General features: G+C 37.1%; 2 protein-coding genes and 1 long non-coding RNA gene across 5 annotated transcripts; 1 reads left to right on the forward strand and 2 right to left on the reverse strand.

Moving 5' to 3' along the window:
• Positions 1–248: 248 nt before the first annotated feature.
• On the forward strand, positions 249–58,039 carry LOC120343891 (chitin synthase chs-2-like). 2 transcript variants are annotated; one of them, XM_078112840.1, is made up of 33 exons: positions 249–610; positions 1,624–1,846; positions 2,624–2,794; positions 23,525–23,708; positions 24,388–24,547; positions 25,997–26,242; positions 27,001–27,234; positions 27,584–27,683; positions 28,491–28,652; positions 29,356–29,461; positions 30,712–30,926; positions 31,346–31,514; positions 32,485–32,646; positions 34,326–34,466; positions 35,675–35,741; positions 36,544–36,644; positions 37,127–37,261; positions 37,690–37,898; positions 39,034–39,240; positions 39,849–39,969; positions 41,709–41,814; positions 42,335–42,587; positions 43,070–43,311; positions 45,753–46,062; positions 46,904–47,021; positions 48,571–48,664; positions 49,520–49,653; positions 50,259–50,334; positions 51,161–51,325; positions 52,259–52,402; positions 53,588–53,766; positions 54,840–54,914; positions 56,649–58,039. In XM_078112840.1, exons 1-33 carry the CDS (start codon positions 284–286, stop codon positions 56,890–56,892), a joined length of 5,580 nt encoding a protein of 1,859 aa, XP_077968966.1. In that variant the 5' UTR covers positions 249–283; the 3' UTR covers positions 56,893–58,039. The 2 variants fall into 2 exon arrangements, with proteins under 2 accessions (XP_077968966.1, XP_077968967.1); XM_078112841.1 differs by lacking the exons at positions 249–610; positions 1,624–1,846; positions 2,624–2,794 and adding an exon at positions 19,462–19,516.
• A 3,061-nt stretch (positions 58,040–61,100) lies between these two features.
• LOC120344454 (LIM homeobox transcription factor 1-alpha-like) lies at positions 61,101–81,310 on the reverse strand. Of its 2 annotated transcripts, XM_039413681.2 has the most exons (9): positions 80,892–81,310; positions 80,285–80,418; positions 66,418–66,573; positions 65,335–65,642; positions 65,161–65,236; positions 64,179–64,299; positions 63,565–63,712; positions 62,876–63,016; positions 61,101–62,375 (listed from the first exon to the last, which is right to left on the reverse strand). In XM_039413681.2, the coding sequence occupies exons 1-9, from the start codon at positions 81,288–81,290 to the stop codon at positions 62,077–62,079; spliced, it is 1,782 nt and encodes a 593-aa protein (XP_039269615.2). In that variant the 5' UTR covers positions 81,291–81,310; the 3' UTR covers positions 61,101–62,076. The 2 variants fall into 2 exon arrangements, with proteins under 2 accessions (XP_039269615.2, XP_039269617.2); XM_039413683.2 differs by lacking the exons at positions 80,285–80,418; positions 80,892–81,310 and adding an exon at positions 67,180–67,336.
• A 31,154-nt stretch (positions 81,311–112,464) lies between these two features.
• On the reverse strand, positions 112,465–116,013 carry LOC144422767 (uncharacterized). Its single transcript, XR_013475374.1, has 5 exons — positions 115,870–116,013; positions 115,302–115,498; positions 114,557–114,678; positions 113,939–114,099; positions 112,465–112,953 (listed from the first exon to the last, which is right to left on the reverse strand). It is a non-coding gene; the product is annotated as an uncharacterized LOC144422767 (long non-coding RNA).
• Between the last annotated feature and the right edge of the window lie 2,936 nt (positions 116,014–118,949).

The raw sequence follows: 118,949 nt of genomic DNA on the forward strand, positions 1-118,949 counted from the left end.
TTCGCTATGACGTCATCAAAATTATGTGACTCTACGTGTCCATATATTTGAGCATAGCTCTCTTGTAGTATGTGTACAGTTTTTTTTTAAGTGGAAAGAGTTCTCATAAATAAGTTGTAGATTTGTTCAAAGCTAGGTCCCGAACCCTCACATAAGTCAGTAGATAAGCGTGCTATGAATAAGAAACACCATATAGTACTATACCCTTTCTCTTTTCCATACCAGATTTCAAATTACTTTAAAATATTTTCAAACTTAAATGGAGTAACTAATTGGACAAAAAATGGAGGAATACTCCCCTATAGCGTATCATGATTTAAGCAAACTCGATGATTTACTGAGCCAATGGCGGCTCCGTCGAGAATCCGTCGATTTGGACGGGAATTGCTTCTTTCATTCATTAGTACGACAATTGGAATTAAAAATACCAAGCAAAGCAACAACATTCGACGTTTTACGTGCTAATTGCGTCAACTATTTACGTAATAACCTCGTCATCAGTCGAAAACAGGGGGAAGCGTGGGTTAATTTTATTTCGGACAAATCAAAAGAGGACTACTTGTCACACATGAGCGCAGATGGAAATTGGGTCGATCAAGTGATGGTTCAGGTCAGACATTTCAATGCAAACTTTTCTTTTTTTTCTCTTCCATTTAGGCTTTGTGCAAGCAACTGCTTCAATTACAAAGATTAAAAATGAAAACAAACTTTTCTTTCTTCTCGATTTGAGATTTGCGGGCAACCACTAGTCAACTTGACTAGAAACGCATGGAAAGGAAAGGGTGTTAATTGAAATAAAAAACTTGAACAACCTCATAAAATAAAACAAATTTGTGTGAGATACATTGAAAACTGACGTTATAACTAAATCCAAATTGTGACACCTTGTATTTTTTTTTCTTCTGTATTTCCTAGGCTGCCCCAAGCTAATAAATGGTCCGGTGAACTCAATCCTCTGCTTTCAACACATGAATATGCATAAAAATCTCAACGTATTCCACCGACAAATTAATGTTTCGAGTTTCTAGGAAGCTGCAAGGAGTTCACGAACGGACTCGTGACAATTTTTTTTATCTCCCCCCCTCTATTTCAGCATCTTCCAACCAGCAAAAATTAAATTCTTAACCCTCTTTTTTAACAAATTTTTGAATTTCCCATTTTTTCAGGCCGCTGCAATTTATCTTAAATCATCACTATAATCACAACAGCCGCAATCACAAATCAATTATATACATTGAAAATGAAAACAAATTTAATCTTTTTATCTGGCTCGCATCCACAGACCAGGGGGGAGATTCTAAAATTTCTAATTGCGAAGTTAAATCGTAAAAGATAGCGGAGGCCGGAGAATATGGGGTTTCCAGAGTATTGAGAGTCTAAAATGCGTTTCAAGTTCAACGAAAAATTGCTTTTTTAACAATTTGAAATGAGAGGGGATGGGGGGGGGGGGGGGGGGGGGCGATCCCCAAACATGGCTACGCCTCCCTCAAAATCGTAACGTATTCCGTCTACACTTCCGTCACAAGTTTTTTATCCCCCCTTTCTCAGCATCTCCCACCATTAGTAAATATAAAATTCTTAACCCTCAAATTACCAAATTTCAAAATTTCCCTTTTTTTCCAGGCTGCTGCAAGCTATCTTAAGTGCACCATCACCATAATCACAACAGCTGGTAGTTCGGACGAAGACAGTGTCATATCCATCCATCCTAAAACTATTGGGAGCGCAAACCCGAAAACGGGAGTGCTTACATTAGGACACGTAGCAGAAATTCACTACTTCAGCGCCGAACCTGAGGGATCTGATGAATTCCCAACTGTGTACGGAAGAGATGTGGACTCTATAGGTAGGATTTTTTTTTTATCAGCAAAGCCAACTTTTATAGATATAGTCGCAATTTCAGCACACACAAGCGGGCCACATCCGGCCCGCGGGCCCTAATTTGCCCACTTCTGTTATATTCGGAAAACCGCAATCGGTGCAATCGATTATGCGAAGAACCGGCGCCAAGGGACATAATTAGAATCGAGAAACACTAAAACATTACCACTTTTCGTCTTACTCGTTAATAATTAATGAACTAATGATGATTGACACGGGATGAACTTGTGAATATGGCCCCAACTTATTACACTATTGGTCTGAAATTATTTCTAATTACCAAGTTACACCGTAACATCTAGCAGGGTGGTCCAAGGTTGTCGGCTCCGCGGGCCACAAATTTATTTTTTTCATTGTTCGCGGGCCACAATAGTGCCAAGAATAGATAAACAGTGCAATATAAAACAAACACTTTTATTGTGCAAACACATAGTTATCAGACATAGCCATCCAAGGCTAATAGAATCCGCTTTAGATTTTTAGTTTTCTATCGTTAGCATATATTCCCGACCAAAAAAATAGAAAGCCAGATAATAATTCGGACGTCATAATGTCAAGCACGCCATCCAACTTCGCTATTTGCCTCGGCTAGCCATAACATTAGTCAGTTCAGTGACATTAGTGATGTAACAATAAGTCAAAAGACTTTTCTGGGCAATGGGGGGGGGGGTGAACCTTATATTTGTAATCTGCGTTTCCAACATAATCCAACGCTAACACACTTTTCTTTTTCTTCCACTAGAGGACGCCGTAAAGATTTTCAGCGGGAAGCGAAAGCTCAAACCTGCTTTGAAAGGAGGGGGAAGACCCGGATCTCGTCATCGTAGAGAAACAAAGAAGGTACACATGGAGGATCCTAGCTTCAAAAGGCACAGGGATTCATTGGTCGACACCAGAGAAAGGATTTCATCAGGTGATTCGGTATTTTGTATTAAAAACTGGGTACTCCCGTAGTATGTGTACCAGGTTAGGGTTAGACCATAATTTTATTCCAATTTTCCTTATTTTAGTTCTATAACGAGTTCGGGGACTAGCCAAGTGACTTCCGTAGTATGTGTACCAGGTTAGGGTTGGGCCATAATTTTATTCCAATTTTCCTTATTTTAGTTCTATTACGAGTTCCGGAACTAGCCAAGTGACTCCCGTAGTATGTGTACCAGGTTAGGGTTGGGCCATAATTTTATTCCAATTTTCCTTATTTTAATTCTATTACGGGATCGGGGACTAGCCAAGTGACTCCCGTAATATTTGTATCTGAAATTATGTCCTAACCTGGTACACATGCATTATGTTACGTTCAAGTGTCCACCATTTTGGTTCACATACTTCGGGAGTACCCAATTGGCGATATCTAGAACGCAAAACTGTAGGCGGGCCATATTGAATCGTCACGCGGGCCATAATTGGACCGTGTTAGGGGAACCACTGTGCTAGACTTTTGCATATTGAGATAAGTTGCGGTTTATGACCAGACTTGATATTTTTCATTAGGTAAAGCTGTGGGACTTTTTTTCAGTTGCCTCCCCCCCCTCCCTCCCCCCAAATTACTAATTTATAAAACGCGACGGTGTAATATTCGGATTGAGGTTACTGGAAAAGGCTCAAGCTGATGTGCAATACTAGTACAAATCGATCCCAAGTCAAAAATGCAAAAATTTTGCGTTTAAGTTTGTAGTTTGAGTTCGCGAATTCGAATCTGAATAAGTGCAATTCTAATTTAAATTCAGTCAAAGTAGAGAGAGCCGATAGAAGAGTTACAAGATTTTTAAATATAAGTTTTTGTATACAAGTATGTTCAAAGGCAAGTTTTAATATCCAGCTGGCCAGGGGTTCTCAAACGTTTGGTGTTATGGAGCCCGCAAAAAAGTTGATTGTTATATACTCCTGTAGTGTGTGTACCAGGTTAGGGTTAAGCCATAATTTTATTCAGATTTTCCTTATTTTAGTTCTATTACGAGTTCGGGGACTGTCTATATGTTAGCTAAGTGAATATACCCCCTGCCCATAGGTTTCAGTCCCTTTATTCAACTTGTAAGTAGGCGAACAAAATCAGTTACCTCCATATTGGTATACATATACCTCTGAAGCGCCGACTGTTATTTACAGAGTCCTACAATAAATTCAAAAAAATTAAAACAGTAAAAAAAAATTCATTTACCGGTTAATGTTTCTGAGTAAATTAAAATTACCTTATTTAATGGCTCGGATTTGTGTTTAATTATTACAAGCCAGAAATAAATCTAAGTTTCACAGATTTTTTATATTAAAGATGTAAATTTAACACTTGACAAACATAACCGTAAAGTAGAGTCGGAACCTGGCAACAAGGCGGTAATTTAAATATGGCATTATTTATTGGAACTTATAAATATTGTCACACTGTTGCCACATTTGGACGCTGACGTTGTCAAATTTCAATATTGCCGTTATTGCTTCTTTGAACAGTTACAAAATTAGCTAAGTCAGTATTTTAATAAGTAAACGAATACCTCGCGTAGTCTCCAGGTTTTCTCGCACGTAGACTTGAGGGTGGGGTTCTGTATGGAGCACTGTGAAAACCCAGGGGTGACCAAACTTTTTCGGCTAGGTCTGACTCAAACTGTGTTGAAACGGGCCGGACAAATATTTTCGTCAATATAAATTTTATATTTCCGAAGAATATTAAATTCTATATCGCAGAATATAGATCGAGAACATCATAGAAAAACAATTGCTGTCATGAATATCCGCATGTAAGCAGTACAAAAGTTAATGTGACTTGTGAAATTGGAGCAGTAAGCGAGAGATTACAGTACTATTAGCGCAAAATGCACGTTTGAAGTTCATTTGAGCGCAGGAAACGTACACAGCAACAGTTTCGCCGAAAGCACGCGCCACAAGTGCATCCGTCGCAAAAAAAACGTTGTGTGATCGTTGCGTACTAGTAGAGAATTTTAGCCTATTTTATCACAGCTATTTCCAGACTCATTTTTGATTACTGATTGCTGCAATTAAACTACAACTCCTAGGAAGGCAAAATGATGATTCACTTATTCGATTCATACTTAAATTTCCGAAACACAATCTAAAACTAACGAATAGCATTCAAAATCGCGAAACCTATTGTTACGTTACTTTTGCAGCTTGCTGATTGGCCAGTGTTACGAAATAAACAAGGAAGTCGATGTTAGGGGAAACATCCCTTAGAAAAAAAATTCGCCTTTTTTCGTATTATTCCGGGACAGATGGAAGGACGCCACGGCCCGGATCTGGCCCGCGGGCCCTAGTTTGGTGACCCCTGCCTAGGCGATCGTGTCCCTGTGTGTTTGATCCTCCATTATGAATGTTCTTGGAACCGATTAAAATTTCTTTTTTTAGTCGCCTATGAGCAAATAATCCAAATAATCAAACAAAACTATGACACAATAATATAAAAACAGAATTTTTGTATAGATCCGGACCATGTTTGATTAATAAAAAAAACTTGCAAAATTCGTAATAATTATCCCGTATCATGTATGGCACAGATATACGTTAACTAAACAAGAGAAAACGAAACTAGTTTATGCTGACGAAACAAACTTTGTGACGCGACAATGAAAGTTAAACAATTCGCGCGTTTTTATTTAAAATATAAAAGTGACCATAAAAGTATTCATTTAAATACCGTACAAAAAATATGGGAAAATCAATCGAATTTTATAGTAATTAGAGTAATGGCTCTATTATCGTTAAAGATAGACTGGCCGTGTGGGTTAGGTTGCGCTCATTTGGGGGTATGTTGAATTTTAGAGTCAGTGGTTCCAAAAGTTGGTTGACCGTCAAAATTGGTTGACCGTAGTCCAAAATTAGGAACGGAAAGATATTCACGGGCCGGAAAAAGGCGGATACCGGTATACATAATTAAGATACCGGTATAATTGAATTGGTAAGAATATACGCCTGCTTAAACTGCGAAAATGACGTAAGAATTGGTGGTATCTATAACTTAAAAATACAAAACATAAAGTATCAAACTAATTCACTTAAGTTCGGCGGGCCATATTAACTCGTTTTAATTGGCCCGCGGGACGCGGTTTGGGAACCACTGAATTAGTCACATTGGAGAAAAAAATAATACTAAAAATTTATCTCTACATAGCCCTCTTCAAAGGGAATCCTATTAAAGGAGTTTTTTATTGTGTATCTGCATTTCGAAGTGTTAATAGTCTATCAGGCGTTGTGATGTTTGTGGTTGGATTTGGGATCTTTGTACAAAGCCTTCATTGGGGCTATGCAGAATATTTAACCATCGTGAACAAAAGATTATATATTAATATAAAAATAGCCGCTCAGACAGAGACTTGTTCAGGGTGTAGATGTGAACCTTAAAAATTTAATTTAATATAATTATCCCCGTGTTTGGGATCAAACACAAAAACGAAACTAGTTTCTGATGACGGAATAAACTTTTATGGCGTGACAATGGAAATTAAACAATTCGCGCGAACTACATTCGAAATGTATGAATAGCCATAAAAGTTTTATTTTAAGACCTTGCAATAAAAAATATAAAAAGTTAATAGTTTAAATACCAATGACATTCATATTATTTAAAGTAATGGCACTATCGCCGTTAAAGAGAAATCATCCAGCTAGGTACCGTGTGGGTATGTAGACGCTTGTTCCAGACGCGGATTTGTACTTTTTATATTTTGTTTAAAATGCAGTTAAGAAAAGGTGTATGTCGGCAATTCCGAGTTGTATTCAGTGTAGCAAGATTGTAGTTAGTTTTTGTATGTTTTCACATTGCCGCTCCAAAATGGGTGAAAAAAAAAAATGAATCGTAAAATGTTCCAAAAAATTGGAAAAAATTGAAACGCGTATTTTAGCTAAATAATAACGTACAAGTATGTCAATGCAATATTAGTCATTATAAATTGTCGAACAACTATAAAGTAGGCGCATTTTTAGGTTTCGCCGACATTTTACTCAGATACAACACTGGCTAAAGTGGGGGGGGGGGAGGGGGGGACCAGGGCCAAAAATTTTTGCCTGTCTAGACTTGTGGGCCATGTAAGTGTGATGTAAAAAATAACATTATATGAACAATATTCCCAATGAGCAAAAGCGGAAAACATCAAGCCTCGTACCAAAACTCAATTTAATCGCAATCTCGACAAATAACTTGAGTTCTTTTATAGTTGAAACATCAAACTTTGGTTTTAGTTTGGTTGTGTCAGCATCAGGCAGGCCAGATTGAATTACCCAACAGGCCAAATCTGGCCCGCGGGTTGTAGTATGCCCATGTCAGGTCTAGAGCGTACTTCAAAGCGTATATTCACGGAAAAACCCCGTAATGATAGTTGTCTAATTGTTGAAAATAACCAGATGTCACATTCCAAGATTTCGTTATAAATATGGCATGGGTTATTCTTGCAAGCGAATTACAGGAGTGAAGAAGCAAGCAGACCGTACACATGTAAAGTTTTTTGTGAAGTAGTGAGAGTTACAGTGACAATGACGAAGTTCAATAACAGTCGTTAGATAGATGTACCGCCGATAGTAGCGAGCACAAAAGTAAAGAGGATCGGGTCATTTTTTTTTTTTGAAATGTAAAAAAAGTAGTTTCTGTATTGTACATTTCAATTTTCGTAGATGGCGCCGAACACGCTATGAGTTTTGGGCAAAAGATTGGAAAACTTTCGTTATGAATTTTGTGTCCATATACTTGAGCATAGCTCTCTTGTTAGTTAAGAGGAGCAAAATATATTCAGCCTTAACAATATACTTCGTGACGGGGCTGATAGACACGTGTATAATAGTTGTGAATATAAAGTTGACGACGTCTGTAAATTTTATTGTTTTGCATGTCTCTTCGTTTTTGGTAGACGCTAAACCTAAATTTAACAATTTTTATTGAATTTTATTCCAATAAGAATCCCATGGAATGGAAATGGGACAGAAAAATATGTCCCATGGACAAGCCTGCCATTTTCGTTGCACAAAAAATCTCGTGGCTGATTGAATTTTTATTGCGAGGGATAAAATACAAAAAAAATCCAAATCTTGGGGCTCCCGAAGTATGCGAACCAAGATGGCGGACAGCGGAATGTAATACGTGTACTAGGTTAGGGTTAGGCCATAATTTTAGGTATAAATACTACGGGAGGCTCTTGGCTAGTCTTCGAACTGATGATAGGACTAAAATAACGAAAATTGGAAAAATATTATCGCCTAACCCTAACCTGTTACCCATGTTACGTTCCGATGTCCGTCATCTTGGTTCGCATACTTCGGGAGCACCCAAATCTTTCTACGAAAATGGCCACTTTTACTTTAATAATTAAAAAATTATCATTCAGTAGCGAAAACAGCATCATCAATCAACCCATCAATAATTCTGTGGCCTCCCTCAAATCTTTTTGTTGCCCAGCAGTGGGCCATGGCCCGCGTGTTGAGAACCAATGCGCTAGACCAACAGGGTGGTTCAAGGTTGTCGGCCTCGCGGGCCACACTAATATTTTCATATTGAAGAATAGGTAAAACAGTGCAATACAAAACAAACGCTTTTCATTATTTGTCATTTATCAAGCTAAAACATGCAAATAACCCACTAAAACTTGCAAAAATATTATTTTTATGACGAAACAACACCAAAGGCGTTTTTTTATTCTCCCGCCAATGCGACGCGGGCCAAGAGGCGGGCCACATGTGGCCCGCGGGCCTGGGTTCGGACCACCCTGCGCCAGCACATATGGTCTATCTCGACAACATTTCCTTTCGTAAAATCCCTGGACAGGAAGAAAGACTGACAGTGGACGGATGGAAACCCCCTCATAGATCACGCTCCGAGCGCGTGACAAAATCATGATCAAACTTGACGAACTCCCCGCTCGATGCACCGTTATGACGCAACAATATTGGTTTATTCCGGTATTTTTATCTTTTATCTCTACAGAGTAAATAGTTCCGAACTCCCCACGCGCCGCGTGATTGTTCAATTAAGTAAACTTTAGATTGACGTCACAAAATATTTCAAAATTCGAATGTTGACCCAATGTTGACCTTTGCACCCGGAAGCGGGAAAAGTTTCTCGTTATAACCGCTTATTATATAACACCTAAAAACCGCTAAATTGCAAAGTCGACTTGGGGAAGCAAATTCTCCTAACAGAGTTTGAAGATTTATCTGGTAATTTTGCTTTCGTTTATTCTGTCATTATACCATTTCAGGAGTTCTATGGATTATTTCACAAAACTTCTTTGGCAACTCTCCCTCCTGTTTCGTGTGTGAGCGTACTACACCGCCATAATTTAACGTAGTTTCAGTGGCTTCCACATTTCACTAGTTGCCCGGAACTTTGCACAAAAATAGGTCTATTTTAATTCTGATTGGGTTCTCCCGAAGTATGCGAACCAAGATGGCGGACATCGGAACGTAACATGGGTAACAGGTTAGGGTTAGGCGATAATTTTTTTCCAATTTTCCTTATTTTAGTCCTATCATCAGTTCGAAGACTAGCCAAGAGCCTCCCGTAGTATTTATACCTAAAATTATGGCCTAACCCTAACCTAGTACACATATTACATTCCGATGTCCGCCATCTTGGTTCGCATACTTCGGGAGCCCCTCTGATTGTGTACGTGTGTAGAACAATAAATGGTGTCTATGGAGTCTTAAAAAATGATCAAAATGCAGAAGGGTTTTCATCGATACCATATATTGTTTTGGCCCTCACAGATGTATTAAATGAAGTAAAATTCCTCAAACAATTACTGATTAAAATACAATAAACCTGGTTAAGATATATTGAGAACTGACTTCATAAAAAATTGAAATTATGAAGGGACAACTGAAGAAGCGTTGTTACCCAACACAAAAAGTTATATCTGGCCCTAACAGAGGCTTGTAACTTCCTATGCTTACAAGATCACTTGTTCAGAATTCTTAATTAGTTACAATGCCACGCATGTTAGTTCATCGATATAGATTATTTTGTCATTATAGCTCAAAGCTTCTCAAACTTTTCGTCTTCTGGAGCCCGTGAGCTCCTGGTCTATATATATAAAAAGGTTCCCGTACAATTGAACCCACGAAAATTGCACCTGCATACTATTGCACCTTTCTCACCAATTTTTTTTTGTTTTGTTTTACGGATATTTGAACCCATACTAACCCTAACCCATGGGTTTTAGCACCCGCATATAGATTGAACACGCGGATATACACATGGGTTCAAATGTACGTGGGTGCAAATGTACGATCACCATATGGAAATAACCCTGAAATTTCCTCCTTTCCAAAAATGTTACTATTGAAGTATTAGTGGATTCTTGAGAGCCTTGTCGTCTTAAATTAGATTAGTTTGTTAATCCAATGCTTGTCCAATGTGTTGCTCGGAATATTGAACGGCACTCAAGTATGTGTACTAATATGGAGGTAACTAATTTTGTTCGCCTATTTTACATCAAGTTGTGTAAAGGAACGGAAACGTATAGGTAGGGGTATATTCACTTGGCTAACACAGACAGTCCCCGAACTCGTAATAGAACTAAAATAGGGAAAATCGAAATGAAATTATGGCCCAACCCTAACCTGGTACATATACTACGGAAATACTCATTAAACCACTCACACATTGGTCTCTAGGCATCGGGTACTTGTCCCTGATAAACTGGGCGTTTATGAATATCATTATTATCATTTCTTCATACGACAAAAGAGTTATTTACTGGTTCAGAGCCTTGTTAAGAGCGAAATAAATAAAAGACTTGAAACTTCAAACTCAGTACCGTCTAGGACAGTGGGTCCAAAACTGGGGTTAATTATCCCCATATGGGTGAGACGGCAATTTTTAGGGGGTAATTCAAAAGTTTTTACTAGTTATCTAGTCCCGTACTATGTAGGGAGATAATAACAAGAATATCGGTCAGAGACCGAAGACTTATCGATCGAAAGTTAGGGGATCCCCCAAAACAGCGCTCTTACTCCATAGTGACACTTTGTGTTCCATCACTAATTGATTAATAACTCGCTAATTATACGACATAATTCGCCCAAAATCAATAGGCTTTTGGTCCGAGATATGATGAATGCACATGAGATCGTGAGATATCGCGTGCATCTAACAGACAAACAGAAATACAGACATACAGACAGACAGACAAATACCTATCAACATACTTATCGATAATAATACTTCGCCGTACAGATTATAGGCTAAAATGCGCTGAGCTAGTGCAAGTTTAGGATCTTAAAGTCGGATCGTAAGATGCAATAGGTGTTAGTATCATTGTCCTTTTTGGTCAAAGAAAAAGCGATATCGATATAACTCTTATGAAAGCGGTAATTGGTAATTCAATTTAGGGGTTACGATACTAAATTTTTGAAAACCACTGGATTCTAAAAAGGTACCCCGTAGTATGTGTACCCAGTTACGGTTAGGCCATAAGTTTATCCGTTTTTTTTTAGTTCTATTACTAGTTCAGGGACTCTGTGTTAGCCAAGTGAATATACCCCCTGCCCATAGGTTTCAGTCCCTTTGCACAACTTGTTGTAAAGTAGGCAAACAAAATTTGTTACCTCCATATTAGTACACATACTTATGGAGCGCCCTAGAAAGTAAGGAGAACGTATCGAATCAGGTTTGGTATTTGCACGAATCATGATTCTTTGTCGACCCAAAACACCATGGAATTCTGTCAATTTCAGAGCAACTTGTCCAAGACTTGCTCTGAGCAAATATATTAGTTTCCGGGACCTGGATTTATAACTTAGCATCTGTAAATATATTTTAGACTATTTCTCCGTTTTATACGCCTTTATGTAATCACTTTCCGATAAATCTTCATTTTACAAAAAGTATTTGTTGGGTCACAATAAAATTGTGACAGCACAGGTAATAAATATTGTCAGTTAATCATCCACTAGGAGTTAAAAAAAAACGGTAAAATGATAAATTTTGACGGTTATCCAATTGTAGTTACTGCTTTAATACTAAGCTTAGGTTATGGAAGGGCCATGCTTTTTAAACCTGATTCATCTATGTATTTTGTATGGCCGGTTATAGAGTAATTATTAGTTTTGAAAACACTGAAAATGGGGTACATTTTACAGTTTTTTTGTAGTAGGTGTAGCGGACCCTCACTGTGCTGCAATATACTGTTATTCTAAGGACGGGTAGCTTTAGAAATGATGTTTTTTGTTTTGTGTGAAGTTTTGTATTCTGAGGGCAGAAAAAGCGCGCATTTTTTGTTGTTGTTTTAAACTGTATTGTACTTAGTTATAGATTTACTCCTCTCGTGATTAGCTTCATGATCGGAATTTTCACCTAATTTTAGTTTAGTTTTGTATTGTGAAAGGATCGCTAGATCAGATTCGGGTACTATTGTAGTATGTGTACCAGGTTAGGGCTAAGCCATGATTTTATTCAGATTTTCCTTATTTTAGTTCTATTACGAGTTCGGTGACTGTCTATGTTAGCCAAGTGAATATACCCCTGCCCATAGGTTTCAGTCCCTTTACACAACTTGATATAAAATAGGCGAACAGAATCAGTAGTTACCTCTATATTGGTACACATACTTCTCGAGCACCTAAAAATCGCGCATTTTTGTTGTTTTGATGTTATTTTGAAGCCCCTGTACTTAGTTATAGATTCACTTCACTCGCGACTGTCTACTGGATTGAAATTCCATTTTAGATTTAGTTTAACCTCGTAATTTGAAGAGCTGATTTCGAAGTCGGAGTTCTTCCATACAAAGTAGTCAACAAATAATAGAATAAGACCCTTGAAAACCTACTTTACCGGCTTGACAGCATAATTGAAATTCTCATAATCCAGAATGACGTAATAATACAAAACCATGATAATGCTGATGTTGTAAAAGGAATTTTGACATCATAATTCAAAGACTTATCGTCATAATATCGTTTGAAGACTCAAGCCACAACACGTAAATGACTTGAGATAGCATGTTTGCTCACGCCTTTTTCGTAAACAAGTAAATACATTCTTTAGTGTTTGGGTGGTAGCTTTGGGCGTTGGAGGTTTATTTGTATGCTTTGCTTTGTGATATCACAAAGTATGGGTTCAAAGGTCAAAGGTGGGACGACTTTTTGTCCATAACCTCCTACGCAGTGAAATTTTAAACATTATAGATGATTTGAAAAAAATTTAAAAATCCGAAAAACATTTTCTAATTCAGTCACTTGTTCAAAGAATGTTATAAGTTAAAACATGGGCAAGAAGTCTCCTGAAAGCCGACCTGTGTTTCTTGTCGAGAAAATTATGCTGAGAGAACGTAAGAAACTTTGTATGAAAGATTGAACATATTTGAGTAATTCTAATACACATTCTAGAGCTCTCTCTAACAGCAAACATTGTTATCTGTAACGACCCAATTCACGTCCGCCCATATTTACGAGCGGTCAGAAAATCATATTGTGGTTTCCCCGTGCCGCCCATCTCCCTCAATGTGAGAAAAAGTTGGTAAGCAATGCCAAGCGATTAAGATTCCAGTACTTCCAAAATATTAGTAACTTCTAAATCGAATACGTCATTAGATATCAGTGGATTCTATACAGAGCCTTTTTCGGGGGAAATTTGTAGACAAAGTATCTTTTTACATTGCTAGAACTGCTTGCAAAGTCTACTTCGGAATAAAATTGTAAGTATATAAAAGGTGTTCAATAAATTTCGACTGATTTTTTTTAGTAATAACAATTGTAAATTTGAATTAATTTTATTGTATGACAAGAACTACAAGCACAATAAAAACTATTAATAAACAAAGACAAAGAAATTGCTAATTCTTATTACTATAAAATCGATCGACATTTTTGGATGCCTCGTATATACAAGCCTTGTAATGAGTAAATCTTAAGACATAGTATCTCGCAATATATCGGCGGCTTCTTGTCTAAAGCCTTATACGCAGTGAAATTTCAGACACATCATAGATAATTCAAAAAATTTCAAAAATCGTGAAAGAAATTTCAAAGTCCAGTAACAGTAAACATTGTTACCTGTAACCGAGTGACCTATACAGCCTGTATTTACTGCCCGTATTATTTATCACCCGTATTGCTGTACAGGGCCTTCTCAGAAGACGTATCTCACGGGCCGTAGTTTGGCCATGTCAGGTCCGAAGCCTTGTGAGAAATGAAATTAAGACATAGTGGCTCGTAATATATCGGCGATTCCTTGCCTAGAGAATTTTGTAAGGAGAAAAGTAATAAGCAAGTTCCTGCTTGTGTGAAGCCACATTCGGAGAGATTTCTCGTCTAGAGTGCACATGAGCAAACTACGGCCCGAGGGCCAAATCCGGCCCGTTGGGTAATTCAATCTGGCCCGCCTGATGCTGCCACAACCAAACTAAAACCAATTTTTGATGTTTTAGCTAAAAAATAACTCAAGGAATTTGTTTAGAGTGCGATTGAACGAGGTTCATTGTTTACTATTTCTGCTTTTGCAACACTGTGAATATTGTTCATAAAATGTAACTTTTTCGACACACTTACATGGCCCGCCAGTGTAGATGGGCAAAATTTCTGGCCCTAGTTTCGAAGACCTTGCCTACCCCTGGCTAGAACCTTACGTTGAGAGAGAGCATAAAGAAATTATAAAATTTCAATAAACATACCAGAGCGCTCTAACAGCAAACAATGTTATCTATTACGACCCAATTAGCCTATTCACGTCCGCCCATATTTACGATCGGTCACTCACGGAATGCAAACTGACCTTTTCCGTTGGCTATTTTTGCAAAATTTTGTAAAGTTAATCGCATTTAGTAGTTATTGGATACGAATTGAACATGTGAATCGTGTTGCAAAATATTTGTTGGTGTGGGAAAATCCTTTTTTTTATTAAATTTTTTTTGTAAATAATACATAAATTATGGAGTCGATATTTTGCCGTAAAATTTGCTGTCTTTTATTATGTATAAATGGGCACATCTTCATATGAAATTCGGTATATTCCTCTAACATTTGACAGCAAGTTTGCTGATAGGATGGTGTTCATATAAGTCAGTTGAGGGGTGGCGGTTAGGGTCGGAGCCACCGTTTGAAATGTAAAATGTCCTCAATCATACATAACAATTTTTGTAGAATGAAACGCTTTTGGACCATATTTCTTCCGGCCTCCGTAGCTGTTACGGTCTGTCTTGGCAATTTGAATTTCCATAACCACCCCCTTTGAAAGCTTTTTGGCTGCATATATTTGAGCATTAGTCTCTTGCATTCATTCATACTGACGGGCAATGCCACAGAGGCTCGACATCTACTTTTAACGGTGCTCCCGTAGTATTTGTACTAAGATGACGCACAATCTAAACATAGTATGGGTACCAGATAAGGGTTAGCAGGTTGTGCACCATCTTGGTACGAATACTACGGGAGCGCGCTTTTAACGATATTGCGGTCTTCATGTTCATATATTTCAGTATTGTTATTTTGTTTAAAGAATTGCTTTGTGATTTGTTTTATCCCTGTGTTGTTCTTATATTGAATTTTCTTAGGTCAGAGATTTCTATACTAGGGTTATTAATGATAAGAAGGTGGGGACACAAACAGGTCATGGGGTCACTGGGTCGCTGAGGTATCGTACGAAATGAATGTACTAAACATCGAAGATTTAACAAACCATGTTGTCCTTGGGCTTCTAATCACGAGGTGACTGTTTTCACAAGTCGCAATCGCGAATAAATTAATAGAAATCCCCATCATTAACTTTACTTTACAATCTCATTAACGTGCACTTGTGAAATCCATCACAGAAAATTCATCATTAGCACCCGTTCGTTTTCTCGAAGTTAAGTCACTGAGTATTTTGAGGCGAAGGGAGCGCGCGAGACATCTAAAGAGTTCTAGAAAGTTTCAGCAGCGTGGTATTCGAAAAAAACTATTAGTGAACTTGTATAACTTGTCTTCTATCAATAATCTTTCCACTTTCATTTGAAGGTTAGGGAGCTCGCTTTGAGCAAACTTGCAACTCTTCTGTCAGTACCATCTCCAATTTTTTGTTGAGGGCTCGGGACCTTGCTTTGAGCAAACTTGCAACTCTTCTATCAGTACTTTTTCCACTTTTAGTTGATGGCTCAGGCGATGCGAAGAGAGCGTATGCTTTTTGAAAGAGTGGCTTGTATTGTAGAGTTTATATACTAAAGTTGCCAATGTATAAGTTTTCAGCTTCTGGGATGTTCCAAACGTACAAAAGAGCAAGTGTGGATGCGTAAACGTTCTCATGGGAGATCCTAGTTTGTAAATTTGTTTATTAGTTTAACGTTTATATTTTGTAAAGTTATTGGATGATTTGTGGCGAAGGGGAGCGTATGGGAAGTATAGTTCTTAATATAGCGTTTATAGGCTGGAGTTGCAATTGTGCAAGTTTCGATGTTCTATGCAGGAGTTTTCGACAAGCGGCCCGCGGGCCACAACCCGACCTGACAAGCAGTTTAGTGTGGCCCTTGACAACACGCAGATTTTTTCTCATACAATCCCAACTTCTGTCAAAGCTGATATTAACAAACTATGAGAGACTCGAAATTTAAAGTATTCCACGAAATGGATACTTTGTGACGAAGGGAGCTTATGCTTTTGGAAGCAGAGATCGTTGTTTACATACTAGAGCAATGTTCATTTATTTTTGCTTATATGCCAGACACAAGCAGCTTGTGATATAGAAATAGGGTTGCTGGTAGTGGTGGGATTCAGCCGGTTCGCACCGGTTCTATAGAACCGTCTCACGGAATTTTATGAGATCAGCAAACCGGTTACTGGTTACTGTCGATGTTCTGTTTGTAACAGAACCAGCTGAAAAATATGACTTTTGTGAAGGAACCGGCTGACAAAAAAATCAAATCCTACCACTTCTTATGTGGTTTACTAGAGGTTATAATGCATTAGTAATGAATGCGAGTAGTACATGCTTATTTATTCGTTTCAAGCATGTGCGCTTTTATTCGGTAAAATAAAACCAAAATGTCCGAAATTTCGCTTTTTGAATTTTCATCTTTAATGCGTATTTGTACAAGCAAGCAAGCGAGCAATGAATACATAATAAGAGACACTTGGAGTCAAAATTTGTCAACATAGATTTTTTGATGCTAAAATGAATGCGATGTTTTAATACGTATGTACCTGGCGGAGTATATGCTATGTTTTGGGTACTCTCGTAGTGTGTCTATAGGGTTAGGCCATATATTTATTCCGATTTTCCTTAATTTAGCTCTATTACGAGTTTGGGGACTGTCTGTGTTAGCCAAATGAATATTCCCCCTGCCCATAGGTTTCAGTTCCTTTATACAACTTGATGTAAAGTTGGCGAACAAAACTCGTTACCTCCATAATGATGCACACATTTCTGGAGTGCCATATTTTCAAGCTTATACTCTGTCATATAGATGTATAAGCATGCTTTTGTATTATTTGTTGAAGCCTATAAACGCTTATATTTGTTTGAGCCTTTAAGATGGAATGTGTAAACACTTAAGAATAAACAAAGTATTGATACAAAAAATTAAACACGGATAAAACAAAGAGCAATTTGTAATAATATTTGCCCAAAAACATTAATCTCGTATAATTCTCATAAAATATTATTTATTGAGGGTTTTTATCGATTTTTTTTTTCTAAAATTATCAAATCTAAAACGTATTAATGGCTACATTGTGAGTAGCGAGCAATGAATTTTGTTTATAGACCACCGGAGAGCTGGAGTGAAGGGTGTTGGCAACTATTTAAATATTTTATAGAATGTTTTAGCAGTGTAACATTTGTGAGTAACTTTAAGCTAGCTATCAGTACGTCAGTTTGCTCACGTGACTTTTCCATCGTTACTGTTTTAACGTCTTGTCAAGTGCTCGAGACCTTGCTGCGAGCAAACTTGCAACTCTTTTATCAGCACGCTTCTCACTTTTAGCTAAAGACTTGTGACCTTGATTTGAGCAAACTTGCAACTCTTCTATCAGTACTCTTTCCAACTTTTAGTTGAGGACTCGACACCTTGCTTTGAGCAAACTTACAACTCTTCTATCAGTACTCTTTAGCCGAGGGCTTGGGATCTTGCTTTGACCAGAATAACCGAGTTTAAACCAGTTATTACCAGTTAACTTAATCAATTTTATCAACTTTATTCAACTAAATATTGACGCTTCAATAAACCCATAAGTTAGAATCGCTTTCCGTAATTCTGAAGAATTTCCCATAATTCAACAGACATATTTACTTTTAATATTACTCGTCTGATTTCCGATTCCCGATTTGATTATTATGTTGACATAATGAATTACTCATTCTTCTTTGTTGCGACATAAACGATAGTTAGAATTGTCGTCTGCTAGTTTATCGTAATGTTGAGTCACGCCTTGAATTATGGGAATGAGTTGATTCCACTTTTTGAATATTGAAATACAATTTTATTCACGTCAAGACATGGGGTCGTAGCCCAAAATAAGGGAGAATTTTTGAATTTTTCCCTCCTTTAGAGAGTGTTCACCTTTTATGGGAGGGGGTGGGGAGCACTTTGCAGTAGCGTTGGATTGGCTTCCTCCGTAGTTTAGATACTGACTATTTGATATATAAGGTGTCCATTTAGTCTTAACATTTTTTAAAAATTGCAAACGAAAATTATCGATACCATTTATTGTTTCGTCCCTCACAGATGTATTAAATGAAGTAAAAATTCTTGAACAATTACTGATTATAAAACAACAAACCTGGTTAAAATATATTAAGAACTGGCTTCATAACAAAATTCAAAATTGTAAAGAGACTTTATGGACACCTTATAGATTGGTCCTTTAGTAGCGACAAGAAGGCAACAATAACTGAGCAATTGTTCAATGTGGCGTCTAAAAGTATCAAAATCCATGATCATTCGTCCATAAATATTAACGGTTAACAGGACACTGTTTACCGTGTTAATCCACCATATAGTTCAAGTGTTTGAGATACGTGCCGAGTCCATAGATGCGTGATAAAGTGGTTATTATTGACCGATGGTCCGTTGGCACTGTGGTCGTTGTCATGACGCCCCTGACATAGGTTGAAGGTCAAGATTGAAGAGTAAAGATTAATTCAGCGATCGTTTTAATTAAAAAGTGAAATTAATGTAATATTTTGACAAAAGGGCGCCGTCCTAAAAGTCAAAATGTTGGAGTGTACTGTTTTGGCATTGTAAGATAAAATTATCGAATTCAAATCCCGAGCCGGATTCAAATCCGTTCCTTCTATCAAATATTATCTCTTTACATATCGTTTGGTCCTTAGCCTTGTCTATAGCAGAAGGCGAAGCTCCGGAAATATGTGCACCAAGATGGCGCACAACCTGAACATAGTATGTGTACCAGTTGAACGTGAAATTAATTCCCGTAAAAGCCTTTATTTAGAGAGTGAATAATACGGTCCTGAGTAATCTTTGTCTCGGGCACCTTTTAAACTCCGTGTTATTGGTAAGCGAGGCCTGAGAGGGCCCTTCATCATATTTCAAAGTAATAATAATACAGGATGTCCAAAAATTTTTGCCCCATTTTTCATAGTAATAACAATTAAAAATTGCTTTTTCTTTGTTTATCAATAGTTGTTATAGGGCTTGTAGATCTCATTTATCGGTGCTCCCGAAGTATGCGAACCAAGATGGCGGACATCGGAACGTAACATGGGTAACAGGTTAGGGTTAGGCGATAATTTTTTTCCAGTTTTCCTTATTTTAGTCCTATTATCAGTTCGAAGACTAGCCAAGAGCCTCCCGTAGTATTTATACCTAAAATTATGGCCTAACCCTAACCTAGTACACATATTACATTCCGATGTCCGCCATCTTGGTTCGCATACTTCGGGAGCCCCCATTTATCATACAATAAAATTTATTTAAAATTTGTTGTTACTATAAAATCGAGCAAAATTTTTTGGACCCCCAGTATATGGGTACATATGAATATTACGGATATGCGCTTGTAGGGCTTTCTTCGGACACTGATGTGAAATATTCTTTAAAATAGAATGAGCACAAACGCATGAGCTTTCAATCAGAGAGTAAATAACAGAAGCTGACCTTGAGGGTAGGTACTCCCATAGCGTGTGTACCGGGTTAGTGTTAGGCCATAATTTTATTCCGATTTTCCTTATTTTATTTCTATTACGAGTTCGGGGACTGTCTGTGTTAGCCAAGTGAAGATACCCCTGCCCATGGGTTATAGTCTCTTTACATAACTTGATGTAAAATAGGTGAACAAAATTAGTTACCTCCATATTGTTGCGCACACTTCTGGGACGCCGCATTTTCAGCTCGCTCCAATATGATGACAAAATATAGGTCGAGACTTCCGGTAAAGTCGGATCAGCGAGTTAGGTTGTCACAAATGGCTCTGAAAATTGATAAATTGTGCAGCGAAAAGAATCTTAATCCATAATATTAATGTTGTTTGTGTTGTTTTGTTGTAAATCAGGGGTCGGCAACCTTTTGTCGATCACAGGCCAAAATTAAAGGTTGCAAGACATTGACGGGCCGCATTTAGCATCATCTTTTCTGCGCTTTATTGCCATCTGTCTAATTATAATCAATTATAGGCTCATTAAACGAGTAATTGTGAATTTTATACTTGTTGGATTATAATATAATTTAGTCTACACTTGTCTTACAATAAATTCTGTTATGTACAGAATATAATCGTCAAAACCCCTGTTTTGTTACTATAATTCAGTGAGACGTCGCGGGCCGGATTATATTACTCCGCGGGCCACTGTTGTAAATGAAACATTTTTCTTCCTCGTTCGTTAATCACAGATATTCGTACGGCTTACGATGGGAGTCCGTCAAAACTAAAATTTACAAATAAGGATCCACGGCCCAAAAAGTTTGATAATCCTTGTCTAAAGAGTAAACTTGTAAAAAACCTCATAAAAATGTATAAGCTTAATCATAGAGTAAATAATAAGGGTTGACCTTGATAAGTATTGTTTCGCGTGCAATGCTAGCGTGGTATTACTGATAAAACGAAGTGCAAATATAGGTCACGTGTCTGTGACATGTCACAATGTGTGCATTCCTATGATAAAGTGATCAGATGACGCAGAGTTTTCCTCAAATGGTTTCACTACAAAAAGGATTGAAAAATTCAAATGTAATTTCTCGATAAATTTTGGTCAAATTTGAAATTAACTCAAATCGCTAATGTATAAATATAGGTCGAGACTTCCGGTAAAGTCGGATCATCGAGTTAGGTTGTCACAAATGGCTCTGAAAATTGATAAATTGTGCAGCGAAAAGAAGCCTAATCCATCATATTAATGTTGTTTGTGTTGTTTTGTTGTAAATCAGGGGTCGGCAACCTTTTGTCGATAACGGGCCAAAATTAAAGGTTGCAAGACATTGACGGGCCGCACATATTTTTAGAAAGTTGAAATCCGAACGGATGGTACTTTTTATAATAAAAAATGAAGCAGTGATACATCTCTCGAATAGAATATAGATTTATTTCCTCATTCGAACCATTTGCACTTAGCATCAACTTTTTTGCGTTTTGTTGCCATTTGTCTAATTATAATTAAATTATAGGCTCATTAAACGAGTGCTTGTGAATTTTATATTTGTTAGATTATAATATAATTTAGTCTACACTTGTCTTACAATAAATTCTGTTACGTCAGAATATAATCGTCAAAACCGCTGTTTTGTTACTATAATTCAGTGAGACGTCGCTGGCCGGATTATATTACTCCGCGGGCCACTGTTGTAAAAGAAACATTTTTCTTCCTCGTTCGTTAATCACAGATATTCGTACGGCTTACGATGGGAGTCCGTCAAAACTAAAATTTACAAATAAGGATCCACGACCCAAAAAGTTTGATAATCCTTGTCTAAAGAGTAAACTTGTGAAAAACCTCATAAAAATGTATAAGCTTAATCATAAAGTAAATAATAAGAGTTGACCTTGATAAGTATTGTTTCGCGTGCAATGCAAGCGCTGTATGAATGATGAACGAAGTGCAAATAAGGGTCACGTGCCTGTGACATGTCACAATGTGTGCATTCCTATGATAAAGTGATCTGATGACGCAGAGTTTTCCTCGAATGGTTTCACTACAAAAAGGATTGAAAAATTCAAATGTAATTTCTCGATAAATTTTGGTCAAATTTGAAATTAACTCAAATCGCTTATGTATTTTTTAAATGTGTCGATACCGCAAAAATATTGGTCCAAAAAGTGCAGCTTTTTGCATGGCAATGTTCGATTGTGGAGAGATGTAAAAATAAAACAAAAGTATCGTTTGGGATTCGCGAACGATCACCGACTAAAAATCATCTCAATAGTAATATAGTACTAATTAGGTTTTAGGCGCTTTCGAAGTATGTGCACCAAGATGGTGCACAACCTGAACCCCAACCTGGTACACATACTATGTTCAGGTTGCGCGCCACCTCGGTGCACATACTTCGGGAGCTCCAAGTTTTATATCCTATTTATAATATTACACATGTTTGCGTTTTTCGAATTTTATATGTAACCGAAGTTTAAATTCATCCGCAACAACCTTATAAGGCCGGAATATTTTCTGAAAGTTCTAATTGGCCAGTTAGGTCATAACAGCCTGCGGTCAGAAAACGCGGATTTTCGAGTTTTTGAGGGTCTAATAAGCGTTCAACGCTACGAAAAAATCGCCGTGTATGATACAGGATTTTTTCTTTCTTTCTACATTTCAAAGGGTGGGGTTCCGAACCACGAATCTCCCGGAACCTCCCACTCATGGTTACGCCCCTGACGATGCCAATATTGAATTTTCGTAATTACACAATTTTGTATCGACTCATCAGAGAAGTAACATATATTATTTGCTCATAATGTAACCCAATATGTTAGGTAAGTCACGTTCTACTTTGGCTTATTATGTTTGCTTTTATTGCGTCAAACAGACGATTGTTTGTCACAAACAATATAGTCTGGAGGTCGTTAACATTTGTCATTCGATCATAAATTGTGAATATTACGCAAGAACATTTTTGATAACAAGTTCGGGGAATTGAATTACGTGCAACCACTAGGGGGTACAAGTAGAAATACACAAAAAGGCCACGTCATATTACAAACTCTTGCTGTGATATTACATTAACGTGGTATCATAATACAACATTTCTCGTTTACGACGTCATACTACAAAACCTTGATATAATAATGCCTTTAAGTGATGTCATGATACACAAACTCTGAAATAACATGTTCAGATAAAAATGAATGATTTTGAGAAATTGTCGTTTTCTTAAACTTTTATGTTGTTAGCCGAAAAATATTTTGGAAAACTCAAGGTTCCCCGTGAACTCAGGGAAATTTTTTTGTATAATGACGTAATGCGACTCTTACTTGTGCCGTTTGCTCTGGACAAGGCTAGATAAAAGCACCCACTGATATTTAACAATATCTTAAAGAATTTATCTACAGACCTATTTCGCTGTCGAAGTTATCCAAGGTATACAAGCGCGCATTTTCATTTTTCGCGGTTTGTTGATTTGGTGAAAGGATTATCGATAGAGAGTCAGGAAAAGTCAGTTTTCAGTAAATCGTTCAAGAATAGTAAAATGGTTTAGGAAAAGGCGTAAGAATCCATTTACTACAAATGCCGCGAAATAATCCTTGCTTTTAACAAATTTTGACAACAGCCTTTTTTCTTATTTTGTCACAGAACAAGAACCTAATTATTCTGTCTATGACGACACAGTAATAGAACAAAAAGACGAGAGCCAGCATAAGGAAGAAGAGGAGAGACCGCATCCAGACGAAAAGATGCAAAGGCCAAACGCTGTGGCCGGTCACCAGCGGGACATCGACGCAGAATATCAGGCCCTTATGCCCGAAAACGAAAAAAAGTAAGTATGCTGTTGTTGCTAGAATTCTTGTTGTCGCTCCAGAAGGTTGTGTACCAATATGGAGGTAACTAATTTTGTTCGCCTACTTTACATCAAGTTGTGTAAAGGGACTGAAACCTATAGGTAGGGGTATTCACTTGGCTAACACAGACAGTCTCGGACTCATAATAGATCTAAATCTAAAATAAGGGAGAACGGAATAAAATTATGGCATAACCGTAACCTGGTACACATACTACGGGGGTACCTTCTTGTTGTTGTAGTGAGAAAATCGAGTTTCTGTTTAACTACTGAACCGATTGCTTTGAATTTTTAGTGGGTGAGGATTGTATTTTTCGATTGAAGGCTATTACTTATCATTTTTTTTTCCAATAAAATTCTAAGGGCTCTATAGTTTTATTGTTAATCAAAATGTACCGCAAACTTCACGACTAACGGGGATGTAACCGCCACAAGGTGCGCAATTTTTGATGACGTAATCTCACACAAAAAAACGAATACCATAGATTCCTCCGAACTTTTTTTTTTAAATAAATAAAAGTAATAGCCTTCTAGGGAAAAATACAATTGTTAATCATTGAAAATATCATCGTTGAATCATCATGAAATCATTGAAAAGTATTATTAGAATACCTGTAAGTAATATATGACTTATGACCGCTATTTTACTATTCTTCAGGAAAACAGAGCTCCCTCCTTGGGATGAATTTGAGGTGATTCCCCCTGAAGATCGCGGAAACCAGGAAGGGCCGTTACTCCATATCGCCACCAAGATTGCAAAATACATCAGCGCAGCAGTATTTGGAGGATGCGTGTTGCTTGGAGCTCTGGCGAACAAGGTAGTTTTCAGTTATTTCTTTGAGGTACTATGAGCAAGTCTCTGGACAAGAAGCTAAGAATACGTTTTATGTCACCGGTGGGAAAATTACGAAACAACAATTTTATGCAGGCAGCCACTGAAATTTTAAAGGGCCAGTAAAATTTTAGATAATCGTCAACCGTCAAATCATGATATATATAATTCATGACGTCATGAATGGCATCACAATTAATGGTACTCCTGAAGTATGCGCACCAAGATGTCGCATTACCTGAAGTTCAGGTTGTGCGCCATCTTGGTGCGCATACTTCAGGAGGTCCCAATAAATATATATTAATATAATATTTACAGAGGGCTCACTGCCCGTCATGACAAATGCAAATTCTCAAAGTTACGCTGGTTAGTTGTGAGTGTTTTTATCAGTGATGGGTAAAACTCCTTAAATTCTAAGTCAATACGAGTCACGAGTTAAGTCATTGAATAGACAAAGTAGCTATTACTGGTAATTTTCTGTTTTTCATAGTGTTGAGTAATTGTCGTAGCCCCGAGTGGAGAATCTGATTTCAACTCCGAGTTCTAAAGTTGATTCCTGGGGATGAGTCAGTCGGTCGATTGTCTGTTTTTACATCAGTGTTGGGTGAATGTTTTTTCAACCAGAAGCCCCGATTCACAAGTCATCCCAGTTTTATTTTCGAACCCTGAAGTCGAATCACCGGGTCTAGTATAGTTTAGTACCACAAGTACTTCCAGTGGGCGTAGCATAACGAGTTTTGCATATGCTATTCCTAACCCCCACCTTACTAGGCCATTCAAAAATTATGTCACTACGACGCCACCATCACGTCATGGGCCTTGCCAAAGTATAATTACGATCGCCCGAAATGGCATCTGCGCCGCCGATAACAAACTTGCTAAAGCCGACGATCTCTCTTCTATCGTGACGAGATAAATAGCTTGCTCGATTTCAGGTGATCGTCTGCGCGTTTTGGACGACCATTTGCATACTTCGGTGGGCCTTATGATGCCACTGTGACGTCAAAATGACGTAATTTTTCGGTGACGTAGTCAGGTGGGGGTTAGAATTGACATATGCAAAAATTGTTGAGCCAGGCCAACTAGAAGTACATGTGGTACTAAACTATACCAGACCCGAATCACCAAGTTAATTCTCACTGACTGTTGATTGTCTGTTTTCAATCGAGACAATCAATCGATGTCGAGTCATCTGAGTTTCAACTCCGAGTCCCAAAGTCTAATCGAGTCTAAAAGTCGAGTCAATCAATTGGTTGTTTGTTTTTAATATCAGTGTCTGATAAAAGTCCCAGAGTCAAGTCTACTCATGGATTAAGTCTTGATATAGAGTCAATTACTGTTATTTGTCTGTTTTTCATGAATGACATCACAATCAATCAAACCATGACATCATAAATGACATCACAATCAATCAAAATTTTATTATTTATTACAGGGTTCATTACTCGTATTGACAAATGCATATTCACAAAGTTACGCTGACGAGAGATCCTGCCCAAAGACGAAACCCTTAGACACCACCAGTATGGGGACAGCTGCACAGCCGTACTACCTACGATACCAAGCCATGCTGATGCTAATGGTCTGCCTGTTAGTACCAGAATTTTTTACCCTCGGATACAGTCTATATCGGCTCATAATGAAGAAAGAAAAGGACATGGAATGGTCTGCTTTTGGATGGGTTAGTATTACTTTTCTTAAAATCAAATTATCCGTTCTAAAAAAGGCTTTCAGCAAGTACAGTAGTACGGTTATAAGTGTAATACAGCATTGCCTACCAAAGTTACTACACATCTGAACAAACAGACAGCATCACGATTAGCTCTGGGCATTTTGAACCAAATATTCAAATTGAATATTATCGGCCTAGACGAAATTGTCGCTATCTTTTTTATTTTGGCGTCTGAGGTTAGGGTATATCTCTTAGTTTTTTAATTGAAGCAATTCTGAACTGACAATTTGGAGGGTTATGGATTCATGTTTTCAGTAACTTATGTGTCTGGAGGACCCTTCACAATTAAAAGTCGTATACAGTTACATAACTTCCAAGTATTCAAAATTCGATTTGAAATTTTTTTTTTATTGATACTGAAATCATCAGGCATTCGAAAATGCCCAGCCCTAGTCACAATCACATTCCATTCCTGAGCTCCTGGCCCAACTTGCCATGGATTGGGGCACCTCACGTGATTGGGGTTCCTCTTTATTTTAGGCTCAAGACATGGTGTTTAAAAGGTTGCATTTTTATAAAGGGTAGGCCGCTATCACACTCTGAACAAGGCTGATACATGCAGTCACATGGGAGTAATGGCCACGCTCATCGGCCACCAAATATCACCCTGCTTCTCATTTAAGTCCATGATCAATCAACTTTGCGAATTGCTTTTTTTTTTAGTCTCACTATAAAATTTTTATTAAAGCTATATTTCGATTTTTCAGGGAATGATTCCAGAAATACTACATGCTACCGGTTTGACATTCCTAGTCGTGAAGGTCGTCCCGAATATCGACGCAACTTTGGCAATTCTTATGTTCTCATTGGTAACGTTCGCGCCCTCAGCGATTCAAGTCCACGCTAAATACATGTCGATATCGAGAAATAGAAACCGGTTGACCAACACGACCATCAGGGCAATAAGGCAGAGAGACTTTGCATTTGCGATTACTAGTTTGGTAAGTGTTTTTATCTGTGTTCAGGTGGAGACCCGGGCCAAGTCGAGTCTCGACTCAGTTTCTGGTCAAATCTGAGTTCCGAAGGCTAAAAATCCCTAAAACCGATCCTCAAGTCAAGTCATTTGAGTTTCAATATCGATACCGATATCAAGTCAATCACCAAGCTTATTAGTTTGATAAATGTTCATTTTGGTGTTTGGGTTGAGCCCAAAGGTATCTGTCTTCATATGCTTCTGATATGTCAGTGGCCGCCTGTAACTTTACTCAAAATTAAGACCCCCTAAGTGCTCCTGGTCTTACTTTAAACCAAACTCAACACAAGTTAATTGATGCCATATTTCTCTTTCAGATCATGCAACTTGTTGGGTATGGGCTGTTATGTTGGCAATTATATACGCAGTTACCTAAGGATAGTTCTGGCAAGGAAGTATTGGCATTTGCTGTTGTGTGTGAGTTTATTTTTAAAATTTTTCATTAAAAATGTGATGAGTTTGGGAGGGGACTTTTCCTCTTCTTTCTGGATTGTTCTAATATTCTAAATCTTTTTTTTGTGAATGGTAGCGCATAATGAGTTCACTCCGAACAAGGCAATATAGAATTACCCACTGCTAAGGGACTAATCACTAGAGTTTGAAAGAACCGCAATTTTTAAGTTTTTGCATTGCCTATCGAATTTATTTACAACCCAGGGGGAGGTAAGGGCATGAGTTTTATTTAGAGATATACCGATGTATCTGTATCGGATATCGGATATCGACCAATTTTTTGGCATTGGTATCAGCTAAATATTGTGTACTATAAATAAGGCTCACAGACTATTATTATCAACCCGTCTATCATCAACCCGTCTGCCATGCACACAGGTAATAATTACATAGTATCGGTAATATGGGCATTTATATTTGGAGGGCATTTTTAAATAACCTTGAGAAAATTTACAATCAGATGAACATGCCTTCTCCCATAAACAATACACTCTGATTTACGGTAGTTGCCACGTTAACCAACGTTTGTTACGTAATAAAGTCTTAGGTAGAGCGTGTCGTGCTTTGGATAAACACTGTAGGTTAAAGTTGTCTCGCGGTCCCCAGTTTGAGAACAAATGTGCTAGACCAATTGGTTTGAAATTTTTAGTCTACATATGTCACCTCCATGAACAATATTCCTATTTCTAGGGAAAAATCTGCAATAATAAATTATTATCCCTATTTCAAGGGTGAACATGCATTATGTCACACATTATCCTTTCTTTTCAGCCCTTTTCTTCATTTCGTTCCGATATTGGGAGAATTTCGTCAGTTGTGATTGGGAAATAACGAGATCATTTAGACTTGGATTTCAAGAACGACAAAAACAATTGGACAGTTGTCGATTTAAAACGGCCGCTCTATATTCCATCATCAAAATGATGGTCATAGGTGAGTAATTTTTTACAAAGTTTTATGCAGTTATCTCCCCGAAGGGTCCTCTATGAGTAGTTACTGGTGATTTACACAGCAAATTCAGAGATGCAATTGCAAGCATATAAGTCCAGCCATCTCCCTCACTCATAATTAGCTCGCAAGGGATTCGAACTTGCCAACCCACACAGGGTAATCAGAGGTGCGATGACGAGGTGCGTTCCCAACCTTCCATGACTTGTGGCCACTTACGGAGGATATTAGCACTCATGGCCTCCTATTTGTCATTACAGTAGTTTTATAGTGTTATTTTGATTATTAGATTCCAAATCCCATTATGTCTAATGGCGGCGATGTGGCGCATCGTGCTAAGCGTTAGGAATACGCTCGCTACCGCATCTCTAATTTCCCTTCGTGGGCTCACAGGTTCGCATTCCATGCGTCATGTGCGAGAGGATTGCTGGACTCCTTGCCACCGTAAATCGTTCCTTCCCTCATGCTTAACAAGGTGAAAACGCTTTGTGAAATAACCTAATCAAGGAATGAAACTAGGAAGAACCGGGAGTTGTCTGGTAAAGTGAAAAATAAAATAAGTTTTCTGTCAAAGAAAAAGTAAAATCAGTTTCTAGCATTGTGGCCCTCTTCTTACTGCTGTGTGTCCCCATTAGGGGCCACCTTAAAAATTAATACTCTGTATATTTCAGCAATGCTCTTTTTTTAGTTGGTTTATGTTTCCTGATTCACTTTGTCATCAACGAGAATCAATCCCTTGTTCATGGGACAAAGACTTACTTCAGACAATATCGACCAAGTGCTATATGCTCAAGGTAAGATGGTAAACGGTTAATCAAATTTCACAGAGAAAACGGTTACAATCTTTCGAAAAGTGAGATTAAAAACGATTAACCAATTTTACCAAGTGTCATATGCTTAAGGTATAATTTTTTTAATCCCTCCATTTGATCTCCTAAAGCTCCACTTGCCCTATTTGGGTGGACCATAATATTTCCGATTTTTGTGGCTAACGGTCACTAACTTTTTCGATTCAATATAGTCTTAATGGAATTACGGTACGTTAGCACAAACTATATCTGTTTTTTGGCTTCGTTTCATTTGGGACCTCAGTCTGTTTGTCTCTTTTCAGAATGTCTGTCTGTTTGTCACCTGTCTGACTGTCAGAATGTATGTCTGTTTGTTGCTTGTCAGAATATCTGTCTGTTTTCACTTGTCTGACTGTCCGAATGTATGTCTATTTGTTGCTTGTCAGGATGTCTGTTTGTTTGTTGCTTGTTAGACGAACGCTTAACTGTTTTTGCAGATAATGGTTGCAATTTTACTAGGCATTCAATTACACATTTTATATAAAACACTGCAAAGACTGAATATTAATTGGTTAACCGTTTTTTGTGGTTGTTTTTTTTACTACACACTCATTTGCTGTGTATTTCAAAAAAACGATGGCTGAATATTAATTGGTTACCGGTTAACCGTTTTTGTTTTGTTTATGGTTGCAATTTTACTGGCTGTTTGCCTTTTGTTAGACAAACGGTTAATTGGTTTTGTGGTTAACAGTTGCATTATTACTAATAGCTCATTGGCGGTATGTGAAACACTGTGAAGACTGAATATTAATCGGTTAACCGTTTTTTGTTTGTTTATGGTTGCAGTTTTACCAGACGTTTTGTGACGTTTACTATATGTGAAACGCTGCAAAGACTAAATATAAATCTGTTAACAGTTGTTAACAGTTATAAATCTGTTCCGAATTCTCTCTGGAATGCTGTTATCACAAACTGTCTAAGTTCTTTGGCTGCGTTTTACTATGAACGAATTGCTAGACTGTCTGTCTGTTTTTCTCTTGTCAGAATATCTGTCTGTTTGTCGCTTGTCAAAAAGTCTGTCTTTTTGTAATTTGTCAGACTGCCAAATGTCTGTCTGTTTGTCGCTAGTTGGACTGTCTGTCTTTTGTCAGACAAACGGTAAACGTTTTTGTGGTTAATGATTACAATTTCCACTAGCCATTCATTTGACTGCAACAAAAACTGTATGTTAATACGCTTAACGGTATCTTTTTCAGTATCACACACTCTCTCTGGAATGCCGTTATCACAAACTGTCTCTGTTCTTTGGCTGCGTTTTACTTCGGAAGAATCGCTTGTCAGACGAATATGCAAGTGCAAGCTTATTCTTTCCCACTGATGCTTGTGACGCCGATAATGGCTACTATGACATCATTATACACGATGTATGGCGCAAAAATTGGAATGAGACTCATGGACTACTTTTCTCTTTGTAAGTAGATTCCGAGTAGACCTCCGATTTCCGAGTAGACTCCGATGACACTGCGACTCGAGCTTTAGGGCAGGGGTTCGCAACCAAGGCCTTTGGCCCACTAAGGGGACCACAGAGCGATTGAAGTGAGAACACGATGCCCTAAAATTGATTCCACTTTTTATTTGATAAGAAAACTTCCTGTTTCATTGCTAGATAAGGTTATTTCACAGGATGTTTTCACTTTGTTCAGCATGAATTGTTTGAACACAAAGGGATTTCAATTTACCAATCGAAATAACACTATCAATACCACTGGAATAATAAGCAGGAGGGTCATGGGTGATGAAAGCTTTCGAAACAAGGCTACGGGCTATAAAAGGTTGGAAACCATTTAGCGGCTGACACCCAGCAATAATCATTCTCCTTTCTACTCTTAGCCGTTTCGTCTCAGTATTTGAACAACGTCGTCGGCTGGAAGACGACTCTACAAAGCGGAGAATCGTGGCAAATGGCTGTCATTGTCGTGGCAGGGCTGATAGTTGGATGGGCGTCTTTACTGCTGCTAACCTCCTTCATCTGGAAACCTAGACAAGTCAGGCTGTCAAGGTTTGTTGTGATTTGACTTCAATTGATGGTTATTTTCGTTATTTTTATATTTTGTGTCTTTAATGGGGGGTGAAGTTAGAGAGGGGGGAAGGGGGGGTCAGAGATGTATTGTGTCTGAAATCGGGACTTACGATTGTATATATGTTTCTACTCGCTCTGGAATATACACTGCATATTCCACTCAGAACGCAGGAGTAAGAATCTTAGTTTGCCTTAAATCGGGAAATAAAGTTCTATTCTACTGAAGTTGAGAATCGATGTTTTTTTCTGGGTTTATTGCTGCCCATAGCTAGGGTGTCAAAACCTAGCTAGCAAAAGTCTCTATGTTATTTTCTTATTAACCACAATCCTGTCTATCAAAATCTCATATGAACGAGGCATTGATTCCAGCCTAGTTCAGACCTATCCTGTTCAGGAAAGTGCACCTATATAATCTTTCAGAAATGAGTTCCTCAAAACTACCTAATCTGGGATATACAGTGCATATTTCACCCAGAACGTTTTTCTTGGTATAATGGCGGTTGCTAGGGTGCTTTTCTTGATATAATTTATCGGTAATCGATAAGTCCAGTGGTAAATTTTCCTACAACCATGTCTATTAAACTCTCATATTATCTGGACATCTAGTCTAGTCTTAGCACTATCCTGTCCAGGAAAAGTAACTCTATAATCATATAGGTTGTCCATAGAGACTTGGAATTTTTTGAAATTGCAAAGAAAATTTATCAATACAATATATTGTATTGGCCCTCGCAGATGTATTAAATGAAGTAAAAATACTTGAACAATTACTGATTAAAAAACAACAAACCTGGTTAAGATATATTGACTTCATAACAAAATTTGAATTTGTAAAGGGATTTTATGGTTACCCTGTGTAATCAAATACCTATTAGGCTATTTGCGATAATCCCGGTAAATATTCATTTGGAAAATATAAAAAGCACCTAACAATATGATCATCTTTCAGGACCGAAGTTCTCTTCATTAAACCCATCTACTCTGGGATCCTGATCAATGAAGATCTGATGTTGAACCGACGCCAGTATCAAGGCCTTTACACCACTAGAAAGAACAGAGAGCAAGAACTAGAACGCGCTGAAGAGATACGAAAACAAACTAACAAGAGAGGGTAAGGTTTGGGATAAGATTTTCATATTTATCTTGGGGGGGTGGGGAGGGGGGGAGGAAGGCTAATAAGACAACTTAAGTGTATGGTAAATCACAGACTCTCGTCTGGTTACCAGTCCATGTTGAGAGTGCCTAACGGACTGAGAAATTGAGAAAACAAACTATTAAGCAGTGGTCTCACTCTTTTTGATACAGTCCCACCTCTTCCTATTTACCAGCGATTACGTGAATTACCCTCATAGGGTAAGGGGCAGCAATCCCCTCGCACATAATTATCTACGTCAGGAGTGGGCAACCTTTTGTCGCTCGCGGGCCAAAGTTAAGAGAAGTCCGCAGGTTAAGTCTTTAGAAAGTTAAAAACCGGACGGATGGCCGATGAATCATTTTTTTTTCACACCGATCAGAATTCGCAATTTTATGCAACGTGCGAAGACTGCGTCAAGTCGTGAACTCAACTTAGTCGTCCTACTTTAGGAGAAAAATTTACAAATGTAATTTAATGTGACACTTTTTGTTGATCCACGCTTGATTACATTTCAACATCACTAAATGGAAAACATATTCTAAATGAGACGCTGGATGAAACCAAGATCAAAACATTTTCAATTCGTTTATTACTCCAGACCGCTGCGGTCCATATAATTTCAAAAATGGGAATCACCAATCTGAGTGTTCTCAGCTTGTTCTATGTAATGTTTATTTTCGAAAATAATTGTTCACATGCATATGTACTTCCAAACATTAATTTGAATTTTTGGTCGAGTTTGGATAGAGTTTAGATTACCATAATTCAGTGAAGTGTCGCGGGCCGGATTATATTACTCTGAGGGTCAGATCTGGCCCTACAGGCCTTAGGTTGCTGACCGCTGCTCTCTGTGATTCAAACCTATGAACCCACGCAGGGTAATCAGAAGTATCAGGGTAATTCAAATATAACTTATTACCCATTACACATTGCTATACCATGTGCATGTCGGAAGTTCCTATCGGGCTGAAGAGTTACGAAAACAAACTATCAAGAGAGAGTGAGGCAGCGGTTTCATCCTTTTTGATACAGTCCTACCGATTCCGGTACTCCCGTAGTATGTGAACCAAGATGGCAGATACCGGAACGTAGTATGTGCACCAGGTTAGGGTTAGGCCATAATTTCAGGTACAGATACTACAGGAGTCATTTGGTTAGTCCCCAAACTCGTAATAGAACTAAAATATGTAAAATTGGAATAAAATTATGGCCTAACCTTAACCTGGCACACATACTATGAACCGGTGCCCGCCATCTTGGTTCACATACTACGGGAGCGCCCCTTTTCCTCTTTTAGATTTTTCCTCCCTATATTTAATCATGAAGACTTCGCTTGTTACAGTTTGATGTTTAATCTCCAAAATATTCTCAGCTGGTTTCAACATGCACTCTAGATTTCGCATAGTTTAAATATTCAATTAACGTTTCCCAAATTTTTTTCATTTAACATAACATGCTTAAAAACTAGTTAAATTATCAGAGTTTGTTTGATGTGATTTTCTGCTGAACTCAGCAATATTGGTATTGACAAACTGACTGATCTACTTGTCAAAGCCTTGTAATAAATAACACAATATATAACTATTGAACAAAAATGAATTTGCACAAGAGTTGTAAACAATTACCAAAGAAAGTGTGTTTTTCAATTTCATTAGAAGTGGACGTCGATCAACCAGAAGGTCCAGACGGTTAACCATGAACGCAGACCGGAGGTTCACTCCTCAAGTATTCTTGTGCGCCACCATGTGGCATGAAACTGAACAAGAGATGACGCAGTTATTGACCAGTATTATGAGGTAACAATATATTTTACGGAAATATATGTAAATGATGGGAAAGTGTATATACAAGTCCATAAAGTCCCTTTACAATTTATATTTTGTTATGAAGTCAGTTCTCAATATATCTTAACCAGGTTTGTTGTTTTTAAATCAGTAATTGTTCAAGTATTTCTACTTCATTTAACACATCTGTGAGGGCCTAAACAATATATGGTATCGCAAATTTAAAAGATTTTAAGACTTTATGGGCACCCTGTATATCGCTGTACAAAACCACAAGTCTAATTCCTTATTGAAATTACAAGCAAACAGTAGAAATACCACATTATCTTTGCATGAGGTTGTAGGTATTGGTCATTATCAACGTAATTGTTGAAAGTACAACAGCCCGAAAGTTAAATACTATCGTGTTTTTGTTTGTTAAGTTTGGCCCAAGCCTCATTTAATTGGGCTTGTGTTTTTGTGTGCGTGCTGGTGGGCAGGCACATGAGATACTTCTCAGGTTTCAAACTTTTTTGTAGGTTTTGCTTGCCCTCCAGAATTCTCCATTTTAAATTTAGGTTTGTTATGGAGTTTTCGAAATAAACTATCTATCTATCTAATTTACTGCTCTGGAGAAATAACTATGGACTCAAGGTTGCGCTAAGTCTGTGTTTTGCTTGCCCTCCAAAATTCTCCATTTTTCATTTATGTTTGTTATGAAGTTTTCGAAATAAACTATCTATCTATAAAATTTACTGCTCTGGAGGAGTAACCATGGACTCAAGATTGCGCTAAGCCTGTGTTTTGCTCGTCCTCCAAAATTCTCCATTTTTAATTTATGTTTGTTATGGAGTTTTCGAAATAAACTATCTATCTATATTATTTACTGCTCTGGAAAAGTAACCATGGACTCAAGGTTGCGCTAAGCCTGTGTTTTTTTTTCATGGCCCATTTTCGTTGGACAAACATTCTGGGGCCCATAAACTTTTCCATGGAAGGGAAAAACAGTGCATTTGTGGTTTGTATCAGTATGCGTATAATGCAATGGTGATGTAGCAGGAATAAACATGACTATAACCCTTTCAGGTGCTTGTATTTTTAAATTAATTTCAAAAAATGCCAATCCCTACACACACCTACAATTGTTTGACTAATCAGAGCCCGATTTTCTTCCATCTTCAATCCAAAATTTATGTTGGCCACTGAAACACAATTTTTAATATTTATTTCAACTATTCTAGACTTGATAAAGACCAGGGTGAAAGAAGGCCAAATGCGAGGAAGGATCCGGATTTCTATAACTTTCAGGTAATGTCTTTTATCAGTGGTTCTCCAACAGCAGCCCGCGGGCCAAGTATGGCCTGCATCACAAACGATTTAATATGTCCCACCGAACTTGAGTGAAATGTTTAACACTTCAATTTTTACTTTTTCGTGTTCTAGATTGTTCTGCCAATTGTTCCGTCATCCCCAATTTAAGTGTATATTTGTAATAATTAGGTTATACCGGTATCTCAATTATACATACCGATATTCGGATTACATACGTTTCTCGTCCTTGTGGGATCTTCTCTTTTTCAGTCCGCTAATTTAATTTCAGACTTAGTGTCTAAAAGTAATGCCTGACCAAAGTGTGTGATGTGATTGTCAAAAAGTAATATCCAAAGTTGGTGTCTGAAGTTTTTCACAAACTTAGTACCCGAAATTAAGGATTGAAATTGATAACAAGTGGCCTTAGACAAGTCGGTTTCAAATTTTGTTGGAGTGGAACAAAATGGAACAATTCAGACGGGAAATCCTTTGTAATTCAATTATCTTATGATAACGCCATTCACTTACCGGTACATAAACTGAATTTTTTGAAGTCATGTGGCATCATGTAATTGAGGCCTTTAAAAAAGTGAATTACGGTAATTAATTAAATTATTTTATGTCTGACCAACTGTTCATTCAATTTATTGTACTCAAGGCGGTTGGTTGAGTATTGGATATCTGGCTTGTAAAGAATTATTATATGTTCTTAGAATGGCTGAAAACTGGAACTTAGTTCCAAAGTTATTGGCCGAATTGAAGTTTGTTACAAAATTAATACCCGTAATTATATATCCAGGTTCACGTGCTGTTTGACGACGCGATGGATGTGACAGCGGATGGACCCAAGCCTAACAAATTCGTTAACATGTTGATTGATCTCATCCCTTTTGCCGCCAAGTAAGTCATATCACGCCAAGCTTTAGTACTTTGCATAAGGTATATACATTGTAATTTCCTCATTATGAAAATATGGGTATTCCTGTAGTATGTGAACCAAGATGGCGGACACCAGAATGTAGTATGTGTACTAGGTTAGGTCCCATTTCTCCTACTCCAGTGATTTCGTGGCCTCCTTCTGAAGGCTTTTATCACTCATGCTCTGTTTATCATTCCAATTGTATTTATAGTGTTATTTTGATTGGTAGATTCCAAATCCCATTAGGTTCAAACAATTCATGCTTAAAGTGAAAACACCCTGTAAATATCCTTATCAAGCAATGGAACTAAGAAGAACGGGCTTTTTTTTTTGTGAAGTAAATGAGTTTTACGCCTAGCATTGTGAACCCCCCCAACTGCTCTTAGGCCCTTTTGGGGGGACACTGGCCCCCGGCTGCGAACCGCTGTCCTAGCCAAAAATGAAAATCCTTCTCTTCCTACAGCAAAGTGGAACTTGGACAAGGAGACACCCTATCGCACCCAGTGATTTATCCGACGCCGTACGGAGGAAGACTTGAATTTGTGCTGCCATACGGCAACCTATTTCATGTGCATCTGAAGGATAAGTCTAAAATAAGGTAAGTTGAATGAGGACATTTACCCAAAAATAAGTCTAAAAAAAATTTTTGAGAAAAATGGTTCTTAAATTCCTTTGAAATTTTTTTCCAAACATCAAATATTTTCCCAAACTATGATAAGATCATTGGTATAGCCAGAGGGGCCATGATTCCCCCCCCCAAAAAATTTTTTTTTATTTTTTATTATACTCTTGGATTGCATAGCAGGTCTACTTTTTTTAAATGCAATTTTGCGGCGATTTTCAACGACTGTATTATTTAGGTAAAAATATGAGTTTAAATTATTTTCAATTTGAAATTATTTTATTGATACATTTTGCGATTAAAGTTTTTTATCCAATTTGCTCCCTCATACAATTCAATGCCCATGACACAAGCCATGGCCGCCACACCCTAGTCCACCGCCTAAACATATAATATTTTTTCAGGCATCGTAAACGTTGGTCACAATGCATGTACATGTATTACATTCTCGGTTATCTCCACAAGACAAAGAAAGCTTATAAACGAGAAGACGTTTTTATCTTGGCGCTAGATGGCGATGTTGATTTTCAACCTAAAGCCCTCCTACTCCTCCTCGACCGAATGAAACGAAATCCAGACGTTGGCGCCGCTTGTGGCAGGATTCACCCGACAGGTATTTATAATTACATTTGATGGGCAATGGCCAGGTTTGATATTTGTGTCTTTGATATGAAAGGAAGAAAGGGGAATTTCCTAGGGTTGGGCATTCGAATCAAATATTCGAATCGAATAGGAAATTATTCGAATCGGTTCAGAGCGAAATTTCGATTCGCCACCATCTTGTTTTTTTCTATCCGCCAATGGTCGATGTAAATTTCTCAAGTTTTAGCCATATTTTTTCAAAGCAATCTGACATATGACTATTTTCTGTAGTGGTGTGTGAACGCTCAGCAATCTGCCTGAGTGATGTATTTTACGTTTCCAGTAATTTATGTGTCTGGAGGACTAAATTCAATAAGAAAGTTACATACAATTATATATCTCCCAAGTATTCAAGATTCAATTCAAAAAAAATATTCGATTCGATTCTGAAATGATCGGGTATTCGAAAATGCCCAGCCCTAGAATTTCCACCAAAATATTCTACACTACTGTTCCCCAAAGCTCATTCAGAGTGTTACGCAAAGCAGGGATTGAAATTTCAACAACATTGGTTGCCATGGTGATCTCGGCCATACTTCGGTTACTCTGGGTCGTAATTTTGTTTCCCAACTAACGACAAACAGATGAACAGGCCTTACTATCTAAGGAAGTTTTTATTTGTTAAGCTGACATCAAGTTTTTTAATTTGAACATTGGGCTATATTTTTTGGGAACCACCCATAAATGTTACCTTATAATTTCTTGGTGTTCCGCGAGGCGAGCAATGCGTAGGTGTTCGGAGACAAATAAAGTATGACAAACGCTGCTATAAATTAATACATCTATATTTTTTTATGAAACAAGTCTCATTTAAAAGCCGAAAAACCATAGGAATGATTCTTTAATAACAGCAGAAACAGAAATTGCTTCCAATGGTGCATTACAGCGTTCCCCATCCGGGGGCCCATGGCCCACTTAGAGGGCCACAGTGTAGATGAGGGGGGGGGGGGGGCACAATGCTAGGCGAAAAACTAATTTTAATTTTCACTTTACAACAAAACTTCCCATGTTTTCCTGCTTCATTGCTTAATACGGTTATAGTCTAAAAGGACACCAGCCCTAAGAGGTTGGAAACCACTGCTTAATAACAAATTTTTCTGTCTTAGGAAGCGGACCGGTAGTATGGTTTCAGAAATTCGAATACGCTGTTGGACATTGGCTTCAAAAAACAGCAGAGCACGTTCTAGGATGTGTATTGTGCAGCCCAGGTTGTTTCAGTTTATTCCGCGGTGAAGCTCTTATGGATGTGAACGTTGTGAACATGTACACGACTAAAGCTACTGAAGCATTGCATTACATTCAATGGGATCAAGGTATGCTGGTGAAAATATTACGGCGCTCCCGAAGTATGTGCACCAAGATGGCGCACAACCTGAACCCTAACCTGGTACAACTACTATGTTCAGGTTGTGTGCCATCTTGGTTCACATACTTCTGGAGGTCCAATATTACTTTATGTTAGTGTAATATAGGGTGTCCATAAAGTCTTAAAAAATTTTAAAATTGCAAAGGGAAATCATTGATACCATATACTGTTTTGGCCCTCACAGAAGTATTAATTGAAGTAAAAATCCTTGAACAATTACTGATTAAAAAACATAAAACCTGGTCAAGATATATTGAGAACTGACTTCATAACAAAATTGAAATTGTAAGTGACTTTATGGACACCCTGTATATGTTCTACATGTCATTTTGATATACTGAGAATTAAAATAGTGGCCTAAAAATACAAATAAATTTCATAATTACTTCTAACAAAATGAGAATGATTCATTATACACTTGAACTTCTCTTTGTGTATGATTGTACCCATAAGTTTCATTATTCTGGAACCAGGGTTCGCAAGTACTTTTTGGCGCGACACTACAAAAATATTTCCATTGATATATTAAATCTAAAAACTTTGCATTCACTATAGGGGAAGATCGTTGGCTTTGTACTTTGCTTCTAAAACAAGGATGGAGAATTGAATATTCGGCGGCTTCGGATTCGTTTACATTCGCTCCTGAAGAATTTAAAGAATTTTTCAATCAGAGACGGTAGGATGTTAATTAATTAAGTGAATTTGTTGATGAAATAACCAATTAACTAGCTCTCCATAACTGGCTTTGCAAAAGTAGTCAACTTAAATTACTTCAAGACTCATGCTAATCAACATTTGCTGGGCCACCACATTTCCACAAAGTTTAAATAACTCCTATTATTTAATTAAAGATTTTTTCAACCACAGAAAGTAAGCTGGTGATTGAATATTCTTAGATGGTGTCTTTTATACAAAATAAGCACTTGAAATTTGGTATTTGAGTCTAGACCAAAATTTTCAGCCAGAGATTAGGGGCCCGAATGAAACGTACATTTTCTCCAGTTCCACCGGTGTCCAGTCGGTGAACCAAGATGGCGGACACCGGAACATAGTATGTGTACCAATGTTAGGGTTCGGCCATAATTTCATTCTAATTTTCCTTATTTTAGTTCTATTACGAGTTCGGGACTAGCCAAGTGACTCCCGAAGTATTTGTACCTGAAATTATAGCCTAACCGTAACCTGGTACACATACTACATTCCGGTGTCCGCTATCTTGGTTCACATACTTCGGGAGCACCCTTTTTTTTAACTAGATGGCCAATGTAGAATAGCGAGGATTTGAATCTCAAAGTCAATTTCGAACAATTCAAGGAAAAAGAATGTTGTTAAAATTGTTATATTTTATTGTCCTGAGTAATGCCTGTTTGATAACAAATAAAATTCAATGCTCGGGATATTATCAATTAAATACAAAGATAGTAATACATTTACAATTTTTCTTTTTATAAAATAATAATCCATCATTATGGTGGGGGGATTTCCCACATTTGAATGACAATGAAAATAGAATAGGATTTGATATTTTGGATTTAATTTAAAGGAGCCCCTGAAGTATGTGTATCAAGATGGCGCACAACCTGAAAATAGTATGTGTACCAGGTTAGGGTATAGGTTGTGCGCCATCTTGGTGCACATACTCCGGGAGCGCCAATTTAAGTATTCTAGAATAGTAAATTATTTTTCATTGCCCATACCTACTTTTGAGTATGTGCTACCCCCATCCTGAGGTTTGAAAATTTTTATTTAAACAAACTATTCTTTTCTATCGTATATACTCGTCGATAGGTTCCGCGCGCCACCATATAGGTCGCACTATTAGTTTTGTGTTAAAAAAGTTTAGTTTAGAGTTTACTTGCACATAAGTCGCACTGAAAATCTAGGCATTTAAAAGTCCCTTTCCCTAGCTTTTTTGCATAGATAACTTCCTGGGTGTTCCCGAAGTATGCGAACCAAGATGGCGAACATCGCAACGTAACATGGGTAACAGGTTAGGGTTAGGTGATAATTTTTTACCAATTTTCCTTATTTTAGTCCTATTATCAGTTCGAAGACTAGCCAAGAGCCTCCCGTAGTATTTATACCTAAAATTATGGCCTAACCCTAATCTAGTACACATATTACATCCCGATGTCCGCCATCTTGGTTCGCATACTTCGGGAGCCCCACTTTCTGTTTTTTTTTTTTTTTGTAGGGCTTAATATAATCAAAATATGTTTATTTGAAATAGCCAAAACTTTCAATTTTGTTCCGACTTGGTGGCGATTTGAACCCCTTCGTCGAGTAGATCGGTCGTACCTATTTTTTTTTTTAAATATAAGGAAAAAATTGCGACCTATCTCCGAGTATGTACGATAATTATCACCATCTTGAGGTTGGAGAATTTTTATTTAAATAAACTATTCTCTTCTTCAGACGTTGGGGACCTTCTACCATGGCAAATGTTTTTGACATCTTGATGAACGCTGGTTTGACTGTGAGAAATAATGATTACATATCTTGGGGATACATTGCTTATCAGGTATTTAATAACATACATAATTCAATGATTTGGGTTTCTGCGATACTAACTACTTATCCTTCTTCTATGCTTTCGTACCGGTGGATTCGTATGAGTATATAAGGATGCTGTAGCAAGAGTAAAGATAACTATCCTAAGTGATTCAAGAGACTTGCTGCACACTAACACAAATATATTTCTGTAACGCTTGTCTGACCAAGATCAGACTTCTTCAGACATACATCGTTCAACATAGTCTGAAGAAACGATCAGACGAACGTTACAGAAATATATTTGTGTTAGTGTGCAGCAAGACTCTTGAATCACCATGACTCAATGGTTCTGTTCTCAATATACTTCCAGATATGAATGAAAACTCGCAAAACCCATTAATGGCAGAAACCTGGAGGTTTTGATAACCGAGGTTGAAAAACCTTGTGGTAACTGCAATTATGCAGGTATCATGATTTTGCATCCTATCCCAAATATTTGAGCATTCTTCTTTTGCTTCATTTATAATCACAATTCTTTTTATTTTCAGATGGGACTAATGGCTTCATCAATTCTTGGTCCCGCCACCGTGGTCCTAGTCGTACAGGGTGCATTTGCGTACGTGTTTGGTATGACACCCGTGGGATCATTGATGGTCGCCCTCATACCTGTTATCATCTTTGTAATCCTTTGTTACACAACAAAGCCGGACTTTCAACTTGCTGTAGCGGGAATTTTAACAATTGTCTACGCATTGGTTATGATGGCTGTACTTGTCGGTATCATCGGACAAATGACTCAAAGTAAGATTTTCTTTTTTTTATTTACCCCCCCCCCCCTCTTCTGTTTCCTCCTACAGGTGCTTCCCCTTATTTTAATGCTTCATTTGCATCTCCACATCCGCTTTTGCCTTCTTCCCTCTTTTTCTCACTTCCCAAACTGCACTCCTTTCCAATGTGGAAACGTTTAGACACAGTTGAAACCATTTTAGTTTTGCATTTCATGAGAAGGAGAGATCCCCACCACATATTTGATAATTTTTTCTTACTTCGAGCAAATTTGAATTTATTGGGTAAAATATTCTCCATCAGTCTATTATTTTAACACTGTCAAAAAAATTTTCACCACGTTTTTATGAAGAGTTCGAAAGAAAGGGGACTTGTATATTTTTAGCCCCGTTTATTTTAACTTTTCACTTTTGCACTATTTTTTATTAATTTTCTGATATTTCTTTGATATAACACCAATCCTAAAATCCTATTAAAAAATATGTTTATATTTGCAGCGCTTCTAAATCCAAATTCAATTTTTATGTTGGCTATGATATTCATGTATGCCTTCACGGGTATAATCCATCCAACTGAGATGCTCTGCCTTCTACACGGATTATTGTATTACTTATTGGTTCCATCCGCTTTTATTCTCCTGATGGTATACAGTTTGTGCAACATGAACAATGTCTCATGGGGAACACGGGAAGTCAGGAAACCTGTTCTGGACGCCGAAGCGCAGCAACAAGCTCTTCAAGTAAGTAAAATAGTTTTTAAAGAGATTTCTCAAAGTAATGCCACAGGCACTCGCACATTTCCCACCGCAGCGTGGACTTGCAAGTCCGAATTTAATGCAGGGTGAATTATGTGTGAGAGGATTGCTGGACTCCTTGCGTCATAGAGTGGTTCACGTAACCGCTGGTCTACCATCGAGTCTATGCTTCTGAAAACAAATAACGGGCCTCCCGAAGTATGCGAACCAAGATATCGGACATCGGAATGTAATATGTGTACTAGGTTAGGGTTAGGCCATAATTTTAGGTATAAATACTACGGGAGGCTCTTGGCTAGTCTTCGAACTGATAATAGGACTAAAATAAGGAAAATTGGAAAAAAATTATCGCCTAACCCTAACCTGTTACCCATGTTACGTTCCGATGTCCGCCATCTTGGTTCGCATACTTCGGGAGCAACCAAATAACTGGCTAACTAATCCCATACCCGACATGGACTGGTAACCGGATAAGAGGCCGTAATTCACCTTATGATCAAGCTGTTTCATATGAACTGAGTTACTAAAACTATGTAGATTTATGGAGTCTCCTGAAGTACGCTCTGACAAGTACTTCTAGTTGGCGTAGCATAATAATTTTTGCATATATCATTCCAATCCCGCACCTGACTACGTCGTCCAAAAATTACGACACAATCACGTCATAGAGCTTGTCAAAGTATAGCTACAATCATCCGAAATGGCAACTGTGCCGACTATATTGAACTCACTAACGCATCGTTCTTTCTCTTATCGATATCGTTACGTCGAGAAAACGAGAGAAATAGCTTGCTCGATTTCGGATGATTGTTTGCGCATTTTAGACGACCATCCATATACTTTGGAGGACCTTATTACTTGTTGGCATGTACTTCCAGAGACCCGATCTGGAGTTTCGGGGCACCTTTGAAATACCAAGCAATACTGAAACTGCAGTGATGCATTACGCGCCAGCAAATGCTGATTAACGACCGACATGAAGGATAGGATAGGATTTACATATTTATCCCGGGGGAGAGGAAAGCCGAAAAGACGGCTTAACCATATGGCAAACCACGGCCTCTCGTCCGGTTACCATTCCATGTCGGGTATGGGATTAGTTATATTGTTTATGTATTTTCGGGAGCATGGACTTGATGGGGGAGGGAGCCGTAATCGACCAGCGGTTACGTGAACCACCCTACGGCGGCGAGGAGTCCAGCAATCTTCTCGCACATACCCATCCCGCCTGGGATTCGAACCTGCAAACCCACGCATAGTAATTAGAGGTGCGGTGGCGAGCGTATTCCTAACGCTTAGCACGATGAGCCACACCGTCGCACCTAGTTGTGCTTGGTGAAGTTGCTCATGGCGCCCATAAAACTGCCTGTGACCATATAGGGGGCAAAAACCCTGGTATATATTTTAATGCAGTGGTTCCCAACGTTAGTTGACCGAGGGCCAAAATTAGAAGAGCATAGATATTCCAAGGCAGTGGTCGTCAAACTTTTTGAGACGCGACCCCATTTAAAAAATTATGACGTATGAAAAGCTTGTGACCCCAAGGTATGAAATGGAAAAAAAATATTTCAAACCACTAAAAACTAATCACAGTAAAATCACATTCCCAAAAACGTTATCACACGCTGTAGATTTCGTGTTAGAATTTAATTATTGCCGTCAAACAATAGCCTTATTATAAGAGATAACACTGTAATTCAGAATACCCAAACTTGCTATGTATTGCTAGTCAGCTCAGTGTAGAATGCACGCAATAGAATAATGAAAAATAAAACAAGAATATAATGCCGGACACTCGGCGACCCCCGAAATATTCAAGGCGACCCAACTTGGGGTCGCGACCCACACTTTGGTGACCACTGTTCTAGGGGGCCTATGCTGGTACATATAATTACTTATCGATTTTAATCGGTAAGCATGTTGATAGGTATTTGTCTGTCTGTATGTATGTCTGTTAGATGCACGCGATATCTCACGAAAGCGTGATTGAATCTGCTCCAGATTTTGCATGTGCATTCATCATCTTATCTCGGACCAGAATCCTATTGATTTTGGGCGAATTATGTCCTATAATTAGCGAGTTATTAATTAATTAGTGATGGGACACAAGGTGTCACTATGGAGTGAGAGCGCTGTTTCGGGGGATCCCCTAACTTTCGATCGATAAGTCTTCGGTCTCTGACCGATATTCTCGTTAAGATATCGGGACAATTGAATTGTTACGAATATACCCGTGTTTAAACTGTGATAATGACATAACAATTGACGGTATCTGAAACTTGAAAAAGTGAAAACGTAAAGTATTTTGTTAGGTAAGTTTGACGTACCATATTATCGTTACGTGCACCGTAATTGGCCCGTACGCCATGATTTGGGAACCAATTGTTATATCCTTGGTCTATATTTTAATGCATGTAATTTTGTAGGAATTGGCCAAGAAAAACGAGGCAAAAGGGAAGAGTATGCAGATAGGCCCGACGACTTTATACGACGCTCAGCAATCAACAGCAGAGGGCTATTATAGCTGCGGACTTGGCAACCTTTGTCAATGTGCGTTGTGTATTAACCCGGCCCCCGCCCCTCCCCCGCCTCCAAAACAACCAGCCTATCAGCGCCTTGCAACAGAAGATCCCTTTCGAAGACAAAGCATGATGCATCGCCCTGTTACGGGGGTTGACAGAAGCGAAATGATAAGAAAGTACAGCATGGCAAAATCTCAATTTATGGGACAGAAAGGTGAGACTTGTAATATTTTATTTATATTTTATTTTTATTTATTTATGCTCACAAATCTGAAACGATTAATTGATTAATTATTTCCATACCCGACATGGACCGGTAATGATGTCAGTTACGGCTTCCTCCACTATCGAGTCCATTCATCTGTAAAATAATAACTGACTGCGTTTCCTCTCCCGGGATAAATACGAAAATTCCATCTTATATAGAATAAGATTCATATATTTATCTCAGGGGAGAGGAAAGCATATAAGACGGCTGAATCGTATGGTGTACATTTAGTGTACAGTCCATGTCTGGTATGCGATTAGTTAGTTATTCATTCTCACATGCATGAGCTTGTTAATGGAGGAAGCCGTAATCAACCAGCAGTTATGTGAACCACCTTGCGGCAATGAAGTGTTCAGCAATCCTCTTGCAGAGTATTCTCTGGCTCGGCAGTGAGGCGCATCGTGCTGAGCGTTAGGAATACGCTCGCCACCGCATCTCTGATTACCCTTCGTAGGATCGCAGGTTCGAATCCCATGCAGGGATGGTTATGTGCGAGAGGATTGCTGGACTCCTCGCCGTCGTTGGGTGGTTCACGTAAATGTTGGTCGGTTACGGCTTCCTCCACCATCAAGTCCATGCTTTCGAAAACAAATAACTAGCCGACTAATCCCATACCCGACATGTAATTGTGACCGGACGAGAAACCTTGGTTCGCCATATGGATAAGTCGTCTTATCGGCTTTCCTCTCCTCCAGGAAAATATCTGAATCCTATCCTATCCTAAGTCGATTTATAGGTTCAGATACTTTTTAATTTAATATGAGACTTTTATTCCATTCCTTCACAGATCGTGACCCAGGTGAAGTCGAACGAAGTCTCAGTAGGAAGATGTCACTGCATGAACTGCGTTTCATGATGGCTAACAATCAGGATCTGGACGATGTTGCTTCGCTGAGGAAATCTGTGTAAGTTGATCTCTCTTCTGCCACCTAACTTCAAAAATAATTTTGGGGATGAACAAATTATGGATGTTGTTATACGTGAGAAATAAATAAATTGAAGGTTAAACAGTGTAAAATGTTTGTAATATTATTATTTAGATCAGTGGTTCTCAACCTTTTTCAGTTTGCGGACCGGTAAAATTTCAAAACAAATTTCGCTGACCGGCAGATCTTCACAATTAACCAAAAATGTCATGAACAAAAAAAACATAATCAAAAGAATGCAATTACGCCAAAAGTAGGCGGTGGGAAATAATACAATCCAATTTAATGAGAAATTTGCCGCTGTCTTTTTGATATTATATTTTTCGTTGGCTTTGCGGGTATCATTGCGTGGTTTGAAAATATTTTGGCGCAAACTTGGCACATGGGAAGCTTTCCTCTTTCGCTACTGGGAGCGATAGTAAAACTTAGCTCCAAATACTTCTTATCATACCAGATCCATATCAACTTTGCTGCTGCCGATATTAAAACGTAGTATGTGTAGCAACAGGCCCGATGGAGTAAAACCGTGTTCCCAGCCTTTTCCGTTTTGCGACTTCTGATGCCATTTTCTTCTGTGCGACCCACAATGAGATGTTGATATATGATAAAATAAACAACGTATTCACATGCGATTTACTATTAATGCAAAATTTGAGCTTGCATATTTCAAATATTCTCAAGAAGGGGGTTTGAAATTTCTAATTGCCTAGTTGGACAGTAAAAACTCTCAATCCCCCTGGGGATACAATTCATCACCCTGGGTATGCCAAATAGAAATTCCATAGAGTATATTGCTAACAGGGGCGTATCCAGAAATTTTCAAAAGGGGGGGTTCTGAAATTTTTATTTGCCAAGTTAGATCGAAACAGCTATCGGGTCCGATCGCACACTGGAATACGCGTGTTTTTATTAGTCTTGGGGTCTAAAAAGCATTTCAAGCTACGGAAAATTGCTATCTATGATACAGAAAAATGATTTTATTTTTTTTTATTTAAAAAAAGGGGGGAGGGGTTGACCCGCAAAACCACCCCTCTGGCTACGCCACTGATTGCTAACTGAATACCATTGCAATTTTGTTCAACTTGACTAAATCCACTTTAAATTCAACTCCCACAGGAAAGAAAACTACTCCCCACCCCTGGGTTTTTGTCTCAAATTTCTATTCGTGACTCAGCCACTTTTGCTTCGATTAATCTGTTTAAATCGGGGAATCCCCGTTCTGTTCATCTGCGAACTGTTGGCTCTTTAATTTTATTTACGCTTAAACTTAATCTCTAGTAATATATTTAATTATACTGTATCATTCGACGAAATCATGCGGAACACACGGACAATGACGGTAGTCTTGTAAATAAAATTCCCGTTATTTTTAATTAGATATAGAACCTTGGGTGTCGCTACTTGATAACTAGCTTTGGTTCCTCGCGACTTCCATTCCCTAGTAATATATATTTTTCTTCTAATATTGTGCACGATTGTTTTTTATTGGTTAATAAACTTGACTTGACAAATAAAATCGTCTATTTAGGAAACGCCGAAGAGATACCACTAGAAAAGAGTCAGCATCGCTTGCCAGAGCTCAACAACTTGCGAAGGAGATTGAAGAAGAAGAAGGAAGAAAGGTAACATTGTGTTGTCACATTGAAACAATTTAAGATATTATTATGTCGTAGAAAACGAGAGAAAATTCGATTTTTAGGTAATTTTGATTCATTGGTGACTGACTACCCTGCGTGAGTTCACAGGCTCGAATCCTGTTGGGATAACTATGTGTGTGAATAAACACTTAATTTTAAATATTAACTTTACGGAGTCAAAACATAGGTCAAATCATTTATATTTATCGCCACCAACAATTTGCTTCAGCAATCTTTGGTGATGAATAATTGATATGTCGCCATAATAACACAGCGAAGCGTGCCGTGAATATGTGTTTCCTATAATAATATGTATCATCTCTCGTTTCCACGTAAGCTTTGTACGCAAAACACCCATTTTTCAAGACAAAATAAGCACCCAACTCAAAGATAAGCACTTTTCTTAGAAATAAGCACAAATCTTAGAAATAAGCACGGTATAGTAACCCTGCCTATATCTGACTCGTCTTATCAGCTTTCAGCTAAATAATAAAAAATATAAAGAGCGAAATATTCTGAGCATATTCCTAATGCTTAGCACGATGCGCCACACCGCTCGTCTTAGCGACTATTCTTTCCCCCTGAGTGAAAAATGCAAAAATATAAAACAATCAAAAAATAACAAACGTTCGAAAGGTATTGCCCGATTTTACATTGTGTCATTATTTTATTGTGTTCTTTTGACTGTTTTTGGTGGACTGGCACGTACTTTACGTTTTTAACTTTTCTGTTAGGTTATGCCCGTCCTCCAGGTCATCTGTATTTTTTGTTTGTCCGTTTGTTGTTGTTTTGTTTCTTTCAGAGTGACAAAAATAAAATTGATTGATTGAAATATCACAGATTAATGGCGTCACCGGAGCAGACTCGGACGATGACGATAGCATTGATGACGTAGAAAGTGAGCGACTTCAAGACGAAGAGGAAGAAGGGTTGTACTGGATTGTTGACGGACCAATGACCGATGGAATTATTGAGTAAGTTTGTTTGCGAGCTGCAAGGGTGATTCCAGGGATTTTCAAAGATGAGGGGGGGGGAGGCTGAAATTTCTAATTACCAAGTCATACCATATCAACTAGCGGGTCTGAAAACAAGGTTCTTAAGAGTATGAAGCTCTAAAAAGCATTTCAAGCTTCAAAAAATGTCTTTGTATGAAACAGTTAAATGCTTTTTTTTTCAATTTGAAAAGGTGGAGTTCCTTACCCTCAAACTTACCAGTTTGAGTCCTGCATATACTAGCCTACAGGCTAATATCGATTTTCAAGTCCATGCTTCCGAAAACAAATAACTGGCAAACTAATCCTATACCCGACATAGACTGGTAACCGGACGAGAGGCCATGGTTCGCCATATGGTTAAGCTGTCTTATCGGCTTTCCTCTCCCCCGGGAAAAATATGTAAATCTTATTCTAATCCTTTTAACCAGGAGATCAGGTCAAAACTTTTGTGAAATCAAAATCAGGAATCCTTTCTCATAATTAATTATTAACCGGTGAAATGAGAAAAAAATTTGACTCCACTATTCTTGTTTAATACTTTTGTAATTGCCTTAAAACATTTCAAATATTTAATCCTTCTCCAGATACCTTGACGACCAAGAACATGAATTCTGGAAACTGATGATCAATAAGTATTTGCTGCCACTTGAAGAAAATAAAGTATGTTGATTGGCTGTGAGCTCTTATCGTTTTAGTATCAGTGTGCTCTCTGTACTATTGTGTGCCATGGACACTTACCTATTCAGAAAAACACAAATTTTTTAATCTTTCTTCCATAAAAGCAATACCTTGCTTTATAAAAACATACATAATTTTTTTACCCTCAATTACTAAATTATCAGTATAGTGAGGCAAAATTTTTTTTTAATATCATTTTTTTGTATATTTTACTAAGTAATGTATCTTTATTTCTCTCTTCTAATTTATTTTGTCTTCATGATTGTATGAGTGTGTGTGTTTTAATTAACCTAATACTTTTGGGTGAGCGAACACATACCACTTCTTTCGACAACACCTTTGAATCTGAAGTCTGTATGTTTTAAACCTTATTCAAGGTTTTGTATGCTCTCCTGATTCTAAAATCAGTTTTATTTTATTACTTATCGGACTCGATCGGTAGGTATGTTGATGGGTATTTGTCTGTCTGTTTGTTTCACTTTCGTATGTTACGCGATATCTCATGAAAGCGAGGTTGGATCTGCTCCAAATTTTACATGTGCATTCATCATATCTCGGACCAGAAGCCCAACAATTTCGGATGAATTATGTCGTATAATTTGCGAGTTATTAATTAATTAGGGATGGGACACGTGGTGTCGCTATTGAGTCAGAGCGAAGGAATCGAAACCGCAGATCGAAAAGTCGGCGGTCTCCGATCGCTATCTAGTTTTTTTATCGATTATTTTATTGTCCATTATGCTTATTATGGATTCAAGATAAACTTTTCACAAAACAATAGTTTCAACTCTCTTTTTACCAATTACAGGCAGATCAAGCACGAATCAAAGACGACCTTATACAGCTTCGTAACAAGATGACGGGAGCATACTTTCTGATCAACGGCCTATGGATCGTGCTGACTTTCTCACTGACACTTGCTATCCAGGATATCAACATTACTTTCTATGATAAGAATGGAAATGAGATTGTGGTGAGTGAACTGTAGTACTTTTATTTATTTTTTATTTTTATTACTTATCGATTTTAATCGGTAAGTATGTTGATAGGTATTTGTCTGTCTGTATGTCTGTTAGATGCACGCAATATCTCACGAAAGCGAGATTGAATCTGCTCCAGATTTTGCATGTGCATTCATCATATGTCGTACCAGAAGCCTATTGATTTTGGATGAATTATGTCGTATAATTAGTGAGTTATTAATTAATTAGTGATAGAACACAAGGTGTCACTATGGAGTAGTTAGGATCCCCTAACTCTCGATCGATAAGTCTTCGGTAACTCTGACCGATATTTTCGTTATTTTTGTTTACTATGTAAGTTATCTTAAGTTTATCCCATTTTTTACACTTTATAATTTCTCTGTGGTTGTGTGTGTGGATGCGTGTGAGTGCTTTAGGTGAGTGAATATGAACTGTGAAAAAATTTCCGTTAATCATACACAAACAGAAATTAAATTGTAAACAAAATTAAATAATTTACTCCATTTTTGTAGAAGCAATCAAGAAATTTGTGAGTTACCACTACCCCGCTATATTTGGTAGGCAAAATAGTTACACAATGCCAGACATCAGTGAATGCCTTAGCAAGGCCTTGTGTGAAAAGATTTTAATCATTTCAAAATTAAGTACCGCTAACCAGTGGTGGGATTAAATTTTTTTGTCAGCCGGTTCCATCACAAACGTCATGTTTTTCACCCGGTACAAAAATCCTGTTACAAAAAGTCATTGAGAGTAACCAGTAATGCTAACTGGTTCGCTGATCTCATAAAATTCTGTGAGACGGTTCTATAGAACCGGTGCGAATCAGCTGAATCCCACCACTGCCGCCAACCCTTTTCTATATCACAAGCTGCTTGTGTCTGGTTTGATGGGATGAAAAATTAAACTCAAATTATTCATTTCAGCTTCAACCTCTGGCGTTCCTCTTCTTGATTTTCTTCCTAATTATTCTTGTGATCCAGTTCTTGACTATGCTTGTTCATAGATGGTCCACATTTGTTCATCTCATGTCTGTAACAGATTTCGGCTTCAGAACTAACAGATACGGGGTAAGTGTTTGCTTAATAAGTTAAAAGTCCTGGGTTCAAACCCTCTGCCCACCACTTCAAATAATTTTCTTATGCTTTGAAATACCAAGTACATGATCTTTCAGTAGCTGAGTTTTCAGAACCTAGTTTGAGCAAACTTACACATTTTTTGATCTGGATGTGTCATTTTTTTATCAGTGCTTTTGTCATTTTAATTATTAAATGCTTGCTTCAATCAAAACTGCAACTCTTGACACTCTTGCCAATTTGTATTGATACCCCTTTCACTTTTAGTTCAGGGCTCAGGACCTTGCTTTGAGCAAACTTGCAACTCTTCTATCAGAACTCAACGATTAGTTGAGCTCTTGGAATCTCGCTTTAACAGGGCTTAAACATAACTCTCATCAAGTTTTAGGCTGAGTGCAGGTCCAAAACAAAGCTGAATAATTCATCTGTATTGATTGAATCACAATAAAATGCCACATATCTTCCAAGTCTTCAAGATTCGATTCGAAAAAATATTTGATACGATTCTAAAATCATCATGTATTCGAAATTCCCAGTCGTACTACTAGCAACTCCACTATCAGTTATCAAATTTTTCTAAAAGCTGGAAAAAATCTCTTTCTAGTCTAAGTAAAGCAATAAAGAATAAAATCAATCATTCCTCAATCGTTCCTAACAGTGTTTGTTTTGTAGTATGAAGCGTAAGCATAAGTCAGTTGTAATTGATCCGCTGGCCGCAGTCGGAGTATCATTGCGCTAACCCAATGATGACCCAATGATAACTGAATTTTATGAGATTGTCTTTATGCAATTGAGATCATGTTAAACAATAAATGAGATCGCATACCAAAGTAGCACCCGATAATTTTGTCATAAATGAGAAATGTAGTACCTTGATATAAGGCTTTATTCAACTTAAATCTAAAGCACTCTTAGAATGAATCTAAAGTAAAATATAACACAAGTAAATGTTATTAAACAAGAAAACAAATACGTATCGAATTGCTGATGCTAACAGTAAGTGGCTCAATAGTTGAATGAATAAAGTTGAAAGCGTTAACATACTACATCTACAGCAATGATTGGTGTCTGATTTAAAATGCTACAGCAATGATCGCTTTACTGCAGCTGTAGAAACAAATAGATACATTGAGTTACATTTACGAGTTATTACAAATTTCCTGAAAACTGTCTTTCCAGAGCAAGAAAAGCAAAAGCGACTCCAAACTTGAAAATGATGATTCTAATAACAACAAAGGAAGAAAAAAGAAGAAGCGAAACGGTGATCAACACGTAGAGATCGAAGAACAACAAGAGGGGAGCCAGTACACGCATGATAACCAGGCCTATGAGTCGAATTTCAGCTTTAAGGGAAATCAGTAAGTACTGACTTAAACTTTGAATAAGGATTTGAAAGTCGACAGAGCGTTTCTTTGAAGTGCACAAGCAGAAGCGCTTACTTAGTGCCATTCGCGATAATTTGGATCAGATCGCATTTACATATTTATCTCGGGGAGAGGAAAGCCGATAAAATGGCCCACATGGTCTCGTCCAGTTCATATCTGGTATGGGATTAGTTAGCCAGTATTTGTTTTAGGAAGCATGGACTTGATGGTGGAGGAAGCCACACAACGCTCCTTTGGAGGCCATGAGCAAATTCGTTTGGTCCGTTTTTCAGCAAGTCATGATGATATAACTGAGTTAGGACGGTCTACAATTCTAAGAAAGTCTAAATTAACTGGTTTGACTTCGTTCAATAATATTAAGATAAAAACAGCAGTAAAATCTCATTCACTATTTGCTTAAGCTTGTTTTGTCTGGAGAAGTTATGCTATTCTTATTTATTTTTATAAAACTCTATCGTTCAAGCATCCTTGTGACAATTGACATATACTTCTCCGAAGTAGAAAGTAAACAAGGATATAATACCTGCAGTTCAGTAAACAATACCCTAGTACTGAGTTTTCCAAACTGGGGTACTTGATGAGTGCACAGGGTTCCGTGACGATATAAAGGGGCTGATTAATTTGAAGCCATTTTTTATTTTTGGTGAAACGTTGCAGATGAATATCCATTGTTGCCAGAAGGGGAAATTAAAAAAACCTACATGTGTGAGGCAACATCTTTTCATCTTTTACCAATTTGATGACAAAATACAAGTCGAGACTTGCCGTAGATTCGGACCTACGATTTTGCTTATCACAAATTGCTACGACAATTGATAAATTGTGCAGTGAACTGATCCAACACATTATTATCGTTCGTGTTATTGTGATGTAAATGAGACATTACCCTTCCTCGTTGATTAGGCACAGGAATTGATACTGCGTAAAATGACGGTTCGTCGAAATTAAGATTTTAACACAGGGAGTCCGCAGCTCAAAAGGTTTGGGGAACATTGCCTTAATACACCCCTTATCCCCATAAACTCAACAATTTTTTCCGTTTACAGGACCCAGTATGATACCAGCAGAGCGCAGACTATCAGTGAAGGATCGGATATTGAAAACAACTACGATCAACTCGGGTCAGTAGAGGGTTAATTTATCTTATTATTTGATTTAATATTAAATTTCCACTATTATTTACTGACGTTTAACAAAGCATAAAGCGCACCGTATTATAGAGCGCACTGTCAATAAATTGCTTATTTTAGTACAGCGTTTCTCAAACTTTTTTTGTCCCGAAAAACCTGCGTTTTTTATCTCGCCTTGCGGAAAACCAAGAAATTAAAAAGTAAAATTCATAATAAAAAAATTGTGTAATAAATTTACTTTGTGCAGTGTTCTGCGGATCACTGTTTGAGAAACGTTGTTTAAGATTATTCATACATCAGGCCAAAAGATGCAACAATTTTGAAAGCAATATCGGTATCGCGTGTAGGCAATAAAGTCTAAAGCACCGATCCATACTTTAGGCCAGGGTGGTCCAAACCCAGGCCCGCGGGCCACATGTGGCCCGCCGCGTCATTATCTGTGGCCCGCGTTACATTCGGAGAGTTTTCAAAAAATCGCATTTTGTGTTGTTTCGAAATAAAATTAATCAGAAAATTAATTGACATATTGTTACATCAATAATGTCACTGAATTGACTAGTGTTATGGCTAGCTGAGGCAACTAGCGAAGTTGAATGATGTGCTTGACAGTCTAAATTATTATCTGGCTTTCTATCTTTTTGTCTGGAATATATGATAACAATAAAGGCATCATAGAAAACTAAAAATCGAATGCGGATTCTACTGGCCTGGGATGGCTATCTCTGATAACTATGTGTTTCAACAATAAAAGCGTTTGTTTTGCATTGCACTGTTTATCTATTCTTGGCACAATTGTGACCCGCGAACAATGCAAAAATAATTTTGTGGCCCGCGAAGCCGACAACCTTGGACCACCCTGCTTTAGGCACACTGGTTCAAAAGGCTCATGATCAATTTTTGTAAAAAAAAAGGGGGATCCAGATTTAAATTGTGCCTGTGTCTGTAAAATACGGTACTACTGAAAGATAGAAATAGATAAAATCTATTTTTAGTTCTGGAACATTGAAGAGTCCTGCCATAACCCACGACTTTGGATATGCGACCCCTGACAATTTTTCACGGCTGTTGTTGAATTGAGATAGTTCCACGTTATTATTTAACTCAAAATAAGAGTTTACTTTATTTCCAATTTGAAATTATTTTGTTGAAGCACTAATGTTATTAACTTTTTGCGCCCCCTATTCAAATACCGGTTGTCATACCCTAAATAGGATAGGATAGGATAGGATTTACATATTTATCCCGGGGGAGAGGAAAGCCGATAAGACGGCTTATCCATATGGCGAACCACGGCCTCTCGTCTGGTTACCATTCCAAGTCGGGTATGGGATTAGTTTTTACTGTATTGTTTGTTTTCGGAAGCATGGACTTGGTGGTGGAGGAAGCCGTAACCGACCAGCGGTTACGTGAACCACCCAACGACGGCGAGGAGTCCAGCAATCCTCTCGCACATAACCATCCTTGCATGGGATTCGAACCTGCGAACCCACGCAGAGTAATTAGAGGTGCGGTGGCGAGCGTATTCCTAACGCTTAGCCCGTTGAGCCACACTGCCGCGCCGAATAGGCCAATACAGGCTTCGTGTTCAAATGTTTGAGCATTATTTGTTTTTGTTAGCCTCTCTATTTTGAGGGATGACTTATAGCCAGTGATTTTCCTACACCCTCCTTCCAAAATTTCAAACGCAGAGCCCCCACTTTTTTAAAAAAATATATTTTTTTGTAGAATTGGACCCGTTTCATCCATAAGATGGAGTAACGGACATCACCCTGGTATGGCTGAAGCTCTTGGGTCAGCGGGGGCTACCTCAAACGTGGAAGAAGAACCCACGTACAGTGAGATCGGTGCTCAACAACGTAGTAACGGAGGAAAAAATTCCCTCGACATGAATGCTATTTTCGGAAATCAACCCCGAGATGGCGCTCAATCACCTGATGAACAGGATAAGATGGATAACACCGCATTTTAAATTTATTTTCAACTTTTATGACGTCATAAAATGCTTAATATATGATTGTTGCAGCATTTTTCTTGTGTATGAAATCATAAAACGCTTATTATATGACTGTTGCAGGATAGTGTTATTTGAATTTCAAATTTCTCTTTGTGTATGACGTCATAAAATGCTTATTATATGATTGTTGCAGCATAGTGGTATTTGAAAGTCAAATTTTTTTCTTTCGAGATAACGGGAAAATCCATAAATGTTGACTTTTCATCTGCTTTTATATCAGTTTAACATAATTTAACAACGTAATTATGACGAAATTATTGAAACAATTCGCGGCAAGAAGCTATCATTATTATCGAACAATATATTACCCCAAAATGGCAGGAAAATTTAAATTAACTGAGCGACTGTTGAATAAATGTATTTTAATTTTATTTACATATATATGCTGTTATTACACTTATTGTATATTTTTTGCTGACTTTATATATAGAGGCCTTATTTTGGAATGTATTCGTCATATTCGTGGTCATGAAAAAATCCGAATTTTGACTATTTTTGGATTGTTTGTTAACTGTTTTTAAAATGCGATTCATTTTAATGTACATTTCAGAAGTCTTCACATTTCGAATAGAATATTCTTGAATTTCAAATATTTTCGAACAATATATTCGCAAAAGCGGTGTCATTTGCAGGCCTGATATAAAATTCGAACATTGTTGTTTATTTCCAATCTGCAGATTTGGGATCCGAAATTTTTGAATATCTGACTTCAGTTTCAAATATCGAATTCTGATTTACAATAAATTTGACTTCAACGCTGGGATAAATTTGATCACAAAACATTATCGATTGCTTTCGTTTTTTTTTATTCCATTTCTAAATATTAAATTTATTTTTGATTACTGCTTTGTAAGTCCCGTAAGCGTTAAATGTCTTCAACACCAATGAAAACATCCCGGCCCAAGCTTTCATTTCTGTTCTCTGACTTATACATACTCCCAAGTATGGCCAATTGATAAAACAATTGAATAATCGCCGCCCACGCAAGGCCCGTGTTTGTAAAAAAACAATTTCTATATGTGACATGCCTGTTCAACATCTCTGACGTAACTAACAAATAAATGTATATTCTGATTTCTGATACACTTTTTTAATATTTTGAGGTTTTGAACAAAATCTTGATCTTGCAATCCTTAATTCTTCAATAATAAAGATTTTAGGCTAAACGGAGAGGCTTTTTGACTCCACCTAGTTACTGTCAGAATGGACATTTTATGCCAAAGTTTAGATTGAAGTAGACTCAAATTACAACACTTTAGTTATGCTCATTTTCTTCCAATACGTGTATTGGATTTTGTGTTTCCGAATATAAAATCAAAAAATTCAAATTTGATAATTTTTTTTTATTAAATTCAGCTTCATTTTTCTAACTAATTATAGATTTCAAAACGTCTCGAATTTAAAATATTCATGAATAATATCATCTGAGTTATACTACCATAGCAAAATGGATATTTTGTTATTTTTCAAAAATGCATATTTTTCTTCAAATTGATCTAATAGATAGTGTGTTTCATAATTTTTGAATTTCCAATCGAAAACTTCTCCATTTCAATTTAACTTCGATTAAATATGGATTTCGGACGGTTTTCGAATTTCGAGTCGAATATCTCGAACCTCGAATTTTTATAACAATATCTGACTTATACCACATTAGAAAAATGGATATATATTTGTGATTTATTTGAAGTTTCGATTTGTTCGTGAGATATAAGTTTCCTAATTTCAGATTCAGAATATTTTAAATTTTTTCTTTCCCAATTTTTTATCATGTGCTTTGTTTCTTCACCAAAATAGAATTCAAAAGTTTTCAAATTTCAATCGAGTATTTTCGAATAGGATTCATCGATTTTATTAATTGCACTTCAATTCTTCAACTAAGTGTCAGACTGTCCTTTGAAGTTTCAATTTTGTTATGAAATCAATTCTCAATATATCTTAACCAGGTTTGTTGTTTTTTGATCAGTATTTGTTCAAGTATTTTTATTTCATTTAATACATCTGTGAGGGCCAAAACAATATATGGTATCGATGAATACCCTTTGCAATTTCGAAAAATTTGAAGACTATATGGTCATTCTATACTACATTGTGTGATTCTGGATTTTAAACCATGAATTTTGAAATCCAGATATTTCTGAATTTTGTTGATAATTGTGCTTGGCTTTTTTGATATAGATTTCATTAACATAAAATTATGTAAAATATAATTTAAAAAAAGTATTATCAGCCAATAAAGAATATTTACGTATGAAGTATGTGATTTTTTTTCAGTTGAGGAGGGGGATTTTTGCATTGAAAATTATGTGAATATCTATTTGGTAGTAGAACTCTGAAGAACCGTGGGCCACAAGTCTTGAGTGTCTTTGGGAGGGCCACAGATAAAAAAAATATGAACTGAGGTTCCTTGGACGAGAGGGTGCATTTTAATTTTTGCCAAATCGGTATTTCAGATATCCAAAAGTACTCCCGTAGTATGTGTACCAGGTTAGGATTAGGCCATAATTTTATTCCGATTTTCCTTATTTTAGTTCTGTTACGATTTTGGGGACTGTTTGTGTTGGCCAAGTGAATATACTCCCTGTCCATAGGCATTCAGTCCCTTTGCACAACCTGATGTTAAGTAGGTGAACAAAATTAGTTACCTCTATATTGGTACACATACTTCTGGAGCGCCGAGTCAAAATTTGTACTTTAAACAGGAAAACTGCACTGCAATCGGAATCAAAGTTGCTATCGGGTGTAGTGGACAGAATCAAATTTGGGACCTTCCTAGTAGTATATGAATACTTGGGGCTCCCGAAGTATGCGAACCAAGATGGCGGACATCGGAATGTAATATGTGTACTAGGTTAGGGTTAGGCCATAATTTTAGGTATAAATACTACGGGAGGCTCTTGGCTAGTCTTCGAACTGATAATAGGACTAAAATAAGGAAAATTGGGAAAAAATTATCGCCCAACCCTAACCTGTTACCCATGTTACGTTCCGATGTCCGTCATCTTGGTTCGCATCCTTCGGGAGCACCGAATACTCACATTATCCAGTAGGTTTAGAAATGCAGATTGGGCAGGAAATTCAAATTTTCAAATCATTTTCAACTCTGACTGCATCATTACTAATTTGATGATTGGATGATTAACTATTTCAAAACGTGGTGGGGTAAGTGAGAGGGAAAATCCCGAATTTGTTATTTGGAGTGGGTGTCAATAATTTAGGCCATAATTTCATTCCGTTTTTCCTTATTTTGGTTCTATTACGAGTCCGGGTTTACCAAGTGAACACCCCCTGCCCATAGGTTTCAGTCCCTTTAATCAAACAACTTGATAAAAAGTAGGCGAACAAAATTAGTTACCTCCCTATTGGTACACATACTTATGGAGGGCCGTTTCGCGGAATAAGAACATGCCAGCAAATGGAATCGAGTTAAAATATTATGACATCCGAATACGAGGACCAGTACCAGGGCAAATTTATTCATCGGAATCGGTTTCAATATTTTTAAAAGGCAAAAGATCGAGATGCTCCTAGTCTTTACAGTTCTGGTTACACAACAGCAGACAAGAGCTTTTTAATGTAAAAGACTCGTAAATGTTTTTGCCACAATTATCTCCACCAGTTAGTTTACAAAAATCAAATAATGAATAATTATTGATTATGAATAAATGCATAACGGTCAAGGAATTAACATTTCAAAGTTAATGTTTTTCAGATAAATATGCAATTCACAACTTTTCGAATTGAATATTGTCGAATTATATATAATTAATCAATTTTACTATTTCAGCTAAATATAGATTTCAGAAGTTTTCGAACTTTGAATAAGTAATTTCGAATTCTTCTATTTTCATCAAGTACTCCGTTTCTTCAAATAAATGTAGTTTCCGAACTTCGAATTGAATTTTCTCGAAGACCGAGTATGATTCATCGATTTTTTCAATTTAACTTTCTTCTTTTTCAACTAAATCGCGTCTAACAATTACTCCCATCAGTTAGTTTACAAACAAAAGCAAATGAACAAATGCATACCAGTCAAAGAATTAATCTTTCACAGTCAATGTATTCGCGAGCTATGCCTGATTTACCATCCCAGAGAACCTTTCCTTGAGGCCATCAGAAAACCTCTCCGTCGTCACCTATGGTAGCCGAGAGTACAATTTGCGGATGACATGTATGATTTATTTAACACTATGACGTCACAAAAAACAATGGATGAAATATTTACCATAATGATGTAATAAATAACAATAAATATAGTGATAGTTGCATATAACTACACAATTTAAGCAATTCGTTGACGAAGAGGGGGCAGATAAAATGTTTTTTGCCATTACTAGAGCAAAACGGCTTTATGAAAAGGTTTAAAAAGCACCCCTAGTATAAATGATTTATAAACAGAATGGGAAAAAAAATTTCGTTTTTATGTTGCGATGTCATATTGAGAAATAGGTTGGACATAACTGTAAGGTAGACTTACGTTCAACCCCCGTACGAGTCACCTACAACATTGCTTGGTAAGCGAGAAAAAAATATCGGATTAAATTCTAACCCATGTCGAACGAAGGTATCCTGTTCCAGGCCTTGTTCAAAAACGGAAGACAACTTTGAACGAAAGCAGATACTGATACTACGTAGTGACAGTGACGTAGACGGGAATTCTAGGGGCTTGGGATTGAAATTTCTGATTGCCAAGTTAGACTGTGACATCTAGCGGAGAGCGTGAGTTTTCAAGAGTTTTGGGGGTTCAAGAGCGTTTCAAGACAGGAAAAATTTCTATTTATGATACAGAAAAATGCTTTCAAAATGGGAGTATGGATGAGAGAACAATTTATGCTCAACAAAGTAAAAATGCCCTTGAAATATCCTTATCAAACAATGAAACTGGAAAGAACAGTGAATTCTCTCGTAAAGGGTGAAGTATAATATGCTTTGCTAGCATTGTGGTCTCCCTCCGACCGCTTCGTGGCCCCCTTTATGGACCACGGTCTACCGGTTGGGAACCGCTGAAGAGAGCCTTGAGAGGCAATGTTGAAAACTAATATGGTTATTCTGCAAATTAGCGTTATGAGAACATTTGAATTAAATAGGAAGGACAGAGAATTGCTTTTAAATTTTTGATTTTTGTTAATAGTGTCCTGGTCATGATGTGAAATAGTTATTTTGCATTGAATAGAGTCCGTCAATGGGCGTTGCCATGTCATCGTTTCTCATCGGTGGAGCCATGTGGGCGTCAACCATAGGAGCTTGCTGATTGGATGGAAAATTATGATTGATAGGTTGTTCCCCAATCATAGGTTGGCCTGGGTAAGGCTGAAATTCTCCGAAGTTTGAAGTCGGAAGTGGATGCGGAAGCTCGTTCGCAGAGGTCATGGGGTCAGATCGTTGGAATCCGATGTTTTCCGGGTAACCGTTAACTGGGTGGAACGGTGGTGCTTGTCCTAAAATACGAGAATACAATGTCAAATTACGAGAAAATGGATAGGTTATGTGAAATTGTCCGAATTTAGGTTTTTGTTAAGTTTTCTCAAAGCAAGATGCTGAACTGTCAAGTCAAGTCAAGTTTATTTTTTCGAACCAGTAAACACGAGCTCAAATTACGAAAAATGTTAATTACACAGTTTTACTGGAGAAGGGAAGTCGCAGTTGCAGTTGGAAACCAAAGCTAGTTACTAAGCAGCGACACCAGAGGTTTTAATATCTAATTCAGAAAGTTAGAATTCTAGAGTTTTGAAATTATACAGATATTGACGGGGTTCGTATGTTCTGCTTAAGAATATAAATATAAATTTAGTCGAATGATTAAAAAGTTCCATTTGTTATTCCGGAGTTGAGAGTCAAATTGTTCGAATCCGGAATCGAAAGTTGAATCCGGAGTTGGTTAGTAAAATTGTTAGAAAATTTACGCCACTGTTCCTGCGAAGAGACAATTCTCACTTACCATGCATTCGTTCCCACATAGCGACATCGTGCGGTGGGGGAGGATGATGTGGAAATTGACCGTATCCGGGATCCATCATAACATCCGGCTGAGGAAACATTGGATGAGGAAGTGACGTCATCGGGTCAAAACCGTGGTAACCTACAAAATAAATTAATAAATAAATAAATATCAAGAGTTTTAGAATGCTCTGCAATTTCCTGATCGTAATTATTCAACAAGAATTTGAAAGCGTTTTACTGGAAGTTTTTTCCAATCTGACTCAAAATAAGTACAATTTTCGAATAGTTATTGCTACTGACAAAATTGAGTCACAACTCGATTATCTCAGGGCTGCAGTTTCAAAGTTCAGAGATTTCGCAGATTTTGAGTCTGAATTGTATTTTCCAAACTTTTTCAAAAATAGATTTGGGTCATTAATAAAAAGTTGGTATTTTTAACATCAAGTTGTGATTATTCAAGAGCGATTTCTTTGATACGGGCTCCAGAATCATGATAATTTATGAAACACTTGTCTATGTCTACGTACATGTGTATCTTTGTGTATGTATGACATGTAAGTGTTTGGGCATGCACGCGCATGTGTACATATGTAAGTGTCTATGTAGGTGTATTGTGTGTGCGTACCTGTGTATTTATGTGTGTACGCGTGTCTGTGTGTAATAATAAAATACAAGCTAAAAACTCACCGAACTGTTCCCTGACTTTCATAGCCATAGCGTGTTCCCTGCTTTGCTGTCTTTTCGCCAATTTTTTCATCTTTGCTCGCTGGTTTTGGAACCACACTTGCACAACTCGAACTGTGAGTCCCGTCTCTGAAGCGAGGGCTTCGCGAACCTGATATTAGAAGGTAGGGTTTTTGATATTTGCTATAAGGAGAGGAAAGTCGTTAAGACGGCTAAAATTTTCAATATTTCTCTTGGGGAGAGGAAAAGCCGATACGGCGGTTATAAGCTGAAATATAGTTTTAATTTCGGACACCGGTGCAGATGGGCTATAGCAGTAGGTAAAATGCTATGAGTCCCATATGCATAGACTAGCAGTGCTTATAAATGATAGTTTTGAACATGTGATCCAATCTGTGAGCGTCAACTCTCCAAAACACTCTAAAAATCAGCGTTGAAAACCTTGCAATGATAAAGTATAGGGGAATTTACCAGGGGTCAAGGGTCGGGGAAACGTCCATAACACTATAAATACCACTGGAATATTGAAAGGAGGACATAAGTGCCAAAAGCCTTCAAATGGGACCACGAGCCATAGAAGGTTGGGCACCGTTGCACTTGACTAGAGGTTGCCTCACCTTTCTACACGGCTTCGGTGACATTTCAAACGCTGCCTTGAAAGCTCTTCGTTGAACCGCATTCAGGATGGTTCTGGGACGTTTCGCTCTCTTGTCACCACAATCATCGTCGTCTTTATCGCTAATCAATGTAAAATGTCGCACATTAAAAATCGGATACTTGACGTTTCTAGGTTATATTTTAGGAAGGAAAGTGTGATTTATTAATTTATAAATCGCATTACTACTAATTCGATTTATTTAGCACGTTTTGCCCTTGGACGGAATTTCGGAGGATTGAAGGAAGTCTAAACAACGTGTATATTTCTTGCAGACATAAAGGGCCTTTAAACAACAGAAAGGGCCTATCGACCTAACTGGGGGAATTTTTAGATAAAGGGGGCCTTCAATATTGTATTCATAAGATCTTGTTTGGGGTAGTGAGTATACAAGAATTTCTCCGAGGAAGGGGGGGAAAGCCAATTTCACTGAAGGATCTGATAGAGAGAGAGAGAGCGTGTGGTCTGGTCCCTAATTGGGAAATTTCCTAGCATTAGTCATTCAGTATTCAAGGGGCTCATGAAAAAAGGTAACGTATTGGCATTCTATTTTTTTTTGTCCATAAAATCCCTTTCAATTTCAATTTTGTTATGAAATCAGTTCTCAATATTTCTTAACCAGGTTTGTTGTTTTTCAATCAGCAATTGCTCCAGTATTTTTACGCCATATAATACATCTGTGAAGGCCAAAACAATAAACGCTATCGCTAAATTCCTTTTGCAATTTTTATTTATGGACACTCTACACCTATACATAAAGCTGATTGCGACCTCCTGAAATATGCGCACCAAGATGGCGCACAACCTGAACTCAGGTTGTATACCAGGTTAGGGTTCAGGTTGTGTGACATCTTGGTGCGCATACTTCAGGAGTACTGGTGATTGAATAAGGTCTTGGTCTTGTTAGCGGTAAAGTATCTCAAATACTATGCAATACCACTTACTCTTTATCATTATTCTGTGACGTCATTTCTTTATCGTCATCATCGGAATCGTCATCGCCCATATCATCCGATTTCGCTGTAACGAAAATAAACAGATATTGTATTAAAATTGTATATCTAACACACTATATACAATATTGAAAACAACAAAAAATTAAATAATCAAATACTTACGTGACATCACCGATGATTGGTGAGATCTTGGTGACGTCATCAAGTCGATTACGTCACAATTGCTGGATGACGTGGAGAGGGTTGTGTTGTTGGAAATATTGGGCATGTAGGAACTTGTTGAAGTTTTCAAAGTCGCGGCTAAATCTTCCTGTGACGTCATAGAAATCGGTAATGCGTTCGAAGTGTCGGTGAATTGTGACGTCAGAAAGTTAGCATTGTCTACGACATCATTTACATCTGTGACATCATTATGACCTTCCCAGCATTTTTGACACGTGATGCCGCTTGGACTGTTGTTGTTACATTCACTAAACATTTGAAAATAAGATCAGAATAAAATTTTCAATGGTTGTAAAATTACAACAAATATGTCACGGTTTAATGAAATAACAATAAATGAAAATTATACGTGTTTCTCATTTGTCCCTTCAAATGATGATTATATCTATTGTATTGTTTTACGTGTTTTTGAAATTCAGTGAAAGTGAAAATTTTTTTAGGCTTTCTCTATTTCAGACAGCATGCACAAGCAGCCTCTCATTTGTAAGAAGATAATTCAGTTCGACAATGTGCGCCTAATTTGTAATAACACCCTGAGTGAGGTACGATTTGGATCCCAGGTTTTGACCTGTTATGCCAACACTGTTAAATCTAACACTTTGAAATTGACAAGGGCAAATCAAGGCCCGCGGGCCACATCTGCCCCGTGAGGTAATTCAATCTGACCCAGCTGATGCTGCCACAGCCAAACTAAAACCAATTTTTGATGTTTTAGCTAAAAATACCTCAACGAATTTGTTGAAATTGCGATTAAATTTAGTTTCGTCACGAGGCTTATTGTTTTCCGTTTTTGCTTCTGTGTAACACTGTAAATATTGTTCATAAAATGTAACTCTTTACGTCACACCTATTTGTCCCGCTAGTCTGGGTAAGCAAAATTTTTGGCCTTTGGTGGCCTTAAAGTATTTTGACCAAAAAATGAGAGAAAACCAGTTATTAAATAACCGTAAACGCCGTTTTGTATTTCGTACAAAAATCTATGCGCACCACGGCCAAAAAAATCAAAAAACCTACTGTGAATACCTTGTCACAATGTATTTGTCTCCTTTCTTCAAATGAGCGTTACATTTTGTACATTTGAAGCAAGTCACGTGATACACCTCACATGACGACATAATTCGCATCACCATCTCACCATCTTCGATTTGTGTCTTGCATCCTGTGCATATCCTGCGAACCCTATAAAATTAAAATTAGATCATTTCTTTAAATCAGTTTCTGTTTTTTTTTTCAAAGACAATTCTCTCAAAAAATGATATGTGCATTCATTCCGAAGTATAGGTGAATCATTTTTGGTGACTTCGCCTAACCTTACTTTAAACAAATAGTCATAATAAGAGTCAGTTAAGTCAAGTTTATTTTTTCCAACCAGTAAAATAGGAAATCACTCAAGCAAAAATTACAAGCAAATGATAATTTGACCGGGGAATGAAAGAATAAAGATAAAGTCATTCAGTAGTTTATTTTATACATGCCGAAAACACACATTGCATATACAGAATGAAAAAAAGATAAAAAAAAATGCATTCCAGTGTGTTGGGAGAAGCGATAAACCAGTAATGATTATCAAACAGCGTCACCTATGAGGGAGTCTAACATTAAATTATACCGAGAAAAAAAAGGCGAACATGAGTGGGAATAAAAAAAAATTGTAGCCCTTAATTCACCAACATAATATATTTCCTTATAGTTTCCGTAGCTAATGGTATTTCAGTGGTTGTCCGTAACTTTGCTCAAAGCTTGAGTTAAATTTAAGCACTTTGAGCAAATTTTTCTAATAATTACCGACGCAGAAACCCATCAATTCTACGATAAAATCTTATTTGACAATGCACGTGCAGGACGCGAACTGCGCGGAATTCCCCGATATCGAAGTGTTAGCATTAACAGCAGGTGCTTCTCCCATTTGCAACAGATCGGCGCAAAAATTGAAACTTTATATCGGTTTCAGCAGGCGGATAAGTTGCTTCAGTCACCAGATGCGATAGGTTGTTTATATAATAATAACCATTGTCCTATCGTCTTCCTGCCAAACTTGTAATTGTTGCGTAACAAAGGCTACGATTATGAAGTCACATGTAATGTTAAATTGGGGGTTTTCACTTTTTAATTAAATTATTTGGATTAGTTTTTGCTTTGATTTATTTTTATTTTGAACTCAGTGGATTGTTTTGAAACAATCGTGTGAAAATATTTATTATGTCGTCATAATTGAGCAAGACTTTCATTTACTGTGACGAAACAAGCTTTCGCTCTTTCGTGGCTAAAATGACTGTGGTGTAACAAACGGCGTGAAAATTCTCGCATTATGACAAAACAGTCAATTTTCACGCTGTCTCGGCGAACAATCAAATTCCCATACAATACTTTTACAAATTACGGAAAGTATACTTGAAATATAACACAAATGCAATTGTTAGACATGGTCATAATATATAAACAGGGCATACTTATTTTTAAAAATTGTATTATTTTTAGGACTTAGGTCTCACGAAAATTAATTTTTAGGCTTTGCCCTTTTGTTTCAGCTATATTCTTCCTTGTCTCTTTTTATCTACATACTACACTACATAAATTTCCATTTATAAAACAATATAAGTTTGCTGGGTGTTATTTATTATTGCCCATCCCTAACTTTTTGTTTGTTCGACATAAAGGGTCATAAAGGGCGTTTCTATAGTTACGAAAAATTGCTATGCGTGATACAGAAAACAGTTTTTTTGGTACTCCCGAAGTATGTGAACCAAGATAGAGGTCACCGGAACGTAGTATGTGTACCAGGTTAGGGTTAGGTCATAATTTGAGGTACAAATACTACGGCAGTCACTTGGCTGGTCCCCAAACTAAAAAAAAATAAAATAAAGAAAATTGGGATAAAATTATGATCTAACCCTAACCTGGTACACATACTACGTTCCAATGTCTGCCATCCTGGTTCACATACTTCAGGAGTACATTTTTTACATTTCAAAAGGGGGTACGACTCTGTGAGTACATATCAGTGGGCGCTTTCACGAAGCCTTGTGCAAGGCGCAATGCGTTGAATCATATAATAAAATAAAAGTCATAAATCCAATTAAAAGAACTTCAAAAATACTTGGTCAGACGGAGCTTTACCGAAATATATTTGTCTTAGTGTGCAGCAAAACTCTTGAATCGCTTAGGATAAGTACTTCAAATTTGTGGCAAGTTTGCAATTTTTTCAACAGTGTAACACTCCGAGTAGTGTCCCCAACACATCTGGTTTTAATTGTTGTTATGAGCTATTGTCCAGTTCAAACTGACCAGTAAGTGAGGCAGATCCGATTTCAAACAGCTGGCTTGTTATCTCGTCTAAGATCAGAGACCGTCCAGCCGTTTTCCGATTTCCGAATGTTTTTCGAGCTTATAAAATTTTTTGTGGAAATTATTAGAAAAAGAATTACTCGCGTTCACTCGAAACAAGGCTACGCGCAGATTATTAGGCATTATTAGGCTCTTTATTGTCATAGAAACCTATTAGGGAATTCAACAGAATAAAGAGTTACTTGTATTCACCTCGAAAAAAGGTCAGCCCCCCCATTTTGAAATATGAAAAAAAAAAAAATTCTGTATCATACCTACCAATTTTTCGTATCTTAAAACGCTTTTATATTTTAAAGACGTTTTCGGTTTCCGTCCGAACCCACTGGCTGCTAAGAATTAACTTGGCAATTATAAATTGCAGAATTTCACCTTTTTTATTTAATGCGATCAATTAATGTGAATAGAAAAAATTTGTTTTCTTTGACATATACTATACAATGCTAATCCAGTTTTTAGAACAAAATGGCGCCCCATTTCTGACATCATAATTCATTATGGTTTCACTTTTATTACATAACAATGAGAAAATATTTCCGGTTCATACAAAAGCATTATCACGTAACAAAGTACATGTGTAATCCTAAGATCATCTATCATAATACAAAGTGTCGTTTCCTATCGTTACGCAACAAGTGAGAGACGATTTGAAACTAAATAAACAAACAATTATTTGATCACAATGGTGAGGTCAAAACTTTCCCGCGAGCGCTTTTTAAACTTTGATTTATAGGGTTTATGGTCGTTACCGATAGACCACGAGACGTTCGGTAATTTTAACACGTGCCAAAAGCCTAAACATTACGCACAATTGCTAATTTATATAATTTTACGAATATGAATAAAATAATGTTTTTTTCACGAAATTGAAAGTATATTTCTTAGCTTTCGTTAAATCATAGTTTGACTTATTCAAACAGTCTTAAAATTTGTTGAAAGTGCAAATGGAATTTATCGATATCATATATTGTTTTGGCCCTCACAGATGTATTAAATGAAGTAAAAATACTTAATTACTGATTTAAAAACAAACCTGGCTAAGATATATTGAGAACTGGGGGCTCCCGAAGTATGCGAACCAAGATGGCGGACATCGGAATGTAATATGTGTACTAGGTTCGGGTTAGGCCATAATTTTAGGTATAAATACTACGGGAGGCTCTTGGCTAGTCTTCGAACTGATAATAGAACTAAAATAAGGAAAATTGGAAAAAAATTATCGCCTAACCCTGATCTGTTACCCATGTTACGTTCCGATGACCGCCATCTTGGTTCGCATACTTCGGGAGCACCGAGAACTGACTTCATAACAAACTTGCAAATGTAAAAGGACTTTATGGAAACCTTATAATTTTAAGCCTAAACATTACGCACAACTGCGAATTATTATAATTTTACGAATATGAATAAAATAATGTTTTTTCACGAAATAGTGAGTATGTATGTTAGCTTTCGTTAAATCATAGTTTGACTTTTTTAAACATAACCAGATATACCTTAATCGAACAGCAAAAAATGTTTCAGTTATATTTTGTTTTGTCTGAAGAAGTTAGACTATGATCGAACGAAAGATTGCACATGTACCTGCCATTCCGTGGGAAGCTAACAAATGAAATTGCTATTTCGATTATACCAGTCTTTCTTATTCATAAAGTTTCATATCGTTTGTTTCGCAGGGAGACATGTTTTGGTAAAGTAAATAGTGATAACATTGAAGTCACTGATTTAAGAATCTCAATTCCCCTCGCTGAATGAACTGCTACAGGGTGTCCAAAGATTTCGACCGATTTCATAGTAATAACAATTGTAAGTTTAATTAAATTTTATTGCATGATAAATAAGAACTACAAGCACAATAAAAACTATTAATAAACAAAGACAAATGGATTTTAAATGTTATTACCATGAAACCGGACACCCTACTACGAATTTTTTTGGACTTCTTGTATATATGTTGATTTTGCAAGCCTTCCTCTTGAACAAGCCTTTGTTTAGGCATACATTTTACTGTATAATGTATATTATATGTATAATGTATTTGTAATATGTGTCCACAAACTCATGTTAAATTAGGTAAAATAGCCGTGCTTTTTGCAGCTTATATTGGACGTTTGAGGTGAATTAAATGAAATAAAAAACAATAAACACTGCTTAAAATAAAACAAACTTGGTGACTATTTGAGGAAAGGTAGGTTTTTAATCTGTGATTGTTATAAGTTATAGAATCGAGGAATTTTAACATTACAACCAATCTGAAATGCAAATCTCTTCACATATTTAGCATGAACAACTAGACACTTTTCAAGATTTAATTTTCAATTTATTTGTGATTGTGAATTCAGTAAATCATTCGTTATCTATCTCATACTAGTGCTCTCAACATAACAAATTTTTATAATAAAGTGCAGAATGAGACTTGCCTTGTCTCTGTGTGAATATTTTTAGAATGGTTGGAGTAAAATTGAGAATTGACTTCATACAGAATTAAATTGTAATGGGGCTTTATGGAAAAACTGTCATTTTTTCAGCTTTCTTTATTGAAAAGGACAAAACAGCCAATGAAATGAAACAATCCAGTTGAAACCACGTGGAAACCACGCAAACTAATTACTGCAATGAGTGCGCAAGAAAGTCACTTCAGCCAAGTTACAATTATAGATTAAAATAAATCATCTTGGTTAAGATATTGAGAACTGACTTCATACAGCCTTTAAATTGTAACGCGACTTTCTGAAGAACTTTCTAATTTTCAGCTCATATTGGCCATATAAAAGTGAATTTGAATGAAATAAAAACTTGAATGAACACTAATTAAAATAAAACAAACCCGGTTAAGATATATTGAGAATTGACTTCAAAACAAAGTTTTGATTTTAACAGGATTTTATGAACTTGGACTATGCATCAGTCCCGTCGATCGTAAGCTTGCAACCGCAGAACCAAAACAAGAAGATTTTATTAATTTTTTCGGTTTCTAATGGAGACATGACAAAACGAATATTCAAAAGTTTATGTTTTGATTTACAAAAATCACTGTTTTAGGTTATTTGACCCCAAAATGTAATAACATGAAACGTTTATTAGCTACTCGTTAAAAATGGTGAACTTGTTAAAATTTATTTTATATTTCGCGACCTTGCATAGTAAAGTAAGTTATATTACGGCTACGGGGTTTGAAATTAAACGTCATAATTCGAAAGGTGACGTCATGATACAAAAAAATAATATTTTATGTGACGTCATAATGGGGAAATGTGATGTCATATTACTTCAAGGTCCGAAAGAAGGTGGTTTCAGAAGAGCGAAAATACTATCACAAATTGAGATTTCGTATACCGTTTGGAACAAGAGAATAACGCAGTGATCCCCCAACTATCATAATCAGTGGTCCCCTTCGAAAAATTTCTTAACACTTGTGGCCCCTGTTCTTCTATGAATACGTTTAATTTTACATTAAGCGATTTTCCGTCAGTAACTTTATTCACCAAGTTCAATAATTAAAAAGCCAGCGAATATAAACGAATAAACGCATTACAGTAAAATATTTAAACAAATCATATTCAATTTACTTTAAAACAATTTTACTTTGCCAATGGTAATTAGTAAAGGACTTTATACGAGACCCAGAAAATCCCTACCATACCCCGAGTGTCTGAGGGCCTTATGTCTAGGGCAGTGGTTACCCCAAATTGGATTGAAGGGGGGCAAAATTAGTAGCGGAAGGATATTCGCGGGACAGAGAGGGGCTAGGGGCCAACACCGGTACCGGTACGTATAATTAGGATACCGGTATAATTGAATTGTTACGAATATACACGTGCTTAAACTGTGATAATGACGTAACAATTTTGCGGTATCTAAAACGCAAAAACGTAAAAACATAAAGTGTTAAACTAATTCACTTAAGTTAGCGGGCCATATTAAATCATTACGCGGGCCGTATTTGGCCCACAGGCCGCGGTTTGTAAATCACTGGTGAAGGGTCTTAATAAATCTACGGCTAAAGTATTCTTAAACATACAAAATGGCGCAAGGAATTTTAATTACACGCAAAATGAACAAAATAACACTTTTCTCCGAATAAAACGCTCGAGGTTCACGTTCCATACTAAAAACAGGAAAACCCAAAACAAAATACCATTATCAGGTTGTTTAGGTTAAATAAATGTGTTGTGTAACGTTTAATTGGACACGCGGTGCGAAATCCGGATAAAACCGGATATCCGGAATTGGTTTTACAACCTAAATTAACCCAGGGTATTGGGATTTACACATTTATCCCGGGGGAGAGGAAAACCGATGATAAGGCTTAATCTTATGGCATACGACGGCGTCTTGCCAGGTTGTCAGGCCGTGTCGGAGTTGTTAAGTTAGTTGTTTTTATGTGGAGCTGAAGAAGATTTTGCCACCCCCAATTTTTTTTCTCACATTCCAAAAGGGGGGGGGGGAGACGGGGGACCCTTCCCCTGGGTATGCCCCTGTTATTTAGGACTGAACTCCCAGTAGAAAACTTTTTTCCACAGAATGTTCGGATGAAAGATGTAAGAAAATACATAAAAATATCACGAGTCCAACAAAAAAGACCCAAAATTACCTCATTTTTATCCAAAATTAATCAATATTTAAGACAGAGGTTAAAAATTGGCATTTTACAAAAATTCAAAGAATGCAGACTTATTTTTTCAGTAAGTATAGACTAAAATAGTATATAGTAAAAAATTGCGATTTAAATTTATGAATTATGACATTGAGGTAGAGTATTATCATGTCCCATTTGTAGTTATGACGTGTAGGTTTGTATTTTGACGTAAAGTTTTTGGAATTATGACGTCTTGTTTTGTATTAGAGATGTCATATCTTTAAAATAGTATTTTCATTGATATAAAATCATCTCAAGATTAAGAAAAGCGAAAAATGCCAGCGAATACAATAAGAAGACAGGTCGGAAAGACGACGACATTGTTTTTGTTACGTCACAGACTGAAATCGAAACAAGCAAGGAAACCCAAGTGCATTATGACAGCACAATCCACACTTTATTACAAATTCTTTGCTAATAATGTAGTTTCTACACTAAAATGTTATGTTTCGGCAAAAATGGCCCCTGGAAAATACTTATATATTATCAAAAATGTATCTAAGGGACATCTTTGGCCATTGAGAGTCATAATAAACACTTGAAACTGTCCAATATTATCTGTCTGAGTCTATTCTTTTGTAATAATACGAACATCTTCAACCGATTGTTGTGTCAAGGTTGTCGCCTCCGTGACGTAAACAATCGAAACGAATACACGGACGTTTGAAGTTTTAAGCAAAATAAAATCTTCATTTTTGAGGATGAAAACCCAATTCCGAACGTATTTTACCCAAAAAATGAAACAAATTTTAATAAAATGCGCTAAAAACCAATTTCATAATATTTAAATGAATATACCAATGCTGAAATATTTAAGGACCACACTTGAGTTCAGAAACCGAAAAAGCCATTTGTGAGAAAGTCATTAGCGCGAAAATCTCGAAATAGGGTACATGGGTAACTGGATGATTTTCTAGTATTTCTGGGTTTGCGTAAGTATTGAATAAAAGCCTGTTATGCTTCGTAACATGGGAGTAGAAATTGGGTGAAAATGAAAATGGACGCACACTACGTTTCATTGCAAATGACACTTAGGCGTGCGTCGAATCCGAAAAAATTAAATTTCGGTTCTGAAAATGCGACTCTGGGCCAAGTGTCATATAAACAGCGTTGTCACAAAAACAATAATATGTCTTGAACCTAACAGCAAACACCATGCACAGAAGGAAAGAACATTGACTCATTACTTGCGTTTACGAAGATATTATGATTTAACATTCTGAATTATATGGGTTTGCAAATGAGCAAAACATTTGTCGGCGTGTATGTACTAATATGGAGGTGACTAATTTCGTTTGCCTACTTTACATCAAGTTATGTAAAGGGACTGAAACCTATGGGCAGGGGGTATATTCACTTGGCTAACACAGACAGTCCCCAAACTCGTAATGGAATTGAAATAAGGAAAATCGGAATAAAAATTATGGCCTAACCGTGATCTAGTACATACAATATGGGAGTAACCATTTTGGATTGGCCACACACGAATAGCTAAAGTGAGTTAATTATATTCGAAATTAAATAAATTCGATAATTCAAAATTCTGGATTATTCAGAATCATTCCATTTGCAAACTTTATGATTTTAATCGACTAGTATCTATATTGTGAACAGAATGGCTCCTAAGTGTTCTCTGCTGAACATGATCCCAATCTAGCATATATTCATTACTCCATATTTGAAGACGATATTTTAGATTGAATTTATTTGAAAATGGGTCACCCAGGAACGTCAAAAATGGATCGTTTGAAAATTAGTTATATTCGGTGTTTAAAATTTCTTATTCTAACATTAATTTATTATACATTTCTGTTTAAATTATCATTTTAGAAAATGAAATTGGGATTGGATTCTGAAATTCCTAATTGCCAAGTTAAACCGTAACACCCAGCGGGTTTAAAACGTAGGTTTTCGAGAGGCTTTGGGGTCTAAAATGCATTTCAAGCTACGAACAATGATACGAAAAAATGCTTTTTTCACATTTCAAAAGGGGAGCGGGGCTCGCGCCTTGGGCGCGGTTTGAATTGGGCACAAAAAGAGTAAAAAGTTTTCATTGTAACATCTTTCAATAAAATATTTCAAATTGGAAAAACTGAAACTCGTATTTTTTTTTTAAATAAAAGCGTACAATGATCTCTTGTTAACAACTGTCGTTCAAAATTGTCAGGCGATCAAGGGGCCGCATTATTAATTTTGCCAAGGGCGCCATTTTACGTAGATATGCAACTGTTTTGTCACTGGTATAATCATAATTTAGACTATCTTTATCGTAGAGTAGGGTCAGGCCATAATTTTATTCTAATTTTCCATATTTTAGTTCTATTACGAGTTCAGGAACTGTCTGTGTTAGTCAAGTGAATATACCCCCTGCTCATAGGTTTCAGTCCCTTTACACAACTTGGTGTAAAGTAGGCGAGCAAAATTAGTTACCTCCATATTGGTACACATAGTCAGAAATTTCGACTAAACTGTATCGTTATCATATTACCAGTCATGCATGATGTTATTTATTTAATTAAATTCAAATATTCGCGTTGGCGGGAAAATGTCATAAATTCCTTGACGTTTATTGCCAACAATCACTATTGTTGATGTCCTGCTGTGTCATAATATTGAACTAATCCCAGAATGTGACAAAATAATAGAATTTAATATACTTTAAATTGATAAACGACTTCACGGGTATTAAAAGTTATTTGCAACGACACACCCATATATGGAATAAGCGACACAATAACACGGAAATATAGCTTGCGCTAAAAGTTTTAAGATGCAAGCAAAACAAAATGGCCGACGAAGTCATTACCAGATTATAACAAGCGAAACAGGTCGGCCTTAATAAATACGCGGCCCTTCGTAAAAAGTGGCAGAGAAAAATTGATAATTTTCAATACAAAAGAAGTTGTTTCTGCATTTTAGCCAAGTACAAAACACGGTTAAAGTTACCTTACGAGTTTACGTTAAGTTATCCCCCCAAAAAAATTGAATTACTAATATTGAAGTAGTGTTAAGAGTCTTTTTGAAAACGTTCAGTCGACGGGATCACGTAACAAAACTTGCAATCATATAACATACCCATACATTTCGTACTATTGTTAATATATTTGTTCACACATTATCAACTATTCAAACTGCACCAAAGCCAGAGTTTGAGTTGAACGTATTACTAACTAATGATCTGCTTAATATTGAATAACAAATAGAATCGTGATTTATATTCACAGTGAGAGATAGTGAGATTATGCAGTATTCGAAAAGACTGTACCATACCATGCGCAAAAAAAGTTTTTTTAGAAAAGTAAACTAAATAGTCATAAAATTCTGTTACAATTTCAAAAATTTGGTATGAAGTCAGTTCTCAAAATATTCATGTGCATCGTAAAGTCCCGTTAAAATTTTATATACTTTTTAAAATTTTATATTTATATACCTTTTTATATAGAGTTCTTTTCGGTGTTTTCAAGTTACTCAATGGAAATACAGGTTGTTTATGAAGTTGTTCCTATTTCAAAATTTTGTTATGAAGTCAGTTCTCAATTTTTAATTTAATCAGTGTTTATTCAAGTTTTCACTTCATTAATTGTACGAGCCAAAAAACTAAATATGGCAACGGTTCCCAAACTATTTGTTTGTGCGGTGTCAAATTAACAAGAAAAAATCCTGGCGTACTTACACATAAAAAAAATGCTGCTTTTAAATAAAACTCAATTTCGTGATCATTATTGTGTATTTCATGCTTTTTAAAGTTTGTGAACATATAGGCTTAAAAAATAGAGGCAATGTAAAAAAACATTGACATACATTTATCTAATGAGAGGTGTGCGACTGCTGCTCTGAGCACATCTTTTCAAATATTCAATCATAATATTAGTTATGTTTAACATGGAGGAAACTAATTTTGTTCGTCTACTTTACATCAAGTTGTGTAAAGGAACTGAAACCTATGGGCAGGGGGTATATTGACTTGGCTGACACTGACAGTTCCCAACTCGTAATAAAACTAAAATAAGGAAAATCAGAATAAAGTTATGGCCTAATCCTAACCTGGTACACACACTACGGGAGCATCCCCTTTGCGAACCCTCGATATATGGTATCGATAAATTTTTCTTCAATTTGAAGACTTTATGAACTCTCTGTACATCTTTATGTATACAAGGGCCATGCTAGATACAGCCATAATCATCATTATCAGTATATAAGGCATTTAAATCACTTTCCCAGTTACCAGCTGTGATTACATTTAACAATAGTATTGTTTGTTTTCGTCACAATGGGTTAGAAAGCCTTCGCGCGCGCGGGAGATTTTGCGGTTTTATATGAATCCAATTACGCGATCACCGTGTCCGATATGATATGTATGACTTTGCGCATAGTTATGTCATTTGTAATATTACCATAAATGGTAGTTTAAAACTACAGAATTCGTCTTCTCTGGGTTATTAAACTCTGCTAATGGTATTAAACAACTTTATGTAAATAAATAATTAAACTACACGGTAGTGGTTCCAACAGGGGCCCGTGGCCCACAGAGCAGTTGGAGGGGCCGCTATGCCAGGCGCAAAACCGATTTTACTGATTGATGAGTGCTAAAAGCCCCCAGAAGAGGCCACGAGATATGAAAGATTAGGAACCAGTGCTATACTGCATATTGATTTGAAACTGCACGTATAATGCAAAAAAGGTATTCCCTAGATGTCTATAGCTATCTTATTATTATGAAAAGACAATACCCGCGTGGTGAACACTTCCAAGAGTTAAGACTTTTTTCAATAAATATATCTCTTATGAAACCGAGATAAAACCCGAACAAATACGATTTTTTTTTTGGTTTTGATCTTATTTGCTGATGAATAATATTTAAAAAGCTACTATGACGGATGAGATGACGAACAATTGGTTTTTGACATAATAATCGATCGTCACAATGCTTCAAAATATCGATTTACCAACCACAAATGTAAGCAAATATTGATAACTACTTGAAAATTTTATGCGATAGGTTAAGCTAACGGTCTCATTTTTTCTTTTAAACGTTTCCTGAAATTTTGTTGTATTTTTTTTGGGGGGGGGGGGGGGGGGGGGGGATTTGCTTTGTATTCGCTGTGGTATTACTAATATTCTTTGGCCTTTACTATTTATATAACACGTATTATGACACATAATGAACTATGAACTGTACAAAAGCGGAAGTGCGACTTGTGACTTGTTTTTATGCATAGCGAGGCAGAAATAAAGAAATAGGCAAAGGTAATGAATGAAGATACCGATACGCGTAGCAGGCGACATTTAAAAATATAGAGGCCTTAAGCACACACATTAACGACACATTACCCTGATCAGTAAATAAGCGAATAATAGACACATAATAGGCGACAATGTGTAAATACGGTCAGAATCAATTATTTTAGATATATATATGGCGTCCATAAAGTCTCAAATTTTTAAAATTGCAAAGGAAATTTTTCAATACCATATATTGTTTTGGCCTTCACAGATGTATTAATTAAATGAAGTAAAAATACTTGAACAATTACTGATTAAAAAAACAACAAACCTGGTTAAGATATATTGAGAATTGACTTCATAACAAAATTGAAATTGTAAATGGACTTTATGGACAACAAGTATACTGCGATTATCCATGTCATGAAGGACATGAATAAAGGTCGTATATGGAAGTAGCTTATTATAAATCCGTTTATATCAATATCTGCCCTATATGAAGCCTCGTTCGCAAAGAAAGGGGATCGGGTCCCCCATTTTAAAATGTAAAAAAGAAATTCTGTGTCATGAATAGCATTTTTTCGTAGCTTAAAACGCATTTTAGAAGACTCTTGAGAACCCACGTTTTGCAGCCGGACTCCGTTATCTGTTACGGTTTATCTTGGCAATCAGAAATTTCGCCAATGAGCGACGCATAAAAAAAGAGAGTACCGGTAGTTCTTTCCATAGATATCAATATCCGCTTTTACTCAGCCTCAGCTAGCAGAGAAAGAAATATGACATTCCAGATCAATTATATCGATAGTTCTTCTCCCCCGGGTGTCGCGTTAATTAGTGACAAATAGGACATAATCGAGAAACAAGCCTAAGCAAATAAATTTAAACTCCCTCGGTTATTTAGGAAACAAATTATTGGAAATTTTATTAAAATTATCGTTTTTGACAGATGTATATGTGAGCCAAATAAACATTGCAATACGCTGTGGGAAGAAATATTCTAAGAACGACGTCTCTCGATTATGTCTAGCGCTCAATTTTGTAAACTGAATTTTTTTGTTGAATCCCCCCTTCCGATTATTTAGAACAGCACAAGTTCGCTACGTCATTGTTCGAGCTCACTAACGAAATTTCTTGTTTATGACGTTTTGGTGACGTCATACAAGGTTACGTCATAACTGTTGACGTCGCATACGAGTTAAATCCCCCCCTTAGATTATTTTAAGTCTATGCATTCTGCCCTCACTTTATTTATTCAATCGTTAATGGATCTTTAGCTAGTGTTATGCGCGAGTCACATTTTCGCTCTCGTTCAGTTCAAGTATTTACAACGCGTGTATAAATAAGTATTATAACTCTTATCAGGATGAGAAATGTCTACGGCAGGAGTTCTCAATTTTTTATTAAGAAGACCATGAAAAGGTTGACAAATATCAACGGAGCCCACAATGAATTTATAGAAATACGAATTATCTATTGGAAGTTATAGATAATGTCATATTTGAATTGCCGCCTTGTTGCCACATTTCGACGCTACCGTTGTCAAATTTTAGTAATGTCATTATTCCCCCTTCAGACAGGTATAAAATTAGCCAAGTATTTTAATAAGTAAACGAATAAACTATGGCGCTTGTCTAGGACCATCGCGACAATACCATAATACAGAAGACCAAATAAAGTACCCACCTCAGATAATCTTGTTTGCAAAATAATTTTCCATCTCTGACGTAACACGATGACGTAAGAGGCTGTCTGCAGCTGAAGCACACTGAGCATTCTTCGTGGTAAGGTCGGCCAGAGATCTGATGCACATACCGGTCCTGTACAACAATGTCAACTAAGATTTTCTATTTTGTTGGAAACGATTGTTAGGTCATAGTCAGAATAGGGTAATTACCCCCCCCCCCCCCCCCCCCCCATCTCCTCCCATATTCCATGCGTATTTCAGTTAAGTTATTCTATTTGTATGACTTGAATCACTTTAAGGGGTGGGCAACCTTTAATACATGAGGGCCTGATACAAATAACTGGGTGAAACCGCGGTCCGCCCCTTTATTTAACCTAGGCTTCCTAGTAATTGCAGGCACAAAAAATTGGGTTATTGATCTTAAGACACTAGTTTTGCGCACAACATTCAAAATTGGTAATTGGTTCAATTTTGTCTTGTGGGCCGCATTTCGCCCGCGGGCCGAAGATTGCACACCCCAGATCCAGAGTATGTATGGTTAACTCAATGACCCGAAGTCCAGAATTTAAATATTGAAATAAAATATTAAACGAAAGTTTGACTTACCGTTATCAAATTATTGCATCCATGACAGACATCTTTGATTACGTCATCATGTTTTAGCTGCAGCGAATCACCAAATGACGTCATATCTTTTACGCCAAATTCGACAGGGGGTGAAATATTCGTAGAACAGCACAAGTTCGTTGCGAAAACGTCATTGTTTGAGCTCACTAACGAAAGTTCTTGTTTATGACGTACCGGCGAAGTCATACCAGATTGCGTCATAACTGTTGACGTCACATACGAGTTTTGACTGTCGTCATCGCTACTGAAATCTCTTTTTACCCATGAAATGTTGGAAGAGACTTGCTCGTTGATAGGAAGGCCAGGATTCGAACCCAGGACCTCGTTATCAGAGTTTCCGAATTGATGAAAATTTGCCACCATTTCAGGTGCTAGCATACTGTGAATACTTTTAGAAAGAGAAATCTGGAAAAATGTATTAAAAATTATTAAGCAATATGGATGCTATGCGGGGCCGAACGCTATTTGAATCGCTTCTCTGTAGATGTCTATTTCTCGACTGTCATTTAAACAGCAGGTTGGTAATGGAGAAATGTAGGCTATGTGTGTCCCCGAACTCATATTTTGCTGCCTTATAGACAGAAAGGTCAATGGATGGATATATGTCCCTAATCCTCATTCGAATGAATAGCAATGGATATATTGGAATCAAATTGCCGTATAGACAGCAGGTTAGAAATGGGGTTAGTTATTAGGGGGCTGTGATATATAGATAGGGGGTTATGAGTGGGGATGGATATAAAGTCCCAATCATCATTTGAAAGGCCTTCTTCGAATAGCTTTCGCGGTAGAGACTAATGAATTACCATATAGACAGCAGGTTAGGAATAAGGATGGATATATGGTTCTAATTGCCATTTAAATGCCCCTCTATAGAGCTACGTAACATACCATCGCAAGCTCAAAAGAGAAAACGGCATATTCACCTTATTAAACTAACACAGTCTTTCGCTGAAATAAAATAACGCGACAACCGAGCAACTATATATCGACATTAAAATGTCCTTCATATGACCTTGTTTATATAATAGAAGACCATGTGTATGGCGGTTATCTCTGACACAAGTCAACTACGAGTTCCTAAGACAAACTAAATGTTTGTTCCGTCACAATAAATATTTGAACAAATGTCATTGTTACCTAATAATTGCTAATTTTTTCGTCTAAGCACACAATGCCATGTGGTACAATAGGCCACGATCGCTATTTATTTATTTACTGACATACTTATTATATATTTTTGTTGGTACTACCGAAGTATGTGAACCAACATGGCGGACACCGGAACGTAGTATGTGTACCAGGTTAGGGTTGGGTCATAATTTTATTCCAATTTTCCTTATTTTAGTTCTATTACGAGTTCGGGGAGAAGCCAAGTGACTCCCGTAGTATTTGTACCTGAAATTATGGCCTAACCTTAAACTGGTACACATACTACGTTCCGTTGTTCACCATCTTTGTTCACATACTTCGGGAGTACCACTGTTTTTGGTACATCCCTTCCTTTGCCAATTTTAAAACTATCAATTCCCCTTTACTGTTATTTTGAATGGAACTAAATTTTGTGTTTTCTTGAAAAAAAAGCGCAAATTTCAGACTCAATCAACAAATTAGCGCGGGAAGTAAGTCCCATTAAGTCGCGTGTGACGTCATGCAAAACAAAACAGAAAACAAATTTGTTGTGACGTAACAATAAACACAAACATATCAATGGGTACTTAGGAAGTTTTCCGTGACGCAACAATACAAACAAATGAATTCGTTTTCCGGTTTCATTTCGATTTTAGAATTGTAATCGACCACAAAACACACAAAAAATATGTATTTCGCCTCCAAAATTAAACAAAACATCCAGAAAAAATATAAATAATGCCACGGAATAATGATAAATGGGTTTCAGAAACGTACTTTTTATAAAAAACAAATCGGTATTTGTTAAAAAGGGCGCGCATTTATAAAAAGATTTTTCAATAGAATGTTTACTCCTTCTAAAGCACAGTTACAGTGACTTTTACATTAACCTCAACAGCCGACCCCAAATTCAAAGAATTGTTGGTAACATCAAAGCTTTGCCTAAAAATAAACAACACAACAAAATTTACAAGTTAGAATTAATTTTGCACACGGCTGTAAGTTTGAAAATTTCGAATTAAAGCTATTCGAATCAACGTCAATTTGAATCTCACAATAGATATGACCGGACTCGTCCCAATTCAAGCCAAAAGGACGAGACTTGAGAACTGTATAGCGAGAATGAAAAAAAATAAACTTTAAATTCCTAAACTTTTTATTGAATTACTTTGGTCGCTTCTAACTTTGATTAGAAAATCATCTCTGTAATTTTCACAATGCTTTTTTTGAACCTTAAACGTTCGCTTTTTGCCTTTGCCTTAAAACCTTAGAATTGTAAATCAATGCATCTGAAACAAATAACTGGCTAACCAATTCCATATCTGACATGGTTGGCAGAATGAGTAAATCGTCTTATCTTCTCTAGAATAAATATAAAAATTCTATCCTTTCGGTTAATGGGATTTTAAATATAACCAATTTTAAAATATAATATTTAAGAACAAATTTTTGTTATTCAAAGTTCGTCTCTTTGCCAAAGTTAGTGAATAATGAGACAAACTGTTTCAAATGGCGTAATTACCAAGAGTTTTATTTTTAATAACAAAGTTACATTTTTCAGTCCGGCCTCCTCTGCGTAAAAATACAATTAAGATTTTAAGCTGAATAGAATATGCAAAAATATAGCACGTCAATATAAAAAAAAGTACGGCTTATCTGAGCAAAAAAAAATTGACGATTATTATTCGGCAAATGGCAGTAGCCAGTGGATATTACATTTTAGGATAAATTTAGAAAAGCTCCGATGCGCCAAAGTATGAAGAAAACTCGATATGAGCAATTTAAAAACAGTTCGCTACTACTAATACGCAGTGTACTCATGGTCAGTATAATTATAAGTCAATTTTGACTCCATAATCAGGCATATTGTGAAATATTTGATAAAACCGAATTGCCAAAATACGGGCGTGCTAATGGTAGATGGAACACGGTTAAATAATGATGTAAGCACATTCATATAATTAAACTAATAACAATGCCGCAATTACCAAAACATTACAATTCACCAGGACTATTTATTAGGTGTTAAAAATGCTCTCTCTGTCTGCTAACCTGCTCACTATATCTCCATCTCTCTAACGAAACGCTCGCTACAACCTCACTCGGCGGCGACGATAATTATAATGAGACCGACGAGAGATGCGTCGACGTAAAAATGTCTCAAAATGGCGTATTTTTTCGCTTCGGTAATCTCAGCACGAAGTAGCGGCGAAACGGAGGCTGGGATTGCGGGAATCGAGGATTAAAATAGACCTATGTATGCCCCGACTATCCGGTATCACATTGCAGGCACGCTGAGCAAAAGTTAACGGTTATTATGAATTAAAAAAGTTCCTGTTTAATGATGAATAATAACCATGGTATGATTTACCAATAGGCAAGGTAGACTGAAAGCTGTGAACCCCGGCATTCAATTTTCACCTACAACTCATTTTCTAAGTCGTTTTTAAATTAAAAACGCTTGTTCTAAAACAGTGGTTCTCAAACTTTTGAGCCGCGTCCCAATTTAGAAATTGTCAAGTCTCGTGCTCCACCTCAAATTATTAGCTAACAATGAGTCACAAATAACAGATATATATTGAGGCGAAAGTATGTTTTATACAAAAACACGTTGAAAATACGTGACGGGAACGTAAATATCCATAATAAGGCGGATAAGATCAAATCTGACAAATATTTCAATTTAGTGCTCCCGAAGTATCCGAACCAAGAAGGCGGACATCGGAACGTAACATGGGTAACAGGTTAGGGTTAGGCGATAATTTTTTTCTAATTTTCCTTATTTTAGTCCTTTTATCAGTTCGAAGACTAGCCAAGAGCCTCCCGTAGTATTTATACCTAAAATTATGGCCTAACCCTAACCTAGTACACATATTACATTCCGATGTCCGCCATCTTGGTTCGCATACTTCGGGAGCCCCTTCAATTTTTTATTAGCTCCACGCCCTCGCAAAAAAATGTCTACGCCCCCCCCCCCCTTATGGGGGGAAAACCCCGTTTGAAAAACCCTATTCTAGAACTATATTAACGTCATATTAGATACTTTAGGACAGGGCTACTCAACTGGCCGACCGCGGTCCGAATCCGGACCTTTCGGGTATTCGATTCGGACCGCGACTAATTCTTTATTTTGGATCATTGAAGTTTCTTTTTATAAAATCACTTTTATACGTTTAAATATATATGAAAAGAACTCTAACGCCATAATAAACAATCTTATATAGCTAATAATCATTAGTCGGCCAAGGAAATGCGTGTTCAAGGATGCCGAAATACAATTTCTGGAAAGTCCGGTCCCAAATAAGACATCACAGTTAAAGAGTTACCTCACAAATGACATGGCCTCTCATCGTCTAAATCCGGCCCTGATAAAGATCTTTGATAATATGCCCCCCGACTATCCGGTATCTCATTGCAAGCACGCTGAGGAAAAAGTCACGGTTATTATGAATTTAAAAAGTTCTTGTTTTATTAATCGAATAGAATAATATTCATTTTCTAAGTCATTTTTGAATTGAAAATGCTTGTTTCAGATTGCAGTGGTTCTCAAACTTTTTAGAATTTGTAAAGTCTAGCTAACAATGAGTTTCAAATAACAGATAGTAAGACAAAAGTATGTTTTATTCAAAAAAACACGCTGAAAATACCTGGATGGAACGTAAATATCGAAAATAAAGAAATGTAAATATTCAAAAAAGGCCGACAAGTTTGAATCTAACAAATATCTTTCTTTATTTTTTATTAGCTTCACGCCCCCTCAGAAAAATGGTTTACTACCCCCCGTTTGAGAATCGCAGTTCTAGACTACGCCGGGTTTTAAATTTTATAAAACTACTAATTATGACATAATGTGAAAAAACTATAATAACGTCATAGTAGATACGTTATGACATCACAGTAAAAAAGTGACCTCACAAATGACATAACCTCTCATCGTCTAAATCCGACCTTGATGATGATCCTGGATATCGGCGTACAATTATTTTTTAAAACAGACCCGTGTATGTTCCCAACTATCCGGTATCGCATTGCAGGCACGCTGAGAAAAAGTTAACGCTTATTATGAATTTAAAAAGTTCCTGTTTAATGACGGAGTCGGATTTACCATTAGATAAGGTAGGCAGAAGCCTAGGAACCTCGACATTCAATTTTGGACTATTATTCATTTTTAAGTAGTTTTTAAATTAAAAAGGCATGTTCCAGAGTACAGTGGTTCTCAAACTTTTAGTATCGCGCCCCACTCAATAACTAACTAACAATAAGCTACAAATAACAGATAATCAGGCGAAAGTTTTTTTCATTAAAAAAAACACGTTGAAAATACGTGGATCACAGTTAAAGAGATAAATGATACAAATGATATGGCTCTCATCGCCTAAATCCGGCTTCGATAATTACCCTGTATATCGGCGTAACTTTATTTTACGTGTGGGCGGATATAGAAGTTCCAACCGGCGGCCATAAGGGCACCGCCCCAAGTAGCATGTTATAGGGGTGAGTTTGTTGATTAGTTGAATAAATTAAATAATAAGAATACAAACATTTCACTCTTACTTGACCTTCAATTTTTTTCATTCTTGTGTATAACAACATCTATAACTTGTTAATCCACGAAATATTTTTGAAGTTAGGTATAAGGGGCAGCATTATCAGAAACTCGCTCCGGGCAGCAGAAAAGTATTACACACCTTTGGTTCCAACGCAAATAAAACAACAGGTCTTGATTTTTAACACGTAAATATCGCCCAGGTAAAACCACATTTTTCAGAGATGAACTTATTTGATCTCCTATCATTTTGAATCAGGGGTCATGTTTTGCCTCGCGGAGAAGTAAAAAATTTGAATAGTGTTTAGCCCGCTCAGCGAGATTTCAATTTAGTTTAAACCAGTTTGTGTTAGTAATTACAATTTCTTTGCGTTACAAAGGTTATACCTGAGCGTGCGAAGCAAACAACGCATGTCATGAGATCAATGAACGAAAGCGGGGCCCGCGGTTTTACTCAGTTATTTGTATTTGGCCCTTTTTTTATCAAAGGTTGCACTACCCTATGACCTACACAATAAAAATAATTTCGGTCTGGGTTTCAGTACCTGTTTTAGTTTTGATTTTAGGTATAGTGCCTGATGTTCATTCTTACGTTTGGCTGTGTATATCTGAAAATTACAAAATATGAGACTTTCTTGGAACCTCAAAAATCAGGCTAAATAGGTTATACTGCGGCGATTGATTCTCTTGAAACGCACACGTTTTTCTTCTAGCTGTTACGGTCTAAGTTAGCAATCTACACTCCTGTGCTATATGCATTGGACGACGGGTAATTCCTTAAAAAATACATCACTTTTTACGATGTTCGATAATTACAGCAAGGCAGCGTTTCGAGATTAGAAAGAGTTTGCAATCTTAGATACCATTTGGTGTTTTTACTGGTTAACTATTCCCATATTTGACATTGAATTAGACCATTTCATCAACTTTCCTCTCTCTCTTGAATATTTCATACTGATCTAATATCAACCTGGTGATAGGACCAAATTACTAATAAATAAGCCGAATGACGTCGATGTAAGTACGGCAAGCCACAACTCGGACCGCCAAGTCGTTTAGTATGGCCCTTGTTAATACTCCAATTCCAATCAAATATAAAATTCTAACCCGACAGTTTATGTTTGAAAAGGCTCTCACATGAGTAAAAATTCATGTTTTGTTTTGCTCTTGTCACTTTGTTAAGTCTTTTGCCCTGTGTCTTTATCACTATAAGGCTAAGCGAATGCCACATTCTCTTCTCTTGCATTTCCAGCTAAATTTTTGCGTGGCCCAACTTTATGTCTGAAATTGGAGATTGAGATTTTGTAATAGAAAAGTAAATTCGTTTGTACGCTTATTGCCTTTTACCTAAGTACTGAATCACTATCTAAGCAAATTCACAAGTCCTCCGTATACAGAATGCTAACCTATATTCTATAATGTCATTTAGACATAGGTTATCGCAAAGGCTTATGAAAGCGTAGGGTGCACTTCCCCCACATAGGTAGCAGTGACGATAGTCTGGGTCTAAAAAAACGATTTTTGGACACAAAATGGACCTATAGATCATTTTGTCATTATGTTGTGATTGTGATAAAGCTTTGGAATTTTCAGTGGTTAAAGATTGCTGTTGTCGCTAGAAGGTTATTACTTTTATTTATTGCAAAAATATCTGTGATCTCTATGAGATTCGTTTTTCATTTCGAAGTTTTGTGTTATGACGTCATCAACTTTAAAAATGTTTTTCGCCGTGGTTCCGTGATCACATTTCAGTGAGACTACCGGTACTGTAAAACAGGGCTTCCCAAACGACCCCTTCCAATATATTAAAATTTTCCACGGTCATTGTTAAGTTGGCTCCATTCGCTGATTTTCTATATTCTCACGAAGTCGCGAGATTTATGTTTTGCACTAGATTTAATAATTACGTTTCGAATCAAAAGTCTAAAAAGATACAATAGTGCTTATGTGGTATGGTGCTTTGTGTGAAATTGGTGTGAATTTGGCAAACCCCCAATGTGGGAAGCGTTGCTATAAAAGATTTGATACTAATTTGTAAATCGCTCTCATGTTTATTTAACAACAACAATAATTTAACAACCCATCCATATGTAAAGTTCTGTCCAATAAACACAACGGATTAAGTCAAGTAGGATTAGTGCAATCATATCAAACATCCAGTTTTTTCGAGATTGCTGTCTCCATGACTTCCGACCATATTCATATTGAGATTAATAGAGAGATACGCTCATAACGAGGCTCTGTCCTAGCGGTCACTGACGCAAAGATACGCTGGGAACAAGGCTCTACCATCGGTTAACAATACGCAAGGGACAAAAGCTTTCACCGATTTTATTGAACCCCCCTGAAGGTGTTGGGTACGGGGTTCAAGTGCACTTTTAAGTATTCTGTGGCGTCTGCAGCTGCCGCAAAACCTTGGCGGTATTTCCATACCATGGCCGCTACGGCCAAACCTATGGCGACTGACTTTTTAGCTGTCACAAATCAATGTAGAGCTGCCGTTATCGCGGCAGCAAATTGAAAACCAATGGCAGGTTAAATTTTGCTGCCGTAACCGCGGCAGGTGGGCCGTAAAGACAGGGCTGTCCCTTATGGGGACAAATATTGGGTGAGTTGGAACGTTTTTCTTATGGATACAGTTTTGATGGATTTGGGGTTAGGGTTAAGGTTTAAGTAGATATAATTCCACATGATCAATTAAAATCTGGTACATTAATTTGTGAATATACCTTTAATACTGATTACTGAATAGCGCTATAAAACCATGGCAAGAGCTGCCGCGGTTCGTTCGTGGCAGAAGCTGTCATGAAGTGGTAAGAACTGCGCCTCACGGGGTTCGAACCAGAGGCATACGAAAAGTTTTCGAAGCAACGCGGGTTCTTGGTATAATTTTGACAAAGTCAACGCAGCGTGTAGTTTCCCTGTCGCCTGAAAACACTTATTACGCGACAATAGGAAGTAAGGTCTATTGTTACGAAACAGAAAGAAAATAATCACGCAGAGATGATACCCGAATTATTATTTAATCACGTGCTTCGAGTGAACAATGGATAAACAATCACTCGTTGAGAATTAATGAAAACACAACATGATAAAGAATTGACACGTTTCGATTAACAAGATTAAGAAATATTAAGATTATTTCTCTCGACGGGTATGTCTGTCTTAATGACGTAATGATCATAGTGTCCGTGAAAACCAAACTCAAGATTGTGAAGTCACAAAATGTTGTCATGGACCAATGGTTGGCAAACTGCGCCGAGCATCGTCTAGCGGTTCTCCAATAAATTTAGATTATGGGCAGTGATACACAAAAAAGTTCTATAAATCCAACATTACATATAATTTTTCTGCCAAATAGTTTTTGTTCATATATCAAACGATCATTTCAACTAAACAAATAAAATTTCACTTGACAAGTTCATTGCGTGGTTAAATTTACAGTCAAATTCCTGGGCCCTGAAACCTTTTCCATTTTACTAATTGTGCCTTACTTAAAAAACTTTGCCGACCCTGGTTCTTCATTTTGAAACACCCGCGACAAGAACTAGAAATCTGACCAAGGCAAGAAATGCAAGCGTTGGTTCAGCAATGTACACAGGGCCATGACTTTTAGAGGCCGTGAGCCCTTAAGACTTTGGTGCCCTGTGTCATTCAAAATAAAAACTATACAAGATATTATCCATGGAAATGAATCACGTCGTTGTCGTTGTAAGAGTGGCATCATCCGCGCCATGTATCGGCAAAAAATGTTTATCGAAAGAAACGGCCTTAACTCGTCATCAATAGACGTTTTCCCGACCTTTGACCCCTGAAAATTTCTCCCTAAGATTCATCATTGCCAAAGTTTTGACGCTCATTCTGAGAGTGTTTTGGGAAGTTTGGAGCTTACATGTTCAAAACCATCATTTTTATTAAAAACATTAATTCACGTGCCTCTTACAAGCAGATAGCTAGCTAATTTTAGGCTAGTCTATCGAAGCGTTCGTGGGATTAACTGTTGATTATTGCGACTAGAGTCGGAAGACTATTTAGTTATTTGAATTACAACTATTTTTTGGAAACACAAATGAAACTGAAAAATAAAACGCAAAATCCCGAAAACGAGGCAAAGTTTGCAACAATTCATAAATATCTGTCTGAGAGAAAGAAGTGTTTGATCGGCTGCACAAATTGCAATTTTTACATCATTGTTGACTTATTGCTGATTGGTCGTTGTCACGGACATAAACAAGGAAATCGACGCTCGGGGAAACATCTATTCTTTTCTGTTTTAGTGATTTTGCTCGTTGAATACGGAACGAATGGATCGTTTCGTCATTTCTTATTTTCGTTTCTGTACGCAAAGTTAACGAATACGGTCTATAGTGTATCAAATCACACTTCATATTTTGCCGGCTTTCTTGACTATTCCGGCTGGATTGCTAACCGGACGGGAGGCCTTGGGTCGCCATACGATTGAGCCGACTAATCTGCTTCCATTTCCTCTGGGCTTAAATATGGAAATTCTGTAAATTCTATTATGCGAGTCGCAACTAGCTTTGGATATTCTCATTTTATAGCAGTGGTTCCTAAACATTTCGATAGGTTAAACACGTAGGCTACGCGTAAAAACTCAAGTTTGTTATAGAAAGTCAATGAGAAGTTGGTGCTCCCGAAGTATGCGAACCAAGATGGCGAACATCGGAACGTAACATGGGTAACAAGTTAGGGTTAGGCGATAATTTTTTTCCATTTTTCCTTATTTTAGTCCTATTATCAGTTCGAAGACTAGCCAAGAGCCTCCCGTAGTATTTATATCTAAAATTATGGCCTAACCCTAACCTAGTACACATATTACATTCCGATGTCCGCCATCTTGGTTCGCATACTTCGGGAGCCCCGAGAAGTTTTATATTTCTGTGTCGCTGAGATTTTGTGAGTGGAGTCGGAAACTAGGTTTGTAAGTCGCTATTTCAGACAAAGCAATGGTTCCCAAACTTTTACATGAAATCCTGAAAAGTTTAAACTTTTGTTCAATTATTATGAATGATAAGTACATATATATATATATATTTTATGCCAAATGAACACTGTTTGATTTCGATTATTTCATAATGCCATACCAAAATGGACTGGTAAGCGGACAAAAAGCTGTTTTATCGGATTTCCTTTGCCCCGAGATAAACATGTAAATCCTATATATAGCAGTAGACTTCACTCTACAATATAGAGTCCATATTACCACAAAACATGCTTTATTATCCGTATTACTATGCACAGACTAACTTACTTGTTTTCTGAAAACACTCCACTGAACGTCGCACCCCATCTAAACGACAGAAAAAGAAATTACCTTAAGCTTAACATTAAAAATGTACTATAAACTGGCTACATAACTTCTTACCTATTATTTACTTTCCTGAAACCTCAACAACGGACCTAAGTTAAGTTTGGAAATGGACGATAATCTGCAGACGACCTTTAGTTGTTTACTATTGTTACGTTGTTTTATTGTGACGGATGACAATGGTGGTGCCGTAGAACGACGCACGGAAACCTAAACATTCAGCACTGCGTTGTAAAAGTGGTTCAAACGTAGTATATGGTATTAGTATGTATAGAGAGAAAAGTTGATAAGACAGCTCAAGAACTAAGGCTTGTCACCCGTTCCCCAGTCCGTGCCGCCAGGAATATAAATAATGGATCTTTTCTACGAAGACCCCGCTCAAAATAAGAAATTTGGTAATTAATTACTCTGTTAGGGTTAGGAATACAGATTGCGCAGGTTGCGCTAACTAGATACTTACTATTTTTTATTATTTCAAAACCTGGCATGAGGTTCCCTATGGGGAAATACTTGTTTTAGTTTCAAGAACTTGATTAGAACGAATAATCCGGATTTCAAGCAGAAAAGCAATGAAAGCCTAACTCTAGTCCAGGGTGGTCCAAGGCTGTTGGCTCCGCGGGCCACAATTTTTTTTTGCATTGTTCGCGGGCCACAATAGTGCAAAGGATAGGTAAACAGTGCAATAAAAAACAAACACTTTTATTGTGCAAACATATAGTTGTCAGACACAGCCATTCAAGGCTAATAGAATCCGCATTCGATTTTTAGTTTTTTATGATGCCTATATTATTAGAATATATTCCCGACCAAAGATAGAAAGCCAGATAATAATTTAACTTCGCACATCATTTAACTTCGCTAGTTGCCTCAGCTAGCCATTACACTAGTCAATCCAGTGACATTAGTGATGTAACAATATGTCAAAAGATTTTTCTGATTAATTTTATTACGAACAACACGAAATGTTATTTATTGATTACTCTCCGAATGTGACGCGGGCCACAGATAATGAAAAGGCGGGCCACATGTGGCCCGCGGGCCTGGGTTTGGACCACCCGGCTCTAGTCTTTAAAGGAATAGGAAATGGCTGACGAGGATGATTCCGACATTGTCGCTCATAAACATAGTGTCTGCGTGTACGAAGAGATCCACGACGTTCACGCAAACCTTCAAAAGAGTTCATAGCACATAGGACAGGGACGAGCAACAGGCGGCCCGCCAAACCATTCATTGGCCGTTGTTAACACTCAAGATTGTCCCCCAGCAAGCATAAAATCCGAATCCGACAGTTTAGGTTGAAAGAGTCGCTGACACATTGGTAAAAATACATAGGGCAGTGATTCCCAACCTTTTTGTCCAAGCGGGCCCTTCTGGTGCTCTCAAAGCGGTCGCGGACCCCTCAAAAGTTTTTTATTTGAAATTTAGTTTATAGCTTAATTAAACAGCAACCTAATGTTTCATACAGATTTAACCAAGTCAAAAATAACACCAAAGTAGTGGACATTTGGATTTCTTTTGTCAAATCGAATACACTCAATGTGATTTCTGCTGTTGCATATCAAAAACAAGTCTTGAAATACTTGGTCGTGTTTTTGATAACGTTAGACGCATATCGTCTTCGACATTTAGTTGGTTACGAGCCTTGGATTTGATGTGAACAAGAGCAGAAAATCCATTTTCACAAAGGTAAGTGAAGGCGAATGGAACAATAACACGTAATGTTTGCATCGATACTTTTGGGTACGACGGCAAAATGGCGCACCAAAAGTAATTACTGTAGCTGCGTTCTCGTATTTATCATTGTCATGTCATAACTCGTATTTGTCACAATAGGTCTACGGGAGATAAATCAAAATAGTTTTTGTAGGCCAGGGCTACTCAAGTATTTTTACCGAAGATCCGCATACAAAACTTCAAAAATATTTGGGTCCGGACTTTCCAGAAAATTATATTTCGGCATCCTTGAACACGCACTTTCTCGACAGAATAATGATTATTAGCTATATAATATTGTTTATTGTGACATTAGAATTCTTTTCATATATATTTAAACATATAAAAAAGATTTTATAAAAGAAAACTTCAAAAGTGGGGTTAATGATCCAAAATAAAGAATAAGTCGCGGTCCGAATCGCATACCCGAAAGGTCCGGATTCGGACCGCGGTCCGCCAGTTGAGTAGCCCTGTTATAGGCTATTGTCATAGGCAGCAAATGTTCGATCGTATTACAGAAAAAAACGATAATAGACTGCAAAACTTTCCTAGAATCTTGATTTAATCGCGGATCCCCCGGAAATGCTTCGCGGACCACCGGTTAAGAACCACTGACATAGGGTTTTAAGCTCGTGTCGCTGCGTTGAATCTTTCTTTGTTTTGCCCGGTGAATTTACTACTGCAAAACTAAGCAACATTCTCTTCTGTGGCCTTTCCCATAAAAACTAATTTTTTTTGTGTGGCCTTGCTTGATGTCCAAAGTTGGTTATATGGCCGACCGACAAAAAATGTTGCCCATTTCTGGCTCAAGACGACTAGTCCAGTCCGTAAAGAATTTATGAACTCAAGCTTTAGTCATGAAATCAACGTCAATTTCTGTTTTTTGTTTGTTAATTTAGCACACGTAATAGAATGTTTATACAAAGAAAATAAAAATTAGAAAAAGAAGTAACACGTACTAAAAGATTGATCCCGGAATCAATCAGTTTGGCGATATCCAGCAATCCAATGCACGAAAAATACGAATTTAAGCCGATTTCGTTTATTAAAATTCAATGTTTGCAGTCACATCTTTGGCAATTCTTCGAAATTTAATTCCGATTTGATCGTCCAATTAAAATACTTATTCTCTGTTAAGTGATCACTGCAATTCATCGCGTTATATAAACAAACAATATTAATAGAGCAACGCGAACGATACTTCAGTCACGTGACAAGGTGTTATTGTTAGTCATAATAAACAATTTCGCTAGCAGACAACAAACCGGAAACAATTTATTATCTGAGAAAGTATCCATCGCTGTAGACGCCATTGTCCTATTTAAATAAATAGTGCTCGCCAAATATGAATCATTACTTATCGATCTTTAGATCGGTAAATTTTGCATGTGCATTCATCATATCTCGGACCAGAAGCCTATTGATTTTGGATAAATTATGTCGTATAATTAGCGAGTTATTAATTAATTAGTTATGGGACACGCGGTGTCACTATAGAGTCATGAATCGAAACCGCAGTTTCGCACATGAAATGATATGGATTATTTTGTTATTTCGTGTTGTCGGCATATTTCTTTGTGGTTTGAAAATCAGTTTTCTCTTCAACTACTTGACCAGTTGCTTTAAAATTTTCAGTGACTGAAGATTGTTGTTAGTGCTAGAAGGCTTTTACTTTTTTCGTCAATTTTGTATGATATCCAAAATTTTGCTAATTTTTTTCTTGGGAAGACGGCGCACGTCTCCCGTTTTGATTCTGCACTTTTGTATATGTCATTCCCGGCCCATGCCTGACTACGCCATCTAAAAATTACGTCACAATCACGTCATGAGTTGTTTATTAAGTGGTTGTGACGTAGAATACTAGTGATACCAAACTACACCAGACTCACAGGTGCGGTAACCATTCGTTCTTTAGTTCCAGCTTCGTACAGGATATAGTTTTGGGCAGAATATTTCGTTTTGCTTTTCGTGTCCTTATATTTGAGCATTGCTCTCTTGTGTGCGCAAGTATCGTTGTAGACGGCATCGTCGATGATTAATTAAATACTCCTCGCCAAATATGAATTTTTGGACACGAAATGTAGGTACGGATCAGCTTTGTTAATTGGTATTGAGGTTGTCATAGGATAGAATTCAGATATTTATCCTTCAGGATAGGAAAGCCACCAGTCGATACCAGATATGAGATTAGTTAGGCTATTATTCGTTTCAGAAGTATGATCTAGGTCGGGGCTACTCAACTGGCGGACCGCGGTCCGAATCCGGACTTTCGGGTATTCGATTCGAACCGCGCATATTCTTTGATTTGGATCCTTAGCTCCAGTTTTGAAGTTTCCTTTTATAAAATCACTTTTATAGATTTAAAAATATATATGAAAAGAACTATAACGCCATAACAAACAATCTTGATTAGCTAATAATCATTAGTCGGCCGAGGAAGTGCGTGTTCAAGGATGCCGAAATATAATTTCTGGAAAGTCCGGACCCAAATATTTTTGAAGTTTTGTATGCGGATCTTCGGTAATCTAGGTGGTGGAGGAAGCTGCTACCGACCAGCGACCTCTGTGGTGTTGAGGAGTCCAACAATCCTCTCGCACATAATTATCCCCCGCGGTATGCGAACCTGTAAACCCACGCAGGGAAAAGAATCGCATTTCTCCGCACCTGATCGACTAATCGCTTCGAAATTTTCAGATCTCAAAGATGGAAAAGTCGTTAAAATGCCCTTATCTTTTTATTTCAAGTTTTATCTGAATCCTATAAGTTCAATTTCCAACCAAACTTTTTCTGTATTATTGTGATTCACGGAAACACCTCTATGTGACATATAAATAGGAACACTTTTATATGACTTGCGCCTCCGTACATTTGAGCATTGATATCTTGTTTTTACTACCAAGAGTTTATTCCTGTGCTACGCGATAGGCGCCATGGCCTAGTTCAGGGTTTCTCTGTTGGAGATGAATTCTACCTGAAAGAGGAATTCTAATTAATCAGGAGAAGAATTTCCACTTCGCATATTGCTGCGGTATTCCTGATACTCCCGTAGTGTGTGTGTGTGCTAAGTTAAGGTTGGGCATAATTTTATTCCGATTTTTCTTATTTTAGTTCTATTACGAGTTCGGGACTGTCTGTGTTAGTCAAGTGAATATACCCCTGTCTATAGGTTTCAGTCCCTTTACACAACTTGATGTAAAACAAAGCGAACAAAATTAGTTACATCCATATTGGTACACATTTGGAGCGCCGTGTTACTAATATTGGCATTGACCAATTAACAGTGGCGTATCTAGGTAAAAAGGCGTCCATGGCAAAGCCTAGAAAGGCGCCTCCTTGATAGTTGTTTCACAATTAATAATGACTATTATTGAATTGAGGTACTTGTGCGTTATTATTTGAGTCAAAATACGAGTTTCAATTATTCCCAATTTGAAATTATTTCATTGAAACTTTTATTATTAATACTTTTTGCTGTTTTTGCGCCCCTGTTCAAACGGCGCCAATGGCACGAGCCATGGCTGCCACACCCTATGATACGCCACTGCCATCTAAATATTGAACAATGAGCGGAAATAGAGTTTTTATGCAAAGTTAAGGACATCATAATGTTTAAAATAGAATAGACAAAGGGCGCATCGCAAAAAGTTGCTTTGCTTATATCTGGCTTTGTTCGGAGCAAAAGGTTCCGATAATAATTAAAGTAACAGTGTTTTCTTGCTCACAACACGGCTCTAAACTAGTGGTTTCCAATCTTTTTGGTTGAGCGGGAGTACCATTAAATATTCCGCAGGCTTGAAGATCCCAGTGCAATATTTGCATCGTCTTACCAGGGTTCCCGAACTCAAAATATGTCACGGGCCACTTTTTGAACTTTATTAACGACGCGGGCCACAAACTGACAAATTAAGTACAAAATTGATTTTGCACACTCCAACACAGAACAATTTATGCAATTCATCCTATGGAAACTGGATCTGTAGTCTGGTAGTTGACGCACAAAGATCAGGAAGACCAAGGAGCGCCACTCTGAGGTAAACATTCAGAGCACAATTTCAAATTGGTAAGAGGCACTGTCTTTGCTTTACTGATTTATATGCTTCTTGCCAAACAGCAATTGTGCACCTAATTTCTTGAGTTAATCTCCTTGTCATTCTGTGTGTTGTTGAAAAATGTAAACAAAACCCTAATTGTATCGTACTACGTTTTCTGAAAAAGTGAAAGATCTATGTTGAGTACCGGAAATGCAAATCAAAATTAAAAGTGTATACTTACTTTTGAGACACCCTGTTGATACTAACAAGAAAGTGATAATACAGGGATACGAAGTTTAAAACGTCTTAGTACAGTAGTAAAGGGATGTAATCTGCCACAGTAGACCACCGTACCAACCGTCACGGTGTCATAAAAACGTGGAAGACCGCCATCGCGATGTCATAAAATGTAATAATTATAAACGATACAGCGCATTTTGATTGACATAGGAGATCTCACAGAAAATTTAGCCTCCTACCAAAAAATATAATCTTTACCCACTGAAAATTCCAAAGCAATTGGTCCGGTAATTGAAGAGAAAAACGATAGGAAGAAAACAAACAACATAATAAAGATCCATTTGTCCATTCATTGTCCAATAAACAACATCATGTTGTCCGATTGTCAGTTGCGGATACGTGAAACTAACTGCTTTGCCTTGCTCTATGCTGCATGGGTCAGCAACATTTTGTCTCTCGCGGGCCAAAATTGAGGGTTGCAGGTAATTGGCGGGTCGCACATATTTTTAGAAATTTGAAAACCGAACGAATGGTACTGTTTATAATAAAAATAAAGCCGTGATACATCTCTCGAATAGAATATAAATTTATTTCCTCATTGCATCTCGAAAAATTGCAATCTAATATTTTCTGCGCCATTGAAGAACCATTTGCACTTAGCATCAGTTTTTTTTTATACGTTTTGTTGCCATTTGTCTAAATATAATTAAATTATAGACTCATTAAACGAGTAATTGTGAATTTTATACTTGTTGGATTATAATATAATTTAGTCTACACGTGTCTCACAATAAATTCTGTTACGTAAAGAATATAATGGTCAAAACACCTGTTTTGTTACTATAATTCAGTGAAGCGTCGAGGGCCGGATTATATTAATCCTCGGGCCGTAGGTTGTCGACCCCTGATGCCTTTGCGTATGCATAGCAATTTTTCGTAGCTTGGACCGCTTTTCAGACCCTCAAGAGTCAAGGTCAACATTATTTCTTCAACGTTTGGCTAAATTAGCTCAAGAGTGCCATCTCGTGTATGGTTTATTATTATAAAAGTGCCACACTTTTCCCATAAGATTCTATACGTTTTCACTCAGACCGAGACCATAAACAAGCAGTAACCAGCATTTTCATTTTACTTATACATTGCAGCAAAGCAAAGGTTCTTAAACAGACATGAATCTCTTACTTTGCGGGGAAACTTTGACCTGCATTTGGGCTGCACGAGAAATTTAAGCTTGCCTTGTGGCAAAAGGTTGTGAACTACTTTTTCATCTATAAGTTTTTCTCCCAAACTTCGCGGATTCTTCCTACCTAACTGTTTTCACGGATGTCACGATCAGCGATGACGAAGAGCCAATATTATATATAATACTCTCGTATGTATTCCAACCCAAGATTACCCAAACCCTGCCTGAAGGCCCTAAATCAAACTATATCCACTCAAAGTTTATTTTTGCCCCACACAGTTTATTTGCTACCAATTTAATTATAACTGGTTATTCAATGAATATAGGTGAGTAAATATTAGCAAACTATTATAATCACTATTACATAGAAGGTTTGCAAAGTTCAGCCATATCTTTGCGATTATTCATGTCCTGTAGGTATGCGTCGGTAATGTCTTCCTTATCACCGATGCGGTATTTGAAGTCGGGCCAAGGCAACCCAGATGGGTTGTCAGCACTCTGACTAAGAGTAGAATAAAACATCTTTTGGAAAACGCTCATTTTAATATTAGAGGGAATGAATGACAGTATCACGCTACGTTTTTTTTCAGGATGGAGGCTGACCAAACCAACTTTTTGAAACAAGACAAAACAGAATTCATCTTCCTTGAATTCATCTCTTATTTTCTCCATCGTGACATCTTCAATTTTTTTATCAACGATTAATTTCCTTTTACGTTCTTCCAGTTTTAAAATGAATGCTGTATTAGGTTCTCTGCCATTCACAGTTATTAACAAAGCATCCTTGGCTTCATCAGACAAACCGTCCATAATAGGGTTCTTAAAACTCAAATTAATCTGAAAAAAAACGGTAAAGTTTATGACTTGCGGGTTAACGTGAGTGGTAAGACTATGAATAAACTGTCTCTAATTCACATTTGAACCAAGTTGTTATATCGTCTAACTCTAATACTGAGTGAAATTGACATTTATTCAATCCCAACTAATACACGACACCGCAAACTTATCGCGTGACAAAGCTTTGCCAATATTATACGGTCGACTTAACACCTTTGTGAAGACATTTATTTTTGGACACGTAATGGACATACCGATCGTTTTGTTATTGTGGTGACGCGCGGAAGACATTAGAATTCCCATAACCACACCTCTTTTCCACCCCCAACGCGTGACTTCAACACACACACACCCCGATACACCCAAAACCTTTGGTTGTTTTTATTCGATATTATATACAGGGCCGTTCCTATGAACATTTCCCCGACCTTTGACCCCCGAAAATACTTCCTATACTTTACCATTACAAAATAGTTCGAGGGCTTATTTAAAGAGTGGTTTCGCGATTTGGCGCCTGTGAAATGGGGTATGTGTTTCAAACCATCATTATGATTCATCGCATACAACAGTCTGTTTTTTAAAAGTAACGGTAAAGAATTTTAGCCCAGTCTATCACAGCTAATTCTACACTAATTTTTTATTACTGCAATTAAATTAAAACTCCTAAAATGACAGAGTGATCATTAAATTATCTGATTTATATTTGAATATTTGAATTATCTGATTTATATTTAAATTTCCGAAACACAACTGAAAACTAACGAATAGAGTTCAAAAACGCGAAAACGAGGTAATGTTTACGACCACGCCTGAAAATCTGTCTGAGTGAGAGAAGTGTCTGAGCGGATGCAAAACGGGCACATTGTTACGTCACTTTTCGTCATCTTGCTGATTGGCCAATGTTAGGAAGTAACAATGAAGTTGATGGTCGGGGAAAGGTCCATTGTCAGGTGTTCCCTTCCACGGTGTTTCACGGGCGAGAGGCCGTGTTCCGCCATACGGTTAAGCCTTCTTATCGGCTTTCCTCTCACCCGGGATAAATATGTAAATCCTATATTATTTATATACATTAACAACGTATTAATTGCATGCAAAGCCGTGAGATGATTTGCGTCGTCCACAGTCAAGACGGAAAGGCTTTATTTGTCGCAAAACTCGAACAAATGCACTTAGATCGGCACTTTCACTTACTGACTAATCTAGTCTCTATAATAATCAGCCATAAAAATTGAGAATATGCCGATAAGCATCCTTATGATGTATCAATATAGTAGACACACGGTTCCATTACATTTGCACCCGTAATTTGAACCCACGACAATTCACCTGCATACTATTGCACCTATGGAATTTTTTTTCACGGTTATTCGAAACCATACTAACCCATGGGTTTTAGCACCCGCATATAGATTGAACCCGAAGATATACGGATGCAAATATATAGGTTCATATGTACATGGGTGCAAATGTACGGTCACCTAGACATGCACCGGTCACTTCCGTCAGTTGCCGGTTTCCAAATGCAGACGCATTGTGGACGTAACACGTTAAAACATTCCTGTCTCGTTTCGTTTTAGGCGGGCGAGACGATCTTAGTGGACAAGGACTGGTAGCGCTATAAACCCGTTCAGCGGACACATACAGTATAAAACAGCGTTTCCCAAACTTTTTTTGGCGACGGAACACTTACGCTTTTTATCTCGCCTAACGGAACACCAAAAAGAAAAGAGTAAAATTGACAAAGAAAAATGGTGTAATGCAGCGGTTTCCAAAGAATTCGCCGTGGCGAGTTGCCAAATGCGTCGCAAAAACCAAACTCAATTTTATTAAACATGGGGATAGAAGTACTTGCTGTAATTTCGCGAGCTGCTGTTTATTTATCTGATGAATCGTGTCTGATGAACGTGATCATTTCAGCATTTCAAAGGAAGACTAGAAGAAAGAAGGCTATAGCCTATAGCAAAACAAAAAAATTGCTGCAAACTTGATATCGCAGCGTGAAGTACACGCGTGAAATGTAAGCGATATTTCATAACTTCCAAATGTCATAACTTGACAGTCAAAAAGTTATGCCGACTGTAAACGAAAAAGCAACTATACTCATAAGGTTGACGCGATACTGAACAGTCGCTAGTTGGGTGACAACTTCACAATCCGAAGATCTTCATGACGATCACCTTAGTCGTAATTTTGATCCGTTTTCGACGGAACACTTAGAAGATGTGTTCCGCGGAACACAGTTTGGGAAACGCTGATATAGAGGTAAAACGATACCAGTCTATTTGTTTGTGGGTAAACAAACAACTGTTCAGAATGCTTGAGCATATTGAGGTTATAACACAGACATCATAAACGAGAATATCGGTCAGAGACCGAAGACTTATCGATCGAAAGTTAGGGGATCCCCCAAAACAGCACTCTTACTCCACAGGGACACCTTGTGTCCCATCACTAATCAATTAATACCTCGCTTATTATACCACATAATTCATCCAGAATCAACAGGCTTCTGGTCCGACATATGATGAATGCACATGCAAAATCTGGAGAAGATTCAAATCTCGAACAGACAGACAGACAAATAGCCTACCTATCAACATACTTACCGATTAAAATCGATAAGTGATAATCGGAGCAGCAGGAGAGAGCTCAATGAGACATGAAGACAGTGACATCAAGATAGGAATTACATATTTATCCTGGGAGAGGAAAAGCCGATAGGACGGCCTAATCATATGACCAATCACGGCTTCCCGCCCGGTTACCATTCCAAGTCGGGTATGGGATTAGTTGGCTGGTTATTTATTTTCGGTTGCATTGACTTGATGGCGAATAAAGCCGTAACCGACCAGCGGTTAGGTGAACCACCCTACGGCGACGAGGAGTCCAGCAATCCTCTCACACATGATTATCCCCTCATGGAATTCAAACCTGCAAACCCTTCTCCGCACCTGACAAACGACTGAAACTTCAGTTCTTGAAGATGGAGTCGCTAAAATGCGCAATCTCGAATAATTATCTATTTCTATTAAGATATTTTAGTTCCACAGGGCATCCAGAAAGTCCTAAAAAATTTTAAAATTGCCAAGGGGATTTATTGTAACCATATATTGTTTGGCCCTCACAGATGTGGTAAATTTAGTAAAAATACTTAAAAATTACTGATCAAGAAACAACAAACCTGGTTAAGATATATCAAGAACTCACTTCATAACAAAATTGAAATTGTAAAGGAACTTTATGGATAACTTGTTCAATTCGGCAAAACCATGCGGTACTCACCGTCAATAACAGTATTTCTATAATTAAATTTACCTGATCTTTTCAACTAGATATTAGAACCTTGGGTGTCGTTGCTCGATAACCAGTTTTGTTTCCCCCGCGGCTTCCCTGAAATTGTATGATTATACCCTTTTTTGAATAATGCATATGATTGATTTCTACTGTTGGGTTAAACTTGACCTGTATGGATAGGGTGATAAAATTATCGTTTATCAGTTTTGTTTCCCCCGCGGCTTCCCTGAAATTGTATGATTATACCCTTTTTTGAATATTGCATATGATTGATTTCTACTGTTGGGTTAAACTTGACCTGTATAGATAGGGTGATAAAATTATCGTTTGAGATTTTAATGGTTGGAACAAGGAGCTTTAACCTGCTTTCTAACGTTTACCCCATAAAAATGACAAAAGAAAAGGCAACCCGCGAATCTGTACCCTATTTTGTGCCAGTGTGCCGTAAGTGACATTTAGGTAATTAATAAAGTTGCTTCATGTAACAATATTTTGTGTTTCCTGTTTTTGGTTCCCGTAATTTGAACCCATGAAAAGTGAACCTGAGAGATTGAATCTGCTCCAGATTTAGCATGTGCATTCATTATATCTCGGACCAGGAGCCTATTGATTTTGAAATTATGTCGAATTATGTCGTATAATTAGCGAGTTATTAATAAATTAGTAATAGGACAATAGATGTCACTATGGAGTAGGAGCGCTGTTTTGGAGAATCCCTTAACTTTCAATCGATAAGTCTTCGGTCTCTGAACGATATTCTCGTTTTTTTAGTTTATAATGCACTGTCAGCGTGAGGCTCCAGTATATCATAATTCAGTCAGTTTTCAGGCTCGCACAGCCGTTTGTATTAGGACGCCTTGCTGACAGCTCTTGTCTTAGAGAAAGTTGATTATTTATTATATTTAAGTAAGGATTACAAATTTTAACATAAACTTTGTGAAAACTAACAAAAATTTTCTTAAATCGGCAAAATCACAATAAAAATTTGAATACCAGAAAGACTAATTCCTTGTGTTTTTTGTTAAATAATTAAATCTACTTTTCTTTTACATTTATGCGTTAAAGAGTCAACATTTCACAACTTTGGTTGATTATCATAATATTATCAATTTATTTACAGTTTGGAAAATAATGTGCACGACTCGCAGCGCGCACTGTTGCTTTTGACGTGCTTGGTGTTTCACAAGCTTCTGTTGCATCAATTTTCAAATTCTACACATTAAGGTGTCCCGGAATGGTTCAACGCAACGTTGGCAACCCTACCCCCAACGCATGAATTCAACGCACCCGTCCTAAGGGCCGGTAACTAACTTGCCTAATAATGTTAAACAAGTTCATGGACGCCATATTTGGGAAACGCGAAACAATGGAGTCTTATGGAAAATTTTTGTCATGTTGTTGTACCGAATCGTATAAGTCAGCTGCTATAAAGCCGAAGGGTGGGTTTTGAACTTTAAGCTATATGCTACCTAAATATATAACGCAATTAAGCATAAAAGACTATCTAATGCGCTAAATTTAACCACAAACACAACGTAGAACCATTTTTGGTCATTTTTTCGAAGATTTTATAGTGTTACGCCGATTTGACGTTATAAAATGTCTCCGCAACAATCCTACAATGTCATTTGTTCTTATAGTACAGCTTGGAACTGCGCAGTAGGGTATTATGGAGCTTAACGGACAAAAAATGTTAACCAGTAAATAGAAACGGCCATTGGAGCGAAGTTAAGTCGGCCGGTAATTTCGACGAATAAATACAACTTTTCATCTGTGACGTCATAGGGAATATTATTGTCAAATGGTTAATTATGACGATTAGAATGGCCAACTTACTTCAGAAGCAACTCGGAACCGGTATACTTGTCTTCAAGGACAATTTAATGTACTATAAATGTAATTTGACAAACATGGAAGAATATCAACGTGTTAGGCTAAGATTCTCCTTCAAAACGCAACCTTCAAAGTTTTTCTATCTAAAATATTAGTGAAAATAATAGGTATGTTTCAATGATTGTGTGCAAACTTCTCATAAGGCGCCGTGTTAGATGGCCGATAACAATAAGCACAAGATGGCGTCCATTGTCGGATCGTTGCCTCGCTTGTATTATATATACGCTTTGACCCGTTCCAGTCTTGACTGTTTTTATAACTATTGCTATGGTTACCAAGGCCGATTCCTATTCTCAGGTGTTTGTTTTATAACAATGGCGTATTATTGTCTAAATATAATTTACTTCACGGCAGTCTGTGCTGGTAACGTCTTTGTGTTCGTCTATTTAGTCGTGCCTCCCTTGTTTATAATCTGTCGTACTGATTATTGAGTTCAAAAAAACTTTCTTTTAAACATTGCCCTGTATGTCAACTGTCAAGTAGAAAATATGACGGCCATAGTATTATTTATCTTATCTTCAACGGCCGAGGGTGACCTTGTAGTCTTGGTCTCCTACGACATACAGGACCTACAATATGATAGGACTGTCATATTTATCATGGGGAGAGGAAGCCGATGAGACGACATAGTCATACGCCGATCCACAGCCGCTCGTTCATTCGGTTACCATAATATCTCTCCAAGTCAGCTACGCAAGTGGTTGGCAACCTTGTATATTGTTTATCGCATATTCGGGATGCGTGAATACAAGGTAACACAGTAGAAATGGGTTTATTACAAACATTATCGCTCAGAACAAGGTCCCAGACAATCAGAAACGGTTTTATTATTTTGCGTCCAGCGAATTATTGTGCCACACCTATTTTATACCCAGCGATGGTTTTAGTATAGATTTATAGATAATGATTTATTTCCGATACAAGTACATAATACAATAAGCATAAGCAAACAACAATAAGCATAAAAACGTATACGGAAGGGGACGGGCAAGACTTCCAAGGTCAACAAGGTCGACCGACCCATAAGGTAAGATTCTACCAAGACAGAACACTCTAAAGCAGTCATCATAACTACAATAAAAGAAATATAAATTTTTGAGTTTTAATTTTTTGAGTGGCTCACTTATACGTTTACACTCGGATCGAGGCCATAAACAAACAGTAACCGGCATTTTATTTTACCTATATATTGCAGTAAAGATTCTCAAACATCAAACAGGCATAAATCCCCTACTCTACGGGGAAACTTTGACCTGTATTGAGGATGAATGAGAAAATAAAGCTTCAGAACCTCTGGTGGTAGAGGGTAGTGATTATTTTCTCATCTAAAAGTTTTTCTCCCAAACTCACGCTCTGTAGAATATCCTTGCTAAAGTTCCTATTAGTTTCACACAGTTTATTTGATACAAATTTATTTAATGTTAGTTATTCAATGGATATAGTTGAGTGAATATTTGAAACAACAATCACTATGACACATGGTGACACGAATCACATTATAGGCCTAGACTATATTGGTATCCATAGTTTCTCCTTATGTATGCTTCGGCAAAGTCTTTCTTATTAGTTAGCCTAAATGCCCTTATATTGGAAGGAATATCGACAAAATTATATATCATCTTTTGTTTCGGGGGTGTAGCATCGGGCACGTATAGCACAATGATGGGTGCTCCCGAAGTATGCGACCAAGTTGGCGGACATCGGAACGTAACATGGGTAACAGGTTAGGGTTAGGCGATAATTTTTTACCAATTTTCCCTATTTTAGTCCTATTATCAGTTCAAAGACTAGCCAAGAGCCTCCCGTAGTATTTATACCTAAAATTATGGCCTAACCCTAACCTAGTACACATATTACATTCCGATGTCCGCCATCTTGGTTCGCATACTTCGGGAGCCCCCAATGATGCTTTAACCACCATGAATCCTACAGAAGATGAATCGAGGTTCATTCTCCGTCAATTCATCTCTCAATTCATCGAAAGTGATGGTTTCTTCAAATTGTTTGTCGATGATAACAAGTTGGGATGATTCATCCGCTTGAGCTATAACTGAAGTCTTCGTATACCTATTATCAAAAGCATTCCACATTTCATCAGAAATCTTGTAACCGGGATCCATTATCTCTACTAGGCTTCAAAACCTTATATTAATCTGAAGAAAAAAACAGCAAAGTTTATAACTCGTTGGTCGGCGTAAGTGATAAGATTTAGTAATAAAAGCCATTGATAATTATCCGGTATGGGTTTTCATGTTCGAATCCCATGAGAATAATAGTAATAGATGAATGCTAGACTCCTTATTATTTAAGGTTGAGTAACTAAACTCCTGGTAAGCCAGTAAGCTGTGACTCCTTCCGCCTAATTTCTAGTTTTGAACGAATATTGGATCACAGCGAATAAATACAAAACGGCAGATATTTTTTTGCACAATAAACTCTGTTCAACATTTTTAAGTCCACAAAATGTCATTCTAACAAACTGATTTTCCTTAGTCTCTGACTGGGGGTCTTGACTGGCATCGTATGCTTCCCCTGTCACGAATTCACATTTAAAACAAGATGTTATATCGCCTAATACTGAACGAAATTAACATTCATTCGATCCCAACTAATACACGGGACTGCTGTCGCGAACTGATCGCGGGACAAAGCTTCGCCAATATTATACGGTCGACTTAATACCTTTCTGAAGACATTTATTTATTCTGCTGTTGTTATATTGCTACGATAATATAGGTTCGTGACGCGCGAAATACAATAGAATTGAATTCCAATAACCAAACCTCTTTTCCATCCCAACGCGTGACTTCAACACACACATCTCGATACACCCCACATATGGTTGTTTTAATTCGATATTCTATACAGGGCCGTTACTTTTGTCAGATGCCATTCCCACCCACGGTGTTTCGCTTGGGAGCCGACTAGGAATATTTAGCAATGTTAATGTTTCAATTAGAGATGTACCGATGTATCGGTATCGGGTATCGGTATCGGCAATATCGGCCATTTTTTCGGTATCGGCCAAGTATCGGTATCGGTTAGATTAGGGCCGATATTTCCGATATATTTACCTTTTTGATATGGTCCAGAATGTTTTAAAAGATAAGTTGGAATACTACTTTTTAATTTATTTTTTGTCTCGAGAGATCGTGAGCTATGAGCCATACATGTCCCCACCCTTGCGAGAGAATAGGATGCACGTGTTTTTAGCTATTTATCAGCCAAACTAGCTCATCTAATTTGGCTATTTTCGCTGTCAAATTTTTATATTGACATTTATAATATTACATAGTAATTATGAAGAAATATAGACTGTTTGTCGTCAAGTACGAGTGTCATTTAGTCCGTCGACATCGATAAACTAAATTCCGACACAATTATCCCGCTACGCAGGTAATAATTTTAATTTTTTAACTACACAATACCTTTATAGATATATTGACATGACCGCCTAGCCCTAGACTGTCTCAAAATATATGATAGCAATTGTATAATAATATAAAATAGTAAAGTAAAAAAAACATCCTCGACGGTTATAGGTAGGCCTTCTTTTGGTCGGTGCTGATTGATATTCTTTCATGTTGGCTTTTCACGTCGACGATTTAGATTAGCCACGAAATAAAATATTTGTAAAATGCTTTTAATTTGAACGTAGGACGGCGGCGCTAGAATGTGTGGGTGATATTCGATATTTTTTAAACACGAATAACGATATTCGAAGGTCGCGATATTAACATTAAATTCAAATTGGACATCCCGGCTTATGAGTTTTCTAATTGAACACCGAGATTACTAGCGTTACTGTACAATGTATCTTAATCAGTTAAAGCATATGGATACTAAACATTTATTTCATATTATGTGATATATATATCTTTTTTTTCGATCTGAAATAATGTGTACTATGAATAGCGCTCAAAAACCATTGTTTTAACCCGTCTGCCCTACACAGCACACCTAATTAAGTAATAATCACATAGTATCGGTATCGGAATATCGGTAATATCGGCATTTTTGTAGTATCGGCGTATCGGTATCGGCGTTTTTAGCTGGTATCGGATCGGTATCGGTGACAAAAGTGGTATCGGTACATCTCTAGTTTCAATACGGCGATATTGCATATCCATATAATATATACTGACGAGAAAGCGATGCTCAAAGATAGAGACACGAAATTTAAAATGCCGTAGTACAGGTATGGAACCTGCCACAGTAGACCACCGTCACGATTTCATAAAAACGTGGAAGACCGCCATCGCGATGTCATAAAATTGTAAAATTTGAAAACTATACAGCGCATTTTGGTTCTCATATCAGATATCACAGAAAATTTATGAGTAATAGCCTTCTAGCGAAAAATACAATCTTTACAACCCAATAAATTCTGTGACGTAAAGAATATAGTATATATCTATAATATTGGCTCTTCGTCATCGCTGATCGTGACATCCGTGAAAACAGCTAGGTAGGAAGAATCCGCAAAGTTTGGGAGAAAAACTCATAGATGAAAAAGTAGTTCACAGCCTTTTGCCACAGGGCAAGCTTAAATTTCTCGTGCAGCCCAAATGCAGGTCAAAGTTTCCCCGCAAAGTAAGAGATTCATGTCTGTTTAAGAACCTTTGATTTTCTGCAATGTATAGGTAAAATGAAAATGCTGGTTACTGCTTGTTTATGGTCTTGGTCTGAGTGAAAACGTATAAAATCTCATGGGAGAAGTGTGGCACTTTTATAATATTAAACCATACGCGAGATGGCACTCTTGAGCTAATGTAGCCAAACGTTAAAGGAATAATGTTGACCTTGACTCTTGAGGGTCTGAAAAGCGGTTCAAGCTACGAATGATTGCTATGCATACGCAAAGGCATCAGGGGTCGACAACCTACGGCCCGCGGATTAATATAATCCGGCCCGCGACGCTTCACTGAATTATATTAACAAAACAGCTGTATTGACGATTAAATTATTTACGTGACAGGATTTGTTTTGAGACACTGAACTATATATTATAACCTAACACGTATATAATTCACAATCACTTGTTTAATGAGCCTATAATTAGGCTAATGGCAACAGAACGTAAAAAAGTTGATGCTGAGTGCAAATGGTTTATTGACAAAGAAAATATTCAAATGATCAGTCTTTGCGTGTGAAAAATGTGATTCATTGGCCATTCCTTCGGTTTTTAACTTTCTAAAAATATGTGCGACCCGCCGATGACTTGGAACCTTTAATTTTGGCCAGCGGACGACAAAAGTTTGCCAACTCCTGGTATAGAAGATAAAGGGACAGAGCTGTCTCAAAAGTTAGTTGGGCCAACATGTTGCAATAATTCAAATCTGCTCGCGTACAACTTAAATTATTAGTGGCGGGCAATGATAACATGATATCGCCATATTGTTTACTACAGATGGCGTCGTCAAATAGTAAATCTATTTCGTCGCGAATATCGACATGTCTGTTACCCAATAATTCATCCCTTATTAGGTCACAAAGAAATAGAAAAAATATCACAGTCGCCAACTCAGAGAACAAGATAGCACGCTCTGCTGCACTCTTCTCCTGCTTCTCTCTTTTTATGTTTGCCTTTGTGGGCCGGAACCTCCTTTTGAAATGTAAAAACGACATTTTTCTATATAATACATAGCCATTTTTCATGCTTTTCAGACCCACAAGACTTACGGTTCCACATCCGAGACAAACAACATGTTCACTATCTGGACTGGTAATCGGACGGGAGACCATGGTCGCCATATAATTGGACAAACTCATAGATGAGGATGGTATTTACATATTTCACAGAGGGAGAGGAAAACCAATAATACGACTTAATCATATGGGGACCCACGGCCTCTCGTCCGATTACCAGTCTATGTCGGGTATGGGATTAGTTAGCCAGGTATTTTGTTTAATAATAGAGAAAGCCATAACCTCACCATCTGTTACGTAACACACCCTATGGCGGTGGCGGAGTCCAGTATTCCTCTCGCACATACTTATTCCCCGCAGTATCTGCGACCCCATGCAGACCAGTGCTCCCTCTGAAGTGTGCGCGCGCACACAGCATTCAGAGGCTGCGCACACGCATAGATTTACTGCGCACAGACGTATTTCGATGTAATGTACTAATGTTCTCGGTTGGCAGGTTGAGAAAGTTTGTTGTTGGCCCACCCATTACCCGGTTCGAATGCCAAAATTTCTACATTGGCTTTTACACAAATACTAGTCGTTTCAAAAAAAGTGCGCACACACCAAAATTGCTGCGCACACATACTACAAAAAATTAGAGGGAACATTGATGCAAACTAATAAAAGATGCAATGGCGGGCGTATCCGAACCTGACGCTTCAACAGGGGTGATAACTTTTTTGTGGCTTTGGAGCCAGGCCACACAAAAGGGGCCAGGCCACAGAGAAAATGGGGCCAGGCCACGGAGAAAATGGGGCCAGGCCTCAGAATATTCGGGGCCAGGCCAGCGCAATGGTAATGTTAAGACATCCGTATTTGTTTAGTTATATTTTTGTTTATAAGTGATGTGGAAACTGGTAATGTTAAGACATGTACGGTACCGTACCGGTACTTGTACAATTGAACCGTATCGTATGTTACAACCAGGGAAAATGCTGTATTCGAACACTTACTCATTACAAATGTACCGACTCCATAATCAGCAATAGAATAGAAAATAATAGATAAAAACAAATGATAAAGTAACTGATTATAGAATCGGGAAAGCAAACAAAACCTCAAGTAAAGTTTGAAGCCTACATATTTCAGATGGAAAGGTATTGATAAAAGAAGTAGTACGTGTTCGCTCACCCAATGTATTACTTATGTGAGGGGGTATATTGCGAGCGATACATTATTGTAGTGTTTCTACTGGTCACCGTACATATACATTTATATTCCTCCCCGCATTCATTGTCTTTTTACTGTAGCGTGAACTGGTGCCTATATGTTAAAAAAAACTCAGTGAAATAAGTTATATTTATTGCTTGTTGCATACCTTTTTGTGATTGTTAATTTTTTTTAGCGAATATGTGTTATTTAATTATTTTCATACAATACATGGTTAATAGATCATGGAATAATTCCACCAGTGACTCAAATGCTATTATTAAATGAAGTCCGTACTGATAAATTGTGTAGTTCTACCTGTATTGCATAGGCAATTGACAGGGGTTTACACGCTAAGATGTTTTAGATTTGTAATACAAATTGCAGGCACAACATATCGGTAGCTGGTATACGCTATCACAACCACTAGTATCCCAATACTCAACATGCAAAAAAGACTACTCTTCTCAGTTATACATTATCCCTAACAGAAAACAAGATCCATGCATACCAGTTGATAAAACTGTTTCATTTATTGAAAAATATGCAAAAAAAAATTGCAAACACCAGATTGGCAGGATTCCAACATACTCTTTTTTAAAATAAGATTCATCTCCGAGGGAGTCCTTTTTTTTAGCATCTTAAGACTTTCCTATTACCGATAATTACTTCAATTATATTCAGCGTAATGAATATCAGGGATAAATGTTCAATCATAAGACTGTTTTTTCAATATAAGTCATCATAGATATATCGGAAAAGTAACAGTAGTACAAACGCATATTAGATAATCATAAGCAAGGAAATTGTAAGACTCTTTTGACTGGAACTGGTTTAGAGATTCAAGGGAAAATTCGCAAAATTCAATTTGGTATTTTTTCAAATTTGTTTTTAGCAACCACACTGGTAAGGTTGAGTATCTCCTACACAATATAAAACCAAAATTATATAGAGTCCGTATTGTTGTCATCATAGCAGACACCATGATATAATTTCTTCTCTCCAAGCTATAAAACAAAAAAATTATGCTAAAATTCTTGATGACTTGAGTGGTTTATTATTTTACAGTACTGGGAATCAAAATACCTATTTCACCAATAAATACTTTTTAATCCTGCACACCATTTTGAGAATACAGGTAAAACGTAAAATTAAATGGTAGTGATATTAGGGAGTGGGGTTTTATGGCACGGTTGTTAGCAACAATATGGGATGAAATTTATCTAACAGAAGGAAGTATGTAGGTTTCATATAGAATTATTACATCATTTTTATCATTGTCAACTATTCAATCCAAATCTAACGAAGATTCAATAAAACATGGTGTTTATTCGACTAGACCAGGGGTTCTCAACCTTTTTTCTGCAAAATACCCCCCCCCCCCCCCCCCCCCCAGGCACGAAACAATCAACGTGAACCCCCAGTAATGTGACACCGAACAAAGTTGTGATATATCGATTAACAATTTGTTGAAACAATAATTTATTGACCAGATAAAACTAAATTTAATTTCCCTGTTACTAATATTGCCCTAACTAATAAATTCTTGAAATCCCTTTCAAGTTTCAATAAGGATATCACTTTCTCCAGTGCTCGCAGCACGCTGTATTTTCTGTGAATTTCACATTGTTTACGTCACAATCACAACAACGCAAGATCAGGGAAAATCTATGTTTCAATTGGCATCCAGTTACAATCGGCACGCATTTTCCTCTGGTAGTAATAAAGGATATTAAAAACAGCAACACGCAAAAACTCGACTGCCATCCAAGTACCCCCTGAAATCTTTTCGCGAACCCCAGGTTGAGAACCCCTGGACTAAAGACTGCTTGGTCCATCCCTGATTTGTATACATCGCAGATCACTTCATTATCAAAAACTCATTAAGTTAGGAAACAAATGGAATGGGCCAATTTTTATATTCTATTCTGTTTTTACTTATTGTTGCATGTCCTGCTATAAAGCTCAGTACAAACAATACGTCAAACTCACATTGAGGTACGTAGAATCTGAATAAATCTTCGAGCAATCATAATACCACACTTGCCAATTCCACGTCATTCTATTGTTTTATGTACGCGATGTTTTGGAGAAGCAAAATCAATAACATGGAAACTGCGACAACTGTTTGCATGTCGTTACGACGTGAGCACCTGAGATTATGTTATTTGTTAAAGCCATACTGAACAATTTTTTATCATGTGATACAATTAATACATATTAGGCATTACATGTATTTCTTTACAATGCTTAGTGATTGAGGCGATATTTAAAAATGAAACCAATAGTGGCAAAAAATTCACATCTTACACTTTTATAAAAAAAAGAGTGCTTAATAGGGAACACCATTTGCAAAAAACATCTTGCGAGAACATCTCTTGACAATGAAATTTTTCCAAATACAGCATAAAAATAGCAAATAGTCAAGAAAAATTGTGAAAGAACTTGCAAATGTTATTTTAGGAAAACAAATGTACAAAATTCAGACTCGACTATTAGACACAATCTTGACTGGAACAAAAAAATTTAACCATGGAGATTGTATTCAGGTCTCATCTGTACAGTTATTGTTACAATGATGTGATCAAGGCAAATAATACCAAATCTTACCATCATACTATTCCATCTATTTTAGTATTTAATCTTTGTAGTGGAATCTCGTTCGGAATATAGTTCTTCTCGGAAAAACTTTTTCGCTTGATTCCTGTTTTCATTATCAATTTAAACAATCCCTGAAAGCAGATCCAATTATGTATGTAGTAGTAATCATCACAAGAATATAATACAAATATGTTATGCATGCTTCAGTTGGATATAAAAATATAAGGAATATTAATAAGTATTTCTAGCTTTGTCACAACCGTAAAACATTGCAGAACAATCTCAAAAACAAATATATACTTAAATCTCCACTCAAACCATTTGAATGACTAACGAATATAAAAGTGTGAATCAAAGCTTCCCCCAAAACCAGTCTCAAATGAAAAATCCAGTGCGCCAGCTAATGTTATCTAATAAATAATATACATTGTAATATTAGGCTAAAATGTATAGTCTGATATGAGTATTACTTATAAATAGTTTGAGTAAGATAAGCTTGAAATATTTTTCCCAACCTGGTAAATGTAAACTACAAATTAGCTTTCATATTCATAATCTATGATCAAATTGATATGATACCAGCTTCTCACAGCCTAATTCTTGTATACATTCCTCAGTTATCGTATAGTATCTGTTTCACTGCGATCATTACTCATATCAGCATATATACTGAACAAAAAACATTAATTCCCCAAAAAGTGAAACAAATCTTATGGTACTATTGTTGTAAAGTAACTTAACCATCATTACAAACCTGTTATATGAAATAAAAACTATGACTATTCCACTTCCGACAACATTCAGACATTGCGTCCCCGAATCACCTCGCTGTATGAATCCACTTTTTAAACTGCACTTCCCGGCAACAAATTTCAAAGTATTTACTTTTCAGACAGTCAAACATGATTTCATACTATTATGGTTACCTGTAACTTGAAGATCTTTACTAACCTGTTGAAAACCATGAAAAAAAAAAATACAAAATCATCTCCATAACAGAAATCAAGCATGGCTCCATATACAGATATACCATGTTTCCCCAAGAATAAGACTGGGTCTCATTTCAATTTTCTTCCGAAAAATAACACTAGGGCTTATTTTCGGGGGATATCTTATATTTTTATTTATTAAAAACAAACTTAAAAAGTAGAGAATTACGAGATTTTCAAATATACAAACTATGAACCTATATATATTATAACCTATATATGAACCTCGGTTAAATGTGATTCAAGCGAATTCTTTTCACTAATAAGGTTTGCCTGTACCTTCAAGATCATCACTAACCTGTTAAACACACAAAAAATAAGACTAATCCACACCTCATAACAGAATTTGAGTGTGGCTCCATATTACTGAACTGCTCAAGTCTGTGGCTCCATTTTCTATCCTGTATTTCCAGGCAATAAATTCTCGGTAAAATGCGATTCAAGCATATTCTTTTCACTAATAAGGTTTGTCTGTACCTTCAAGATCATCACTAACCTGTTAAGCACACAAAAAATAAGACTAATCCACTTCTCAAAACGAATTTGAGTGTGGCTCCATATTACTGAACTGCTCTAGTCTGTGGCTCCATTTTCTATCCTGTATTTCCAGGCAATAAATTCTCGGTTAAATGTGATTCAAGCGTATTCTTTTCACTAATTAGGTTTGCCTGTACCTTCAAGATCATCACTAACCTGTTAAACACACAAAAAATAAGACTAATCCACTTCTAAAAACGAATTTGAGTGTGGCTCCATATTACTGAACTGCTCTAGTCTGTGGCTCCATTTTCTATCCTGTATTTCCAGGCAATAAATTCTCGGTTAAATGTGATTCAAGCGTATTCTTTTCACTAATAAGGTTTGCCTGTACCTTCAAGATCATTACTAACCTGTTAAACACACAAAAAATAAGACTAATCCACTTCTCAAAACGAATTTGAGTGTGGCTCTATATTACTGAACTGCTCTAGTCTGTGGCTCCATTTTCTATCCTGTATTTCAAGGCAATAAATTCTCGGTAAAATGCGATTCAAGCATATTCTTTTCACTAATAAGGTTTGTCTGTACCTTCAAGATCATCACTAACCTGTTAAACACACAAAAAATAAGACTAATCCACTTCTCAAAACGAATTTGAGTGTGGCTCCATATTACTGAACTGCTCTAGTCTGTGGCTCCATTTTCTATCCTGTATTTCCAGGCAATAAATTCTCGGTTAAATGCGATTCAAGCGTATTCTTTTCACTAATTAAGTTTGCCTGTACCTTCAAGATCATCACTAACCTGTTAAACACACAAAAAATAAGACTAATCCACTTCTAAAAACGAATTTGAGTGTGGCTCCATATTACTGAACTGCTCTAGTCTGTGGCTCCATTTTCTATCCTGTATTTCCAGGCAATAAATTCTCGGTTAAATGTGATTCAAGCGTATTCTTTTCACTAATAAGGTTTGCCTGTACCTTCAAGATCATTACTAACCTGTTAAACACACAAAAAATAAGACTAATCCACTTCTCAAAACGAATTTGAGTGTGGCTCTATATTACTGAACTGCTCTAGTCTGTGGCTCCATTTTCTATCCTGTATTTCCAGGCAGTAAATTCTCGGTTAAATGTGATTCAAGCGTATTCTTTTCACTAATTAGGTTTGCCTGTACCTTCAAGATCATCACTAACCTGTTAAACACACAAAGAATAAGACTAATCCACTTCTCAAAACGAATTTGAGTGTGGCTCCATAATACTGAACTGCTCAAGTCTGTGGCTCCATTTTCTATCCAGTATTTCCAGGCAATAAATTCTCGGTTAAATGTGATTCAAGCGTATTATTTTCACTAATAAGGTTTGTCTGTACCTTCAAGATCATTACTAACCCGTTGAACACACAAAAAATAGGACTAATCCACTTTTCATACCAGAATTTGAGTGTGGCTCCGTATTACTGCATAGCACCATGGCCTGGCCTGGCCTGGCCCCGATTTCTCCGTGGCCCGGCCTCAATTTCTCTGTGGCCCGGCCCCAATTTCTCCGTGGCCTGGCCCCAATTTCTCCGTGGCCTGGCCCCATTTCAGTGGCCTGGCCCCAAAGCCACAAAAAAGTGATCACTCCCTCTCTGACGCTTAGCACGATGCGCCACAGTGCCAAGCTCATCAACTTCTCTCTCCTGGGATAAATATGAAAATAATGCATTTTATATCTCTACACATATATTTAATGACAATTTCCAACATTCAACCACCGTTACACTAAATTTGGCGGTCCAGTAGTATGTGTACCGATATGGGGGTAACTAATTTTGTTTGCCTATTTTACATTAAATTGTGTAAAGGGACTGAAACCTATGAGCAGGGGGTATATTCACTTGGCAAACACAGAGAGTTCCAGACTCATAATGGAACTAAATCAGGCAAAATCAGAATAAAATTATGGCCTAACCTGGTACACATACTACCGGAGTACCCTAAATTTTTATCAACAATCTAGTCTCACAAAAATCTATAGATGTGACACATTCATCAAAGAGCGGACCGTTCAGTCCTGCATTTCAACTGGATCTAAAATGGATTTTTTTTTGTAAATGTGGAAACAACAAAGTGAAGTTGATAGATAAATTGTAACATTGCTACCTGCACACTGAAAAGGGGGTGACAGTCTTCTTATCGGCTTTGTATTCCTGCGAAAATTAAATTTCCATCTTTTTTAATAGTGCATTATGGTAGGAAGAGTGTTTACTGGGTTTATCCACGTGATAAATTAAATTGAGACGTCTCTATTTTTGGCTATTAAAAAATCTGACCTTTTCCAGTTATTCAACCCGGGGAAATGCATATATATATTAGCAAAAAAAACTTTTTATTAGTAACTGCGAGTATTCATAACCCTAACCCAAAAGTAGGGCTGGGCATTTTCAAATACCAGATGATTTCAGAATCGAATCGAATATTTTTTTCGAATCGAATACTTGGGAGATATATAATTGTATGTAACTTTCTTATTGTATTAGATCCTCCAGATACATAAATTACTGGAAACGTATAATACATCACTCAGAAAGATTGCTGAGCGTTCACACACAATAAAAAGCACGTTTCATCAATAATGCACTACAGAAAGGGGTCGAAAGTCAGAATTTTGTTGAAAAAATATACCTCGACCATTGGCAGAAAGGAAAAAACAAGATGGCGGCGATTCGAAATTGCGCTCTGAACCGATTCAAATAATTTACTAATCTATTCGAAATGCCCAGCCCTACCCAAAAGAAGAATGGGCCCCGTAAATAAAAATTTTTTATCAGCGAGTGTAAGCATTCATATAATGGGGTAGAAGGGACTAGAAAAGGTTCAAAAAATCTCTTTTCACATCTTGCTCTTGCTTAACATTTATATTCTTGTGAGACTCAATATTGGAAAGG

Source organism: Styela clava, chromosome 5 (assembly GCF_964204865.1).
Source record: "Styela clava chromosome 5, kaStyClav1.hap1.2, whole genome shotgun sequence".
Taxonomy (NCBI): Eukaryota; Metazoa; Chordata; class Ascidiacea; order Stolidobranchia; family Styelidae; genus Styela; species Styela clava.

Excerpts from the sequence above, each read along its gene's own strand:
- LOC120344454 (XM_039413681.2), bottom strand. The coding sequence starts at position 81,290 with ATGCTAGCACCTGAAATGGTGGCAAATTTTCATCAATTCGGAAACTCT. Across the intron at positions 66,574-80,284 it reads TGCAAACAAGATTATCTGAG|GGTTCGCAGGATATGCACAG; the intron begins GTGGGTACTTTA and ends TTAATTTTATAG. Across the intron at positions 62,376-62,875 it reads TATGTGGGAACGAATGCATG|GACAAGCACCACCGTTCCAC; the intron begins GTAAGTGAGAAT and ends CTCGTATTTTAG.
- LOC120343891 (XM_078112840.1), top strand. The coding sequence starts at position 284 with ATGGAGGAATACTCCCCTATAGCGTATCATGATTTAAGCAAACTCGAT. Across the intron at positions 27,235-27,583 it reads CATTTGCGATTACTAGTTTG|ATCATGCAACTTGTTGGGTA; the intron begins GTAAGTGTTTTT and ends TTTCTCTTTCAG. Across the intron at positions 46,063-46,903 it reads TCAATTTATGGGACAGAAAG|ATCGTGACCCAGGTGAAGTC; the intron begins GTGAGACTTGTA and ends ATTCCTTCACAG.